The 144,179-nt window shown below is 32.8% G+C and overlaps 7 protein-coding genes and 1 long non-coding RNA gene across 10 annotated transcripts in view; 3 read left to right on the top strand and 5 right to left on the bottom strand.

Moving 5' to 3' along the window:
- Positions 1–13,285, top strand: part of LOC132730449 (CCAAT/enhancer-binding protein zeta-like) — a 31,261-nt gene extending 17,976 nt beyond the window's left edge. Inside the window, exons 18-31 of the mRNA XM_060716378.1 lie at positions 1,559–1,639; positions 1,920–1,967; positions 2,617–2,764; positions 3,513–3,655; positions 4,537–4,636; positions 5,113–5,245; positions 5,812–5,912; positions 6,173–6,227; positions 6,883–7,021; positions 8,007–8,256; positions 8,947–9,025; positions 11,286–11,331; positions 12,049–12,130; positions 13,000–13,285. Of these exons, the coding sequence (XP_060572361.1) occupies positions 1,559–1,639; positions 1,920–1,967; positions 2,617–2,764; positions 3,513–3,655; positions 4,537–4,636; positions 5,113–5,245; positions 5,812–5,912; positions 6,173–6,227; positions 6,883–7,021; positions 8,007–8,256; positions 8,947–9,025; positions 11,286–11,331; positions 12,049–12,130; positions 13,000–13,211 (1,617 nt within the window). The 3' untranslated portion in view covers positions 13,212–13,285. The remainder of the gene's footprint in view (positions 1–1,558; positions 1,640–1,919; positions 1,968–2,616; positions 2,765–3,512; positions 3,656–4,536; positions 4,637–5,112; positions 5,246–5,811; positions 5,913–6,172; positions 6,228–6,882; positions 7,022–8,006; positions 8,257–8,946; positions 9,026–11,285; positions 11,332–12,048; positions 12,131–12,999) is intronic.
- Positions 13,286–13,382: 97 nt separating this feature from the next.
- LOC132730439 (accumulation-associated protein-like) lies at positions 13,383–14,010 on the top strand (the record flags this gene model as incomplete). The annotated part of the gene is made up of 1 exon (XM_060716367.1): positions 13,383–14,010. A coding segment is annotated over one exon (468 nt), but the record flags the coding sequence as incomplete, so codon positions are not given.
- A 675-nt stretch (positions 14,011–14,685) lies between these two features.
- LOC132730425 (MFS-type transporter SLC18B1-like) lies at positions 14,686–36,069 on the bottom strand. Of its 2 annotated transcripts, none has more exons than XM_060716354.1 (14): positions 35,803–36,069; positions 27,385–27,720; positions 26,080–26,175; positions 24,407–24,480; positions 23,071–23,227; positions 22,356–22,424; positions 21,994–22,087; positions 21,238–21,389; positions 20,371–20,469; positions 19,493–19,593; positions 16,422–16,517; positions 15,996–16,070; positions 15,767–15,860; positions 14,686–15,534 (listed from the first exon to the last, which is right to left on the bottom strand). In XM_060716354.1, exons 2-14 carry the CDS (start codon positions 27,712–27,714, stop codon positions 15,394–15,396), a joined length of 1,578 nt encoding a protein of 525 aa, XP_060572337.1. In that variant the 5' UTR covers positions 27,715–27,720; positions 35,803–36,069; the 3' UTR covers positions 14,686–15,393. The 2 variants fall into 2 exon arrangements, with proteins under 2 accessions (XP_060572337.1, XP_060572329.1); XM_060716346.1 differs by having other exon boundaries at positions 27,385–27,728; positions 35,803–36,068.
- Positions 36,070–38,499: 2,430 nt separating this feature from the next.
- On the bottom strand, positions 38,500–40,670 carry LOC132730419 (uncharacterized). The gene is made up of 3 exons (XR_009625758.1): positions 40,360–40,670; positions 39,788–39,864; positions 38,500–39,571 (listed from the first exon to the last, which is right to left on the bottom strand). It is a non-coding gene; the product is annotated as an uncharacterized LOC132730419 (long non-coding RNA).
- Positions 40,671–43,184: 2,514 nt separating this feature from the next.
- Positions 43,185–52,803, bottom strand: LOC132730384 (NAD-dependent protein deacetylase sirtuin-2-like). The gene is made up of 14 exons (XM_060716298.1): positions 52,694–52,803; positions 52,299–52,514; positions 51,584–51,745; positions 51,146–51,255; positions 50,838–50,894; positions 48,786–48,854; positions 48,148–48,271; positions 47,543–47,614; positions 47,222–47,274; positions 46,573–46,649; positions 45,827–45,878; positions 45,058–45,125; positions 44,282–44,348; positions 43,185–43,958 (listed from the first exon to the last, which is right to left on the bottom strand). Exons 2-14 carry the CDS (start codon positions 52,465–52,467, stop codon positions 43,602–43,604), a joined length of 1,437 nt encoding a protein of 478 aa, XP_060572281.1. The 5' UTR covers positions 52,468–52,514; positions 52,694–52,803; the 3' UTR covers positions 43,185–43,601.
- Positions 52,804–69,755: 16,952 nt separating this feature from the next.
- On the bottom strand, positions 69,756–143,574 carry LOC132730394 (NAD-dependent protein deacetylase sirtuin-2-like). Of its 2 annotated transcripts, XM_060716317.1 has the most exons (15): positions 143,440–143,574; positions 142,717–142,848; positions 86,466–86,597; positions 85,060–85,221; positions 84,367–84,473; positions 83,126–83,182; positions 82,899–82,967; positions 81,874–81,997; positions 81,030–81,107; positions 77,993–78,045; positions 74,699–74,775; positions 73,845–73,899; positions 71,679–71,749; positions 70,545–70,611; positions 69,757–69,986 (listed from the first exon to the last, which is right to left on the bottom strand). In XM_060716317.1, the coding sequence occupies exons 4-15, from the start codon at positions 85,199–85,201 to the stop codon at positions 69,816–69,818; spliced, it is 1,071 nt and encodes a 356-aa protein (XP_060572300.1). In that variant the 5' UTR covers positions 85,202–85,221; positions 86,466–86,597; positions 142,717–142,848; positions 143,440–143,574; the 3' UTR covers positions 69,757–69,815. The 2 variants fall into 2 exon arrangements, with proteins under 2 accessions (XP_060572292.1, XP_060572300.1); XM_060716309.1 differs by lacking the exons at positions 142,717–142,848; positions 143,440–143,574 and adding an exon at positions 99,416–99,471 and having other exon boundaries at positions 69,756–69,986.
- On the top strand, positions 108,240–119,777 carry LOC132730376 (N-acetylated-alpha-linked acidic dipeptidase 2-like). Its single transcript, XM_060716288.1, has 18 exons — positions 108,240–108,711; positions 109,424–109,689; positions 110,103–110,391; positions 111,111–111,236; positions 111,585–111,768; positions 111,928–112,021; positions 112,516–112,605; positions 112,943–113,028; positions 113,448–113,567; positions 114,024–114,109; positions 114,392–114,455; positions 114,938–115,103; positions 115,482–115,569; positions 116,033–116,122; positions 117,158–117,323; positions 117,857–117,938; positions 118,294–118,386; positions 118,721–119,777. Exons 2-18 carry the CDS (start codon positions 109,430–109,432, stop codon positions 118,926–118,928), a joined length of 2,292 nt encoding a protein of 763 aa, XP_060572271.1. The 5' UTR covers positions 108,240–108,711; positions 109,424–109,429; the 3' UTR covers positions 118,929–119,777.
- Positions 120,142–141,635, bottom strand: LOC132730407 (NAD-dependent protein deacetylase sirtuin-2-like; the record flags this gene model as incomplete). The annotated part of the gene is given in 12 exon segments (XM_060716330.1): positions 120,142–123,766; positions 124,713–124,779; positions 126,294–126,364; positions 127,050–127,104; positions 127,649–127,725; positions 128,666–128,718; positions 131,017–131,091; positions 131,800–131,923; positions 138,920–138,988; positions 139,357–139,413; positions 140,819–140,931; positions 141,488–141,635. Coding segments are annotated over 12 exon segments (1,056 nt in total), but the record flags the coding sequence as incomplete, so codon positions are not given.
- Positions 143,575–144,179: the final 605 nt, after the last annotated feature.

Below are 144,179 nucleotides of genomic sequence, written 5' to 3'. Positions count from 1 at the left end.
TTAGCAAATGAGCTAGGTAAAGTAGACACTGTGCAAAAACAATACTAAACATATATTGAATCAGTTCCCCTTTCTATATATTTCTTGTCAGATTTGCATGCTAATGTTATATTTGTTGGCGATTTATACGTCAGGTTTCTGTTGTGAAAGTTAAAGGGAGACACAGGCAAAATTTTCATTTCTTAGTTTTGAGTTTTTCAGTCATTAAATTGTAAATGCCCTAAAAATGAATATACTAGACAGTCAAAGGAAAAAAACTTTTCTCCATATAAAGAGTAAAATGGTGGTTTCCTAACTTGACCCGCGTGGGTCAGGTTAGAGCGCTAGGATTTCACAATAGTTGTCAAAGTGAACTCTGGAAACGTTAAAGAACATGTATGACTTAGACTTGTTTCAATCATACAATATCCATAATATCTGTTATTGTAACTTCAATGGTTTGTTCAAGTCATGTGACTTGTTTTAAAACTATTTGGTGATTCTACTCGGGTCTAAATTTTGTTCAACATATATAGATATATTTACGCTTCAAACCCAAAATATTTAGAATTTAAACAGAAATTCATGCTAAAACTTCAAGAAATGTCATTTTAGCATGATTTGAATACATAAGATCATTTTAATATTTTTGTCATTATTTTGTCTGAATATCCCTTTAAAACCTACGAAAAGTTTTAACGCACGAACATCGCACCCGAAATAAGAAGGGTAACATATTTTTGTATCCCATCGGACCTGGTTGATTTAATTATTTTTAAATAGACGTGATACATACTAATGGACAGTATTCAGACAACTACAGAATTATGTTAATTAAACATTAGCGAAGAACCATTTTTTCAGTCTTCTAGCTAGTGTTCCCGTTCCCTTACGACGCGTTGCGGTATTCAACATACGCGCTTGATTGAAAAGCTATCTAATCAAATCACTTCATAATATTGCTCTTTTTCTCTTAAAAAGAATATAAAATATGGTAATTATATAATTATATAAATCTTTGTGTGTTATAATTTATAAAGCGGTTACTGATATTTCACTTCAAATGATTTTAAATTGATTATTTTAAATAATGGTTTGCTAGTAAAATTGCCTTTTCGACACCAACTTTGTTCTCATTTTTCTTTTTAATGATAACATTTAGCTATTGATCAGAAAGTGCATAAGACTAATCAATTTTTTACAATTACCGAGTACATTTCGACGAACTCTAAATGACGTATGTATGGGCGCCGCCATTTTGGAATGAACGTAACGTAAGTCAACGGGAAAAATATAATTTAAACATTTTGACCATATTACTGACTTTATGAAAAAAATAAAAACATGCCTAGAGATATTGATGTCAGGATTAACATGACATTTATTTAAATGATTTCACTATTATATTTAATAAAAAATGGAATATTCAAATTTGGTGGGACAGACTATAGTATTCCGTACATCCTACATTATCTAGTATGTACAGAAAATATATGGCGGGTAACTGACAATATTTGTATCTTGAATGAATCTGTTCATATTTGTATATTTATGATTTTAATACCTTGATATTTTTCAGGCATTTATCAAACGTTTACTGCAAGTGTGCTCACACCAACAACCAGCATTTACATGTGGAGCTCTTGTTTTACTGTCTAAGGTAAGATCCAATCAGCTTACTAGAAATGTATATAGTAACTTTACTAAAATACTGAAATTCTATTTTCATGAAATATCCAACAAACATGTTGAGGGTCATTTTGTGCGAGTACTCTCCTGATTAAATGTGCACTGGGAATGAACCACAATAACGTTTTCTTTATCTTCATATAATTTTTTAAAGGTTCATAAGTAGTTATATAAACATTTTCAACACAATTTTGACAATAATAAAACCTACGTCTATATGCATATTATAAGCTGTTTTGATTGTTATGCAGGTATTGAGAGAGAAGCCTGGTTTACTGACTTTATTACATAATGAAGAGGTATGTAGAAATTTTCTGACACATTCATAAGTTGTTTTGTTATTCTAGAAGGTTTTTATCTGTTTGTAATTGATAATATTTAAGTCAGCATGTTCAAGAACATAAGCTTATTTTTAGCTTGACTTTAGAGGAATAGAAGGAGCTACTGTACTCCTCCAGATGTTGGTGTCATATTATGTTTTTGTGTGCAAGTTGATATCTCTAAAACTACTGAAGGGAATGGGGCAAAACTTCACACACTTACTTGAGAGCATGATAGAAGCTCTTTAAGGCCCATATCTCTAACATGGATTTGACAGAATAGCACCGAGAATAGTGGAGCTCATTGCCCTACCAACAGCTCTTATTGTACATACAATGTTAATGCAAATATAAGTTTTTCAATTTTTATTGCTGTATAAATCAGTTCTCACTAAAAATAAACAGCCATATATATTAAAACATTATAATATTGCTAATTTGTGATGTCAGATTTTATTTGACAGTCATAACATTTATTCTCTGCAGATACATTTTTGTGAAAATTTTTTTTTTTTTTTCTTTAATGACAACCTTAGTTCAGTGTTACCACAAATAACCTGGAAAAAGGCATATATATCTAATAATGTAAGTACACTCAAACTGATGTTGCAAGTTTTCTGTATTGTAGGAATCTGATGATGAGGAACATTTCGTTGATCAACTAGATGAAGATGACACGGAAACAAGGCCTGGTACCTCTGGTGATGCTACATCAGGCAGGGAACCAGTCAAAAAGTCAAAGAAAGCTTCCTGGGTCCACAGAGCTAATCTTAATCGTAAGGCATTGAGAAAAATAGTTTAGAATTAGCTTGGATAAGTGGCATTTTGTTCTTACTAACCTTTAAGTTATAAAGAAGAAATTGAAAGAAACATCAAGCATCAGTCCTTGTTTTTGTCGGTGTGCTGGAAGCATTTTAATTAGAATGAATACTTTGAACATTACTGGTACTATTCCATGTCAGTGTTTCTTTTCAAATTTGCAGGTATAAAATGCATAGTTAGGCATATATCCATGAGTGTTTTATGGATCTTGTAAAGACAAATGTTTTGGTTGACCATATTGGTAATCTGATACTGCCAAAAAAGGGACTTGAACTGGAGCACACATACACAAATTAATTTTAATGAATTTTTTGTTTTTTAATGTCAATACTCAATCTAATTTGTATTTGTTTCCTTACAGTTGGTTTATACAGAATTTCTTTTAGTTTGATTGAATAGGAAGCTTATGGACACACAAATCCGTTTCTGGGACCAACCAGTACTGAGCAATGAGTGTAAAGTTTCTTGCAAACAACGGTTTGATTCAAACCCCTGGGATAGCTATCCTTAGATAGCTAGTCTGACGCATTAACCACTTGGCCATGCTGCCACTTACTTACAGTTAAGGTGCTGTTTTTGAAGAAAACAATGTTTATCTTCATAACAATGAACAATGCTTTCTTAACTTGATAAGTTTCTTGTTAAGCATTAAATCGTGAGAATGATGCTGAATAAAGGATTGTTTTATGTTTGGTATTATAGATAAAACAGAGAAAGCAGATTATGACCCATACCACAGAAACCCCCAGTACTGTCATGCTGAGAATGAATGCATCTGGGAACTGGAAAATTTTACAGTCCACTTTCATCCCACTGTGGCATTGTTTGCTAAACAGATTCTTAAGGTACAGTTTCGTCTACATAAGCATTATGTAGCATGTTCGTAACATCAATTACTTTGGGGCGTCCGTGGCCGAGTGGTTAAGGTCGTTAACTTCAAACCACTTGCCCCTCACCACTGTGGGTTCGAATCCCGACAGGGACTTTGGATTCTTTCATGTGAGGAAGCTATCCAGCTAGCTTACGGTACGTCAGTGGTTCTACTTAGGTGCCCGTTTGTGCCTGAAATAATGCATGGAAGGGCACCTGATGTCTTCCTTCACCAGTAAAGCTGGAGTATGGCCAAATGACCTATACTGTGTCGGTGTGACGTAATACCCAATAAAAAAACAAAAAAACAAAACAAAAACATCAATTCCTTTGAATTTGAAATAAATATTCTCTCTAAAGAAACACTAAAGGCTTGTGTTAAAACATACAGAATTTTATATCAGGCAGTATTATCTTAAAAAAGGCGGTATTATCTTTAAAAAAAACTTAATAAATTGTAATATAAGACACATCATTGGTAGCATTTTGTTACGTATAAATTTACCACTACTTCATGATATATTTTTATTTCATTTACATGGTGTAATTTTTGCCAGTTTCTAGGAGACATTTGACAACAAGAAATTGTGTTTATTGAAATATATGAAAATATTTCTTTTCTGCTGCTATAAGTTGTGCTTCCCTATGTGAAAGGTTACAGATTTCAAACATTTTGTCCTATAGTCATTTATTTTTAATCTTATCTACAAAAGTTTGTTAGATCTGTCAAGGTGCTGAAATATGATACATTGAAGAACAACTCTAAGTTCCATCTGCAATATTGCAGAATGGTTTTAAATCTGACACAGTTGACAGTTTAGAAAAAGCTGCTTTGACAGTATGATTAATATTTCAGGGAGAGATGATAAAATATACCAGTGATCCTCTACAGGATTTTACTCTGATTCGATTTCTTGACAGATTTGTCTACAAAAATCCCAAGAAAAAAGAACAAAGTAAGTGCAAGTCCAAAATATGAAAACTAAAAGTTTCAACTGATATTCATTGCAGTGTCTTTGCAGAGCTTAATATATTTAATGATGTAAAATTACTAGTAAAACATGTCTACCCTTGGGGGGGGGGCAAGCCATAACAATATTTTCTATGAAAGTTTAAAAAAAATTACATAAGTCTGTATGGTCTCCATTACTGTTGAGGACATGTCAGCTTCGTACAAAGAAGATATTTGTGTATGTCAGAGTTGAGGTGTTTAAGTTATAATCATTGTTGTTAAGACTTTGACATGACTTATATATTCAGCAAATCAATGATTCAGACTTGGGGAGGGGGTGGGTGTGGGTGGATGGCATTAAAGGTGTACTACTTTCCCTAAGATCAACCCTATGATTTTCAACTCTTTGTTTTTACTGCTGTTTGAAGATCTGCCCATTTACAGATTTCTTATAAATCTTTTAAATAAATATCATTTTAGTTGAAGAGAAAACAATGAGTTTGTCTAGGAAACAAGCTGTGCCAACAGGAATCAAGGGAATGCTGGTTACCAGTGACCAGTTCCTGCAGTTAAATGAAAGCAAGGTACCAGCTGATGATATTTTCTTACACAGGTCAGTATAACAATATCATTTTCAAGTAAATGGTAAAAATATGTGATACTTAAGTAGATAACTGAAAGGCCAATTAAGGAAAATATTTGCCTTTATGATGTATTGAAACACTGTTAGAGAAAGGAATAATATCAAACAAAATGAACTGTTAGTCATGAATTAGTTTCTTTGTTTTTCCCCATTTGACATCCTGTTATTGTTTTATTTGTTTATTTCTCCAGTTTTCAGACATACATGTGACTATGTTATTGTTATTATTGTGATTTATAATAAGTAAAATAATGTTGTGAAAGTGCTAGCGATGACTCACATTTTTCACAAGTAAACAGTCAGGACAACTTGATAGGTCTTGACAGGTTTCAATATCAAATTTGTAAACAGTATAGTGCTTAACTGTCGAGATGAGGCACTTTGTTGTTTAGCAATTTGATATCATAACATCATTACTATGTACATTTAATATTCGCAAAGCAAGACAAGGCCAGTATATATATTTAATTTGGTAAAGGTTAATTTGTAGCTGTCTAACATAAATTTATATGATCATTTGTTGCATAATAATTCAGGTACTTCCAACAGAAGGCATTAAAAGATGAAAAGAAAGTTAAGGATGAAGATGATAGTGATGTTGAAAGTGTTACAGATGCTGAATTTGACAACTTCTTAGGTATATACAAAAATGTTATTTAATTGTGTTACAACTATTATGTTCTTTATTGGTTGTATACATAGAAAGTGGCTAAGTTAGACATTTTCAGTTATATTACTGGAGGTCTTTTTGGTTATGATCACTGACTTTCAATCACTTGACTCTTACTGTTAAATACATCAGATAAGTGTAGTTGTTAAGTTGTTTAATTACCAATATTGCTATCCTGATATAAACATTCACATTATTTAAAATAACTTGTATCCTTTGTATTGTAGACAAATATGAGGGGCAGCTTGATGGTCATGATTTCACGGATATTGACTTTTCCAGGTAACACAATTGTTTTACCTTATTTTTTGTTAGTGATGAATTTCATATCACTCTTTTTTTTGTTAGCAGTAAATTTCAAATGAGGTTTATCTCATTAACTTTCAAATGAGGTTTTAGGTTATGCGAATTTGTTTTGCATCGATTGTGTAAGAAGATACAAGCTTTTTGAAACACAAGCAAATCCTCTCCTGGAACCAACCAGTACAAAGCAATGAGTGTGAACTTTCTTGCTCATGGAAACAATTGTTTGCCCCTGATGGGGTTGAACCCACAAGGCCAGCAATCCTTAGAATCCTAGTCTGATGCATTAACCAAGCCACCACTCTAAATGAGATTTTTTCACATTGACTTTCAAATGAAGTTTATCATCTCATTAACATAATATAAAATAATTATAAAAATGTTTTACTGAACCTGATAATTTTTTGTGTGTCTGTAGATAAAATTATATCTCAGACTGAGTTTAAGTAAGCTGCTTAAAGGAGTTTATAATAATTGTCAAAAAACATCTTTCGTAGTAGAGCCTGAAGGTTGTAGCAATATTTCTGAAATTTTGAATACAGTTTCTGTACTTAACACAATATTTGTAAGTTACATGAATGTTAGATAATTTATGGTAAAATCATTTAGCATGTATTTTTCCTCTCACTTTCAGTGAGTTTGGCAAGAAGAAATCTAAAAAGGGTGATGATAATGATGATGATTCTGATGATGACTTAGATGATGATCTCTCTGATGAAGAAATTGACTTTGAAGATGATGAATTAGGCAAAAGTATAGTTTACAGAGTGCTTGTAAATTGTCTATCCTATTGGGGTAGCATCTATCTAGTATATTTCTAAGGGGCACAAAGCATATAAATTAATGACGCTATGACAATTTGACAAATAATAGGTAATAGTAATGGCAAACAAGAGGTTCTTTTGATATTATATTCTCTATATATATCCAGATTAACAATTGACATTTATGGCCGATATAATACTCTATTTATGTCTAAATTTAATATTTCTTTGAGTATAGCTCACATAATTAATTATGTAATGCTCATATGTGTGTCAATGCTTATATTAGTAAGTCTCGAGTGAGTATGCACACTGCTTGTATGTTACTGAAGTGTATATGATTAAGAGTAACACAACAATTTTGTCTTTTCATAGTAACTTACACTAATAGATGCATTTCTTGCCTATTGATATGCAATATCAACAACTCGCCCATAGTGTATTGATTAGGCATACTTCAACAGCCAAGAAAAAATATATAGAAGAATAAACAATTTTTGTTTCTATTTGAATTGTTATTTAAAAAGTCTCACTCCATGAACAAATTATATATTAGTATTTATGTGAAATTACCAAATATAATATAGCTTATAGTGATCATAAAACCAAGACATAAAATATGAAAATTGCCTAAAGGTTAATAACTTTAACTTGAATTGATGGTGGGTGGTGGTTGATGATGATGTGTGATGATGTTGATGATGGATGGGATTGATTGGGGGTAAATGATGTATGTCGATGATAATTAATTATGATAATGATGATGATTGTGGTGATGATGATAATAATGATGGTGGTGATGATGATGGTAGTGGTAATGAAGATGATAATGATTTTGATAATGGTGATGATGATAATGATGATGATGATAATGATGATGATAATGATGATGATTGTGGTGATGATGATAATAATGATGATGGTGATGATTATGGTGACATGTAATGATAATCACTATGAAAATGGTTGTAAGATTGTTTTAATTATATTTAAGAATATTTATGATACTAATTCTGGTAATAAAGAATACTTACATTGTGATGGTATGGTTTTAGATGAGATGGAGGGCGGTGATAGTGATGATGATTTTGGTGATGGAGACAGTAATGATGATGATGATGACGATGATGAACCAGGGGACTTTGCTGATGCTGATGATTATGCTGATGATTTTGGTAGTGATGAAGATCAGAAGCTGGAGGGAGGTTTTAATGAAGAGGACATAGAATTTTCTGATGATAATGGTAATAATATATATATTTGTTATATGTCTATTGTAAACTCGTGCAATAACAACATATTTTTAATTATCCAAGATAACATGTTGTTAAAAATCAGGATGATATATATGTATATTTTATCAGTGATTAAAAATGGATTAGTGGTGTGGATGAGAAATTTAATTATTTTTTGTATGCCCACTTATGAAGATAGGCAAATAATTTATACTTCTCTCAATATATCTGAAAGAAACATAAACTTGTTTAAGAAAAGTTTTTGAAAAAGTTGCTTAAATTTGTTACAGTGAAATGAGAGCAATTAAACATAAAGTTAACTTTTTAGAGTTTTCTTAATGTTTTAATCTCCTCAGTGAAATTTTATTTCCACTTAACCTGCTTGAACCAAAGGTGATTAGCCTTTACCACCATTATAGAGCCCCTGACAGTCTGACCAGGCTCTACTGTTGGTAGCTACATTTTATACTTTGATATTGAAAAACTTTGAATTACAAAAGGACAAAATTTAATTAATGTTGAAATATTTTCTAGTTGTAACTGATATAATGCAACCGTATTATAAAATAATGGGCCTTCATCTTCATAAAAGAAATTTTAAAATTAAGTTAACATAATCTGTATGATATTGATCATAAGGTTTATGTAACTTTTATACCAGAATCATTTTGGATTTTGTTTGTAAATTTGTATTTTCAGATGATTTTGCAGATTTCATGCCGAAAGGTAAAAAGAGGAAGGCTACAGGGGAACCCAAAATGGCTGCCAAGAAAGGAAAGTACGTAAATTGTTGAATATTAATAATATTACATTAAGGTATTAGCACCCTAATGCATTACCTCCGCTTTGAAGAGTATTCAAATAGGCTAGAACTACTGTTAACTACATTTAAAATGAGGGCCATGGGTTCAATCCCCAGAAGGGTCAACTTTTTATGCCCCCACAATGTGGGTGCATATAGCGTTGCACTTGTCCGTCCGTCCGTCCGTCAGTCCGTCCGTCCATACGTCCCGAAATCTTGTGAACGCAACTCCTCTTAAACCGGATGGCAGATTTTGCTTAAACTTACAGGGATGAACAACCTTAATATGTAGATGGTAGTAAAGGAAGGAATTTTTGCTGTGACCAAAATTTAAGATTAATTATGGCCCTTTGTTGATTTTTACTAGATACTATATAGAAATTTTGTGAACGCAACTCCTCTTAAACCGGATGACAGATTTTGCTTAAACTTACAGGGATGAACAACCTTAATGTGTAGATGGCAGTTAAAGGAAGGAATTTTTGCTGCGACCAAATTTTAACAGAATTATGGCCCTTTGTTGATTTTTTCACTATATACTATGTAGAAATTTTGTGACCGCAACTCCTCTTAAACCGGATGGCAGATTTTGCTTACACTTACAGGGATGAACAACCTTAAGGTGTAGATGGTAGTAAAGGAAGGAACTTTTTGATGCGACCAAATTTTACAGAATTATGGCCCTTTGTTGATTTTTTTCACTATATACTATGTAGAAATTTTGTGAATGCAACTCCTCTTAAACCGGGTGGCAGATTTTGCTTAAACTTACAGGGATGAACAATCTTAAGGTGTAGATGGTAGTAAAGGAAGGAATTTTTCGCTGCGACCAAATTTTACAGAATTATGGCCCTTTGTTGATTTTTTCACTATATACTATGTAGAAATTTTTGTGAATGCAACTCCTCTTAAACCAAATGGCAGATTTTGCTTAAATTTCCAGGGATGAACAACCTTAATGTGTAGATGGTTTTAAAGTAAGGAATTTTTGCTACGACCAAATTTTACAGAATTATGGCCCTTTCTTGATTTTTAGTATTCAACTTGTGGCACATGTAGTCCAAAAAATATTTGACCTAGAGTCATAAGATTGACAGAACAGTGGCGTGTGGGGGCATCCGTGTCCTATGGACACATTTCTAGTTTTTCTTTCTTTTTTTCTTTTAACATTATTTATGTATCTCTCATGTCCCATTTGGAAAGAAAAAATTGTTTAATTTAGATTTTTTAATTTATATAGGTATTTATTGGCTAAATTATGCTTAATCTAGTAATAAATATGGTACCTGATATTTTCAAAGTGTAATATAATCAAAACTAGACGGTAAAAGTGTTTCATATTTTACAAGATCAACCAATATACCTTTTTAAAAATTTAGGGAAACTTTGGAATCAGGCACTCATTTGGGTAAATTTTAAGATTTTTTTAAATTAGGCTCCCTAAGTAGAAAAATGGTCAGACACGTGGTAAAAATGGGTGGGGTAGGGTAACATTTTTATACAGATTTCATAAATTTCAAGTAGAAACCATAATTTTGCTTGTGTGGATTGTTAGCTGAATGGTACTATTTGTTTCTTACCAAAAATTGATGGGAAAACATTTTTCATTAGAATGTTATTACAGATTATTTAAAGGTTCCGCATTTCTAAAAAAGAGCCCTCATAACATCCCAGCTTGAGTTCAGAAAAGTGGCCATAACTTGATTTCCGTACGGTAAACTTTGTTTAAATTTTACATACAGGTGTACTTTAAGGTATACATCTGACCTATGATGTCAATTTTTTAGTTTCTGATAGTGCCCATTAGGGTCCTAATACCTTAAGTAATAGTATATTCTTAAGAATACATTATTAACGTTTTAGGCCATCTTAGAAAGAAGTTATAAGCTCTTAAAGTTTAATCTTATGGACAAAATAACATAGGAGTACATGGTATTCAAAATATTTCAGACTAATTTGTTGATTGCAACAATCTGTCATTTATACTTTTATTAGAAGAAAAGTCTTAAAAGAAATAAAATTTTCAAATTCATTCAGAAACATAAAACACTTGTGAATTATCATATTGTTCATATTTTATACTTAACATTTTTACATCACACACAAATTTTATTCTATAATGGAATTACTTAAACGTTATTCTTTGATTACATTCATACAAAATGTGTACTTAAATTACATAACATCAGTATTATTCTCCCACATGTAATCACTATTATTAATGTATATTATTCAGGAAAGCCAAGCACGATAAGGGTGACTTATATGCTGCAGCTGAACAGGTTTGAAATGTTTTTTTTCTTTAACCTTTAACTGCTAAATTTTTGTAATGGATTTTGCCCTACTTTGAATATGAAAGGTTAAGGAATTTTAATATTAAGTTTAAACAATTAAGCTACGAACAGTATAGAGCCTGGTTGGACTGTATAGATATGCAGGCTGGCCTTGCTCTATGCTGGTGGCTAAGGCAGATCACTTGCGGTTCCAGCAGATTATGGGTTAAAGCTTTTCCTTTCATCAGTTGCTTGTATAGATAAGACTGATCTTTTCATGTGATGTATTGAATTAGTAAATATTTATTTTGAAAGTCACAAGTTGACTTGATCTTTTTGTGCTATGTAAATTACATTCTTGTTTATTTCATTATGAAGAAATAGGTAAAATATGTTGAATTATTTTGAATTTATAATAAACAGATTACTAACATAAGTAGGTTTTTTTTGGTGACTTAATAAACTTAGCTATCTTTCAAACATTTGTGTTTTTTGTCATGTACGGAGACCCCAACTTTGTTTTTGGTGTGGAGAATAGACAAATATTTCTTATTCAATTTACAGAACCAGTTTAAGTCTGGAACTATAATGTTGATTAGAAAATATTCAGAATAAATTACATACTTAAACATTACAAATATGATATTTCTGAAGATGTTTTTATAAATTTTTGTCACAAGTGACATCATACATCTTCTGTATGTTATATTGTTTTATATATATCAGTTTTCAAGCATGATGGATGATACTGCAGGCTCTAAGATGAACATGATTAGTTCTGATGCTCTCTCTAACACAGACAAAGCAGGTAAATATGTGCAGAAAATATATAATATAAACCGGGAATATATCAGTTTCTCTACTTGTTATAGAGTTTGTAAGCGAACAGCATGGTGCGGATGCGCAGGCTGGTCTGGATCTATGCTGGTCGCAAACCCATTATGTTGGTTTTGTCATGGCGCGGCTCATATATATTTATTGGTGCTTGAAAACAGCTCGCTTCCAGTCATATTAATTTCTTTGACAATTTTGAAAGTGTTAAAAATAGCCAAAATATTGCCAAGTGAACTAAATAAATACGTAAAGTAGTTTAGTCTAACAAAAGGCACTTGAAATAAAAATAAATTATATAATTTATGTCAAATTTGGAAAAGGCAATCTTTATTGCATTAGTAAAAGTGCAAGGAATAACGTAGTGAATATGGTGATTAAAATAAAAAATTCAGTCATATTTAGAAGGTAGGTGGTTCAACTCGGGTTCCCTTTTTTGCCCGAAATACTAGAATTGCATTGAAGGTCTTCCTCCTGAAAAAACCTGGAATGTCACCCTAGGACTATAACAGCACAGTTGGAAGTATTTATTCGTTGAAGGCTCTTGACTGTTGCTGGCTGATTATTTGTCCTTTTTATTGAAATCATTTGAATTTCAAATGGAGATGCGTAAAATTCAAAGGTTAATAAATCTGTTAGAAAAATTTTGCAGGTTAAGGGGTAATTTGAAATTCCCCTATTAAAATACAGAAATTTGACAACTGACAGTTCTTAGTCAGGTCAGACACCATGGACAATCACATTGCAAGCTTGCATGAGTATACTGATGACATATTTCTGTAAAGATTTGTGTAAGCATTAAAAGGGTCAAGATAAAGTAAGAGTGAGTAATTCTTGATTTTTCAGATGTGAAGCAATTAAAATGGGAAGTTGATAGAGACAGATGGCTGAAAGGAGGTAACAAAAAACATTTTAAGAAAGGTGGAGGAAAGTTTGCAAAGAAAGGAGGTCATAGACCTGGAGGAAAACCATGGAATAAATCTGGTAAACCTAAAGCTGGTGGCCCACATGGTAGATCAGGAAAACAACAAAATAAATCAAGGAAAGGCAAACGATAAATTGGACATTTGATTGAAAATGATGGGAAAAAAATCTAGAAAATAATGATACATAAATAAACAAATGAAATGTATCTTGTTGTTTATTTTTCTTTGTATAACTAGTTTAGAATATTTTATAATATCTGGTAAATTATTGGCATGTGTAACTGAATACCTGAGGGTTAATTATTGAATAATGAGAATTTTCCACTACATGCACCATCTGAACCAATCACACCATCTGACCCAATTGCATCATCTGAACCAATCACACCATCTGAACCATTCACACCATCTGACCCAATTGCATCATCTGACCCAATCACATCATCTGACCCAATCACACCATCTGAACCATTCACACCACCTGAACCAATCACACCATCTGACCCAATTACACCATCTGACCCAATTGCACCATCTGACCCAATTGCACCATCTGAACCATTCACACCATCTGACCCAATTACACCATCTGACCCAATTGCATCATCTGAACCAATTACACCATCTGACCCAATTACACCATCTGACCCAATTGCACCATCTGAACCAATCACACCATCTGAACCTATCTCACCATCTGAACCATTCACACTATCTGACCCAATTACACCATCTGAACCATTCACACTATCTGAACCAATTGCTATTTGAGCATCATTGAGGTTTTATATGTGACTTTTCATTTAACACTTCTAAACTTGCACCATCTGAACCAATCACACCATCTGACCCACTTACACCATCTGACCCAATCGCATCATCTGACCCAATTACACCATCTGACCCAATCACACTATCCGACCCAATTACACCACCTGACCCAATTGCACCATCTGAACCATTCACACCATCTGACCCAATTACACCATCTGAACCAATCACACCATCTGACCCAATTGCATCATCTGAACCAATTACACCATCTGAACCAATTACACCATCTGACCCAATTGCACCATCTGAACCAATCACACCATCTGAACCTATCTCACCATCTGAACCATTCACACTAGCTGAACCAATTGCTATTTGAGCATCATTGAGGTTTTATATGTGACTTTTCATTTAACACTTCTAAACTTGCATCTTACTATTGTGGATTTAAATCCCGAGGAGTTCTTTGGATTTTGTTTCATATGAGAAAGTCTGCAAGCAAGTTTATAGAAGAGTGGTGGTTCTGATAATGTGTCCGCTTATACCTGAATCAATGCATGAATGACATTTTGCAGTCTCCCTCAACCAGTAAAACTTGAAAGTCGCAATATGACCTTCACAATTTTGATGAGACCTAAACAATCATCAAAAAAGGCAGGTCTTTATAGCATAGAGAACATAAAATCACTGGTATATCTGAAGAATAAATCATTGTGTATTATATTTTAGATGCGGGTGTTACTATTTTGTTGAGATGTGGTGTTTTTTTTTTATATTTGAAAAGTAATTTGATGATTGCACGAAGAGACAGATTAAAAACAAAGACTAAAGATTAAAAAAATATTTTTATTGCACTTATCTTGTAACCCAAGGTGATCCATATTGCTTGGGAAGGGCTCATCACAAACCAAGATATAGATCTTGATAAATACTTGGAATATTAATAAAATAATTTTGTCATGGAAGACTGTCAAATCTTTAGCTACTTAAGTCATGGACAAGTCCATATATCACAATTTACTTTCATGGTAAGAACCAAGACATACTCTTCAATTTCATGAGGGAATGTAGTTCTTGTTTGTAATCTTTACACTGGTAAATCTTCATACAATTTCCATGCACCTCATACACTGAAAGTGTACACCATTTATCCAAAATCACAACCCCGTACTTCTGCCTTATCACTGGATCAGTTGCGGCTTTTGAAGTGGAAATGTTATCTCTTCTATCAAACATTGTTATCAATGTCTGGTTGAGTATGTCCGCATCACAGTTACTGGCTTAATGCATCAATGGATGACGTTATTCAACCAATGATGACGTTATTCGACCATTGATGACGATATTCGACCATTGATGACGTTATTTAACCATTGATATCGTTATTCGACTATTGATGACGTTATTCAACCATTGATATCGTTATTCAAAGATTGATGACGATCTTCAACTATTGATGGCGTTATCTCTACCCTTGGTGACGTTATTCAACCATTGATGACATTCGACCATTGATGACGATTTTCAACCACTGATGACGTTATTCGACCATTGATGACGTATAGCAGTCGTTTGAGGTAAAGGTATCGTATGCTTGATATACCTTGACATCTGTAGGCTTCTGTCGACATTTCTTTATAGCTTTTAGATCACATAGCCAGCTTAATACCAACAAACAAGCCTGAAATAAAAGAATGTGCACTGTGTAACGTGAATGATTCATAAAAACTTGATGCGTTTGACAAATAAACTGGTCGCAACTGTACTGTAGATAAAAGATACATAACAAAAAAAGAACACATTAATGTTGGCTTGCATTACTTTTTCATTTGTTTTCCCGCTTTTTTACGGAGTCAAGAGATATTCAAAACACACTGATGAACATTGATTTGTAATGCTAAGTTTAAACTCACCATAAATAAACATAAACCAGCTGAATAAGTAGTCATCAAATTAAAACCCACATAGTCCAACAAAAATCCACCTGCAGACGGACCAAGGAAATCACTGAAATAAAATAATGTAATCTTAAAATAAGCGTAACATATATTGATGTATTATCAAACAAAGTATTCATTGAAAAAAGTACAAAATTTATTATGTAATAAAATTTAGATTCTAATGTTTAAAAGTAAATCTTACCCAAGCGAGTACATTGACATCCAGAAAGCCGACACCATACAGTAAGTTGCTGTGCCGTTCTCACACCCGGCGTTCCTATAAATTACCAACAAGATAATTCATTTCAATATGACACAAATGTTCATTAAATACATAAGGCCTACTCTGTAAATATTTATTTGGAGATAATTAATTTATGTTATTAATGTATGTAATATTAACAATTTAAACTCCGAAGAAAATCCTAATTAAAAATCTTCTTTATAAAACTGGGAAAAATTATAGAAGGAATAGATCCACTCCTATTAATCATCTCGCCTGTTTTACAGATATTAAATGGCTTCCTTACGCAAGTTCCAGACAACTATTAATTTACACTGCCCTCAAATCAATAAAAAAATAATTATAATTTGAGCATGGTTACGAAAAACGGTCACAATGACTTACTCTGCTAGCATAAAGAACATATCGAATGTAGGAACAGACGACAAACTTGCAGACGCGCCAAGAACCACCAGAGCAAGCACCACCAACCATAACTGACTACAAAACAATCACAACACATTAATGTCTAATAAATGGGATTTCTGATGCATACTTGAAAGCAGCACACCATCTTATGTATAAAAAACATAAAACGATGCCACTTTAACGTATAAATATTCAAAATACAGGTCATATTATAACACCATTTACTATTTCATCACCAAAATTCTACCTTGTAACTAATGGTGTAAGAGAAATTTTAGCATATTTTGAAATGTTACAAATATGTAATTTCAGACAGTAAGTATACCTTAGGCTTCAAAAAGGAAAAAAAGTTTATAATAAATGGAACATTAACGTTTTTTTTCGATTTTTCATGCCGAGGTATGAAATAATCATATTTCACTCGTGGCTACCGTAACTCGTGAAATATTTATTTTCATACCCCTCGATGGAATTAAATCCCGTATATATAACAAGAGCTGTCGGTAGGACAGCACGCTCGACTATTCTAAGTGCTTGATAGTAAAAGAGCCTTGATAACGTAAAATTTAGAGCTTTGATAATGTTAAATTTTCTAAGTTCACAAAAGGGCTAATTTTTTTTTTATAAATTCATGTTATAGGCCTTAGAGAGAGTCTAATTATACAGTATTGGCTTGACTATTCGGAAGGTAATGTCACAAGGGTGTTTTATTGAGTATAATAATACTAATTACCTATGAATACATAAAATTGACAGAAAAGGTACAAAGGCTTGTTATTAAGATGTTTTATCAAGTAAATCACTGCTTTATTATTATGAATGCATATAATTGTCCCAAAAAAGGCACAAACCCTTCAGTAATTATAGAGATAACAGCTTACAAGCAAAACTTTACCATGAATTTCTAAGTTGAAAAAGGGGAGAAAAATCAGCCTAAATGCAAGATAGAATTATGGATCTTTGTCAGTGACCTACAATTATGACCCTAAATGCATATGTGAAGTTTTAAATAAATATCTTTAATACGAGGGCTGTCCGGAAAGTTCGTAGACAAGGCTATAAAATTATTATAAGCAGTCATATTAATATGATGATTAAATATTTTGCTTAAGTATTCATTCTTATACAAATTTCTAAATTAAAAAACATAATAAAAGTTGTATTCGCAAATCGCCAATCACCATGGCAACATGATCAACGAATCACGGAGCACTTTGATTTCATGACAATATCTACTCGAATAAAAGGTTGCTAAAAGTTGTAATTTTAACGCAAACTCTTGTTTTAATGTTGTGACATCAAAGGGTACTACTGCTTGATATTTAGTGAAAATTACGACGTCATACGCAAAGAAACAACTTGTTAACGACGATTATGGGCAATAAAGTTGCGTTAGTTTTGTGTCGCAAAAAATGACGTCAAATTAATGGACGGAGCAACGTAATGTTATTTTACTTCAAAGCAACGCTTATAATGATTATAATCTTTACTTGAAAAACAAAATCAACCATAAATTGTTAAGGACAACTTGTGTTTAATTGTCAAACACGATTAAGAAGCGGTGATGACAGTATTTTGTATAAGAACCGTATCAGATTACCAAAAGTCGTAGATAAGTCAAATGTCGTAGATAATGATTGCGTTACAACAATCCTTGAAAAAGACAGACATATCACACACTGTATGGGAACCAGTGACACCTTTGACGTTGTTGTTTTTTTTAATGTAGTATATGAAATTAATAAAGTAATAGCAAGGGAACATAACATGTATAAAGTATACGCCAGACAGGTTCCATGGCTGTTTAAATCGGAAGAAATTGAATAGTGGATAAACATGACATTAAATTGACGCCGTTGACGTTGTCAAAGTGCTCCATGACGATGTATATATGTTGTATGTAAATGCTGTAAAAATACAAACGTAAGTCACAATTCAGTAATTTTTGATAAATGTGTTCGCTAGATATGTATATTTTTGCTGACAAAATTTGTACAACGTATGTATTGTTATACAATAAAAAATGAAGAAGTATATGAACTTTCCGGACATCCCTTAATAGTTATTGAGATATGTAAAACTTGCATGTAAACATTAACCAAGAGACTAAGTAGAAAAGGGGATATGAATCAGCCTTAATGCAGGATAGAGTTATGGAACTTGGTCAGTGACATACAATTATTACTCTCAAATTATGACCCTAAGTACATGTGTAAAGTTTCAAGTAAATATCTTTGAAGACCTTTAACCAAAATTTTCTAAGTTTCAAATTTAAGGGGCAAATAGTTCTGCAAATATTGCAGGCAGAGTTATGCAATTTTGCAAACTGATGTACATTGTTACTATAAAAAAGTATTTTAAATTTCAATTGAATATCTCAAGCAATAATTGAGATATTTGACTTTACATAAAAACTTTAACCAAAATTTCTAAGTTAAAAAGGGGCATAATTCTGTCAATATTGTAGGCAGAGTTATCCAACTTGTCAATCTGATGTACCTTGTTACTATAAATAAGTATTGTAAGTTTCAATTGAATATCTCAAGAAATAATTGAGATATTTGACTTTACAAAAAACTTTAACCAAAATTTCTAAGTTAAAAAGGGGCATAATTCTGTCAATATTGTAGGCAGAGTTATCCAACTTGTCAATCTGATGTACCTTGTTACTATAAATAAGTATTGTAAGTTTCAATTGAATATCTCAAGCAATAATTGAGATATTTGACTTTACAAAAAACTTTAACCAACGCAGACGCGGACGCTGACGCCGACGCCGGGGCGACTACAATAGCTCTCATATTCTTTGAAAAGTCGAGCTAAAAAACTAGAATATCGTTTATATCAATAACATATTATTCATATCGGAAAAAAATCTTTTATCAACAAGAAACAAAAGATGTGTATGGCTTCATGACAACTGGAATCGAGCTTTTATTACATTTTTTCCCTAACACTTCGCTCATGAAAAATAAAAGTAGTGTTTTGAAGGACTTCATAACAACGGCATATTAATTGTTAAGTTATAAATAGATCTATTGACTTACTAATAATCTTCATCAAGCCCAATAAGTGGAGAAGGACCTATTAATAAAGAACCGAGACAGGCAAATAAAAATCCCACCATCAGTAATAGTCTCTGATCGTCCTAAAATGATAAATAAATCAACATATGAAAACTATTTACACAAATCTGGTAATATATAAACAAATCATCTTGATTTTACCTTTAGGACCAAAATTTCAATATAAATGGAAATGTGCAACAGTATATTGATTTTCACACAAGCACAAGGTTCTGGCATTCCAAGGGGGGTCTAAAATTAATTAGTTTGTATCGTCCAAGGGGGCGTCTAAAATTAATTAGTTTGTATCGGAGTTCGGTTTCTCATGACCACATAAGATAAATTATTGATACGCCACCCAGTTATGTTTTTGTGAAAACGTTTTTTAGTTGCTATATATTTTATGGCATTTAATAAATGCCCTATTTTCATTCAAATACTAGAGTTGTGTTTTCACTTCATCCATACAAGTGTGACCTTTTGTGACTTTCTCTAAATGGACAAAACATAAAAATACGGGTAAGACAGGTCAATGAATTGTTTAATAAAGAACTGTTAAGTTTTAACAAATTTTATTCCTTTTTTTACAAGATTTGCGATGCAAATATATGGGACACATATAAAAATACATTTTTGAAAGAAAAAGGGTTGGACCACAAGTTCATATAACATTAGTTATTCGGTCCGTTTTTGATATAGAACTGTTGAATACATTTTAGATTTTAAGAATGAAAATGTCTATGTGGTGCACGTAATAGTGCTGGTTTAAAAGGAAAAGAAAAATTCTTTTTGAAAATCTGATTTGAAAAGTATCACGGAATGCAGAAAATAAATGAACTAAAATGATATAAATGGCGTACCAATTTATCGGAAATCCAACCCCATAGAGGGGCTGTCACGGCGTAAGCTGCTGCCATTACAAGAAATATAACGCCGACTAGCTCTGGTCTAAGATTAAACTGGAATGAAGAAAAATAAATAATGTCATGTTTTTTTTACAGAAAATAAGACTTCATAAATATTTTGTTTTTAAAGAAAATAAGACTATGTAGCAATCCCCCGAATAATGGTCTACACCTTCATAGATAGAGAGACCAGGCAGGATGACCAAGTTATACGCTATATACTGTCGGCTGGTCAAGTTACGTATTTTGATTTTGTAATCCCTTCTGAAAATATACACTTCTACAATTAACAGGATGTACAATCAAAGGAGAGCGGAATAGAAGATATAAAATACTGTTTCTGTGTCAACTGTACCTCTTTAATTGCAAACACTGTATAACATTTTTTTATTAGATCTACTGTCTATACAATGTATATTGTTTTATCCGGTTTTACCGGCAGTTTAACAAGTATACCAGTTATTCACCAATGCACAAACATTCAATGCATTTCGCAAATAATAGGACTGGAACTAAAAAATCTTAATAATAATAATACATCGATTAATATTAAAGAAATAAACTGATAATCATAATGGTATGTACATGGTTATGTAAATAATGTTTTATTGCATATTTAGATATACATCAATTCATTTACATCAACAAAATTACACAATATACAAAAGGGTTGGGCCAAAAGTTTTTACAACATTATCGGGGTTATGTAAAGGGAATTTAGATAAGACCGCCTCGACTTTGAACTTTGGATACTACTAGAATCACGTGTGAAGACTTAAGCAGTCATATGAATGATACATGACAAAAAATAGGAACGCCTACCTTCCTTAAATGAGGTTCAAGTGTAGGGTCAAGTATAGACCACATGAAAGTGCTGGCGACGATTGTGAAAACAGTAAGTATTCCGTTTGGAGAGCAGAATATTTTAGTGAATGGCACCTTTTCATTATCCGTCTCAGAATCGCTTGCTGGTGCTGAAATATGTAAATTAATTTTATAGTTAAAACGTGAAAATTGTAACCTGATGTAAAAATTGAAAGAGCACAGTTTAATCCTTACCCCGCTAAATAGCTTAAATGGACTTGTCCATCTTTCAATCTGGACAAAACCATTCAACAGTTATAGGGAAATTTTCAAAATATGTACAAGCCTGACTGAATAACAGTGCAGACCATGATCTTGATCTGCACTGGTCGTATGGGTAGAAACAGTATATACGTATAGCAGGCTTAGTGTTGACAAGATGATAATTGATAAAATCAAGTGCTAATAAGATGCGAAGATTTTCTAAGCAACTACTAGTATTGCAGTCTAACATACAAATATATACTAAGTTTCCCCGCTAAATTAAAGATACCACCCATACAATCGGCATCTAATTCAAACAAATTCAGGTGTAGGTTATAAATTTAAGGTGACTTATGAGTTTTAAATGAGAAAAATACGACGTTACTGCTGGAAACTTTTACTAAATGCCAATTACACCGATTCTGACCTGACCATTAATTACAACGACAACAACAACAATAAACATCCGGTAGTGACGGATAAAAAAATTTAAATTCTGACAAAACTTACCTTGATCATCTGAAGGAATAAATGCGATCATAAAAGGTACACAAAGCATTGCTAATACACCTATAGATACAAATGGAAGGTAAAAACCATCAACCTGAAAATAAAATACAACATTCTTTAATCAATTAATTACCAAGATGATAAAGTTGGTAATGCTTATATTCTTACACTCTGTTTTAAAAGAAATAAAAGTTGACTGATTTGCTTATTTTTTAAGTAAAATACCAGTCAATGTAAACCGAAATGAACTTCCGGTAAATAGTGGTGAGTCGGTGACTTCGATTTTTGAATTTTCAGTCGGCGGCAATTAAAGGCACATTTGCCGCGCTAAATTTTATATCATTTTAAATTTATAAACTTACCCCATACAGTAAACCTCCGACTGCAGGCCCAGCTACTAACCCTAAACCAACAAAAATCTCGCCAAAACCCTGAAGAAGAAAAACGTGGGGCCAGTGTGAGACCATGCATCTTTGCCGACACAACAGATAGTACTTACTACAATAATACAATATTATTTCTATACACTTTATGTTTGAGAAAATAACTTCAGACAATAACAAGCTTCTGAGTTAATTCACGTAACATACATGTAATTTATTAACGTTCTAGTGCGGCTTGACACTGACCAGAGGGCATTTCAGTTAGGTGATATTTCTTCAAAGTAAATGTCAATGAGAGAACACGACAACTGGATGGTTGGACAGACGGACAGACACATAAACCTCCAGCGACGACTATAGAAATACATAGAAAAGCAATCTTGTGCGATCGGTGGCCAAATTTAAAATGTTCAGTAGAAATGTTATATAATGACCTAATTTCATTGGCTTATATGTTTCTCATTTCTTAAATTTAGTCAAACCCCTGCTGGGAACCTAGACTTTGATACAGAGATGACTTTTATTGTGTTGTAGTGTACATGATGTCAAACAAAACCAGCGTCTGACAATTACCATCATAATGTAAGCTAGCTACTGGCCAATAGCAAGTTCTGTTCTGTTTTGTTCCGGGCAGTTTAAAGGACCAACATTAGAGAGTAGAAAGGGACGGATGAAAATATCAAAGAATACTCACGAATACTGATGAAATATTATCTGGAAAGTGTTGTACACAGAGAACAAACGACCCAGTACTGGCACTAGTGATACCAATAGACCGTACAACTTGTAACGTGAAGGAGAGAGCTATAAATACACCGTTACCATTGTCAGACGGTACATAAGCTAATAAACTGGAAATATAAATATGGCGGTATAAATAAAAGTATAGAGGAATGAAGTAAATTAAAATTTATAACAGTAATGGAGTAAGAACACAAGAGCGGACAAAGTTCCTTTCTCTCTAGCAACATAACATTTCACGTGATATTATAAAATTTAAAGGTTGATATATCAAACGGTACAACGGAGTTACATAATAAGGGCAGCGTGATATTCAGTTTAAAAAGTGGGCTCATAATAAGAACAAAATGAAATTCAAGTTAAAAAGTGTGCTATCTTCTCAAATACCAAATGACCTTTTACTTCTTAGGTGCGGGTTGAGAACTTTTATAGATTTGTTTACTTTAATAAACAAAGTTTGACAGCCTGATAAATCATTTTATAATCAATTTATACATGAATATACATGTATGTAAGTTCAATCATTGATCAACCTGACATTCAAAATTCAATTATACTTAGACATCGAACTTTGAAATAAGGCAGGTCTAAGGTATATGAATAGAAAAAGGAAATTGGCAAAAGATTAAAACCTCTCTTTATAAAAAGCGGGAAAATATGAAAAAAATAAAAATAAATAAAAACCAGCCCTAATTTGAACGGTGTTGTTGTGCATGATTATGATTTTACAACACATATTTCAACATGTTTCGATAAATTACACCTCATCACCGATTTAATTTATATATAAGCAGACGACTAGTTTATACTAACGGAGAGAATAGTTTAGAAACTATGCAATATACACGAAATAATCTGGTCAAACATATAACCTAATACATTAGTTTATAATATAACATATAATATTATCATTATGTAAATCTCCTTACCATGTGTTTGCAAATATTATTTACAAAAACATGGTACGGAGATTTACATAATGATAATATTCATGAATTCACGCTACAACTTTAATACTATCCTCAATGTACAATATTATATTTATACTGCATATGAGGTGATAAAATGAAAGCTAATTTTACCCATTTATCTACTGAACTTGCATTTGCCTTGCATTTATTATGAAACAGTCAATTATATTATAAGGAATTTCAAAATACAAAAAGAGAGAAAAGATTAAACTGCAGCCCGTTTTGGCGCTTAAACTACTGACAAAAGCTATTTCCGGTTTCTGTGAGCGTTCGTACTATGATAAACTAATGATCTATCAAATCATTATTGAATTATACCCAAATAATATGGTACATCCACTGAATATGAACATCCCTGCTATAGACATAAACTTTACACCAGCGTGGGGCATCTGAAATTTATATAAAATACATTAGTTTTTTTGGATACCGAAACTTTTATTTCGAAACATTTGAATAGAAACAAGAGCCATGTCAACATGGCCATCCCCCGCCGAATGTGTTTGCTCATTGGAAGAATGTATATGTAGTAGAGCTGAATAATTTAATTTTAAGAGGTCTTTTGGTAATGAAAACTGATGGCTGAAGAGATTACAGATTTGAAACCTATATAAATATTGATGGTTGAAAATAACAAAGGACAATAACTGAAAAAATAATGCAGGATAGGTTATCATTCTTGTGTGCTGCACCCCTCCTCAGTAAAATCTATCCACCTATGAAGTTTCAAGTTGATACCTCAAATACTTTTTGAGATATGCTCTAAAAATAGTATGAAAAATAACTAAGGGCAATAACTCAAAAATTATATAGCGAAGAGTTACCATTCTTGCGCACAGCATTCCTCCTCAATAAGATCTATCCACCTATGACATTTCATGTTGATATGTCAAACACTTTTTGAGTTATGCTCCACTCAGGTGAAAAATTAAGTATGAAAAATAGGGCAATAATTCAAAAAATATGAAAGGTAGAGTTATCATTGTTGTGCACTGCACACCTCCTGAGTGAGATCTATGCACCTATGAAGTTTCATGTTGATATCTCAAAGGCTTTTTGAGTTATGCTCTGGACAAAAATTAATTTTGAAAATAACAAAGGGCAATAACTCAAAAATTATGCAGGGTAGAGTTATCATTCTTGCGCACTGCACTCCTCCTCAATGAGGTCTATCCACCTATGAAGTTTCAAGTTGATACCTCAAATACTTTTTGAGATATGCTCCGGACAAAAATGTCGGACGGAAGGACGGACGGACGGAAGGACAGACGGATGGAGACTATTTCTATAAAAGAAATGAATAAAGAAAACAATCTTACTTAACGAACATTGATTTTGCCTAATCAGTTGCCTTTCAACATATGTCTTTTCAAATAATAATTGACAAAATATCATAACAAAAAGCCTGGCATGTTTTACATTAAAGTTTCATAACCAATAAAGAAAGAAAGAAAAGTTTGAATTTCTTGATTTATAATCGATATCTAACAGTCCGACATATTGCAGTAAAATTATTCAATTATGTAGTAAAATTACCTAATTAAAGGCAACAACAATGAAGAATTACAAGAAAAGGTATTTAAACTCAATATCTAAAACTAAATGAGACACTGACCTAAAATAAGATATACAGGGTGTAACGACCTCAGGTAGAATTTTCTTTTAAACATTTACTTCGGTAAACACATAAACAAACATATATGAGCCGCGCCATCACAAAACCAACATAATGGGTTTGCGACCAGCATGGATCCAGACCAGCCTGCGCATCCGCGCAGTCTGATCATGATCCATGCTGTTCGCTATCAGTTCTCTACTTGTAATAGAGTTGGTAAGCGAACAGCATGGATCCTGATCAGACTACGCGGATGCGCAGCCTGGTCTGGATCCATGCTGGACGCAAACCCATTTGGTTGAATTTGTCGTGACGCGGCTCATATTGAATCTGAAGTATTCTTATTATGATGAAAAAAAATGTATTAACAACTTACCAACTTGCCTATAAAAGGAGATGCAAGGAACTGAACAAATGGTGATGTTCCAAATATCCACCCGGATAATGTATCACTCACATCTTTCTTTAAAGCCTGCAAAAATATCATTGAGCTCATGAAATAATTAAAAATTCCATCTTGATTCAATTCTTGGAATTATACATGTAAATCCTTTAGTCAGATTCGACCCGACATGAGGCGCCTGTATTTCTTGACTATATTAAATACTATATTACAGTTTGCAAAGAACGCAAGAGAAAGAAAATAAATCATGAAACTACCAAAAAAAAGGACATGCTTACAATATTCTTACAAAATATATGCGCAAGAAATGTACATATTTTTCTTGCTATATAATTATATTGTTTTTCCTCGTAATGTATTTGAATTTTAATAGCACCCACGGCACCTCTGACACAAGAACATTGGGCTCATTTATCTGGTAAGTTATGATACAATTATCTTGAAACAATCCTTTTACTAATAAAATATAACCTATAGGGCTATACTAGTGTGTCGGTTATATAACCTACGTCGAATATGTACATGTATATGATATCTGTATACAATAATTCACGATCCAAGAATCATTGTTTACAAGGTAAATGAGATAAATGCCTGTGCTGTTTTTATTCTTCTAAATTTTACAACAATTTTAACACATTCTTTGGTTAAACCTCAGCGAACGGTCCACGTAACCGGCTTATCAGTAATTACCAATTTCTGTGCCAGTGACCGACTACTAGCAATAATCATCGGTGACGAATATGGTGGCTGATTTGGAACACTTTTGTGCGTCGTGTTCTTGATAGCGACAGCACGACAAAACGCAAAACGGCGCCTTGTCGGACTTTTGTCGTTCTTTCGATAACGATCTACGCCAAACGGCTCGTTGTCGTGCGGCGTGTTGTCGCGATGTCACATTGTCGAAAGATTGGCTATTTGTATATATGTAAGCCAAGCGACTGGGCGACATCGCGCCGCACGACAACGCGCCGTTTGGCACGCTTCGCTAGCGACAGGACGACAAGACAATAGTGCGACAATTCGACGTTTGGCGCCAAGACGAAAAGGTGATAACGATATGGTTGTGTTGTCGCTATTGACCACGCAACGCGCAGAGTGTACCAAATCAGCCACCATAGACAAATGATTATTTCCAAGCTCAATTATCACGAAATAACAACGCCTCACCCCGAGGATCAAACCAGCCACCATTTATTCACTAATCCGATTCTCTCCCTATTGAGCTAAGTAGCGGAACTATGCACTGATGCTATTGAATACAGAACACACAAATACCTCTTCCGGGAAAAATGGAGCCATTATAGACATGCTGAGGAAAGAAAGCAAGTCCACGATGGATGTTGTTGCTAAGACAATCTTCTGTGTTCGAGTCAACGTCCATATTGATAAGGTAGAACTCTCTGAATCAATCCGAGATGACGAAATCGATAATGACCTTGACCTATAAATGGATGGCGTTCGTGTCGTCTGCCGACCCCGCTCTAGTAATGAACTTCTTTCACTGAACACGTCATGCTCGTCATGCTCGGTATTCAGTGATGTATCTTGACTCGGAATATCATAGAAACGTTCTTTATCACTGTCCTCCTGGCTAGTCACTGTCATTACTAACTGTAAACCTGAAAATCGGAAAAACAATCAATCAATCAATCAATCAATCAACTTATATTATAATCCAAAATAGGAAAAAACTTCTTTTATCAGCTCAGTTAAAGGTTAAAATGCATATTTCACACCGCCACCAGTTCGATTTAAGAAATATTTTGAGTTTACTCGAATAATATTATAATTTTTAAAGCGACACATAATCTCAATATGTCGACTGCAAGACCGACCGATTTTACAAACTGATATTAAATAGATGCATGTCTTTAAGCCCGTCGTCTATAAAACACAATGTTTTGGGCTAAACGACACAAGGTTATTTGTGTGTGTTTGTGTAAACAATAAGAAGTATTTCAGAATTCTGAAAGAAAAAAACTCGCCTGTTTTCTTATATTGAACATGCGTCACATTTGCATTCAAGATACAACATTTCAATGAAAAATAAACAAGATTTATGCATGAAGACAGTTGGTTCAATACATACAAAGTAACATATGTTTCTTAAATCCAATTGTTCAAAAGATTACAAACTCAGATTAGTGAGTGATTCAACTCGTAGAATATAAATACATGTATAAAGAGGGTATTCAAGTTTCTTCTATTAAATACAAGATTTATTTTCATCGGGTGGTATGAAAATAAATATCACACGAGTGACGGTAGCATATTTTCCTACCACAATATGAAAATAAATCTTGTATTTATAGAAAAAAAAGACTTGAATTTTCTGATTAATGAATACATTTTACTCTTTTCTTACATTACAATTTGAAAGATTTCCCCTAAAATGTTGTGTATTGGTTGAATTTAGATCTAAGGAATCCATTGAAAATACGGAAAATGAAAATGCGCATTTGATTCCATCAATATTTTTCAATATTTCATTTATAGGTATGTAATAAATACTGTTTATTAAACAGTTGGGGTGCTACATTTCAACATATGACAGCTGTTTACACTGTGCTTGACAAATGCTCAGACACTACGTTATTGCCTATTGGCATTTGTTTCAGCTTTTTGCTAAATTACATCAATTTTCCTATCATTAGCAAGGGACAGTTCCAAATTCAAAGCATCATATAAACGGACAATGGTGAAAGTCCATCTACATGTACTTAAAATTGGTCTGCAATGGTCACATCTTCCAAATATTGATGAAAACAATAGAAATATATCATTTGGATATTCTTATAAAATATTTCTGGAAAACAATGTAGTTTTTTTTTGTGTATGAACATAATATGTAATTATGTCATTCCAGAACACTTTATTATCGGCCATTTATTCATATATCATATCGAATCATTTATCTAGCATCTATACTAACAACATTCAAATATGATTCTTTCGCAGTTTGTTTTCAAGAAGAAGAAGAAGAAGAATCTTTATTTTGCAAATTAACTCTCAAAAGAGTCATGTACAAGCATTCATAATATATACAATAACATGTATGCATAAGTAAATAACTAATTACATAGCAAGATGACGTGACTGCAAGTATTTCTTTTCTTTCATTATTATAATGGTTACCATTGATTATATATTTAATTTACAAGTTATTTACTTTTTGAGAGATTCTACATTCAAATATATAATAATAAGAAATACTTCGTGTATGTATTAGGCTTGCAATCACGGGAGAGACATTGTCAGCATCTATTACATAGTATACTTTTAATTCTCTTCTATACACTGGTCTTTGTATTACATTTACTAATCTAAGCTATATGGTTTGATTTATTGCAATAGTAATATGGCACAAAATATTGAAATTATACAAACAAAACAAAACAAATGTTACTTCTAAACTATACTTTTGAACACATATAATGCTTCAAACTTGATACAAGTAAGACCAGTGTATGATTTGAAACTTACAAATTTATAGCCCTATAATCATCGTGTTACTTAACCTATTATACATATAATACACAAAGAATTGCAATGTATCAATAATACATCTATATACAATTACATGACAGCTAATATTCGTACGTTACACACATAAAAGTACAATACAGTGTGTCAATTAACTTCTATGTACGTTTGCATGGGACTAGATATTCGGTTCGCAAAAAACATATATATAGAACTTTAAATTAAACATTTTTGTACCTTTACACGAGAATTGTTTGTAACTGTTGTCTAATATGGAAGGCATAGTATATAAACATAGCTAAATTTCTAATATCATGTACATTATCGCTTGTAACCAACTGAACAAATTTAAACATGCTAGGAAACCTCCAGTAATATTTCTTTAAAAATCTTGTTCGGAGTTCCTGATAAATAGGACATATAATGACAAAATGGAACTCGTCCTCTAATTGGTTACATGCTACACAGACTCTATCATTTAAAGGTACACTGTGGGGTTTTCTCCATCTACCCACCTCTATTTCTAGACGATGAGAAGACATTCTTAAACGTGACATAGCTATTCTATACTTTTTAATATCAACAATATCTAAATATCTACTAAAACTGAAATCATTAAAAGTATGGTAAAATAGTGCTCTGGAAGAATTACTGATTCGAGCATTTAAATCCTGTTTCCATGTGTCTCTAACTCTCTGGTTAAATACATTAAGAAAAATTTTAACATGCGGAACTCCTTGGTTTTGCCATACATTGTTAAAACCCAATCTAGACAATAATGATCTTACGTTCGAAACCCAATTTATTTTCCTACTATTATTTTCACAATCTGCTTTTTATAGTAAATATGCATGTTTAGTATACTTGTTGTCTTCTGACATACACAATTTCAACCAATATCTGATTATTGACCATAATCTGTAAACTTCTAGATTAAATCTGCCCAGTTCACTATATACAAAATCATTTTGAGTAGGTATCTTAACACCAATTAACGTTTTACAGAAATGCAAAAATGTTCGTTCTACCTGTATACCTTTGTAAAAGCCCCAGACTTCTGAGGAATAACACAAAATTGGTAAAATCAACTTATCAAAAAGTTCTAAATGGTGTTTTACAGAAAGATCTGTAAATTTATATACATATTTATTCATTTTGTATATTGCTTTTAAAGCTTGTCCTGATAACATTACATCGTGTTCTCTAAATGAACCACCTGTGCTAAACAATGTTCCTAAGTATTTAAATTTTGAAACAATTTCGATAAGACTGTCTTTGTACAAAAATTCTAAATTTCGAGGCAACAATCCACTTTTTCTAAATACCATTACTTTTGTCTTATCAACATTTACTGTAAGCTTCCATCTATCACAATATTCAGATAAGATGTTCAAGGCATGTTGTAAACCTTCAGCCGTTTTAGAGAAAATAGTTATATCGTCCGCATACAGTAATAAACATATCTTAAAAATACCAGTATCTATACCCTCGACTCCTTTAGCTAAAAACACATCTTCAAGATCATTCAAATACATGCTAAATAAAAATGGGGACAGGCTCTCACCTTGTCTAACTCCTAAATTACAAGTAAAAGCTTCACTAATATTATCAAAATGTTTAACTCTTGAGGAAATGCCTTCATACATGCTCTGTATAACTTTGAGAATATTACCAGTCACTCCGTATTTTATTAATTTGTACCACAGTACATCTCTAACTACGAAATCAAAAGCTTTTTTAAAATCAACAAAAGCTACATATAGCTTTTCATTTTTGTTCAAACAATGTGAAATAAGAGCATTTAAAATAAAAACATTATCAACAGTACCCATATTTTTTCGAAAACCTGCCTGGGCCTCTACATAAACACCATAGGATTCAGCCCAGTTATCTAATCTAGTATTCAATATTCTAGTAAATAATTTTCCGAGAGAACTTAACAAAGTAACACCTCTATAGTTCGATGGTTGATCAACACCACCCCCTTTATGTATTGGTACTATATAACCTTCACTCCATACATTCGGAAAATGTCCTAATTTCAAACAAGCATTGAACAATTTATGCAAATATGGTAACAGATCATCAACTCCATGAATAAATAATTCGTTCACATACAAATCAGGTCCAGCCGCTTTATTGCCCTTCAATTGTTTAATAGCTCTATATATTTCATCAACAGTTATATCTATGTTCAATTCATCAAAAATATCTTGTATATTATCATTCAAGAAATTCTCATTGAAACGTAAAACATCTTCATCAGCTTGGTAAAAAACATCTTCAGGATTATTTATAGCTTTAAAATAGTCAACAAAAGTATCTAATTTAGGTTGTTTAGGGTCATTGTTACAAACGGTATCTTTCAGCATTTGCCAATATAGCCTTGCATTTTTAACTCTTGCATTTAACAGTTTATCAGTGTTTTCTCTTCGAGATGAATATTTTTTGCTTCTAATAAGTTTTTTATATTTTTTGCCTAGCCTCACACAAATTTATTAAATTTTCATCAGATTCATTATATTTAAATCTGTTTTGACAGACATAAAAATCATTTTTTGCAGTTTTACATTCTACGTCATACCATGCATTTTTATTTGTCTGCTTTTTTCGTTTCAAAACGTTTCTGCCAAATAAAGGTGAACAAACAGTATGCATGACCTGAGAGAAAGAGTTAAGACTACTATCTATACAAGAAGAAGTATCATTATTTTCTAACTCCGTTACAAGCCTGTTAATAGATTCAACAAAAGTTTCAGACTGAAGACTTTCTTTATAAATATTTAACTTAGATTTATTCCATTTGTATTTAAATGACACTTTATCTGCATATGTGCTCTCCTCTGCACTCAAATTATTTACATTATTTATCCCTTCAAAAGAGAAATTTACAGTACAATGATCTGATAATATATTAGGTAATCCAACATAAAACTTACTGAAATGTTTCATAACAGATGTATTACAAATAACATAATCTAATAAACTCCTCGCTGATTGTCCGTTATATGTACACACGCCTTTTTCGCCACATATTCTACCGTTCATTATGCGCAGGCCACTAGCTTTACAAAAATCAATTAAAAGACGCCCATTTCTATTAACGCCGGTATCGGTTGTCAACCTATCCATATAAACATCAGTTATATAATCATCAGGCAATAATTCAGAAAAATACCGATCAACATCGTCATGTTCTACAAAATCTTTTAAAGACCCAACTCGACTGTTCATGTCTCCAAGCACGAGAAAATTGCAATTATCACCAAACTCATGTGACAGCTTTGACATTTCACTCATAATTCTATCAAAAACCGGGATTTCTATTAAATGTTCTCTACTACTTCCCTGAGGTAAAACATAGCATAAGCAAATAAACAAGTCATGATCAGATTCAAAAAGATTACGTGAAAATTTTAGCCATAAAATATCATCCCCGTCTGTTTTATGTAGTTCTACGTAATTAATATATTTCTGTTTAATATAGCAACATATACCACCAGAGTCTCTTTTTGCATTAATATTTCTTTCTTTTCTATGTACAGAAAATAGTTTAAACCCAGGTTTTTCCAAATTAATTAAACAATTTGCCCATGTCTCTACAATAAATATGAAATCATTTGAATTGAAAATGTCGACTAAATCTTGTTGTTCAAGTTTATTAACGTTTTTAGTCACTAATCCCTGAATATTTAGTAGCACAAAGTTCAATGACTCAACATGTCTCTCCCCGTGGTCCTAAGTTGAAGATCTTTCTTTAACACTGGTACGCGCTGCACTATTACTCTGTGATTCTTTCGAAAGTGGGGGAAAATCCCCATGAAATGACGAGCTTGAATGGTTACGGGACGCATGATTCGCTCTTGTAGGGGAACCCTTCACGGCGGCGGCATCGTTCTCAGGGGTTACAGGATCAACGGGAGTATCACTATAAACAAATTTTCCATAGTTAGCGTGAGGCCGTGGGTTAATTGTTGGTTCATAGTAAATTGGGGGTCCATTGTTAACCGAGTAATCATGTTTTTCTGGATGTTTATGGGATACGCCGATTTCATGCGGAGCGGTGGGTTCATGCGTGACGGATGTTGTACAATTAGGCGTGTCAGCCCTGTCGTCTATCACTGTAGATTGTAAGTAAATATCTTTCTTGGCAAACAAGTCATTTATAATGTCAATTCGGTTTCTGTTCAGTACCGCGTGCCAGTCAGGAAATTCATCACGCACTACTTTACCCTTGACAATCAACTTTGCCGGATACGCTATTTTACATTTCTCGGAGTGCTCATAGTTTGACTTCATGTATTTGTAAAGACGATTTCTGGCAATAGAAATCTCTTTAGGGTAGTCCCTATCGATCCCGTAACGGGATCCAGATAACCAATTGACTCTTTTCATTATCAATTCAGTGTCCGGATAATCCCGAAAACACGCAATAATCGGTCTACGCGTTACTCCATCTTGACCTCGCACTGTCCGACCCAATGACCCGAGACGGTGGACTCGTTGAATATACATTCTCTCGAGATCAATGTCAAGCCAGTCAGACAAAAACTCCGTTAACACTTCAAGGCAATTCTCATTTCGCATGTCCGCTAATCCGTAGAAAATTAAATTGTTCCTCCGGCTACGGGCATTATCGTCAATACTGTGATATAATTGTAGTTTTGTAAACTCTAAATGAAGGTTAAGCCGTCTTTCAACTTGATCAAGCTGAGATGTTGTATGATCCAACATTATTATTTATGGTATTTCAGACGTTCCATTATAAAGGCCAATTCGCTCTTAAAAGTAGGACTTTGTTCTATATTTGTTTTGATAAAATAACAGAAATGACCTGATAGAATATTTTATGTAAACAGATTTTTAAGCACATTTTTAAGAGCGACAATTTATCAAATCTTCCTAGAGATTATGATTATGATAATGCAGTTGTTCAGGTTTATACATATATGTATATATAAAAGGTTTATGGGAATACCGGGAAGGTTACCGATACGTGTATTGTATAGATCTATGTAATACATAATAAAGAGCTATTTTAATATGAATTCTTTAATGTTCATGTATAGCGAAATCACAAGACTTGGGTATCGAATATCAAATCGTGAGACGGTTGAAAATGACAAGGTTATTTTTAGACACGATATATATAGCTAAACATACAATATTTAGACTGGGAAGACATGTACTGTACACAGGTGAACGTCGCGTGGCCATGACTTACACTATACCCCTATAATTTTTAAGTCATATTTTTTTTTCATAAAATTTATTTTTGTCAATACCTATGATGTTTGGATGATGTTTAAGGCTTTTGGGTTGTAGAGGGGGAACGGGGTAAGTCATGGCCACGCGACGTTCACCTGTGGTACTATATGAGCCCCGTCATGACAAAACCAACATAATGGGTTTGCGACCAGCATGGATCCAGACCAGTATGCGCATCCGTACAGTCTGATCCGGATCCATGCTGTTCGCTTACCAACCATATAACAAGTAGAGAAACTGATAGCGAACAGCATGGATTCTGATCAGACTGCGCAGATGCGCAGGCTGGTCTGGATCCATGCTGGTCGCAAACGCACTATGTTGGTTTTGTCGTGACGCGGCTCATATGTCTTTTAAGATTACAAAATGAAGAAAAGTCAACAAGAATGTATATGTTTAATTACAGTTCCGTACGTCATTATCCAAGCCATTTCGGATAGTTCATGCATGTACGTGTAACGTTACAAACAAGTTATAAGAAATACAAACTATATGCCTTCCAAAACTTGGGTGTGGGCATAAAACTACGTTAATCTGTAAATTTAATTGTCTGTAAATTAAATTGATACTGTTAAAAACTCTTAAGGGGAGCGTATTTTATTTTCATTATTTTTTAAGAGATTTAAATGTCAGAAAAAGGAATACTATGAAAAATGAAGGGTATTAGATTATATTAAAAATCATAACAATGTCTCGAACAACCCTAAACTTGAGGGCTATCACAAGGGTGGACGCCTAATTAAGTACTAACTAATGGATTCGAACCACAATTTAGGTCACGGCCATGTTTTTAAATGACACTTAACTTTATTGCGATGTTGACTCGAATATGATTAATAAACGTGCGTCACATTTTAACTGAAACAGACCTATATTTAAAAAGCAACAAAAGAATGCATAGAATGAAGCAGTATACAGAATAATGTTAAACAAAATTCTCACCTTTCTCGTTATATAACCACTCTAAACTAAATACATATCTATAAATTAATATTGATTGATAATTCCATAGTATATGTCATCTTTGATTAGCAATTACACAATGAAAAAGCACGTGTTTACAACATCCGTAAATCAATAAACATGATAGAAAAATGATCGTCACGCAACTAGGGCATGTTTACGTTTGTACGTTATTTGTGCTACGGTATAGAACGCTAAACATACTTAACGAGTTTATAATGTAGTAGAATTTTAAGTACACGATGTAATAAGGTATGCCGTTAAACTTGTATGAACCAAGATATGTTGGTCATTGTATAACATAGAACAGAGCAACTGGTTTCATCTGGTTTGTGACACAGATTTTTTAAAGAAATGTATACAGATAGATAATTTATTGACGTATACATGTAGTATACATACAATTGTATAGCATATTCAATGTACATTACAAAAGTTGCCGTTTACAATTTTTTGTTGTTGGAGTATAAACGTTAACAGAATTTAGTACTAAAGAAAGCTTAACTATAATAAAATGTTTACATTCGTGTGGATTTTAAACGTGATAAGATTCCATAAGAACAGCTATTTTACAATGTTTCATAGTCGACACATAATGAATAAACAATAACAATTTTAAATATAACAAGATTGATTTAGCAATACATCGATGCTTTGTAGTATAATATAAATATTCACTCAGACTTTTTTTCAGTACTTAACAATTCAGTCAGTTTGAACATACTTAATTGGTCTTCTGTACTAGTATGGTTTTAATAATGTAAGATATCGTATATCAGAGTGACTATTACATATACAATGACATATAAAATGGAATTCATCTTCTTTCTCATTACTGGCACAATGCTGACATATGCGTTCCTCGCGGGGTATTCTACTAGCACCAAATCTACTTGTTTCAATCATTGACATGTGTATACACGTGTAAAGTTATAATAATAATAATAATAATAATGATAATAATAATAATAATTATAATAATAATAATAATAATAATAATTATAATAATAATAATAATAATAGTAATAATTATAATAATAATAATAATAATAATAAAAGTAATAATTATAATAATAATACATGTAATAATAATAATAATAATAGTAATAATTATAATAATAATAAGATAAAAATTATGACAATACTGATAGTAATAATATTAAGAGCATCGCAAAGACAAGGCAATATACGCTCGAATGAAAATTTGTTTGAGTAATAAAATAGGCAAAAGACCCATTCACGAAACTTCACCAAAACTGATTCTCTTAATTTAATGTCTTTTCTATTAAGGCATGTGACCCATAGGTCAGATTCATTTTTGACCTTAGGAGACTACAATTTGATACTGTTTGCCAGTGTCAAAGTTCTGGGCGTTTATAGTTTACAGTAAAAAAATCCATGATATGTTTAAAAATCTACATAAACTAAGGGACCCCCAGGTTGGGGCCATTTTTCATCCCATGGTCACAAGTTATGTTGCTTTTGTAATGGTCAGCTAAGCAATGCTACATGTAAGCTGTTGGCATTTTAGTTTCACACAATAAAACTTAAATTTATTTTCTATATAAGTCCATATTAACTAGGTGACCCTCGGGGCTGGACAAATATTGACCCAATGGTATCCGTTTTGTGCAGGTCAACTAGGCAATGCTACATGCCAAACATTTAGGGTCTGGACATTGTAGTTTTACAGAAAAAAACTTAAATGTCATTTTCCTTTATAAGTTTATATAAATCAGGTGACCCAACGGGCGAGGCAAATATTAACTCAAAGGGGCTTAATTAATATACGAGGCAAATATTAACTCAAAGGGGCTTAATTAATATAAGTTTTGTGGAGGTCCACAAGACATTGCTACATGTCAAATATCTTAGCTCTGGTCATTGTAGTTTCACAGCAAAGGACTAAAAGATTTTTCCTTTATAAATAAGTCTATGTAAATGAAGTGACCCCCCCCCCCCGGAATATAAGGCCAGTATTGGCACAAGGGGCATAATTAATAATAGTAGTATATAAGAGAGTAGTCCGGAAATATAAATCATTAACGGGCCATAACTCTGTTAAAATCATTAAACTGTAAAGTGACGAAGATATGCTTAACTAAACTTGCTACTTATCGTCCCTGTAAAGTTTGAATGAACTTGCACTAGTAGTTTTTAAGAAGTAGTCCCAACAGATGGACATACCTCAAAAAAGTGGTCCTTTCAGTAAGTTGTAGCTACTTTGTAGCATGTAGCAGCTTATATTTGAAGAGTAGTCCGGAGAAGTTTTGTGACGGACGGACAGACGACGGAGAAGTGATATCTAATGTCGCCGCAATTTAACTCTGTAGCAAGCGACACAAAAATTCAAATCATTCTTTTCTTTGCCTCCTATGACAGATTATTTTACAATTACCGTATTTTTAAGTTTTTGCCTCAGAAAATGTTAATTTGATACATTTTATGTAACTTGTAAAATATACATTTATATTAATTAACCTGCTGAATATAATATGATATATTATATTATGTACCGGTACAGTATATACATGCATATTACAAAATAATAAAATAAATACCAAAATTTTGCACTCTTTTCCAGTTCTGGATAATTCAATAGGTTTATCTGTCATGTAAATCCCATGAAAACTGTGTGCATTTTCATTTAACTTACGATGGTTTGATTACAGTAGCTACCCAGCAAACACAAGTCGTCATACTGACGTCAGATTTAAGTCAGGTTCTGACGTCGGATGACGGTCGGGAAAACGGTTGGATTTGAAAGTTTTTTTGACGTAATAATCTGACGTCAGGTACACGTCAGAATCTAACCATTATTTAACCTTTTTCTGACCAAAATCTGACCATTATCTAACCATTTTCCGACCTCAATCTGACCATTTTCCGACCTCAATCTGACCATTTTCCGACCTAAATCTAACCAGTTTCTAACCATTTTCCGACCTCAATCTGACCATTTTCCGACCTAAATATTAACCCTTTTCTGCCCTAAATATGATCATTTTCTGGCCTTCATCTTATCATTCCCCTAATCCTTTTTGTTTCACCACGTCATAAATATTTTCTGGCTAATCCTGATTTGATCTAATTTAATGTAACTCATTCTATTAAGAAACTTTCCCTCAAATGAAATGTATAACAGAAAACTAAAAGCAAAATATGTTTCGTGCTTTTTTAATTTAAGATAAAAGTTGCAATTTTAAGCTGATACATACAATTTTAGTAAATTCTGCAAGGTTAAATAATTTTCATAAATTAAACAAAATAAAACATAAAAAAAGTTAATTACAAAACAAAAAGTATTACAAAAACAATGACATAAATGAAACTAAGAAAACATGTACAAATATTAAAGAACAAAACAATGTATGCACATTTCTATCAAAGTTTGCCTTATCAAATAAAACAATGAAAATATTATAATTTTAATTAAAGTTAAAAGATTCTGATAATAATGTTTCAAGCAATTAATGACAGATTTTCAGTACTTTAACTATATTTCTACAGCATTTCTAAAACATTTAGTGCCATTTTGCATATTTTGACCTCCTTTGATAATTGTCAGTAATGTATAAATTGCTGCCTTTTAGTTACTTCACAAAGTTATACTTTTAGATATCCATGAGAATTAGCACGAATTTTGAGGTGTGATGCTTTAAGATATGACCTTCTTTCAGCACCCCTCATCTGTCCGGAGGATATGTAGCGTTTGTAGCGCCCAATAGCGTGTGTGACATCATTTTCACTAAAAAAAAAAAAAGAAATTTATGAAACATGTAAAAATAACAAGCAAAAATGTTTTCATGGTTATCTTAACTTAATGAACAATTTTGCCAACTTTTTATAAGAGAGCTTTAACAAAAATTAAAAGTAAACATAAATACTGAACATTTAAAAAGCCGCTTTTAAACTCCAGTTTAGTATGGATTAAAGTATGTAATAGAATTTACAAAAATCTTACTTTCATATGTTTCTTTTTACATATTCACGTGTTTCCGTCCCTCCGACCTTTGAGAGCATGTCCAACACTTTAACTACCTGAAAAGAAAATTATATTCTAACTTATGTATATATTCTACGTTTGAAATAGAACAGTTACGCAAGTCTAAAATATTTCATAGTTTTAAATTAAAGATTTAATGCCGAAATGTCTGGAACCAAAACGTCTTGCGTTATTTGGGACCGGAACGTTTTGGGTTATTTGGGACCAAAACGTCTTGGTCCGAAATGCTCGAAATCGTACAAATTCATTCTCAATTCTCAGATTTTAACTGACAAAAACATCACAGTTTAAGAAAAATATGAAAACTAAGCATTCTCTTTGGTAGTACTGAAAGGCATATTATAAACTCTTCACAAGCAGAGTTAAAACATGTCAATTTTAAAAAGATTTATTATTAGACATTATCGCGAATTTGTGTGACATTTTACTTCAGCTGTTCAAATAATGATAATTAAATTTAAGAGTGCTTGCAATCATGCAATTATTTATCAAATACAAAGTAGAAATCAATCTAAATAAATTGAACTGACCTTTTTGTTCAAGAAAACCTATAATATTCACTTATCAATGCATCCCGATTCCTGACCGACAGCCAAAACGTAACGCCTACGAATTTGAATTTCCATCCACGTGACTTTAGATTCGAATTAAAGGTTAATTATGTTTTCTTTCCCTTTTCTGTCACTATGATTAAATGTTAAAGCACTATTAAAAACTCGTCATTTTGATACATATAATATACCACAAATGATAATATTACAACGTTAAATGATTGGAACTTGTAAACAGATCTGTAGCTATAAATAGATTTTATAACAATAACACATGTAACTTGCGTATATACAGCGCCACCTTTATGTTTTATTAGGTTGCAGCGCCGCGATCTTGGTCTGTATTCATATAAGAACACTTCATTTGTAATCCAAATAACATTTGAAAAAAAGTTTAAATGATTACAACAGCGAATAAGGATTATTTTTTGTTATTTTTTTACCTACCGTCAGGACACCGACCATAACCTGACGTTAGTACGACGTCAAAAAGAAACGTCTATTAGACATCGGTATTTTAACGTCAGATTTACGTCGTATTTTGGTCGCCGACGTCGTGACCAAAATCTAACATTAATCCGACGTTATTTTAACGTCATGTGTTTGCTGGGTAAGAGCTTGGTATATTTGAGGGGTTTGCTGCTTTCTGTAATTAGAATAATAGACAGTTGCTTCAGTCGGAATATGTCTGCATATTATTTACAGACCTGGTGACCTTTTTAAAACCTTGTTCGCTACACTCTTTTGGCTTTCAAATCGTCACCAGGTCTGTAAATTCTATGCAGACCTATTCCTCGTACGGTATATATTAACTAAAATTTTTAATCTACCAATTGTCATAGGTGCGCAGTAGTTAATTTCAGCTAAATTTAAGGAAATGTTGGAACTACTGGAAGTTTAAGTGCAGTTTACAAGAAGCAGCACCGGTGGTAGGAAGAATATAATTCTAGACAACACTACCGATTATTAAAACATCAACATGGTCTGTGTATTATTTCAGATAGAACGGGCATATGTGTGTAACACCAACGTCGGTATTCCGGTAGGTAAACAAAAAAATGCGACTTTTGGGCATCTATCTTGTACGAGAGATTGTCAAGTGGTTCTGAGGTAAAGACATCTAATTACAAAACCTTAACAAGAAACATGGCAATGCCATGAAACCAGGTTTTCAATTATTACCATTGTAGATAAATATGTTGTATTTGAAATACAAATACGAGCAACAAACAATGTAACTATGTGCAATGTAAAACATGAATAATGTAGGAGGAATTGCCAAAGAAGAAGTGTTCACTATAAATTCTGTATAAGGAAAAAAAACAAAGGGCCATAATTAGGTAAAAAATTATCCAATCACAAAACCCCGACAATATGCACCAGGGCACTTGTGAAAGTTTGAACAAAATCCGTTGAGAAATGTAGGAGGAGTTCAGAACAGAAGAATTTGTTCACTATATATTGATAATTCTGTATAAGGAAAAAAACGAAGGGCCATAATTAGGTCAAATATTATCCAATCACAAAACCCTGACAATATGCGCCAGGGCACTTGATAACAAAGCTTCTGTTAAAGTTTGGTCAAAATCCGTTGAGAAATGTAGGAGAAGTTGCGCACGGTAGAAATTGTTCACTATATAATCTGTATAAGGAAAAAAACAAAGGGCCATAATTAGGTCAAATATTATCCAATCACAAAACCCTGACAACATGCGCCAGGGCACTTGATAACAAAGCTTCTGTTAAAGTTTGGTCAAAATCCGTTGAGAAATGTAGAAGTTGCGCACGGTAGAAATTGTTCACTATATAATCTGTATAAGGAAGAAAAACAAAGGGCCATAATTAGGTCAAATATTATCCAATCACAAAACACCGACACTATGTGCCAGGGCACTTGATGACAAAGCTTCTGTGAAAGTTTGGTCAAAATCCGTTGAGAAATGTAGGAGGAGTTCAGCACAGAAGAAATTGTTCACTATATATTCTATATAAGAAAAAAAAACAAAGGGCCATAATTAGGTCAAATATTATCAAATCGCAAAACCCTGACAATATGCCCCAGGGCACTTGATGACAAAGCTTCTGTGAAAGATTGGTCAAAATCCGTTGAGAATTGGAGGAGGAGTTGCGCACAGAAGAATATGTTCACTATATATTCTATATAAGGAAAAAAACAAAGGGCCATAATTAGGTCAAATATTATCCAATCGCAAAACCCAGACAATATGCGTCAGGGCACTTGATCACATAGCTTCTGTGAAAGTGTGGTCAAAATCCATTGAGAAATGTAGAAGGAGTTGCGCACAGAAGAAATTGTTTACACCCGCCCGCCCGTCCGCCCGCCCGCCGACATACCTCAATCTAATAACCAGTTTTTTCCTTCAGAAAACCTGGTTAATAAAAAATCTTGATAAAGTATGATCCTTCGGAAACATAAATCGCAACAAAATTTACATGAAAATTGCAACTCGATTTGATTGAGTCTGTACATGAGGGATAATAAATAATTGCAATATCCCTCACGCCCCCAGCACCGGCTTGAGCAGTACTCACTTTTCAACACTTAAAAAGTGCTGGAATCAATGATCCCGAAGGACCAGAAAAATATTAAAATGAAGACTTAATAAGTTATCTGACAATATAAACTATTTTCAACCAAAGTTATGAGTAATTATCGAAAAACAGGAGTGGATGCATAATACGTGCGTTTTTAATAATGGAACATATTAGAATGATTCGGGTTAATAAAATGTAAAAAAAAACATCATACCTTTCCTGGTTGTAGTATTACAATAACTAGTTTTACCGAACTAGTTATCTGAAAGCTAGGTTCATTTTGTAAACGTTTGCCAAAACTTGGTAAAGTCAAGTCATATTTAATATACAAGTTTAATAAATAGGTTAAATCAATCTCATAACAATTTATAACTTCCCAAAATGTACAGACAATAATTATAATATTGCACCATAGAGAAGATATACAAAAATACTTTTAACAAACATACACTGTAAATAGTAACAGAGTCAAACATCTACCAACAATAGAAAAGATAAAACATTGTTGTTTCCATGGTAGATAATATATTCAATGTACAAGAATTTTGTTGTTTGATTCACGTTAAAATACCTGATATATAATAATTCGTGTAAAATATAAGTTTCTATAAAACACGTATTGGCACCACGTGGCTTTTCAGTCCTTGAAAGAACTGGTATCTAGTTCACTTCTTGGAATTCCCCGTGTTACAAACACTTTTGTTGAGATTCAGTGCTGGTGTTGTAGAAGTCTTCCTTTGTGTTGTGCCACTGGGAACCCCCCGTTTGTCTTTTGTTACAGGTTTCATCGCCTGATCACTAGGTCCCTGTGATATTTTAGATGCTCGATTATGTACCGACTGTCTTTGTGGAGTTTGGACACGTTTCACGTCTTGTGTATTTGAACCTAATCGTGCAGGCTTCTTTGTAGATGTAGATCCAGTATTTTCAGTCGTCTTGTCTATTACGCCTGTTTCATCTGTTATTCCAAGTTCTTTGTTAATTACTGCATGCTCTTCTTTCACCAATTTTCTAAGTTCATCCTGAAATGTATATTGCAAATGATCAGTAAAACAATGGCTTTAAAGCATCTATGAAATGAAATGTTAACATATAGAAGAAATATGTTGAAATTACAAAAATACACACCCCCGCAAAAAAAGGAAGAAGAAAACAGAAAAAACACATGCACATAGCGTGCTGAACCTAATTTAACTACCATTTCTTAGATAAAGTGATTTTAGCAACGTTAAAGAGATAAAATGTGTGGGAGTAGAATCTGGGATGCTTATCAGTAATTCAGGTATATAGAATGTAAATCAAATTGTATATTCATGGACAATTAGAAAATATTTGAGTTACTTACTCCCCAACCCATAATATCTGCCAGGGCAAAGCAGCCTTCGTCACACTTTCCTTTCCAGAATACATCTCTGAAAGTCGTACAATTTCTAGTATAAGGTAAAATATCAAGACACGTGATATTGTTATGCTATAGGACGACGTCATGGAAGACCCACCAAGATTCCTTGTATTACCTGAATATCTTCTCAAAAACAGAACCAATGGCGTTAGATGAGAAATGATTATAAGTCAGCAATTTTATTACCAGTCGCCCACAAATACCAAAACAATGGAACATATCAAATAACTTGTCTCCCATTTGATTACAAAAGTTAACTGAACATTTTTTTTGAAACTTTAAATATTTCTTTTCTTTTTCTTTAAATTCAGTAGCTCTCGTATAACTATAGTTTATGCAAAGATGTACTCATTATTCATTCATTGATATGTGATTTATATTCGAATTTCAATTTTGACAATAAAAAAGATTGGAAATGCCTTTTATGAAAGCTCTTTTAACCAATTTGCTGTTTAGTTGTTTTTAGTCACTGTGGCGCTGTAAAGGTTATATGAGTTTTCAGTTGTGCTAGTGGAATACGGGGTGGAGGGGAAATATGTCACTTTTTTCTTACATAATTTTGGGTACGAGCAGGTACCTGAGTAGAACTACAGGCCTTCAGTAAGCTATCTCAATAGTTTCATCACATGAACTAATTAGAAGTCATTTGAGGGTTTCGATGAAGTGCGTATTATATACACAATTATGATAATATTTATTTGGAAATAAGAAAGGATCACCTTATGTTGTCCTCATTTTCAAAATCGAACCCTCCACCAAAAAATAACGCAGATATTGGATGCTTTGCCTGAAAATGTATAAGTTGATAAAACGTTAATTAGTTTTCATTAGCGCTTAACATGCTGAATATGTTTTGATTGATTTGTCCAGCTTTAATATTTGAACATTTCATTCAAAGTTAAAGTTATCTAATTTAAAAATAGCTACCAAGATAATAGTTTTAACAGACTACATGGAAGTGCAGGCTCACCTGGCTCTATACTGGTGGTAAAGGAAAATCACATTGATTCTAACAGGCTAAGGGTTGACAATAAGTATGAACCACAAATAAACTTTTTTCACACGGTTCTTGTTTATAATATTTAACTAAATTATAGCTGAAATAGTCGATAAAGGTATTGTATATCTTACACCCTTAAATATATTGCTAAATTTCAAGTACAACACTTTTAAAATATATTAGTGCAGAAAATAACCCCACTCAAACAAGAAAGAAAAAAGTTCAGTCAATGTTTGTAATAATTGTTATTTAACCACTTTGGACTTACAAACAACATTTCATATTCTCTGCCAAGAAAATTTCGCTTGTATTAATCAAAATTGCTTAAGAACATTAAAATATCTATTAAGCCTCCACCCCCAAGACTGATGGACAATAATACTGTTTTTGTGTATGTAGAAACATAAATTATAAAATAAATCCCGATGAAATAAAATTAAATTCACATTGCATTATTTCTGCTTTGACTAGACAACAAAAAGTCTTACCACTCGTATACTTTCAAGGTTGATAAAAAGTCTTGGCACATTATCTTTGGTTCTGAAAAAACACAGATAAAACATAATGCGTAATGCATAAAGATTGAAGATAATTTTGTTTTAGAAATACCTCTAGATAAACATAAATGAATAAACCTCATCAAATAATAAGCGCCATAAACATTTCCCATTGTCACATAAACTAAATGGTTCCTGGATACACATCCGGTTGGTCTAACTTTTAAAATTTTGTATCTTTACCACACTTAAATCTTAAATGGACGTGCCCGTTTTTTTAATTCGGACAAAACCATTCATTAAGCGACCAGTGCAGACTATGATCAAACCGCACAAATGTGCCTGCTGATATTGGTCTGCAATGGTCACATGCCGCTAGTAGACTATGGATTTTAAGTAACCATTACCAGCAAAAGACAGAGCACACTGATAGTTCCGGGTTAATATTCAAGTTGAGATATCACAATATTGAGAATCTTATAGTGGTGGTTGGAAAAATTTTCTATTAATTATACGAAGGAATTTGGAAGGCTGGTTAAAAACAATCCAGATCGGATATGCATGTACATTGTTTATGCAAATTCTGTCATTGATGCAATAATAATGTTAGTAATATAAAATTCTTATGTATTATAAGTCAAACAAATAGTCAACTTACAAAATATAGAGCAATATAATGATATGCTTTCTTTATTTCTTGTTAACTAACTGATAATGTGAGACAAGTGATTCTATACCTGATAGGTAGATTAGAAAACGGTCTAACAGCTAGAGATGTTCCCATGATCAACAACATATCACAGTCATCAATATCCTATAACAATAAAACTTAAATATTCATTTGTGTTTTTATTTAAAGCCAAATTCATAAAAGATACAGCTTTATAGCTTTCTGCCAAATCCTAAAATATATTTTGTAAATGTTGTTCACATGTTTAATGTTATGTTGAATAACTACATGTATGTTTAAACCAAAAGATCTAGTATGCAGATTGCCTAGCCTCACAAAATAAGGGAAATATAGATTCATAACGTAACAGGTTACTATTTCAATTACAGTTTGTAGTTGCAAATAAACATTTTGTTAATTTGGATGTTACTTATGCTCAAACAATAACTTGACAAAGTCTGAAATCATTTATTATTGCCGGTGCAATCAGTACAGCTACATATCAGACAAAATAATACAGACCGAATTCTCCAAACCGGAGAAAAAACAATAACAATTTGTTCATGTTTTAAATAAAGCACACATTTGGTTAATTTGAAAGTTATCACTTGAAAATGTATGGTATGAAATGTTGATTTACAGAGATACATTACATTCTTGGTACATACATGTATAATATTTCGTATATTATGAGTCAAAAGATAAAAAAAACTTACAGATAAATGCTCTGCAAATCGTTCTGGCAAATTCTCTCCAAACATAACAATTTCTGGTAGAAGAAATAAAAGTTTATTTATGTTGGTTTATAATATAGGTAAAATACATGTACAAGTAAAACTGTTCATGATTCTGAAAACAATACTGAGCTAATGCGCAGGGCGATATTTTACGACCGCCACACAGCAGTTTAAGGAAATAAAATAACAAATCAGGTAGATGTAATTATATAAATGGGAAACAAAGGTCTGTTTCATTATAACCACTATATTTTACAGCGTTCCTACATAACATATTCTATAATAGTTTGATGTACTTACTCGGTCTAACAATTCCTCGACACGATTCGTTAGCACATCTTGGAACAGGGCCCTCTGGTCCATAGATTTTGTCTATCAAAAATAAAATTAGAACATTTCATCGAACTTCAATTAGATGTACATTGTATATCATATTTAAGCTGTTTTAAATTTCCTTTAAAGCATGAAAAATGTTGAAATTATACCATTCAAATGTTAAAATATAGGTTTGAAACTAGGTTAAATCAAGAAACTGAAAATACGAGTAAAGAGAATGTGGTAGCGATTTCTAAAAATATTACAGCAAAACTCAAAACTTTAGACAATGATATCAAAAACAGATGAGTTAAGATAAAAACACGTATAAAAGTAACCAAATATGCTTGCTATAACCTTTATTTATCAAAGTGTTAACGTATGCCAAAAGTATGAACTATTTAATATGCTGAAATAGTTTGATATTCATACGCCAGTAGTCCGACTAGAACGGTGGAAAAATGTCAAGTTTTGAAACGCATGAACGAAAAGCAGCTGCGCTCAGACTCAGCTGGTAAACTATGAGATGTTCATTACTATATACAATGTATATGTAAAGACAAGAATGACAAATACTTCATTAATCTGACCTCTAACCCATTTCTGTGTGTATGTTTGTCCGCAATCCATGCAGTAAGAGTGGTTAATTGTACCGTGCGCCTGAATAAGTTTGTCCTCACTTATACCTGCTAACATTTCCAAGCCATCGATGTTCTACAATAACAAGTGTGAGTCTGTCACAAAGTCTTTACCAACAAAAATTATGATTTGGTAAACTGAACGCGGAGTTTGTACGATCAAGGCGAGGAACATTTTTGTATACGAATGTTTCAATGGTTCAGTCATATGTCATGCAAATTAGCAGACAATATGTTTGTTTTATTGTGAAATGATTTTTGTAAAGAATTAAATGAAGTTGCGCCAACCTGATAATGCTTCCGGCAATGGCCATCATCAATATACAAAATGTATAATAATTTGAAGAATAGAATTAAAAATCCATAACAAACGAATAAAACAACCTAACCTAAAACAGGCCGAAATATGTTATTTATGGATGTAACAGAAACATGACAAACATAAACTGACAAAGAACATGCTTAAATCATACATAAAGAACAATTGTGTTTATTTCATAACTAGGAGTTTATGTTAAAATACAATGGTATTAAAATAACAATTCATTGCTGTTAAAGGAGTTGGTGTTTTCGTTTTCATTCTTTATTACCTGTGTGAAATGGCGGAGTAGTTTGTTTTTGTTCTCCAGCATTCGAATGAAGTAATGACAAGGTGTTGGCTGAAAAATAAAAGGATTAGAACATTGTTCTCCATGCTCTTATCCCAAATTAATAAAAAAAATGAAAGTATTCCCATTATAAACAACAACAACAGCAACAACAACAACAACTAACAAATAATACCAAGTAAAGATATGCACACATCTATATTATTTTGTAAATTGTCTACATGTTATTTAAGGCCCGGTCACACAGCCCTCCACGGGCGTATCGCGGCCGAATAACGGCCAAAAATTTCTGCCCGTGAAGCAGACGCTGTTGGACGCTTTGAGGTCGCGATAAAGACGCGATACAGCCGTACTTTACCCGTCGTTACACGCGGTAAGAAATTCACACGCGGTTGACCGCGCGAAAAAGTTTTGGGCTGCCCAAAAATTTAGACCACGGGTAATCGCGGGCGGTACACGTGGTACACACGCGGTAAAGACGAGGTACAGACGCGGAACGAACGTGCTAGGACGTGCTACGGCCGCGGTTAAGACGTGGTTACACGCGGTAGGACGCAAAATTTTAGCGGGTAATCGCGGGTGGAGCACGGTCATAGCACGTTTGTTCCGCGTCTGTACCGCGTTGTTATCACGTGCATTAGCGTGTGTACCGCGTGTAAGCACGGACAAACGCCTTTCTCCGCGTAAACAGCGCGCCCCAATACCGGCCTTATCATGTTCAATTGCGTCTTGTACACGTCCCAAATACGATTGTCCACGGCCTAATCGTGTCCGTACAACGTCTGATTTTAGGAATATAAAAAGCGCGATTTGCCAAGCATTCGTCAGTTGTGCTCCAGACGTCAAGGGGTGAACATGGATCCCCGTCACCGTAATGACCTCGTCTTGCTGCTCCAGCAGCATCAGAACCAAGTGGTACAGGTCCATCAGCTCCTCATTGGCAGAAGAAGACGAAGGAGGAGGGTGGCCCGGAACATCTGGGTGCGCGACTGGATTGGCAGGAGACCTGAGCTGGGGCTGTACGATCGTCTCATGGTGGAGCTCCGTAATGAAGATCCAAGGGGCTTCCAGAACTTCATGAGAATGCCACCTGCCATGTTCGAAGAAATTGTGCAGAAACTGACACCAGCCCTTACCAAGGAGACCACAAACTGGCGAGCACCCCTTGAACCAGGCCTGAAGGTTGCCCTCACCCTGAGGCACCTTGCTTCTGGTGCCAAGTACCGTGAGATGCAGTATGGCTGGAGGGTCCCTCACAACACCATCAGTCTGGTGTTGCGCGAAGTGTGTGCGGCCATCGACGAGGAGTTCCGTGATGAGCAGCTCGCGCCACCACAGACTGCTGCAGAGTGGCGTCAGATTAGTGACAATTGGATGAACAGTTTCCGCATGTCATTGGTGCAATAGACGGCAAGCACATTGCTTGTAAATCTCCTGCCAACACTTGGTCCGACTACTTCAACTACAAGGGTTTCTTCAGTGTCATCCTCCTGGCAGTCGTCGCATCTGACTACAAGTTCCTCTGGATAGACGTCAGCGGCAAGGGGTCTTCGTCTGATGCCCACATCTACAATGCAAGTGATCCAGAATAGCCCGGTTCGGCTGCTTTATTATACCCGTGGTAGGCCGCGGTACCGCCGCGCTTCACCCGCGATAAGGACGCGGAACAGTCGCCGGCGACTGTTCCGCGGGCATACCACGGGTAAACCGCGGGTAAGCCAATTTTGCACATTTTCCACCACGGGCAACCGCGGGCAAAAAGAAATCGCGAAATTTTACCCGCGATACAGACGCGAAAGGCTGTGTGACCGGGCCTTTACCAAGTTCTGCCTTTTAAAATTGTTTACCCCGAGCAACTCTTATACAATATATAAAACCTGAAAAGGATGTAAGACTAAATTCGATGAAATAAATTGTTAAAGAATACTAAAAAGGACTGTTTTTTATCTACAAATATGTAAAGTAATTCCAAACAGGTATTTTGCATCAAAATATCAGTTTATCTTTCCTTTAAAAGTCGAAGTACTAGAATACCTTGTAAGTTCCTTTCCATATGTCTTTTCTGTATTTATAATATGGCTCCGGATTGCCCTGTAAAAATGGAAGACCGTTGGAAGAAATCATTGGCAAAACCATATATAATTTATTTGTTATATACAAATATTTACATAATTACAACAAAACATTAAAAATGGCAAAGATGGCTTAAACATGCCATAAACTCACCACACAAACGCGCGAGTAAAAAGATATGTTTGACTTGTTTTTTTTAGTATATGGCGAACAAAAGTATATATTTTACATTTTTACTAAAACATATCATCAACAAATTATTTAAATACCTTGAAATATGAGTATTCAAACAGCTTTTGAGGATTTTCTATATTATATTCTTTCTTCAACTGTTCATAGCACCCTGTGTTCGGGGACCGGAAGTCCGGAATTCCTGCAGCTATAACAAATTAAAAAACTGTCTGTTATGTCTTAGATATAACATAACCATGTTTTTATAAAGCAACGTCTAAAGTAAGTACAATAATATTGTATTTTAAAAAAAAAACTCCACTAAAGTTACTTACTTCTTAAAGATGAATTTGTAATCTTCTAATAATATCTTACATAGTTCTGCAAATTCAATCAACCAAAAATTGACACACATGTATGTTTTTCTGAAGATAATATTAACATAAACGTAACCTTTTCTTTAAGGAGGCACTAAAAAATAAAACGTTATTATCCCCTATCCCACTCCACCACAAAAAAGAAAACTAATAACATACATGTAGATATTCCAGCACCAGTCATGACCACAATCTTGTTGCATTTGTCACTGGCAATGTATCTAGCTATTCCCTCAAAACTTACTTCGTCCAGTAAACACTCCGGGGGATCCTCGAACAATATACCCAATGACTTGGCAAAATACCGTCTCATCCATACCACTGCAAAACAATGTGCATGTACATCTTATTATGGGAGAATTAAGACCCTCATAACGATAAATAGATACATAAATGAGCCATTTAGTTAGTTTATAAACTATTATGTTTTAGTTTGATTGTGTTGGAAGCTATAAGCTTATTAAAACACTTTCTGGAACCAGCCAGTACTAAGCAATGAGTATTAAGTTTTGCTCACGTAAACAACGGTTTAATTGCCCCTAACGGAGTTTGAACCAACTTCCACTACAACAACAAGCTGCTGCTGCTACTTCTACTAAAATTAATATATTCACAGATCGATAAGCTTATACGCAATCGAACTAAAATAAATTACGATAAACCAATACTTCATAAAATCTTAAATATTTTCAAGGAATACGTAACTTTATTCATATTGAAAAATCGGTCGTTATTGTTAAAACATGTACGTTCAGAAATGTGAAAGTGAAACATTTTTCTGTTATTTAGACGTGTTCTGTCATCCCAGGTGTTTATTAATGCATGTTTGACTGTATTTATAAATTTTATTCTTAATTGCACAAAAGAAACTAACTCTGGGGGTCTTCGGTATCTACTGGAGTTTCTGTAGAAACGTTTGTCTTGTCTGTTAGATCAGCATTCTCATCTACACCATCAGAAAGTTTTTGTTCCGGGTCTTCAACAGATTGTGTCTTATCTTTTAAATCCTCCGTGTTTTCAGGGTCCGGTTTAGAGCTAGCCATGTTAATTTAAATGTTATTCTCTTTGGTAATTTTGTGATTACACTAATCTGGAAACAAAAATGAAAGAAAAATACTCCAACTGTATAAATCTGACCATATCTTTATTCGTTTATTGTTTAGTACACGGTTAGTGATAAAAATCGTAAAATATTTCAAACTGTACTTAAAAGTAATTACATTTATACATACATGTTTATAATGCAATAGTAACGCGTAAGAAACTAACCTTTTTCTAAATTGTTTTTACCACAACTGTTGATTAATCCGGTCCTGTTTTCAATTGTCTTACATGTGTGAACATACATAGTAGTTTTTAAACATATAAATCAAATAAATGATTACATTTCTAAATATAGAATTTTCAACACACCAAACGATTGTAAACAACTGTAAAATCCCCCACTGATCGATAATACAAATGATCGGGTATTTAAAGGGGGAAAACATTTTGTATCCTTATCCGATTAATATTGATTTAGTTTATCAATATTGATTTAGTTTATCCATATTGATTTATAATTTGGATGAGTCATAATATAAGAGCAATTGTATTGGTCAAGAACAGTACATAATGCAGGGAAAATGCAGTGGCTTAAAGGGAATATCAGAATAGTTTAATTTACCAACCAAATGACGGGTTTTGCCTTCTCAGCCTATTCTCTGATTAAATCAAATTAAATTAGCGTCTAAGTAAAGTTAAAGTGGAGTAATTTTCCAAACGTTATATAATGAGGCCCGTGACAACCGCCAATAATTAACAAGACTGATTTCTCGCTGGATTTTTCAGATAGAATTTTCCAGTCTCTAGTCTCAAGGAAAAAAAAACCCAACCAATTCTGGAGAATAACAGTTTAAGTTCACCGTTTTGGGTTGGCCTTAGTTTGCAACTTTGTAATTGTATTTGTACATGTTTAACGTAACAAAGACAACAACACTATTGCACGCATTTACAGTGTGAGTAGTTTATTTCATTTACAGATCCAAGCGATTATATCAAACAAGAAATTCGTTTAATTCATTTTTAACTCGCAGTGACGTGTTAACGACATATGCCGAATATCCAGCTTTACTGTCGGATTTCATCGTGCCCCAGTCACCCGTGCATTATTTCAAGCACAATGCGGCATCTGAGTAGAACCACCGGCGTCCATACGCTAGTTAGATAGTTTCCTCACGTGGAAGAATTAGTCCAAGAGATGGCGGGATTTTATTGTTATTTAACGTATCACCAAAAGAAACATTGCCATAATAAAGTATATTGTTTGTAGTTTCTAAAAACCCATTTCTTAAGTTACGCAGCCCGGGCAAAAATATGAAAATTCAAGATGGCCGCCAATATGGCCGCCATAAATTACAAAATACCATATAATTTTTGTTTCTTGATTTTTTACATACGTATTTTGTACAATGTAGTTTTAATTGCACAATATCAGGTAAAATATGCCTACTTTATGATTCAATCAAGCAGAAATGACAATTATATGGCAAACTTTAAAATTATCACTATCAATTTACCAAAAAAAGTGGTAAAAAATAGCATTTTTTGACAAAATGATGACTTTCGTTTTTCCGTATTTAAACAATATAAATGGAATTGCATTGAAATTGTGTGTACTTTATCAATTTAACATAGCTAGACAAGTTAAGCATAAAAAATCATATCATGAGTATTTATGAGTATATCTGAGTATTTATGATGTAAGAGTAGAGCTTCAAAAGTGGGTGGGGTAAAATTACCGAAAAAAATATTCAAAATTACAATGTTCCCAAAACATGCATTTACATTATAATTTCAGTTTAATGTATATGATATTGTGTTTAAATTAAATGTTATTTGTCATTTGAACATTTCTTGATAAGTTAAGCATAAAATTTCATTACCAGATCATTTATCACAGAGGAGTACAGCTTCAAAAGTGGGTGGGGTAAAATAACAGAGAAAGAAAGAGGAAAAAAAGAAGAAAAAAGTTCACAATTATTAAGCTTTTAAAACTTTTCTGTACTTTACAATTTTAGTGTTTTTATCATGTAATTGAATTTTGTGATAAGAAATATAAAGATTGTATTACATTAAAGAAGAAAGAAACATCATGACAAAGCAATTTAAAATTATTACAAAAAAATGGTACCGAAACACATTTTTGAGATTTTGTTGCCTTAAGATATATCGTAGAATGAAATAATGTCATAGGTGTCTGTCTTTTATCAGTTGATTATAGCTTGACAAGTCACCTCAACCATTTAATATAATAAACTTGCTTCTTTTGTTCTATAATATATGTCCAACAATTATGTGATGGCATTTTATATGTTTTGAAAACAAAAATATTGTATAGATATATACTTTTTTGAAAAGATTTGTTTATAATGTTCTTTCAGCAAAATTTGTAAAATTGATATTCAATCTCATTACATTTTAATATAAACTTTAGTTTTGGTTGACACGTCATCAGTATTATTTTAACTTTGACTACTTTATTATCTTAAACATGAAAGAAAAGAGAAATGGTTATTGTCATTGGTAAAATGAGCATTTATTAATGAATGTTGTGCAAATAGCATACTGAATAAAATCACAGTCATGGAAAATTGCAATAGTGGATAGCAAAAGGTATTTAAGCCTTAATGGACATATCTATTAAATTTAAAAGACAATTTCTGCACAAAAGAAAACAGTCAATTTCAATATTTAAACTAAAAGCAGCATTTTATGCCCCTCTCTTACAAAAAATTGAGAGGAATTATCATTTGTACAGTGCCATCCCTTCTTCCATATTCCTTACTTTGAGTGTGGTCCATACCTTTGCATATTTTGCATACATAAATAGTGCACTGATGGTCATGTCAAGTCAATAATTATGTCATTCCTGGATTGATTTTTGAAATAAATCAATAAAAATGTTTTTTGACATTATATTAATGTGTGACATTCAAAAATCAAGTCAAACTTGTACTTCCATATTCATAATATGATTAATAGATGGCGCTGTCTTTCCAACTACATTGTCATTCATGGATGATTTTTTTACAATTATGCATATTTTTTTTTACATTGATCTGGTGTGTATCACGCAAAAACAAGATGTGTTGCTCAAAGTCACCTCTTAATTTTTCATTTTATGCTTTGATAGTCTTGTCTGGTCAACAATTCTGGGTTACCCAGATGTGTTGCATTTTAAGGTCGAAAAGTAAATAATCAAGTCTCTGGCTCAAAGGTTAAGGTCATAATTGTCAATTGTCATAATTTGTACATAAATTTGTAAATCTTTGATAGATGGAAATATTATGCGTAAAAATGCTGCTTATTAAATGGATAATCGACCTCAAGATGTAAACTTTACTATAATTATGACAATGTTTCCAAATGTATACAATATAATCTGAGAGCTTAGGTTTCTTGCTATGCAGGTAATATGCAAGCATAGTTTTCATAGATAGATTTAGGGCATGATAACAACAACAAAAGAAGGTTAATAAATGCCATATAATTAAGTCAGTCGCTATGTCCATCTGTAGTATGCCTGCCTAGCTCAATGAGAGAGCAATAAGAAATAAAGGAGTCACTTGCTTGATCCTCCGACAAAGTAAATTTCTCTTTGAAAATAAATCTCTCATCGCTTATTCAAATATCATGTGAGGTAAACAGGGGTCACTTGCTCAGAAATTTGCTACTTAATTATCAAGGAAATCCGGTTAGGTGGATCGAAAGCCGAAATAAGACCAAAACATTTGTTATAGAACACCAAATTTATGTTTCGCCCATTGTTTTCTCATTAACACATCCTGATAATTATGGGACCATACGCCACTTTTAATGTACTGACTGAAAAAAGTCAATTTGAGCTTTCCATGATCACCTCCGTATTAACACATCTGCGAATGGTTCAAAATTCAAATTTTACTATTTCATGCTAAAGGTTGAATTATCCTTGTGAAGGTGCTTGGGGTTGTGGACGGTAGTTTGCACTATTAAGTACCATCCATGAACAGGCTCAATAAACCAAGTCTGCAATATTTTCAATTTTACTGTTTATTGGAAGTTCTTTAGGGATTGTATTTTTTCCCTATTCACACCTGTAACTTATGCCAGACTAGCATTGTTTAGAATAAATATGCTCAAAATCGTTCAAGCAAATAGAATGAAAAACGGAAAGCTTTAAGAATACACAATATGGCACACTTACGCTCGTTTCTTCTATGCCTATATTTTGGACAGCAGTGATATATGCAAGCTTCTAACAACGTCCTCCAAGCAAAATTCAGTATTTAAACAAAAATGTAGTGAAATTATAAAACTGAAACTTAAAATTTTCAACATCCGTAGACAAGTTCATAAGACGGTAATAAAGGGATCTTCAATGTAACAATTGCGCCACTCCATCAAAAACAGTATATGGACCCAAATAAAATATAATGCGTGTAGCCTAAATATGAAAATTATGTTGAACTAGATAATTGAATTTTTTAAAATAGGGTTATGAAGTCTTAATATCAGATAAAAGCCACCAAAGGAGAAATCTTAAGTGATGCAACACATCCTTAAGGGTGATATTCAGTATTCACGAAGGAATACTAGAACCACCCAACGGGGAAAAAGTCAAAAAGAAAAAAACTAAAAATATGCAACACAGCAATGTTATTGTGCTGAAAGATTTTCTAGGATCAAAATTATAACATCCTAGATTGATCAAACTGTCAGGAGCTGACGCATCATTTTTGCCATCGTCAGTGCTCAGTGTGATTTTGAAGCATTCATAATATACTGAAATTTGAAATCTTATTTCTGCTGAATAGTGAGACTACACATAACATAGCTAGTTGATCTGAAGGAAACAGCGACTATGTACTTATAAATGTAAATTACAAATAAATGCTGGTCGGTTGCTTTATGTGAAAATTGTTGCTTTTAAATCGACTTTTGTACAGAATGTATTAGTGCATAATTTCAAAATGTATGTATTTCTATGACAAGTATTGATAGCTTAAACATGTTTTAACTATTTGGATGTTTTATGTGCAGTAACATTCACAACTTTTGCTAAACTTATTCATAAATGATTGCTAATTTTATATATTCTTACCTTTGTCAAATTAAAAAATGATGATGTGTTTATATCATATTTCACAACTACACTCTCACAAAATGCATTTCACAGACATCATGTTCTTGATTAATATATAAGTGTGTCTTTTGATGTTCCACTTATTCGTTATCTCTCATGTATAGACTCAATCAAACCGAGTCTGCAATTCTTATGTTATTTTGTTGTGATTAATGCTTCCAAGGGATCACTTTGTTTCCAGAATTTTATACTTCACAACCACAGGTGTCAAGTGCCGTGTGGCAGCCGTAAAGAGTTGCCCCGTACTTCACTTAAGTGTTGTTGTATTTTCTGGTCCTTCAGGACCACTGATGCCAACACTATAAAGTGTTGAGAATTGAGTACCGCTCAAGCCGGTGCTAGGTGGCGTGAGGGATGTTGCACTTATCCATTATCCCTCATGTACAGACTCAATCAAACCGAGTCTGCAATTCTTATGTTAGTTTGTTGTGATTAATGCTTCCGAGGGATCACTTTGTTTCCAGAATTTTGATGTTTTTAATGCACTCTTTCTTAATTGTAATTATGATGCAAAATTTCTTACCTTTATCAAAGGCACATTATGCCTAAAAAAACAAATAAATTAAATAACGGTTTAAGAGAATGTTATATGCTTGTTACCTGAATAGAATAACAATAAATCTAAAATACTTTGTGGTAAATGTAGCAAAATGTAAGCAAAGTAGTACTTTAACTTGCTTTCATACAAACTACTTATTCACAAAAACTATACGTATTGCCAAAACGTAACAGATAAAATAGTTCAAATGATTGGCCAGTGAGTGAAGAAATGCCGATAACATAAAACTATACCAAAATTAAAAAAAAAAGCTTTAGAGAAAGGAAGCTTTTTTGAGGCATAGTGGGCCTTTAAGGAAAACATAATCAATTACAGGTGTTATAAATATGTATCAAAATTAATAAAATTATATTTTGTTTTTGTAGAAAGAACGTAATAAAAACTGTTTCTGTCCATAAGAGTATGTTGTAAAAGCATCGTGATGTCTTCAGGTCTAAGTTCAATTTTATCCCACACACTTTTTAGTGCTTCTTTTCTGAGACTCATGCCTCGCGATGATTTCAATTAAAACACAGTTACATCTATTTTATGTTACAAAGATGAAACAAAAGTTACCAAAATACTAGTATGTTGTTTTTATACATTTTTGTGTGAATTAATTATGATAAATAAAACATTTAAATGATGTTTTTTTCTTAATTGATTAAAAGAATTTATCTATTGGAATTTGAAAATAATTGTATTTGCTATACAGCCTCTTTTTACCATAAAAACATCTTTCTGAGTACACACATACAAGATTTGATAAGTTTTCACTCCATACACTATAGATAAACACAGTGTAAATACATAACGTCATTATAACTGGCGTTTTTTAGTAAGGACCATATTAACTTGACCAACAATAGGGAGTGCATCTTTCCAAACTTTTTTATTCAAAAATATTCATTAAGAATTTCGTAGATTTCACAAAAATATCTGCAATAAAAGTGTTTACCAAAATATTACTATGCTAGGAACACCGTTAACATAATTTATTGATATTAATTGTCAGAAAATGGCAAAACATGACTATTAAACATTAAAAAGTAAAAGCATATTCTGTGTGCTCTTTAATTTTTAAAGTGTTATGTCGGACCCATTTTTTTAAACTCTATCCCTCTGTGATACATTCTCTTGTAATGAGTTTCATGCCAAACTATTACAGCTATAATCAACTAAAACAACTGTAGCACAATTCTTCTACTTTGTGTCAAAAAGATATACTAAAAGGCAACAAAATGCAAAAACTGTGTTTTTGGTTAATTGTGATAATCTTAAAGGTTGCTATGACATGATGTTTCTTTTCTTCTTAAATGTAATCCATATTTATATATCTTACCACAAAATTCAATTAATATATGATTATTGCACTTAAATTGTAAAATAAGGGCAAGTTTTAGGAGCTTATTAATTTTTAACGCGCTTTATTGGGGGTTATTTTACCCCACCCACTTTTGAAGCTGTACTCTTCTGTTATAAATGCGTCAGGTAATGAATTTTTATGCTTAACTTATCAAAACATGTTCAAATGATGAAGAACATACAATTAAAACACAATTTCCTATACATCAAACAAAAATTATAAAGTAAAGTCAAGTTATGGGAACATTGTAATTTAAATTTCTTTTTCGGTAATATTACCCCACCCACTTTTAAAAAGGTACTCTTACGGTATAAATGCCCAGAAAATATTTTCTGCATGCTAAAAACTTGTCTATCTATGATAAATTTATAAAGTACACACATTTTAAATGCATTTTCGTTTATATTGCGTAAATACGGAAAAACGAAAGTCATCATATTGTCAAAAAATGCTATTTTTTACAACTTTTTTGGTAAATTGATAGTGATAATTTTAATGTTTGCCATATAATTGTTATTTTTACTTGATTGAATCACAAATCAGCCATATTGTATCTGATATTGTGCGATTGAAACTAATTTGTACAAAATCCGTATGTAAAAAATCAAAAAACAAACATTATATGGTATTTTGTAATTTATGGCGGCCATATTGGCGGCCATCTTGAATTTTTGTACTTTTGCCCGGGCTGCGTAACTTAAGAATTGAGTTTTTAGAGACTACAAACAACATGCTTTATAATGACAATGTTTCTTTTGGTGATACGGTAAATTGCAATAAAACCCCGCCATCTCTTGGACTAAATTCAAAGTCTCTGCAGCCAGCGGCGAGAGGTATTTTGAAATTGATCCAACTCTTAATAATGGGTATGTTTTTATTGTTTGACGATGTTGTCTTTTGTGTGTTTTTAAATTTTGTTTAAAAGGCCACATTTAAAATCATGATAATTATGTTATATGTTTTTATGTTGGAATATCTTCATATGTTACCTTCTTTAAATATATTTTTATTACACGAGTAACGGCACTAACCACTCGTCTACGACCGCCCCCTTTTCACTTAATTAATACGGCTATTGTGTAGTTATTTCTCAAATGGTCTCAAAAAGTTGGTTTTCTCTCATACATCCATTCAAGTTTCGTTAATAATGTTAATATTAAGCTCTATGAATGTTTCATTCAATAATGATGTTTCATTGAATATTCATTGAGCTTAATGTTGAAATTGTATACAAAACATGAAGGGTTGGAGAAGAAAGTTAACTTTTTAGGAACAAATTGAGAGGAATATCCACACCAGACACCAACTTCTCAATAATCAAATTTTAGGGGTAAAACATGTGAGCCACTTCACGACAAAACCAACATAATGTGTTTGCGACCAGCATGGATCCGGACCAGCCTGCGCATCCGCGCAGTCTGATCAGGACCCATGCTGTTCGTTTACCAACTCTATTACAATTAAAGAAACTGATAGCGAGCAGCATGGATCCTGATCAGACTGCGCGAATGCGCAGGCTGCTCTGGATCCATACTGGTCGCAAACCCACTATGCTGGTATTGTTGTGACGAGGCTCATGTATAAGTAGCATTCTGCATTTGTCATTTTTATCTGTCCATAATCTAAGACAAAGGTAAGGGTATAAATCTTCATCTAATGAAATATTTTTACAAAATATATAAACAGTAAAATTGTGTTGTTTCCATAATGGTTAATGTTGAAAAAAGTGTATTGAGATGAATGTTGGCATGGTAGAAAAAATATAAACTAGATCAAACATTATACAGTTGAAAAAATATACAACAGAAAAAAGAAATTGCGTTCATCATCATTTAATAATAATATTAATAATAATATCACATGTACTAATGTATGTAATATGACAAAACAAATCAGTTACAAAAATCATAACATTATCTACAAATTAGTAAAAATGTTAGTATAAAAGCTCTCTATATCTCTCACGTATATATATGTATGAACCATGTGCTTCCACCTATTTTCAATCAGGGTCTTTTTAATTTAAAAGACCCTGTTTCAAAATAAAAATTAGAAAAAAAAACCCCAACTTATTTAGATCTATAAGTTATTTTACTTTTTACTCATTATCTGCACAACATGGGAGTATTTCTTTAAATATCTCACAGCTGGAGCAACAAGGCTAGTCTAATTAAGAGTATAAGGACATTTCCCTCCCCCACCATTCTAAAATGAATCACCCCCCTCCCAAGAACATTTTCTAAATGTATATAAATTAACTCTTAAAAAATTAATACATAGATTTCAGTAAAAATGTAATTCTTGTTGCATATTTATTGAGACATAAGCTTAAGTCTTCATTTAACATACATTTAGTGAATTAACAAACAGGGGATGGGGCGAAATGTAGAATAATGCAGTATTAAGCTGGGGGGGAAAGTGTCATTGGAGCAAATGTCCAGGATTCATAAAAAAACATTTTTTTCTTACTTGGTAATTAATACAACTAATACTTTCTTCTGGTCAACTTTGGTTTAAACATTACATATTTCTTCTTCCATATTAATACAAAACTAGAACTGCCACTATCTTGGCGTGAATACCCCCGCATACCACTTTGTCAGAATCAACAGTGGCCATTTAGAGCTCAAGGACAACCTCCCTGCCAAATCTAAGGTTACTAAGCCAGTGCATTGCTAAGTTATGTATTCTACAAGCTTCAAATGTTAAAATGTCAAAATCAATACATTGCGGACAAGACATTCTTAGCAATTGAGAAGAAAAGCTTTTTTTTTTGACAAGGTCCCTGTGACCTTGACCTTTGACCCAGTGACCTCAAAGTCAATAGGGGTCACCTTATAGTCATGATCAACATCCATGCCAAATATGAAGACTGTGGGTCAAAGGAATCTTAAGTTAATGGGTGGACAAACTTTTTGAAGTCAAAGTCCCTATGACCTTGACCTTTGATCCAGTGACCTCAAAATCACAAGGGGTCATCTACTTATCATGATCAACATCCAAAGTTATCACTACTAAGTTAGCAATTGTGAAGAAAAGATTTTTTTTGTCAAGTTCCCTGTGACCTTGACCTTTGATCCAGTGATCTCAAAATCAATAAGGGTCACCTTATAGTTATGATCAACATCCATGCCAAATATGAAGACTGTGGGTCAAAGGAATCTTAAGTTATTTGATGGACAAGCTTTTTGAAGTGAAACCCCCTGTGACCTTGACCTTTGACCTGGTGACCTCAATGTCAATAGGGGTCATCTTCTAATCATGACTAACCTCAATGCCAAATATGAAGACTATGGGTCAAAGGAATCTAAAGTTATTGGGCAGAGAAGCTTTTTGAAGTCAAGGCCCCTGTGACCTTGACCTTTGACCTGACGACCTAAAAATCAAAAGGGTCATCTACTAATCATGACTAACCTCCATGCCAAATATGAAGACTATGGGTCAAAGGAATCTTAAGTTATTGGGCGGACAAGCTTTTTGAAGTCAAGGCCCCTGTGACCTTGACCTTTGACCTGATGACCTCAAAATCAATAGGGGTCATCTACTAATCATAACTAACCTCCATGCCAAATATGACGAATAGGTCAAAGGAATCTTAAGTTATTGGCCTGACAAGCTTTTTGAAGTCAAGGCCCCTGTGACCTTGACCTTTAACCTGGTGACCTCAATATCGATAGGGGTCATCTACTAATCATGACTAACCTCCATGCCAAATATGAAGACTGTAGGTCAAAGGAATCTTAAGTTATTGGGCAGACAAGCTTTTTGAAGTCAAGGCCCCTATGACCTTGGCTTTTGACCTAGTGACCTCAAAATCAATAGGTGTCATCTACTAATCATGGCTAACCTCCATGCCAAATATGACGACTGTAGGTCAAAGGAATCTTAAGTTATTGGGCGGACAAGCTTTTTGAAGTCAAGGCCTCTGTGACCTTGACCTTTAACCTGGTGACCTCAAAATCATGGGGGTCATCTACTAATCATGACTAACCTCCATACCAAATATGAAGACTGTAGGTCAAAGGAATCTTAAGTTATTGGGCGGACAAGCTTTTTGAAGTCAAGGCCCCTGTGACCTTGACCATTGACCTAGTGACCTCAAAATCAATAGGGGTCATCTATTAATCATGACGAACCTCCATGCCAAATATGAAGACTAAGGGTCAAAGGAATCTTAAGTTATTGGGTGGACAAGAAACAAGAGCTGTCACAGGAGACAGCGAAGCTCGACTAATGAAATACTGGACGCAGTAAGGAGGACAAAACTATGAAAGAAAGATCAATTATGTATAATTATGTATTAAGTTATAGTAAAAAAATAACATTTGTTAACATAAATTCCAAGATCAAGGGGAATAATTCTAGAAATAGTCATGCTAGAGTTATGGACCTTACCACACATTTGTGTAATGATAAGAAATATATATTTGAAGTTAAAAGTAGATAAAAATAAAGAAGTTATTATATTTCTTAAAGAAAACCTTAGTTCAAAGAGAGATAAATCTGTAAATATTGCTTCAAGAGTTATGAACATTGACACATAAAATGTAATTGATGATAAGGAATAAGTATTTGAAGTTTGAGGTAGATACCTTAAAAAATAAAAAAGTTAAAATAAAAAATAATATTTTTCTAGTAAATAAATCTAAGTTTATGGGGAGATAATTCTTGCAATATTGGTGCTAGAGTTATGAACCTTGTCAAATAAGATGTGGATTATGATAACGTAAATACATTTGAAGTATGAAGTTGATCCCTTTAGAAATAAATAAGTTACAGTCAAAAATAATATTTTTTATAGAAAATTCTAAGTTCAAAGGGAGATAAATCTGAAAATATTGGTGCTAGAGTTATGAACCTTGTCACATAAGATGGGGATGATGATAACGTAAATATATTTGCAATATGAGGTTGATCCCTTAAGAAATAAAGAAGAAACAGTAAGAAATAGTATTTTTTGAGGAAAATTCTAAGTTCAAGGGGAGATAAATCTGAAAATATTGGTGCTACTAGAGTTATGAACCTTGTCACATAAGATGGGGATGATGATAACGTAAATATATTTGAAGTATGAGGTTGATCCCTTAAGAAATAAAGAAGAAACAGTAAGAAATAGTATTTTTTGAGGAAAATTCTAAGTTCAAGGGGAGATAAATCTGAAAATATTGGTGCTACTAGAGTTATGAACCTTGTCACATAAGATGGGGATGATGATAACGTAAATATATTTGAAGTATGAGGTTGATCCCTTAAGAAATAAAGAAGAAACAGTAAGAAATAGTATTTTTTGAGGAAAATTCTAAGTTCAAGGGGAGATAAATCTGAAAATATTGGTGCTAGAGTTAAGAACCTAGTCACATAAGATGGGGATGATAATGTACATACATTTGTAGTATGAGGTTGATCCCTTAAGAAATAAAGAAGTATCAGTAAAAAATAGTATTTTTTAAAGAAAATTCTTAGTTCAAGGGGAGATAAATATGAAAATATTGGTGCTAGAGTTATGAACCTTGTCACATAAGATATGGTTGATGATAAGGAACATATATTTGAAGTTTGAAGCTGATACCTTAAGAAATGACAAAGTTATAGTGAAAAATATTTTACTGCACCAAAACTTTAATCTAAAATCTGGACGCGGGCGCGGACGCCGACGCCGGGGCGAGTAGGACAGCTCTCCATATACTTCGTATAGTCGAGCTAAAAACCGCCGGACGGCCGGACGGACAAGCTGATTCCAGTATACCCCCCTTACAACTTTGTTGTGCTGGGGTATAATTACAACACAAAAAATATATATAAATATGTATAATTAAAATCCGGATTGTCTAGATTGATTTCTGTAGCATCAGGGCTGAGAGACAAATGAACATCAATCTCAATGTCTGAGAGCAATTGATAACAGATAAATTTAGCCTCTGATTGAACCCAGCCAAACCAGTTGATCAGCCTATGCCACCAGCATATAGCTAGGCAAGCCTATACTTCAAAACATTCTAACAAGGCTTTATATTGTTGTTTACTTAATTCTTTGCAATTTAATATTGAAATGATGAAATATTCTGACTTTCTAATTGACTGCTCCAAATAATTCAATGTCATTCAACAACGATGAATTCATTAACATTATCAAGCCAGTTATTTTGATTTAATGATTATTTGAAATTTTTATCTGATATAAAAAGAGATGACAAACAGTAGTTTTACTTTAATGTAACAAAAATACAATCTATGATATGACAGTTACAATTATTGCACACATAAGAAAGTTTTATAATGAAAGGAATACATAACACACTAAATCACATTGGAAACAAAGAATTTTTATCTGACATCAACATAGGAATAAGAAATACCCCCACCCATCGTGCCATCAAAAGAAACAGCAACAATTCCGCCACCCCCATAAAAACTAAACAAAAATAAAACAAAAACATTTTTTAAAATTTTCTTTCTTTCTACTTTTAGCTCTTCAATGAACCGAAAAGATTTTTAATAATTTTGCAAAGGGTTAGTAAAAAATCATCTGTTGTACTGAAAACAGCAAACACACAAATCTAAATTCATTAAACAAAATCCATAACACAAAAACAGCATGCACTGAGTAAAACAATTTATTTTAAAACTAATCTTCTAAACTATAAACTTGTTGTAAGAATCACTCACGCATAAGATCAGGAACAACTACTGTAACTTAACTAAACACTGTAGCAATCATTCTATATCCTTGACAACAGATAAAAAACGCAACTTTTATTCAGTTATTTCCCCTTCATTCTGCAGCACTGATCAGGGGAAGCAACTGCCATGAAAAGTGGTGCATGAAAAAAAACACACAAATAAGTTTAATCATGACCTAAGTCTTACAATAAAAGACTGCAAAATAAAATGGCATAAGAAAGAAACTTAACATAAAAAGACTACATAAAAACATGTAATATGTTCTAATGTTCACATTTCAAACAGTTAAATACAGTCATTGTACAAGATATAAATGTATAGATGCAATCTTTCAGTCAAAAAAAGTAATCTGTCCATTCCAACATTGTAAATCAAATATATATTCAATATTAACAGTGAATATTTTTCCATAAAAATTAAAGAAAAATGTAAACAAGAACAAACTTTAGCAATGTATTGCTTTTTAAAGAAATAGTCAAAATCAATCATGGCAAGTAAATATAAAAAATATATAAATAGTCATATAACATAATAAATTACTTGTAAAATAACCAGAATAAATTTCTAGCAATTAAATATATTCTTTCTTAAACAAGAGGTCCAGGATGGCCCTGGATTGCTCACCTGAGATACATTGCCTAAGAAATACTACATGCTAAATATAGAAGCTCAGAGAATTGTATTTTCACACAAGAATAACATGCTTTACTATCGAAACTAAGTGATGATGAGTTAAAATTGTAACATGATACTCTAGGTGTGTACAGCCCAATTATAATAATATACTCTGCTATGTTAACAACTGTCTGATATATATTATAGTTAAGAATAATAAACGTAGTTAAAGCACATAATAGAACAACTAATCACAATGGTAAAAGACAAAACCACAGAGTATTATTTTTGGACAATAAAAGATGACATTAGAAAAGATCGAGTTATATTTGGAGTGACATCCATAAAATAGATAGAATGGCTGATAATATGATATTTAATGTTACATTAATTTTGTAAAAGATGGAAGATGTAGTATGATGAGCTAAACTGTAACATGATATACTAGGCGTGTACAGCCCCTTTATAATACATTCTTCCCTGGATGTTAATATACTACATGTACAATCAAGGACACTGCTATGTTAACAACTGTCATATACTGGTATACTTGTATATTTTAGTTTAGAATAATAAACATAGTTAGAGCACATAATTTATGACATTCCTAAACCCATGGCATAACACCCAAGACAGAGCCTTTAACACCCCAGTGGCATAATTAATGTCAGTTTTGTGAACCACAAAGCAAAGCTACATGCCAAAACTCTAAGCTCTTGGAGGAGAAAACTTAAGTGTACTTCCTATATCAGTCTATATAAATAAAGATACCCATGGTGCTGGACCATTTTTTGCCACTAGGGACATGATTTACATAATTTTTGTAGATGATGCAACATGCCAAATATCTAAGCTCTGCACATTGTAGTTTCCAAGAAAATGCTTTTCTTAAGACATTTTACTATCCAAGTGTATGTAAAGTAAGTGATGTGGTTAAGAACAACATGTTGTTGAGGTTAACAACAGACAAATATTGACGGAGGATGGCAAATGTGTTGTCACAAAAACTCACCTTTGAGCACTAAGTGCTCAGGTGAGCTAAAAATAAACAATAACAAGAGCCACCGCCGGTCAGGGGCAACGCTCGACTTTTTACTTTCTCTAAAAGCAAACAAAGAAATGTTTGAACAAAATATTAACGTTTCCTTTTTATAAAATTAATCATTCTGTCTTGTCACATTAGTTTTTTCTATATATTTTATATATATAAATTTACTAATTTATATATATATATATAATTAGAGACACGCATTTGGAAGTCACGCTGTGGTGTCATGTGGTGGAGTCACATGGTGGAGTCATGTGGTGGAGTAACCTGGTGGAGTCACGTGGTGGTGAAGTCATGTGGTGTAGTCACGTGGAGTAGTCATATGTTGGTGTCACGTGGTGTAGTCACGTTGTGGAGACACGTGGTGGAGTCAAGTGGTGGAGTCACGTGGTGGAGATACATGGTGGTGTCACATGGTGGAGTCACATGGTGGAGATACGTGGTGGAGTCACGTGGTGGAGTCACGTGGCACCAAGTCACGTGGCACCAAGTCATGTAGTGGAGTCACATGGTGAAGTCACAATAAACAACAATGTCTTGTCTTAAAGTATGTTCTGTTATAATATGAAGTTGATCCCTTCAATAATAGTAATAGCCAAAAACATGAAAATTTCAATAATTTGACCTTCAATGTCAAGGTCATTTATAAGTGAAGGTCAAGGTCTGTCAGATTATTTCTAAGGGTTATCCTTGAAGATTATTATGTTCAAGTTTGAAGACAATCCATTCAAAAATAACAAAGTTACAGCCAATAACAGCATGAACAAGCAAAATTTGGACTTTTAACCTTGAAGGTCAAGGTCATTTATGGATGAAGGTCAAGGTTAGTGTGGTGTACTGAAAGGTCTTGTCCCAAGGATTGTTGTGGCCAAGTATGAAGACAATACACCAAGAAATAAACAAGAGCGATCAGTAATCACATGTGTTGCCTCATGATGACCAATTTCATGTTGGGACAAATTTTGTGACAGACGGACAGACAGACGGACAGTGCACAACTAGACTAACCACTTTGTACTGATCATTCCTGTAAAATTTGGATAAAATTGCACCAGTAGTTTATGAGGAGTAGTCCGGACAAGCTTTTGCATATCTGGCAACACACAGAAAAAAACACCTTTTTATCAAAGGGCCATAACTAGGCCAAAAACCATTCAACCGGAAAACCCGTGCAATATGCGCAAGGACTTGAGCTACAGATCAATCCTGTAAAGTTTCATTGAAATTGCATAAGTGGTATAAGAGAAGTAGTCTGGACAAACTTTAAAAATAAAAATTATTAAAGGGCCATAACTCAAACAAAAATCATTGAACCGGAAAATGAAGACAATATGCACAACTAGACTTGGTACTGATCATTCATGTAAAGTTTGGATGAAATTGCACCAGTAGTTTATGAGGAGTAGTCCGGACAAGCTTTTGTGTATCTGGCAACACACAGAAAAAGAAACCTTTTTATCAAAGGACCATAACTCGGCCAAAAATCATTCAACCGGAAAAACCGTGCAATATGCGCAAGGACTTGAGCTACAGATCAATCCTGTAAAGTTTCATTGAAATTGCATTAGTGGTATAAGAGAAGTAGTCTGGACAAACTTTAAAATTAAAAATTATTAAAGGGCCATAACTCTGACAAAAATCATTGAACTGGAAAATCCTGACAAAATGCACAACTAGACTTGGTACTGATCATTCCTGTAAAGTTTGGATGAAATTGCACAAGTAGTTTATGAGGAGTAGTCCGGACAAGTTTTGTGACGGACGGATGGACAGACAGACAGACGGACAGAAAGACAGACGACGGAGAAGTGATCCCTATATGTGGCCACTACTCCGTAGAGGTGACACAAAAAGTTATGATCCAGGTACAAGTTTGCGGACGGCAACGCCAACGCCGCCTCGACTTTAACAATACCTCTACTTTTTTTTCAGCAAACATAAACTTAACATATTGATAAAAATATAAGTCATTATCAATCACATTTTTGGTGATTTATTTGCGTATTTATCAGGTGATTTATCAGGTGATTTATTTGACGATTTATCATTTTTATCTTGCCCAGATTTTGGAGTTTTCTTTTTGGATGAGGCTGATTTCTCTTTATCCAGTCTTTCATGTTCTTCTTTAACCATTTGTCTTAGCTCTTCCTGTTTATGAACCGAAAAAATAACTTTGTAATAAAATTATCATAATGAAATTACAACAAAAAACATTTGAACAGAAAATTTGTTGTTGAACATATTGAATTAAATGAACATGTAAAATAAGAACATGTTAAATAATAAGAAAACATGTAAAATGATATATAAATATTACAAATAATAAAACTGAGAACTTTTTTGTTTGTTTGGTTTTAAGGCGCACCAATGCAATTTAGGTCATATGGTGCCGAAACAGGAAACATGGCTAACCCCTTGGGTTTCAAACTTAAAGCAACACCAGGGTGTCAAAACCATGTTACTGCTGGAGCTAAGAGATGCATAGACTCCAGATATTCAAACCCTTTCAGTCCCCTCTTACAATCACGCCAGGACAAACGTTGTCTTCAATTCTGATGCCTCTACTCTTAAAGACAAGCCCTCAGTCACAAGGGGAAAATCAAAGAAATGAAATGCCTCTACCCTTAAAGACAACGCCTCAGTCACAAGAGGAAAATTTGAGAAATATAATGCTGGTAACTATATAAATAAAGCAGCATAACTTACACCCCATCCTAGTAGATCAGCTAAAGCGTAGCACCCATCATCACATGTACCTTGCCAGAACACATCCCTATAATGTAATAAACAAAAGTAAGCACCGGTATAATCATTTCTTGTATCACAGATTGGAGAAAATGTGTCAGAGTTAAATCATATACCCTTAAATGCACAGTGCATTAAATGAGGTGCAGGTGGTATAAGTGACCTGCAATCTATTTACAACACTGTCTCTCAGGGATAAACATAGAGAATGCTTGTTTGGCTATATTTTTTTCTGGGGTCAACTCATTATGACAACAGGGAAAAAGATAATGACATAATGGGGGGGGGGGCATCATACATATCAGATAGCTTCATGTTTCAATGCTCTTTCTATTACTTGTATGAGAAAATGATATTACCCTGTTTTTCACATAACATGTTCTACCAACCCTGGTTCTATATAAGAATGTAATCATTACTCTATTGGCAAATTGATTTGTATTTATAATTTGTTTTTATAAGATTAATTCTCTTTCAAAAAAAAAATAAAATAAAAAATATTTTTTGTAAAGGAGTTGAAATTGCAAATAATGGCATTTTTTTCATAATGCCCAATCTTGCCAATATTGTGCACATGTATTACACTGCCAGATCTTGATGTCTATGATCCTGAGTTTATTGGGTTCAATATATTTGTTCTCATTTGTTAAATTGAATTCAGTACCAAATAATTGAAAGTAAAAAAGCAAGCAGTATAGTGTACATGTAATGTACATACTGGTTTGACTTTATACTTTGTGCCCTGTGGCACATTAAATTTGTGATCAGATCTTTCCTAAACAGAAAGACCTCATATTTGGTTGATATCATATACATGCACTTTAAAGGTCATATGGCCGTACGCAGCATTTTTTCCAGTTTTAGTGAAGGAAGATCTCAGGTGCTTCTTTGTGCATTATACAGGCATGAGCAGTCACCTGAGTAGAACCACTGACCTGTAAGCAAGCTGGATAACCTTGTCACACCAAAGAATCTAAAGTTCCCAGTGGGATTCTTACCCACAGAGGTGAGAGGTAAGTGGTACAATGTCACCAACCTTAACCTGTTAGTTATGGCAGCCCCTGTGAACAAATTAATAAAAGATCACAAGATTACCTTATATTGTCCTCCTTGTCAAAATCAAAACCACCGCCTCCAAAAAACATCATTGACATCAAATCACTTGACTGCAAACAAAGAAAAAATTATAATAAAATACATAATTTTTCTATTTACTTCTTGCCTTTTAGTGTTTTTTCATTGATCTTTGCTGCGTATCGACATGACCTCATCAAATCACAACATCGTGTTCATGTTTAAAAAATAATTCTGTAAAAGTTCAAATTCTGTAACATTTTTTTTACATGATAAGTGCAGATCACATTCTACTCACAACGGAAGGTATTTCTGACAATATTTTCAATAAGATATTTCAGCCACTGTGAGTATAACATGTCTGACAGTTTGCTAGTCTCATTGGCTACAGCACTCTTGGTAATTGTAACAAGAGGGCCATGATGGCCCTAGATCGCTCACCTGACTTATCAAACTCATCCAAACAATTACCTAGACAAGCATTCTGACCAAGTCTCATGACAGGTGAGTCAAAAATGTGACCACTACAGTGTTAACAAGGATTATCCATATTTGAGCAGTGCGACCTAGTTTTTTACCCAGGTGACACATATTCAAACTTGACCTAGAAATCATAAAAACAAACTTTAAGACCAATTTCCAGGATACTTGGATCAAAACAGTAGCAACTAGAGTGTTAACAAGATTTTTCTATTTTTAGCTCCGGTGACCTAGTTCCACATGCGATTTCGAACTCATCCAAGCAATTACCTAGACAAGCATCCTGACAAAGTTTGATGAAAATTGAGTCGAAAATGTGACCACTAGAATGTTAACAAGGTTTTTCAATATTTGGGCGATGTGACCTAGTTTTTCATCCAAGATGACCCATGTTCGAACTTGACTTAGAAATCATCAAAACAAACTTTCAGACCAATTAACAGAATATTTGGATCACAACAGTAGCCACTAGAGTATTAACAAGATTTTTCTATTTTTAGCTCCGGTGACCTTCTTTTTCATCCGAGATGACCCATGTTCAATTTATTCCCAGCAATGACCTAGACAAGTTTCCTGACCAAGTTTGATGACAATTTAGTCAAAATTGTGACCACTAGAGTGTTGACAAGGTTTTTCTATTTTTAGCTCCTGTGACCTAGTTTTTCATCCGAGATGACCCATGTTCGAACTCATATGAGTTATCATCAAGACAAGCATCTTGATCAAGTGTGATGATGATTGATGCTAAAATGTGACCACTAGAGTGTTAACAAGGTTTTTCTATTTTTAACTCCGGTGACCTACTTTTTCATCTGAGATGACCCATGTTCGAACTCATCCGAGCTATCACCTAGACAAGCATCTTGATAAAAGTTTGATGATGATTGAGGCAAAATTGTGACCGCTAGAGTTTTAACATGGTTTTTCTATTTTTAGCTCCGGTGAACTACTTTTTCATCCGGGATGACCCATGTTCAAACTCATCCACGCTATCACCTAGACAAGCATCTTGACCAAGTTTGATGATGATTGATGCAAAAATGTGACCGCTAGAGTGTTAACAAGGTTTTTCTATTTTTAGCTCCAGTGACCTACTTTTTCATCCGAGATGACCCATGTTCAAATTCATCCCAGCTATCACCTAGACAAACATCCTGACCAAGTTTGATGATGATTGAGGCAAAAATGTGACCTCTAGAGTGTTAACAAGGTTTTTCTATTTTTAGCTCTTGTGACCTAGTTTCTTATCGGAGATGACCCATGTTCGAACTCCTCCGAGCTATCAACTAGATAAGCATCCTGACCAAGTGTGATGATGATTGAGGCAAAAATGCGACCGCTAGAGTGTTAACAACTAAATGTGAACGGACGACGGCCCACGGACAATCGTCGATCCTAAAAGCTCACCCTGAGCATGCTCAGATGAGCTAAAAAGTTGTATATGCAAGAACTCCCGACGGGTATGTGTTAATACAACTAATTATGCAATAACGTAAATCTAACCAAGACTAAATACATTTTTGGTTTTCTTATAAATAAGTCTATTAAAGATATAATGTCACTACAATACATAAGTCTTTATTGCATTGATACAACGTGCCAAATAATAAAAATCATTTTAGATGTATCCATTCCTTTAGTTGAAAACTTTTAATTCAAATATTAAATTGCCAAAACATACACATTAGTATTTATTGACATACTCACCCCTGCAGAGGTATTTTCAAGATTTATGTACAAACGTGGTGTTGTTTCTTTTGTTCTGAAAATATCATATATTTGTATTTCTTGATTAAACTGTCTCTTGTATGATATAAATACTTGATAGGAAACTTGTTAGTTTTTAAAGGTTCAAATCATCACCACAGTGCAATAATGGGTTTACTCCTATTAAATTAGATAAGGAGTTAACCATTTACTGCACTAAGGTTACAATATGTTAATTTTTTTATGTTTTTGTATTTTCTTTTGTTATTACCTTTAATTTTAAGATTTTGTTGCCTTTTTTTGCTTGGTTACTTTATTTTGACCTGGTTGGGAAATATTTAATTTGTGTTTGTTAACCATTTTACACAATGATTGCTGTAAAAATAAAATTAGCTAGCTTTCAGTCTGTTTGTCCTTTTGTTCCAATGCTTAATTAGACATTTCTATTTTGTATTTCATATATATGTGACTAAGCTCTGATTAAATCTTAAAGTGTCATTATGCTCATATTTTTGTTGTCTAGTTGACTGTTATAATTATGATTGACAAACAGTTGATATTGGAAAATGTTCAGGATAGAATTTTAATCTGCCTAAAATAACAGAAGACTGCCCTATTCTTTTTATAAATTGAACATAAGATGCAAATTTCGATGGATATTTACAGAATGTCCTTCATTCATAGAAAGTTAATTAAAAAATTGAAGGAAATTGTGGTAAATTGTAAAACTATTTTTAATTCACCCTTTGATGGACAAAATGCGACTTTAATATATTATTTTATTTTGTGTTTATCTCCGTATGAAAACAATGTACCATGTTTTAACAAACTTATAAAGAATACTGGTGTCCTACCTTGATGTAAGTGAGGCAAATGGTTGTACAACCAATGAAGTTCCCATAACTATCAGACAATCACAACTGCCTAAATCCTACAAATAATACATCTAAATAAGTGAAATTCAATAGTGAAAAAACAACAAATTCAAAACGTTCTCAAATTTTAGAATTTCGTTTTTTGTTGTTCGTTTTTTTTTTTACTTCTCAATGATGCTGTCTAAACTTAAATATAAAACCAGAAATTCTTGGCAATTTATCCGATTTTATTGCGATATCTCTGATGCTTGCCAATTATAAATATTTTGTTCAAAATTTGAAAAAGAGTAATTACAAAATCCTTATATAATGCTAAATGGCTTAATTTTTGCATATCAGACTGGTTTTTCCATTAGTTTTACCCAGGCCAGAAATGTCATCTGACAGTGCCAGATAGCCACATGCTATACAATGGTGTCATTTTTTATGCATTGTATTAATGAAGCACATTAAAAATGACGTCATTTTGGCATATTTAAAAATGAATCTGCTTGCTTTGAATAGCATCATTTCGCCATAATGAATGAAGTTGTGAAGTTGAATATTCATAAACTATTGTAAGAAAATAATTAATGAATGACATTAATTTCAATGGAAAATTGCTTCATAGAAATAAAGAATTTTTATTATGAGTAGGATATGCAACACAACAAGATGCATTTGTGAACAAGAGGGCCATGATGGCCCTGAGGTCGCTCACCTGTATATAGCCCCACCACACCCATAAGAAGATGTTTCATGCTAAACATCTAAGCTCTAGCTCATTGGGCTTTTTAAAAGAAGATTTTTTTTTAAAGTTTTTACTATACACATATAGTTAAAAACAATGACACCCCTGGGGCGGGGCCAGTTTTGACCCCAGGGCTTTTATTCGAACAAACTTTGTAGACACTTACTAGAAGATGTTTCATGCTTAATATCTAAACTCTAGCTATTTGGGTTTATTCAAAGAAGATTTTAAGTTTTTGCTATACACATATAAGGAAAATCAATGATCCCCGGGGCGGGGCCAATTTTGACCCCAGGTCTTTTATTTGAACAAACTTTGTAGACACTCACTAGAAGATGTTTCATGCTTAATATCTAAACTCTAGCTATTTGGGTTTTTTCAAAGAAGATTTTTTAAGTTTTTGCTATCCACATATAAGGAAAATCAATGACCCCCGGGGCGGGGCCAATTTTGACCCCAGGGCTTTTATTTGAACAAACTTGGTAGACACCTATTAGAACATGTTTCATGCTAAATATCTTAGCTCTAGCTCTTTGAGTTCTTTAAAAGAAGATTTTTTAAGTTTTTACTATATGCAAATTGGGAAAATCAAAGACCCCCTGGGGCGGGGCCAATTTTGACCCCAGGGCTTTTATTTGAACAAACTTGGTAGACACTCATTAGAACATGTTTCATGCTAAATATCTTAGCTCTAGCTCTTTGGGTTCTTTAAAAGAAGATTTTTTAAGTTTTTACTATATGCATATAGGGAAAATCAATGACCCCCTGGGGCGGGGCCAATTTTGACCCCAGGGCTTTTATTTGAACAAACTTGGTAGACACTCATTAGAACATGTTTCATGCTAAATATCTTAGCTCTAGCTCTTTGGGTTCTTTAAAAGAAGATTTTTTAAGTTTTTACTATATGCATATAGGGAAAATCAATGACCCCCTGGGGCGGGGCCAATTTTGACCCCAGGGCTTTTATTTTAACAAACTTGGTAGACACTCACTAGAAGATGTTTCATGCCAAATATCTAAGCTCTAGCTCTTAGGGTTTTTTTAAAAGAAGATATTTAAAGTTTTTTCTTTCGGTTGCCATGGCAACCAGAGTTCTGCATGGAATTAAATTCTTTGAACAAATTTTAAAGGTGACCACCAAAGGAACATTCCTGTGAAGTTTGGATGAAATTGGCCTAGTGGTTTATGAGGAGATGTCATTTAAAGTAAAAGTTTACGGACGCCGGACGGACGCCGGACGAAAAGCGATCACAAAAGCTCACCCTGTCACTTTGTGACAGGTGAGCTAAAAATGCTATGCCATCGCATTAATACAACACTAAATATATAGATTTTTTTGTTTCTATATAAGTGAAAATTGCCATAATGCATAGATCCCTGACCTTAGCCTTGTACCTTCATATGTACAGAGCAAAAATCAATGACCCCCGGGGCGGGGCAAATTTTGACACCAGGGCTATAATTTGAACAATCTTGGTAGAGGTTCACAACGCAAAAACTCAAGCCAAATATCAGTCTGACCTCTGGCCTTTGTCAATTTAGAGAAGATTTTTCATTTTTTACTATATACATAATTATAAGGAAAACTATCACCTCTTGGGCAGGGCAATTTTGACACTAGGGGCAAATTTGAATAACTTTGGTTGAGTACCTATTGATGATATCTTCTTACAAATATCAAAGCTCTAACCCTTGTGCATTCAGACAAGAATATTTTCTAACTTTTTACTATATGAATATAGTGAAAATAAATGACCCTGGGCGGGGCCAATTTTGGCCCAAGGGCTATAATTTGAACAATCTTGGTAGAGGTTCACTACACAATGTTTCATGCAAAATATCTTACCTCTAGCATTTGTCAATTTCGAGAAGATGCTTTTACAGTTTTTACTTTATACAAATAAGGAAAACCTATGACCCCCGGAGCAGGGCTAATTTTAACACCAGAGGCCCCTTCACTCATGAATTAATCCTGGCAAGTTTGGTTGAAATTGGACAAGTGGTTTTTCACGAAAAGATTTTTTCAGTTTTCAGTTTTTAAGCTATATAACACACAAACATACATACATACAAACACACACACAGGTAAATCACTATAGGCCACCCCATCACAGATGCTGCGGAGACATAAAAATTCTGACATATGTTTGTGGTTCAGACTCCTTGGGAAGCCTTGCTCCTGCCAAATGGATGGTTCCCCATGGGATGGATATTCTGATCCAAATCGCAACATATGACAGATATTATTGATTATACACAAAAATAGCAGCATATTTGTTCTAGAAAATTTTATTCTGTTTAAGTACAGTATTTGTTTGTGTTAAATAATGTTAAAACTCTTCCAATAATTGATAACAACATAATTTACTGTTTTTAGATTTTATCATTCACCCTCCCCTCTTCTTTTTTGCCTTTAAATCCCCAAAACTAGTTTTAACAGTAATTTGTTGATGAAAAACATTTTTTTTTCTCCAAAATTAAACTTCAAACTTAAGTTAAAAGGCTTTGGTAATTTCTAGATGTAAAACAAAAACAAAACTCACTGAAACATTTTGTGCAAACTTCTGTGGTAAACTCTCTCCAAAAAATACAATGTCTGAAAAATAATTTGTCTTCACATTTACTCTTTAAATGGTATTTGCCACCTGTATACATCCTAACCAGTCTGCATAAAAAGGACATTCACAAAAAGGACAATAATGTCACCAAGCTGCAGGCCAATATTATAAACCAAGGTCAAATAACACAGCCAATATGAAATCATTCATCAAAAAGACATTATGCATCGTTTTTTCATGGTCAAGTTTAACTGATTTGACTATTTCAAAAGATAGACTTTTGTAATGGTGATTGACTAACAGTTGATATTGGAAAATGTATAGGATAAAATATAAGTCGGTCTTAAATATAAACAGAAAGCCCCAAACTTTTTTTTATAAAAAGAACATTACAGGTAGATTATGATGGACATTTAAAGAAATTTCCTTGGGCCATGTGAGTTACTTTTCGTTCATGTGAAGCAAATATAAATATATAATTAAACTAGAAATGTGTCCATAGGACACGGATGCCCCCACACACCACTGTTCTGTCAATCTTATGACTCTAGGTCAAATATTTTTTGGACTACATGTGCCACAGGTTGAAAACTTAAAATCAACAAAGGGCCATAATTCTATTAAATTTTGTCACAGCAAAAATTCCTTCCTTTACTGCAATCTACACATTAAGGTTGTTCATCTCTGGAAGTTTAAGAAAAATCTGCCATCTGGTTGAAGAGGTCACAGTTGCGTTCACAAAATTTCTACATAGTATATAGTGAAAAAATCAACAAAGGGCCATAATTCTATTAAATTTGGTCGCAGCAAAAATTCCTTCCTTTACTACCATCTACACATTAAGGTTGTTCTTCCCTATAAGTTTAAGCAAAATCTGCCATCCGGTTTTAGAGAAGTTGCGTTCACAATATTTCTACATAGTATATAGTGAAAAAAATCAACAAAGGGCCATAATTCTGTTAAATTTGGTCGCAGCAAAAATTCCTTCCTTTACTACCATCTACACATTAAGGTTGTTCATCCCTGTAAGTTTAAGTAAAATCTGCCATCCGGTTTAAGAGGAGTTGCGTTCACAAGATTTCGGGACGTACGGACTGACAGATGGACACTCGGACTGACGGACGGACAGACGGACGGACAAGTGCAACGCTATAAGCTCCCACTTTTGTTTATGCATTTTCAAACTAAATCTCTTTAGTTTTATATGTGATAAGATGGTTTAAGCACTTTTTTGTGTGCATTAACATCAGCAGAAGCATGAGAACTTATTATGTTTAAGGCCCAAGCCCTCAGGGCAAAGAATTTATTATGTCTGAGGATTTCTGCAGATGTTAAAGCTACTTTCCCACACAAAACAGGTCTAAAACATCAGCATATTTTTACAGTTTTACAATTTCCACAAGGTAACTGTGACCTAACGGTTGTTATGTTTCACTTGACAAAGATATAAACATCCCTATTATCACTCCTATTAACATGTAGCGAGTAGGACAGCTTGACACAATTAGAACCGGATTACCAAGATGTGTCCTTCCTTTTTGTCAATTTTTATTGAAATATTTTTTTATGATATATTGTGCAGCAGTCGATTGCAGGATGAAAGAAAGTTAATATTTGCAAAATAAAACATTGCAAAAGTTTAAAATTACAGCATGATAAACTTTGCAATCTTTACTCAAATGTATTAATTATCTAGTTCCATATAAATGTACGCGCTTGTGGTGAAATTTTATCTTTTGATGACATTTTGTTTCAAAAACGCCAAATGTACAATGTGTGGGATAGTACCTTTAACGCACGAATAAAGGTGCATTAGCCCTATTCTTGGACAAGATTTCATCTTATTCAAAAATAACACTTAAATGTTTTACATGTATATTTCTGCCAAAGGCTGTGATGCTTTGACTTGCCTTTTAAAAATTATTACCATTTTTGTGTCGCCTCTACGGAGTAGTGGCGACATATAGGGATCACTTCTCCCTCGTCTGTCCGTCTGTCTGTCCGTCCGTCCGTCACAAAACTTGTCCGGACTACCCCTCATAAACTACTGGTGCAATTTCATCCAAACTTTACAGGAATGATCAGTATCAAGTCTAGTTGTGCATATTGTCAGCATTTTCCGGTTCAATCATTTTTGTCAGAGTTATGGCCCTTTAATAATTTTTAATTTTAAAGTTTGTCCGGACTACTTCTCTTATACCACTAATGCAATTTCAATGAAACTTTACAGGATTGATCTGTAGCTCAAGTCCTTGTGCATATTGCAAGGGTTTTCCGGTTGAATGATTTTTGGCAGAGTTATGGCCCTTTGATTAAAAGGTGTTTTTTTCTGTGTGTTGCCAGATACACAATAGTTTGTCCGGACTACTCCCATAAACTACTGGTGCAATTTCATCCAAACTTTACAGGAATGATCAGTACCAAGTCTAGTTGTGCATATTGTCAGCATTTTCCGGTTCAATGATTTTTGTCAGAGTTATGGCCCTTTAATAATTTTTATTTTTAAAGTTTGTCCAGACTAGTGCTCTTATACCACTTATGCAATTTCAATGAAACTTTACAGGATTGATCTGTAGCTCAACTCCTTGCGCATATTGCACGGGTTTTCCGGTTGAATGATTTTTGGCTGAGTTATGGCCCTTTGATAAAAAGGTGTTTTTTTCTGTGTGTTGCCAGATACGCAAAAGCTTGTCCGGACTACTCCTCATAAGCTACTGGTGCAATTTTATCCAAACTTTACATGATTGATCAGTACCAAGTCTAGTTGTGCGCTGTCCGTCTGTCAGTCCGTCTGTCACAAAATTTGTCCCAACATGAAATTGGCCATTATGAGGCGACACATGTGATTACTGATCGCTCTTGTTTATGAAATTACAATGAAAAATGAAAGAAGAGATATCCAATATGGAAACATCTGTTGTTATAAGAGTCAGATAAATAAAATAGGTTAAAAAGTACATAAAAGTAAAACTGAAAATAATACAAGTGGGAACTATTTTTAAACAGAATACATATGCAATACCTGGTTTAACAACACCATCACAGTCCTCTTTTATACACTTTGGCACAACTGTCTCTGTCGATTTACTAAATATCTGTTCTGAAAATGATACTTCTACCATACAATAATACATATTTAAAGAATATTAGGTCACAAATCAACATTTATTATTCACCATGGAATTTATATTAATATTTACATCAATGGTTAACATAAAATTCTTGTCCATACAATTTACCTGCAATACAGAATCTAAATCTTGTTTGAAAATATATATATTTTTTTGGATTGGGTTTTACGTCATAATGACACATAATATGTCATAAAGCAACGTTCAAGCTTTGCTGGAATAGGAAGACCTCAGGTGCCCATCTGTGCATCATTTCAGGCATGAGCGGGCACCAGAGTATAACCACATACATTTCGTAAGATAGCTGGATAGCCTCTTCACATGAAAGAGTGCAGAGTCCTTGTCCGGATTTGGACCCACTGCGGTGAGGGGCAAGTGGTTTGAATCAGCAACATTAAACCACTGGGTCACAGATGCCCAATGGTGTACTTGAACAAGACATATTTTGTTTAACAAGAACATAAAAGAACTGGCTCTCTACAGTAGAAGTATCCAAAATGTATTTCAAGATGCTATATAAACAAAAATGAACTTAAAGAATCTGTAAAGACGGAGAGATAAAGATGTGCAAGAAAGCCTTAACCTGAAAAAGGACCAACAATTTGAAAACAATATGACATTACAATCAATTTATGCTTTATTTACCAACAAATTTATATATTATAGAATGGATCTTTTTTTTCAGAAGAAAACTCTCAAGGAGTACTGGTCAAGAGGTTTAAGTTTCTGATATACCTTTCATCCATTCTAATGAATATTCATCGCCACACTCGAGACAATGTCCGGTGTTAAAGGAACCATGTGCCTCTACATTCTTATCATTACTTAGTCCAGCTACTCGCTCTAGTGTATCAATATTCTGAATTATATAAAGTTCTACCTTTAATTTACCTGCGTTAATATTTTTTAAAGGGGAAATCTGTCAAAAGCAATCAAAGCAAACTCAAAGGGTATAAATCTATATCTTAAGAATATCCTTAAAATTTATCAACAGTAAAATTACATTGGTTCCATTAGTATATGGTTCCTGAAAATGTTGTAACATAGAATGTCTCTGTTATTTAAAACACATGAATAATGTACGTAAACAGAATTAAAACGTTCCAGAAAAAACTATTTTTTTGGTATTTTAAGTAGGATTTGATCCGTTCAGCAATGACTTTGTGTATGAGCCACTCGCTATAAGGCAATTTATTGCCTTTTTTATTTCATACAAACATTTTGTAAGTATTCTTTTTTAAAATCCAAACAATAATTTTTGCATTAGATATAAAGCTCTTGACACTTTAATACATGTACATTAAAAAAACACCAATTCAGAAGTTAATCAGTTTGTTTAAAGTACAATGTAGATTATGGAAAATGCAGTATCTCTTAGGTTTCCCAGCAGGGGTTAAGCATTATTCTATCCTTAAAATTATAAGATATGCAATTCTATCAATAATATTCAAAATATTGGAATTCCACCTTCAACATTATTTTTATTGGAATTCTATCTTATAATTATATCAAGAAAATGCAAAGTATGATCTGATAAGAGATGACACAAAGTGGGACAAAGACATGATTCAGACACTTTTGTCATTATTAGCTTTTATCTTTAATGTAACATGAAAAAAGGTTAAGCTAAGTTTATTATTGGATATATGAAAAATATATTGGATACTTCAGTGTCCAATATAGGAATATTTTGGATAGTCGTACCATACATTTAAATGTAAATAGTTCTTAAAGAATAAAGAAACATGATGCAAATCTACCTGTGTAAAATGTCTCATTAGCTTTTTCTTCTTCTCTAGAAGCTTGATAAAGTAATGACAAGGTGTTGGCTGAAATTAAAATAATATTGTTTCATACATTTGCAGATAAATATTAACAAGAGAACAAAATTATACATAATACAGGTCTTTAAGATGTTTATAAGGTAATTAAAATTATTAAATAAGTTATGACTTATAAGCAAACATATATAATTATGCAGGTTTACCTTGTATGATTCTGGAAACAGGTCCTTGCACAATGTAAAAAATGGTTCTGGATTTTCCTGCAATAAAAGTGTTATTTCAAGTGTTATTTTCATGGTTTTTAAATGGAATTACCATGATTTGTCTTCTCTTATTAATTTAAACAATTTGATTTTAGCTTTTTACTAACATATTTATAATGAAACTGAAATATGCAAATGCACCAAAAACCCTGCCGTGGCTGGGATTTGAAGTTATGACCACCTGCTTATAAAGCAAAGAAACAAGGCTCTTACTGAGGGAAAGAATTGATTCCCTGACACAGTTGTCAGAGGTTAAACCTATAGTTATGAAGGTAGGTAAACACTCAACCGTAACAAGCTTGAATTTTACTAATATTTAGAAGTTATTTGAACCATTTTCCAGTCCACTGCCTGGTTTAACCAGTACTAGTGACACATGAGGTAAAATGATTGTGACCCCCAGCAGAGCTCGATCCTGCAATACCTTAATTGACAGGTGGTCACTTTAACCATCAGGCCACCACACCTAAATATTATTCATGTGTAAAGAAAATCAAGTACTTTTAACCATACTTGCTTAAAATTATCAAAAGAGAAAACAAAATAAGAACTACTTTTTACATAGACTTTGTACCTAAAACATAATTGAAATACATACACTATACAAGAAGTTTATATCAATCTGTTAAAACAAATCATATATCAATCTATTTGAAAAATAAACATCGCAATCATTCATAACGGGAAAATATGGATAATAATAGTTCCTCTCTATTTTTTTTACTTTGGACCCCAAAGTTGAATTTATTTATTTTTCAAAAATATGGATCATAATTTATAGATTAATCAAAATGTTCTTACCAAAATTTTCATTCACCTTGAAAGTTAGGATTCAAATAACTAAATTTAAAATATAATTTCTTGCATCTGTCATATGAAAATCTATTGTATTTTTAACCTTTTTGAATTATAATTATGTTAAATATCGCAATGTCATAGACGAACTAAGTTTAACCTTTTTAGAACTTACATGGAATACACCATTTATCAAACACAGACCAAGATAAATCTTTGAAAACTGACATGGGAAACACATTTTATCAAACACAGACCATGTTAAATCTTTGAAAACTTACATGGAAAACACCTTTTATTTACACAGACCAAGTTTAACCTTAAATAACTTACATGGGAAACACAATATATCAAACACAGACCAAGTTTAATGTTGTAGAACTTACATGGAAAAAACCTATATCAAAGATGGCCTGAGGATGTGGTAGATTATATTTCTGCAGGTTGTTATACAATCCACTACCTGGTGATCTAAAGTCAGGAATTCCAGCAGCTGTAAGAAAAATGTAGAATAGTATTTACATCTACTTGCCTACAAGATAGATTTCATATTAAAGAGTATGTTAATTTTTCAATTGAAACAATAAAATTCTTACATCAATCCTTTGCTTAAAAAAAACAAACTCCCAAAACATTTATACCTCATTTCATATGATATAACTTTCTTCTGAACATCATTTTGCTATTATCAAATTAAATATAAACAAGAGAGTCATGATGGCCCTAAATGGCAAATTGCCGAGTATAACTGGAAACTATTTTATATGGAACTGAAACAATATGAATTTTTTTCTTACAGTTTCACAAAAAGATATTTCTTGTCAAGTTTCATATCTGCTAATTTGTTAACAGAAAGATGTCAATTAAGAATTTACTGATACACAAAAATCACTTTGATGTTTTAAGAACCAACTGTGTTATGGCAATATTTTGTGACATAAACAAAAACTGTTTCCAATCAAGGTCAAATTAGAATATAGAACACCTTATGTTACAAAAAAAACTTTGATCCTGACTGAACTAACATGAGTAAGTTAAAGCTAAAACAATTTTTAAAGGTGAATACTGGACTGACATACATGTTGATATTCCTGCACCAGCCATGGTAACAATATTTTTGCACTTGTCACTTTTAATATATCTAGCAATGCCTTCAAAACTGACTTCATCTAGGACACTCTCTGGCTTCGGTTCATCACTGATGTTCATAGATTTCTTCATACATTCTGTCAGCCATTCAGCTTTTAAATAAAAGTGCATGTTTAATTATCTATTAGTACACTCCAAACATTTCAAAGAAGCCTTAGCGAACATTTCAATCAAGTGAAAATCGAAAATTTCAAAGAATCCAGTGAAAATTGAAAGTATCTAGTGAAAACTAAAAATTTCAGAATGTCAAGTAAATATTAAAAATTTCACTGAATCCAGAGCAAACTGAAAATTTCAAAGTATCCAGAGATAAAGTTTAGAGTATCCTGTAAGAAGTTCAGAGTATATAGTGAAAATTTAATGTTCAAAATTTTCAAGTTAAAATTTCAGAGTAGTCATCAGTAAAGCACTTACACTAAAGCATTTTTATCTATTATGATTTGGCAAAAGTAGTCATCAGTAAATTCTGCAGCAGCTTACAATTTCACCAACTACTGGACTAATCTACATGCACATACATGTTTATTAATTTCAAAAATTAAAGTATAAAATGTCTTAGATGTACAATTTTCCGTTATCTATACATCTGCCCAATCCATTTTTACTTTAAACATGTGATCATATATATATGGTAACAGTCATTATTAAAATATTTATTCTCAGCATATTAATCTGCCTCAAAGAATCACATATTATTAAAATCACCAATTCTTCAAACCCAGAGTAAATAGCAAACTGAGCATGTTTTTTCTGATGTTTTGTTTTCTGTTGTTGTCGTCTTTTTCTGGATACTACCAACATTATATATTTGATTGGACAAGGAAAATGTCATACACACTAAATTGTCCAATGTAGGATTGATTGGATACTACAGTGTCCAATACAGGAAATATATTGGACTGTCACCAAACATATTTCAAAAGATATCATAATAAGTAAATACTTGTTTGAATAATTCATGTAAATGAATAAAAGAGTCTGATCAATTGTAATATACACATTAGTGCCATATTACCTCACCTATCTGACCATTAGTAATATCAATTCACTTCAAATGTATTTATACCATACATTCTTCAATAAATGCCCCTTACTATTTTTTTTACTTACAAAGATGATAGTCAGGTTTATTATATATTCACGGCAATAAGTACAAAATTTACCACTGCTGGTGCTTTATATATATGATCCAGCCAGAAACTAATACAAAACAGTAAACATAAATTTTTTTCAATTTGATGATATTACAACTTTTACAAATGCTAAACTTTTGCCCCCGAGGGAGCTTTTAGAGAAAATACTGTCCATATGAAATAAATCAGTATGTATATATTACCTGTGGATTGGTATGATGTTGTCTGTTCCAGAAGACTTGGCTTTTTTTCACTTTTGTCTTCTGCAGCTCCAGTCCCAGATGCTGCATCTGCTCCAACTTCATCCTTGCCCTTGACACCATCTTTATCACTGGCTGTAAAATATATAAATAATATGCTCTTGTTTATTTTGATGTGAAGGAACTATCCAGCTAGCTTACAAAATAAATATTCTACCTATGTGGTTGTTAATACATGTACTTGAACCTCTAAACTATTCGACTAGCTTGCAAATACCTACCTGGATGGCTTTTAAAAGCTACTATCCCACATTTTATAGTTAGGGCATTTTTGAAATAAAATTTCATCATTGGCACGTAGGACTGTCATTGACTATGGGAACATTGATATATTATCAATATTTGTCATCCGATACAATATCGATACACACTTTCAAATATTGATACAAGCTAAAATTAATTTATTTCTGTTGGTGAATATACCTCTCTATTCTGCCTAATAAGAGAAGTCACTTTTTCCAGTTTTCTTGGCTAACTTGAACTTTAAACTCTGTTTTCAAATGTCAGTGACAAAATAACAGAAAAAAAAACAACTTTGTTGTACAGTGTAATGTCTAATAGAACATGCATAACACCATGATCCCAATTTATAACACATATTTAATTGTTTTTCATTGTATCTACTGTCAAAGTCGATATATAGATATATCATCGATATTTGTTTCTCGATATATCAATACAAAATTTTCCATCAATGACAGCCCTATTGGCTCATGCATTTATATGGAACTAGAAGTGATTAATAGTCATGTTTTGTCTATATTAAGTACAAACATAAAAGTAAAGTTTTTGCTATGTTAATGATGCTGTATTATTTAAATTGTTGCAATGTTTTATTTTGTAAATATTGACTGAAATTATACACACACTGGTTACAAGTAGTATCCATTGGTTGCAGGTAGAACAGATGTGTACTTGGTAAGTATTTTATTCTGCAATCGATTGCTGCACAACATTTCATAGAAAATTATGTCTATAAAAAGAGACAACAGAAGAAAAACATATATCGGTAATCTAGTTTACCTACCGGCTCCTTTGTTAAAAGCGGTCTTGTAAATCACTTACCGACCGGTTAACAGGTCTGCAAATAGATACCGACCGGTTATTGTTCTATTGTTCTCTATACAATAGAAAATATGTGAAGTCGAGAAACTCGTGCATTACAGTACACAATATTCACCGTAAAATAACGCTGAATTGTGTGTGTGTGTGTGGGGGGGGGGGGATAATGACCACTTTGAATAGGAACAAGAGCCACCACCGGGCGGAGGCAACGCTCGACTTTTTACTTTTTCTAAACGCAAACATAGAAAGGTTTGAACATATATTGATGTTTCCTTTTTATAAATTTAGTTGGTCTGTCTTGTCACATTAGTTTTGTTTATATATTTTGTATATATATGAATAGAAACATTAAGCATATTTCTAAAAATAGCAACAGTACGCAATTTCTAAAAATAGCAACAATGACACAATTTCTAAAAATAGCAACAATGACGCAATTTCTAAAAATAGAAAAAATGACGCAATTTCTAAAAATAGAAAAAAATGACGCAATTTCTAAAAATAGAAACAATGACGCAATTTCTAAAAATAGAAAAAAAAAATGACGCAATTTCTAAAAATAGAAACAATGACGCAATTTCTAAAAATAGAAAAAAATGACGCAATTACTAAAAATAGCAACAATGACGCAATTTCTAAAAATAGAAAAAAATGACGCAATTTCTAAAAATAGAAAAAAATGACGCATTTACTAAAAATAGCAACAATGACGCAATTTCTAAAAATAGAAAAAATGACGCAATTTCTAAAAATAGAACAAAAATGACGCAATTTCTAAAAATAGCAACAATGACACAATTTCTAAAAATAGAAAAAATGACGCAATTTCTAAAAATAGGAAAAAATGACGCAATTTCTAAAAATAGCAACAATGACACAATTTCTAAAAATAGAAAAAATGACGCAATTTCTAAAAATAGGAAAAAATGACGCAAATTCTAAAAATAGCAACAATGACGCAATTTCTAAAAATAGAAAAACATGACGCAATTTCTAAAAATAGAAAAAATGACGCAAATTCTAAAAATAGCAACAATGACGCAATTTCTAAAAATAGAAAAACATGACGCAATTTCTAAAAATAGAAAAAAAATGAAGCAATTTCTAAAAATAGAAAAAAATGACGCAATTTCTAAAAATAGAAACAATGACGCAATTTCTAAAAATAGAAACAATGACGCAATTTCTAAAAATAGAACAAAAATGACGAAATTTCTAAAAATAGAAAAAAATGACGCAATTTCTAAAAATAGCAACAATGACGCAATTTCTAAAAATAGAAAAAAAATGACGCAAATTCTAAAAAAAGCAACAATGACGCAATTTCTAAAAATAGAAAAAATGACGCAATTTCTAAAAATAGAAAAACATGACGCAATTATATACATGTATATATATATGTATATATATATATATATATCGTCACCTTAGTGCAAAAACTCAATAACTGCATATAGATAAAGAAGCAGATATTGAGTTCTTGCACTAAGGTGACGATATATATATATATATTTGATATATATATATATATATATTTGATATATATATATATATATCTATATATATATATATATATATATATATATATATATATACATGCATATATATATATATACATGCATATATATATATATATATACCTGCATATATGTATATATATACACACACACATTTATATATATATTTATATATAATACATATACTATACATACACACACACCGATAAATGCACAATCTGAGAAAATTCAGTAATATAACCTTCAAGGTCAAGGTCATTAAAGAGCCCAAGCGAATTTGGGTTTGATAAACAACAAGGTCTGGTCCTTAAGAATGTTCTGTTATAATATGAAGTTTATCCCTTCAAAAATAGCAAAGTTACAGTCAGTTACTGCCAAAACAATGAAAATTTCAATAATTTGACCTTCAAAGGCAATGTCATTAATGAGTGAAGGTCAAGGTCTTTCGGTATATTTTTAACAGTTATCTTTGAAGATTATTATGTTCAAGTTTGAAGACAATCCATTCAAAAATAACAAAGTTACAGCCAATAATAGCCAAAAAAATGAAAATTTCAATAATTTGACCTTCAAAGTCAAGGTCATTGATGAGTGAATGTCAAGGTCTGACTGGTTATTTTTAAGGGATATCCTTGAAGATTATTATGTTCAAGTTTGAAGACAATCCATTCAAAAATAACAAAGTAACAGCCAATAACAGCATGAACAAGCAAAAATTGGACTTTTAACCTTGAAGGTCAAGGTCATTTATGGATGAAGGTCAAGGTTAGTGTGGTCTACTGAAAGGTCTTGTCCCAAGGGTTGTTGTGGCCAAGTATGAAGACAATACACCAAGAAATAAAAAAGTTATGATCCAGGTACAAGTTTTCGGACGGCAACGGCAACGGCAACGGAGACGGCAACGGCAACGGCAACGGCAACGCCGACCTGACTATAACAATACCTCTACTTTTTTTTTCAAAAAAAAAAAAGTCGAGCTAAAAAGGGTCAATATATATTTTAAAGATTAATCGAAATAAATTAGCGCATACAGCTGTAAGTACCCTCATAACTTATATTCCAGATTATTTGTGAGAAAAAAACGAACTGGCTACTGTTCTGGCGTTGAAGTTTTGTGTTTCGCCGATATTAATGAGTATAACAATGCACATTAAGCATTTCTTTAAAGTTTAAATTGCTTTTCGGTATACCTAACACATTTGCCGAACTATATAGCTTCATAAGATACTAGTTTTCGGTATTTATTTCCACAACTATGTCTGAATTTGCACAATCCTGCATTATTTTAACAATTCTGCATTATAGGATAAATACGACGATTATATTATTGGTGCATATCGAATCAAAGTCAACTTCTGCATCTTTCTTTCCCAAAATATTACTTTTAGTGAGAGTAGATAGTTCATCTTAAGTATAAGACCGTTTTTCTCATTTTTCCCCAGTTATTTTTAAATTACAATTTGGATTTTGTATACCAGTACCAAGAATACGACTTGCGCTTCCATTCTAGACTGCGTGCTTACATGCGGTCTTATAACGGATAATGCTAATTAAGAATACACGGAAAGAAAATTCTTCCAAACATGCATGGATGAAATTCTAAGAACATTTAAAATCAGCCATCATAAAAAACAACAACAACAAAACCCAACTTACATAACGGTGTAACTACATGTATTACTAATATTTATTCATGGAACCCCGTCTTTTACTTTCCTTTGAAAAAGTCGTATATTTTAATTATATAAGAAATAGCCTGATCATCTATTTACCATGAAATTTATTATAATTATATAAAGATAAAGTGTTCTGTTTTTGTTTTTATGATTAGAAAATATTTTTATCTTCCTCAGTATTTGTTTATATTATTAATATGTTATGTATTCATGTATCAAAATCATGATCTTACCTTTCCCTACTCGACAAGTTCTGTTTTCATTTTCTGTGACTCAACTCAACAAGTACATTACCTAATGAAACCCCACGAAAAACACGAGAATATTCAAGTACACCTGATTTGTGAATGAATGAATTACAAGAGCGTAGCGGATGGTACCTTTGCTTGGCTTTGGAATGTTTTCTTAAACATGATAAAGTACATAAGTAATATGTTTCTTGTGAGTAATATTAATAAATACTGAGCTAAAAACTGATGTATGGATAGAAAAACAAAAGAGCATGTAGGTAAGATAGTTACCGCACTCGGAATAGGTCTGCATAGTATTTACAGACCCGGTGGCCTTTTAAAAACCTCGATCGCTACGCTCTCTCGGTCTTCAAATCGCCACCCGGGTCTGTAAATACTATGCAGACCTATTCCTCGTACGGTAACTATTACTTAAAACCATAAGCTCTACCTGCCTGAAGCAATCTACTCTTAACTTGTTTAAGGGTGTGCTTTAAGTAATAGAAAGAGCACCGAAACACAAGGCTATCTGATTTGTACGAGGGGGCGTAGCCCCCGAGTATAAATCAGATTGCCGAGTGTTTTGGTGATCTTTCTCTTTTGTATCATAGTCAAACATAAAAGCACGTTCCCTGTTTCACAATATGAAACCCCGGCAAAAATGAACCAATGAACGAACATCTGGATATGACATTTCTGTCGCTTTCCCTTTCTCTGCCGTCACAATATGTAAACCCCAGCAAAAATGAGCCAATCAATGGGCATGCCCTAGAGTGCGGGTAACTAATACCCGCACTCCAGTTAACGCACTGTGCATGTATATGTATACGATTTAACCCTGACACATTTTCAACAGAAAGGTCTCCAAACTATGATACAAGAGTTGTTTATATCTGTGTCAAGTGAAACATAACAACCGTTAGGTAACAGATATCTCAAGTGAACTGCTAATTTTACTTCTATGCATACAATGTATTTAATAACTGTAAACAAATATGTTGATGTTTTTAGACCCGTTTTCTGTGAGAGAGTAGCTTTAAAACTTGAACCCCTGACCTACCACAGCATAAAATGATAACTTTTAGCTTAACATTACACTGTTATATTTTATACCAGGCTTCAAGTATTTGTAAACATTTATTACTTGTTTATTACATTGTAGTGAAACAAGGAAGAAATGTATTATGTATCTACTTCAGGAAGCTTAAATGCTGTTATTTGTAAAAGGAAATTATAAACAAGAGGGCCATGATGGCCCTGAAGTCGCTCACCTGTATATAAGCCTCCCCCCACCCCCTTGCAGGGCCAATTTTAACCCAAGGGCTTTTATTTGAACAAACTTGGTAGACACCCATAAGAAGATGTTTCTTGCTAAACATCTAAGCTCTAGCTTATTGGGTTTTTTCAAAGAAGTTATTTTAAGTTTTTACTATACACATATAGTTGAAAACCATGACACCCCTGGGGCGGGGCCAGTTTTGACCCCAGGGCTTTTATTTGAACAAACTTTGTAGACACTTACTAGAAGATGTTTCATGCTTAATATCCAAATTCTAGCTATTTGGGTTTTTTCACAGAAGAGTTTTAAGTTTTTGCTATACACATATAAGGAAAATCATAACCCCCGGGGCAGGGCCAATTTTGACCCCAGGGCTTTTATTTTAACAAACTTTGTAGACACTCACTAGAAGATGTTTCATGCTTAATATCTAAACTCTAGATATTTGGTTTTTTTCAAAGAAGATTTTTTAAGTTTTTGCTATACACATATTAGGAAAGTCAATGACCCCCGGGGCGGGGCCAATTTTGACCACAGGGCTATTATTTGAACAAACTTGGTAGGCACCCATTATAACATGTTTCATGCTAAATATCTTAGCTCTAGCTCTTTGGGTTCTTTAAAAGAAGATTTTTTAAGTTTTTACTATATGCATATAGGGAAAATCAATGACCCCCTGGGGCGGGGCCAATTTTGACCCCAGGGCTTTTATTTGAACAAACTTGGTAGACACTCACTAGAAGATGTTTCATGCCAAATATCTAAGCTCTAGCTTTTTGGGTTTTTTAAAAGAAGATATTTAAAGTTTTTTCTTTCGGTTGCCATGGCAACCAGAGTTCTGCATGGAATTAAATTCTTTGAACAATTTTTAAAGGTGACCACCAAAGGAACATTCCTGTGAAGTTTGAATGAAATTGGCTTAGTGGTTTATGAGGAGATGTCATTTAAAGTTAAAGTTTACGGACGGCCGGACGCCGGACGAAAAGCGATCACAAAAGCTCACCCTGTCACTTTGTGACAGGTGAGCTAAAAAAACAAAGGAAGATGTTCAACACCTGGTCTCAAATTATTTTATTAACTATCAAGAATTTTGTCAATTTGGGAGTGTACCTGTATCAACCTTCCATAATTCGGAAAAATTCTTAAATTTGAAAATTCTTAGCGGAAAATCAGTCAGTCTCACAAATCAGTTTTATACACTCCATTACATAATTTTTTCATTAAGAAAATAAGAATATAAGGTTATTTAATAGAATGACTTCAGAATGTTTTCTTTGTTTTCATCATTTTCTAGCTTTTTAAGAACAATATTCCTGATAATTTTCAACCTACATATTAATAAGAACCGGTAAAAATGGCTACTATTTTTGATTGAATGAAAATTGGGGAATTTAAGCCTTCATTACAAGTGAACAAGAGGGCCATGATGGCCCTGGATTGCTCACCTGAGATACATGTTCAATCCTAGGAAAGGTTACAACTTTTCAATTCAGAAAACAGAAATTATGTCACATTGGGTTTGTCATTTTGGAGCTAAGCTGCAAATCTTATGTATTGATTTATACCACAGTTGGCCACACTCGCAGTTTTTTCTTATAAAATAGTAATTGTATTTGCCATAACAATTTGTTTATGCAGTTATATTTATGATTGAATAATATTATATAGTTTAAGTTATAAGTTACATTGTTGTATTTCATGCTCCTGATTTGTTGTTAAAATTATTTGTATGAAAGATGAATAAATAAATCACATTTGTTATTTGCTAGTTTCAGAAATATTAAAGTACATGTTAAAATTTAAGAACATTTTCTAAGAAAATTTTTTACCTTCAAGTGTGACCTTGACCTTTAGCCGGCACAAAAGTTACATGAATTCTGCACATAACCTTGTTGAGTTGAACATTTGAGTATAGTTTGAAGAAAACTCTTCCATTAGTATAGGATTTATAGAGCGGACACGACATATTGTCTTATATTTGATTGTATGTAAATTTGAAGGCTTAAAAAGGGGCATAACTTTGTTAAAATGCAATTCAGAGTAATGAAACTTGACCAGCATATCTTAATTGCGCCACTTCATATATATTTTAAGTTTCAAGAAAATACCTTCTCTAGTTTCAGAAATATTCAAATACATGTTAAAATTTAAGAATATCTTCTAAGTCAATTTTTGACCTTCAAGTGTGACCTTGACCTTAAGCAGACAAAAGGGTGACATGAGTTCTGCCCATTACCTTCTTGAGGTGAACATTTGAGACAAGTTTGAAGAAAATCTTTCAATTAGTGTAGGACTTACAGAGCAGACACGACATACTGTCTAATATTTGTTTGTTTGATATTTGCCCTTCAATTGTGACCTTGACCTTAAGCTGACACATGGACAACATGGGTTCTGCACATCCCCTTGTTAAGGTGAACATTTGAGCCAAGTTTGAAGAAAATCTTTCAATTACTGTAGGACGTAAAGAGCCGACACGACATACTGTCTAATATTTGATTGTTTGATATTTGACCTTCAATTGTGACCTTGACCTTGAGCTGACACATAGGTAACATGGGTTCTGCACATCCCCTTGTTGAAGTGAACATTCGAGCCAGGTTTGAAGTAAATCCTTCAATCGGTATAGGATTTATAGAGCGGACACAAAAATGGAGACGAACTGACCGACGAGGCGACAAAGCGAATCCATTATAGCCCCCCCCCCCCACATTTTGTGGTGGGGGTATAATTTGTCCAAATTAAAGCCTATGCAGGGGACTGACAATAGAATTTTAGAATGCATTTCACAGAACATGGCAATCTTTACTTAATGATAAACAAACTTCTATGTATATGTTAGTTTTCATCCGTGTTGTTCTACACTGAGAAAATAGAAACTTCAACGGGAGCCATAGCGACTGGAGGATGTTTCTAATTTCTGTAGAACAGCTTCGGATGAACACTAACATATTTAGTGTCAAACTTTATTTCAGAAAACAAAAGTGAATAGACCCACTGACTTTCCTCTTAGTTACGAATTACAAATTAATTAAGCCCTTTTTCTACATTCATAATTTTGTATTTACACATGCAGTATCTTTTTCGACAAAACGTCGATTTAAATCTGAACAATGAATGCCAAATCAATGTAGGTTGACCTTTTGACGTCATTTTTACTTAATTAATATTCAAAAGCGGCCCACAAAAGCGCATGTGCAAATTTATGCAAATGACTATTTTAACAAACGCGATTCTATGAAGCACTATGAAAAATAGAAGGTGACTATGAACAGAATTTGATATAGTATCGACTTTTGTTCTTCTATGAAAATTAACACTCATTATTTTGAAGAAATACAGCGTTTTCATTGGATGACAAATAAAGTTGGACACTACTGTCAATAATTGACACAATTATCAGAGCCAAACAGCAATTATTTTCTGTGCCTTTTTTGTCATTTTTAAAGGTGTTGAAAATCATTGAAACAAAAAAAGAATAATTATAATTATTATGTAATACGGGCCCGTACGGCTAGCCAAAAGTTCTAGCCGTACGCGAGTCACATTATACTAGCAAGGACACACTGTATTGGCTAGCCGTACAGCACTTTTCAAAATTATATGGAAGTCGAAAATGCATATGTTATTTTATGACTTTTAAGCGAGGATTTTAACCAAGAAATAGCATTAATTGTCTTCGGATGTTAACTTTTTAGAGATTAATCGCCTTGATGGCTATATATATATATCGATCTTTGTCATCGCAAGATGACGAGAAAAAATAGCCTTTGGTTGCATTTACACCACATGAAATAGTTTACAAAATTTTGATAATAATCCTTTTTTGTTTCATTAAGTTTAATTTTCGACACCTTTAATATGAAAAAAAAATCAACAAACACTGAAAATGATTGTTGTTAGGCTCTTGATAATTGCGACAATTACCGACGGTATAGAAGTTTGTCCATCAGTAAGGAAAGTTTGCATGTTCCGTGACAGGCATTCTAAAATGCTATTGTCAGTCCCTGGATAGGTTTTAATTAAGGCTAATTAATTGATTGACAGTGCTTTTATGTTCAATATTTATCTACTGTTTTGAAAATTATATAATTATTTTTGCATTTCACCGTTCTTTTTATTTATTTATTTATTCCACTCTGATCATTATTTATTCGATCCATGTGCTTAATTAACAAAAATGATTTAATAATTCATCTTTCATACAAATAAAACAACAAATGATAAGCATGAAAATCAACGACTTTATAACTTTCGATTTCAATATAATTTTGAAAAGTGCCTTACGGTTTGACAATACAGTGCGTCCTGGCTAGTTGTACGTGACTCCTAACGGCTAGAACTTTTGGCTAGCCGTACGGGCCCGTACGGCTAGCCACTTCCATATTTGTTATAATTTGTCAGTGTAACTGTTTGATGTATTACTGATTTTCTTTAAATATTAGACAGACTTCTACATTTATTGAAATTTCATATCAATTTATGGTTGGCATGTGTAAATTAATCTTATTCTAAAATCTAAATTATATTAAACAAGAGGGCCATGATGGCCCTGAGGTTGCTCACCTGTATATAGGCCCCCCAACCCCCACTCCCCCAACGTTGCAGAGCCAATTTAACCCAAGGGCTTTTATTTGCACAAACTTGGTAGACACCCATAAAAAGATGTTTCATGCTAAACATTTAAGTTCTAGCTCATTGGGCTTTTTAAAAGAAGAATTTTTTTTAGTTTTTACTATACACATATAGTTAAAAACAATGACACCCCTGGGGCCGGGCCAGTTTTGACCCCAGGGCTTTTATTTGAACAAACTTTGTAGACACTTACTAGAAGATGTTTCATGCTCAATATCTAAACTCTAGCTATTTGTGTTTTTTCAAAGAAGATTTAAAGTTTTTGCTAAACACATATAAAGAAAATCAATGACCCCCGGGGCGGGGCCAATTTTCACCCCTGGGCTTGTATTTGAACAAACTTGGTAGACACCTATTAGAACATGTTTGATGCTCAATATCTTAGCCATAGCTCTTTGAGTTCTTTAAAAGAAGATTTTTTAAGTTTTTACTATATGCATATAGGGAAAATCAATGACCCCCTGGGGCGGGGCCAATTTTTACCCCAGGGCTTTTATTTGAACAAACTTGGTAGACACCCATTAGAAGATGTTTCATGCTAAATATCTTAGCTCTAGCTCTTTGGGTTCTTTAAAAGAAGATTTTTCAAGTTTTTACTATATGCATATATAAGGAAAATCAATGACCCCCCGGGGCGGGGCCAATTTTGACCCCAGGGCTTTTATTTGAACAAACTTGGTATATACACACTAGAAGATGTTTCATGCCAAATATCTAAGCTTTAGCTGTTTGAGTCCTTTAAAAGAAGATTTTTAAGTTTTTACTATATGCATATAGGGAAAATCAATGACCCCCGGGGCGGGGCCAATTTTCACCCGTAGGCTTTTATTTGAACAAACTTGGTAGACACCCATTAGAACATGTTTCATGCTTAATATCTTAGCTCTAGCTCTTTGGGTTCTTTAAAAGAAGATTTTTTAAGTTTTACTATATGCATATAGGGAAAATCAATGACCCCCGGGGCGGGGCCAATTTTGACCAAAGGGCTTTTATTTGAACAAACTTGGTAGACACTCACTAAAAGATGTTTCATGCCAAATATCTAAGCTCTAGCTCTTTGAGTTCTTTAAAAGAAGGTTTTTTAAGTTTTTACTACATGCATATAGGGAAAATCAATGACCCCCGGGGCGGGGCCAATTTTGACCCCAGGGCTTTTATTTGAACAAACTTGGTAGACACCAATTAGAACATGTTTCATGCTAAATATCTTAGCTCTAGCTCTTTGGGTTCTTTAAAAGAAGATTTTTTAAGTTTTTACTATATGCATATAGGGAAAATCAATGACCCCCCGGGGCGGGGCCAATTTTGACCCCAGGGCTTTTATTTGAACAAACTTGGTAGACACTCACTAGATGATGTTTCATGCCAAATATCTAAGCTCTAGCTCTTATGGTTTTTTAAAAGAAGATATTTAAATTTTTATCTTTCGGTTGCCATGGCAACCAGAGTTTTGCATGGAATTAAATTCTTTGAACAATTTTTAAAGGTGACCACCAAAGGAACATTCCTGTGAAGTTTGGATGAAATTGGCTTAGTGGTTTATGAGGAGATGTCATTTAAAGTAAAAGTTTACGGACGGACGACGGACGGACGGACGCCGGACGAAAAGCGATCACAAAAGCTCACCCTGTCACTTTGTGACAGGTGAGCTAAAAATAGGACACTTGATTTATGGCCATTAATTATGTCCCGGGCATAGGTGTTCGGCGCGTTGATTGGTCACTACCCCCGAACCCCCCCTCATCCCCACTCTACAGCCCTCCTACCTCTCTAAACCATGTAAAATACAGTATTTTTCATTTGAAACATGTTTTAATATTTGGTTTATGCTTTTAATTCAATAACCTTCATTTCCTACAAAAAATAAAAAATTGATACATATATAGATCTATCTAAATATATATGTATCATTTTTTATTTTTTGTAGGAAATGAAGGTTATTGAATTAAAAGCATAAACCAAATATTAAAACATGTTTCAAATGAAAAATACTGTATTTTACATGGTTTAGAAGGGTAGGAGGGCTATAGAGTGGGTGTGGGGGTGAGGGGGGGGGGGTGCGGGGTAGTGACCAATCAACGCGCCGAACACCTATGGTCCCGGGACGAAATGATGACTTGAAATCCATATAGACGATGGCGCTAACGGAAAACAGATCATTTTCCCAATATGTTGCATTGTTAGAGAATATTAGAATATATGCTAGAGGTGTACTGGTAAGAAATCCAGGTAATCCTCGCATGTATCAGTGCTATACACTGGGCATGTAAAAGAACCAAGGGGTCTATTCAATAAGAGCTAGGGACTGGTTCCCGGATTCCCTTGTATCTTAAAGCTGTTTCTTAAATGTATACAATGTGACAATGTATACCTGCTTAGAGTGATCGAAAACGATTTTAAAGCAGTATGATGTAGAAAAAAAAATATTCACATTTATTCTAGTCTGTTGAACTGTCAATGTATAATATTAGTAAAACGAAACAAGACGTACCGATTTCTTTTTCCGATGACATTTTTCTTTCAATGTTTACATTAACCGTAATCTCCCAGACGCTTGCAAAGTATGAACACCACTAAATATTTTCCCTCTTTTTTCAGTAAAACTCGAATAAATCATGATAAAACGAACAAAATGAAGATTATCATTTATCAAAGTTATTTTTCCTTATTTTCGCAATAAAATTTGCAGATTTATAGCGTTTTAAATCAAACAGTCGGTATGCTACAGTATACTGTACTGTACCATGCCCACTGTTTGATTTTTAAAAAAAGAAAATGTCATCAGAAAAAGAAATCGGTACGCCTTGTTTCGTTTTACTTATATTATAATTTATAAACACTAGGATTTACAGTAAAGAATCTTGAAATGTACATACTTCTAAAATTGCTATAAATTAATATATTAAATATTAATATAAAATGAAATTCATCCTCTATATCCCCGGACGTACATAATGTGCATTTTCTCTGACTTCTTTCAATACCCCTGTGTATTCCAGATTCATTATGTAGTTTATAGGAATTTAATCTATTTTTTGCAAAAATTTATCTGTGTTTTGCATTTTCTAATAAATTAAGATACAGAGACCTTTCATATTTAACTTTAACATTGGAAGGAAAACAATTGCAAGGAAGAGCATAACGCCATGCCTGCTCGCCATTGGGTTATATATATATGTTCCTGAGACGTGATCTGAATACTGGTATAAACATTTTAATATTAACCGATTCTGGAAATAACCAAACTTTGGCAAATCCAGCGTTTTAATTTGTAACATGTCTCGAACTTTTGATGACTAATTGACAACATTTGAGTTATTTGATAGATCATATCTTTGAGAATTTAGAATAGTTGATAAAATACAGTTTCGACTCTTATCGCCGTGTAACTTTACAGTAACCAATATTTTGCTATCCTAAAATATCTTTTAATATACAGAGGAAATCTACCTAGTTCAAAATACAATGATAGAGTATTTGTTGACATTTTGACATTTAATAACGATTTACAAAATTTTCTTTGCACACGTTCAATATTTTCAGCTTTATTAAAGCCCCATACTTCACGGTTATAATTCAAAATAGATAAAACATAAGCATCAAACAAATTGAACATTATTTATATAGATATATCTAACTCTTTTGTAATGTAAAGTAAAGAGTTCATTGCCTTTAAGCCTTTTCCACTAAGGGTATTCGTTGCTTGTACTAACGAACTAGAAAATACAATTCCTAAATAATTGAAGTTTTGAACAATTTCTATACCAATTCCATCATATAACCATTTGTACTCTCTAAGAGAAGAATGTTCAAGTTGTAACTTAATACGTACATGTATAAGGAAAACGTCATCTTTTATATCTTCATCAAATCCCTCCCAAGGTGTACACGTCGCGGGGAAAACAGTCATGGCAGGTCAAGATTACTTCATCCCAAGTACCAGGGATAACTGGTTACCTGACGTGACTAACTCAGCAGGGTGACGCTAATTAACAAGGGCCGTTTTAATGTCATTTGAGTGAATTGTGTACGACGGACGGACGACCTGCGTGTCAGTTGAGCTAAATGCATGTATTATACCCTCTTCAGTACGGTTTTCACGAACGATAAAATAGAAAAAAACGGACAGTTAGGTCCCCCAGAACGGCAAAATTGAAAATGACAATGTTTCAGGTGATATATTTTAGATCTAAAATAACTAATTATTTCGAGTGAACCGTGACTTTGGTGAACTGTTTTCTGATTGGTCGTTTCTTTTTAGATTATTGTCGCGCCAAATTTGTACTTCTAGTCATTCGAGCCTTTGTTGTCTAGCTGACAAGTTTAAGAAAGAAATCTACGAATTCAAGTAGAATCCTTTCTTTTGTTTTGTCTCTACTTTAGTTTGCGGTATTTACCTGCTTCTACAAAGACATTGCAATTATATACTCTATTTTTGGGAAGGAGTTTCAGTAGAATAAATTAGTGGTGTTAAAACCTTTCATTCAATTTTAGGTTATGGTACAGATCATATTAACAATTTTTTAATAAATTTATCTTTAAAAGGTTTGGCTAAAGAAAAATTGCATCTTGTTTAAAAGGCTGAACCTATTACCCCTTGTTTGTTGTTAAAAATTTTTGATGTGTTTGATTTGTCTAATTGTAAGGATGTGGTTTTTTGGTGTTTGTTTTTGTTTGCCCTTTTTTCTTCTGGCTAGGAAGTCAAATTTAGTGCCCACAATTCAAAAAGATATGGTTAATCCAAAATTTTTACTATCAAAAGATGTTTCATTGACAGATTTTGGTTTGTTGGTTAAATTCAAGTGTTCTAAAACAATTCAATATGGTGAAAGAGTTTTATTGATTCCATTAGTGAAGGTAGAAAAGTCTGTGTTGTGTGCAGTGAAAGCTTATATATGTTGCGTCTTATTCTTAGAGATACAGACTCACCCCTTTTTCTGTTCAAATCCGGAAAACTAGTTTTTTATTCTAATTTTCAAACTGTTATAAAAAAGAAAATTTCTCATATAGGTTTAAATCCAGATAATTATTCAACTCATTCCTTTAGAAGAGGTATGACTACCTTTGCTTTTAGGTCAGGTCTTTCTTCAGATCTTATACAGCTCATGGGGGATTGGCGTTCAGATGCATATAAAAAATATTTATAATATTCCTTTGAAGATAAAAGTATCAAAATTAATTTCTAAGAATTTAGAAAAGGAATAGATTAGGTAAGTATTTAGTTTTTCTGTTGGTTAACTTCTATCCTTCGCCTTACATGGGAAGGAGTTTTACTTTCAGTGGGATGGTTAGACTCACTGGGTAAGATATGGTTTTCAATGTCCTGTGAAGTTACCAATAGAAATTCTTGTACTGTATGATCTTTAATTAAGTGATTATTACATTCTTCTTAAACAAGGGTGTTAAATCATTAATTGTTATATAGTTGTGTTTGTCATCAGTTACACAGATGATAATTCTGTAAATAGTAGTATAAAAAGGATTTCATGTTACTTTTATATTGGTATATATGTTTCATACCTTTGTACATGTATATTTAATTTTATTATATGTATTTTCAGAAATTCGCTGTGGTATAATTGTAGGAGATTCATGCCATTGATAGAGGGAGTGCAGGTGAGTGCCTTCCCAGGGACTACAATTACAATGTTACAACATCAATTGTCTATAATTAATTTATCTGCATTCAGTTTTATAATAGTACATGTTGGTACTAATAATGTTGCTAAAGGTCACAGTGTTGCCTTTATGTGTAGCGCATTTGCAGATCTTGTCAATTATTTGTTATCGTGCCCCTGGGATTCGTATTATTATTTCATCTGTACTTCCTCGTCCAGTGGATGATGATTCTCCTAGGTCCATTATTTACGAATTAAGTGCTTATTTGGAGAAAAAACATGGCCAAGGATTTAAATTTTCATTTTCTTAAATCATAGAGGCCTTTTTGTTTAAAAGGTCAGATAAAACGACATTTATTTGCTTGTTTGGATGGAGGTTTACATCTAAACTCTGAAGGTTACGCTCGTTTGCAAAATTTTTTTCCACGGGTTATTTCTAATCTTTAATGGTCATGTTTTTATTTGAAATAAGTTGATTGCAATATTTGATGTACAGTTACATTGTACTTCTTATTGACATTAGGACTAAAATGAATTGAATATCATATGTTGTTGATAATGTACTAGATTTATACTATTTCAATATATTAGGTACTCATTTTATTTAATTATTTTTTTTAATATGGACTTAAATAAAAAAAAATGTATAATTACATGTATATTACATAATTTTCAATGTTAACTTCTTAAATTATTAGGTGTCTGATTGTTGATCAAAGATACTTGTGGCACTTCTTAGTACACTTATTACAGGTAAACTTTTTCTATATGTATGTCATATTTGTTTTTTGTTTAGCCTTTTGTTTTGCTTTATTTTGGCCTTGAGTTGGCGGGTTTTCTCTATAATTACATACATTAACATTAAACATTTATTTGATTATTTAAAAACAAAATTTTTTATAAAATTTGGGGTCAGTGACATATTTTTAAAACTAAAAAAAGTTTTGGTGTTTTTATTTCTTGTTTTTAAAATTTATTGCCCTTTTCATAAAAAACAAAATATTTATTTAATTAATATTCAAGTCGTTTGTGGTTTAAGTCATGTAGTCTTTTAATTTTTAAAAATTTTATAAATAAATAAAAATTTTTTGAAAATGATGATTCAATTCCAAATTAAAGGTCCACTTTCAAAAGGCCAAACTGTATTTACAAAAAAATTATTTTTTTAAATATTGTTTGCCTTTGTTCATTTTAAATACTAACTTTGTTTTTGATTTAATTTTTTTTTGGGCTTCCCACGTTAAAAGTGTTTAATCCGTAAAAATAAGGAGCAAGTATAAATATTAATTTTAAATAAATATAAAAATTAATTAATTAAACTTTTTTAATTTTAAATATTTTAAATTATTTTTTTTCACATTGTCGTATCATCTTTTTCTAACTACAGTCATTTATTTTTTAAAACTGTTATTACCCTTTAATACAATTGTTTTTTTCAGATGCTTAAAAGTCCAAACCCCGAACGTTGGGGGACTGAAAATTTTTACCTTCGAAATAAAATTCTTTGGTTCGAAAAATTTCGAAAAAATAGGGGTGATAACAAAAATACGTTTTGGTAATTATATAAAAAAACAACCCCACACTTTTTTCGGGGAATTTCGAAAAAAAATTTCCCGAAAAGGGTTTACTCCTTTTTTTATTTATTGAAAGCCTAAATATTTTTTTTCTTTTCTAAATTTATGTTTTTTAAAATTTTATTTCCGTGTGGTTACTTTTGGGGTATTTAAAGTAAAACCTGGTTATGGTTAAGTTATGGCTAATGTTTACAAAAAATGAAAAAAAAACCAAAAAAAAAAGTTTTTGGATGTTTTGACAAATGACAATGAAAAATTCAGAAAAATGTGTTCAAATTTTAATCATAAAAACGACAACCATTTTTTTTTAAAATTTTAAAATTTTGCTTTTCCCGGGGTTGTTTAAAATAAGAATAGCTTTGGAAATTTTTAAAAATCAACTTAGGGATATTGCAAAATTTGTCTGGTTTTTCAATTTAATGGTGGGATTTTTTTTTTAATGTTAATCGGGAAACCAAAATTTTTTCAAAAATTTTAGGAGGTATTCGGAAATGCATTTTAAAATAATAGTTTGTTTAAAATTTATTTAAATGAGATAAAAACGGGACCCCAACTAAACGGAAAACGGTATTCGAAAAAAAGGGTTTAAAACCCGGGATGGGAACCCCTTTTTACCACTTTTGAAATTTCTTCAACCTCAAAAAACAAAATTTCAGCAAAGCGCAAAAATTTTAATTTTTAAAAAATGTTTTTTTTTCAAACCCGGGTTATAAAAATTTTTTAAAAATGTTTATCCTTTTTTGGGGCGGGAAATACTTATTGTAATTTTCTTTAAAGTAAACCGGGGACTTAAAAAAAGTTTCGTATTTTTTAAACCCTAAAAATTGACAGGCTTTTCTAACCGGGCCCCAAAAACAATGGTCCCCACCAAAATAAAATTGGTAAACTCATTTAAAAACTGGAGACAGAACTTAATCTACAGCCTTTCTTTAGACAAAAAATTTTAAAATGATCATAACTTGTATTTTGAAGGGTTAGTTGTCGAACACTTAGATACAGATGTTTTGGCAGGTATTCCATTCATGGAGGTAATTGACGTTGCAACACGACCAGCTCGTCGTGAGGTGTCTATCGGAAATGACCACATATACTACTACGGCTCGCCAAGCACTTCAGCCCCAAATCACGCTATTCGTCGTGCTCACGTCGCACGTGTACCTTCAACCTCAATTACGCTCTGGCCCGGAGACTTTATTGATGTTATTTTACCGACTGACATGAGCTCTACAGACAACATCTTTTCGGTTAAGCCTCATACCAGGGACTCGGACAACAACTCTTGACCGCAGCCATTTTTGTTTTAAGCGTTGGTGGAAATTTGCGAATACCGAATTTATCAAACGAACCAATGCTTCTTAAAAGAAATGAACATTTTTGTCACGTACGTGCTACCTACTGTCCTGTGGAGAATGAATCTGAATCAAAAGCTCTACCTAACTCAACAAATGCAAACATGAAAAAGTCAACACATTCTGATCATGTCCGTGTCGACCTAGATGACTTATTGTCAACAGGTATGAGAGATCAGTTTAAATCGCTACTTATAAAGTATGATGACGTCTTCAATCCAAACTTTAAAGGTTACAATGGTGCATTGGGTCCATTGGAAGCGAAGGTGAATATGGGTCTCGTGCAGCCGACTCATCGAAAAGGACGATTACCACAATATGCAAAATCTCAGTTATCTAGTCTCCAGGACAAATTTGACGAACTGGAACGTATCGGTGTTTTTAAACGCCCCGAGGAGTTGGGAATCATAGTCGAGTATTTGAATCCGTCCTTTCTTGTAAAGAAACCGAATGGTACTTTTCCGACTAGTCACAGCCTTGGCCAGATGTTGGTAGATATAGCAAACCTCAACCGTCATTGATGGCCTGATGTCGATTCAACTCTCAGGCAAATTGCGCATTGGAAGTTTATAATTATTTACTGACTTGACTAAATCCTTTTACCAAATCCCACTGTCAAAAGACTCCACGAAGTACTGTGGTGTATCAACTCCGTTCCGTGTTAGTAAGAGTTTATGTACGTTCAGCAATGGGAATGCCTGGTTCTGAGAAAAACAGAAGACACTGAAGACCTCAAGAGGGTTACGTGTTTAGAGTGTTTTTACAAATAGGAACATTTCCTAGTTGAAAAAAAAAGATCAAGATGGGATTCAAGCCCCAAACCCCCAATGCCCGCAACAAAACTGGCAAGGGCCCGGGGGCCCCAAACCAAAAACAGGCCGGGCAAAAACAAAAAAAACAGGTTAAAACTAAATGATAAAAATTTGTTTAAATGGTTAGGAATCAAACAAAAAATAAAAGTTAATAAAACCCCGTCAAAGGGGAAGGGGGGGGAAGGGGAAAGGGGTCGGGGGTTAATCAAAGAAATAAAAAAGGGGTTGGGGAAGAAATCCGTAGACAGAAACAAAAGGGAAACCCAACGTGCCAAAAACATTGAAAACAAAAGACTTTCATCTAAACCCCCAAAAAAGGGGGGGCCCCTTGGGCGGTCAGCAGAAAAGTGCTGGGGAGTTTAAACCGGTTAATGGTGCACCAAACCTCGTTAGTCGCTTTCAGGTTTCAATTCGCCATGTTTCTGGAGCAGCAATCTTACCATCGGATTTCGCTAGCCGAAACGCACCCGAATGTTCGAATCAAAACTGTCAAATTTGTTTGTTTATAAGTCAGCAGGAAGAATCTGTAGTGCGTCATATTACTACTGAGAATGTTCTTAATGGAACCGTAAAATGTCCGTTTACAAGTAAATCGGCTTGATTATCCATTCAATCAGAGTGTGCTGATCTCCCTCGTACTGTTGCGCATCTTCGCCAAGGCACAAGACCTTCAAAGAAGCTTACAAATGTAAAAGATATAAAGCGATACTTAAACATAGCCTCACTCTCTCGAGATGGACTCATTATTGTTAAAAGGAGCCTGCCGTTTATGCCAAGTCAGGAATGTATTGTGATTCCTCGACAAGTTCTCGATGGACTTTTGACCTCTATACATATAAAGTTGGGACACCCTTCCGTCAGCCAAATAAATCCGTCGTACAGAGGTACTTTTATGCTTTGGATATGGACAAATCATTAGACATGGTCACTAAAGGTTGCCATCAGTGTACATCCCTGGCAAAGGCACCGAAAATGCGGGATGAGCAAAGCTCCGAAGATCCACCGGAAACTGTTGGATTAGCTTTTGAAGCCGATGTAATGAAGCGGGAATGTCAATTTAATTTAGTAGTTCGAGAATGTGTTACCTCGTTTTTGCATTCACAAAGTTGCTAGAAAGTGAGCGTCATCATGACTTACGGGATGCTATCATACAATTATTGGCAGATGTTCACCCGCTTGATTGTCCGTACGCTGTGATTAGAACCGATCCAGCTCCAGGTTTCAAAGCATTGGTAGATGACCAGTTGTTAGCATGACACCATATATCAATAGAGTTAGGACGTGCCAAAAATCTCAACAAAAACCCGGTCGCTGAAAAGGCTATACAGGAATTGGAGGGTGAAATTCTTAGAGCAAACTCACCATGAATCTCGCGATAGTAACCGCCTGTCTTAACACGCGCATTCGCAAACGAGGCTTATCTTCTAGAGAAATGTGGATGCAAAGAGATCAGTTCTCAATTACACAAATTAGACGATCAGAAATTAATATCATCTCAACAAATGCAAAGGTCGACAAATCATGTACAAAGTGAAAAAGCAAAATGCCCTTCAAATCAAACTCCGGTTAATCCTGAATTAAAAGTAGGCGATATTGTTTATCTTCGAAAAGACGTCAACAAAACAAATGCTCGAGAAAGATACATTGTAGTGCCCTTGGAGTTTCCATGGTGTAATATTCGTAAATTTATAGGTAACCAAAAAACAATTCCAATCGTGTTAAGTGTTCCGATTGCTTCAAAGTAACGACACATTTCAAAGCTTCTACGAAAGAACACCCGATTGAGTTCGACTCTGACGAAGAGCGCGAAAGGTATAAGCAAGAGATGCTTCACGTTCCGCCCGTCACACCAGATATCCCGTTGGAAATATCGATTCCACCTCCGAAACCTATTATCAGTTCAAATGACTATGATCCAGAATTGGTTACTTATGATTCTCAGGAGGGTAATACTGACAATGGCTCTGATTCGAAAACTAATACTGATGTTCCATATTTTGCGGAGTCCAATGTATCTAGTCGCCCGGCTCGTAAGCGGTGCCTATCTAAGAAGTTAAATGACTATGTTCTGTACTAGAGTGATTTGCGCATTTTGGGGCATAATAATCCCCAAAAATCCCTGTGACTGTTGTAGTATTATTCAGACCTAGATTCACTTAAGTGCAGGGGCATAATAATCCCCTTAAAACCGGAGGGCAGTGTACCCTATGATGGTTTTACATTTTGGAGGAAAAGGAAAGTGGTAGCGCCAGACTGTGTTGTATTTACATACATTCGGAACTTTGCCTGTTTCGGACTTAATGATGTATTTCTCTCCCCTTATCTGTACTATGCCATTTGTTCATATTAAATCACGTGTTTGATTATACACTTGTGTGTCGATCTACATTCATTTTACTGGCGCAGCAACTCTCTGATCTACCAGGCAGTTAAGGTCTGTTTTTTTTTCTTTATTAAGATTAGTAGTCACATAATGAAACATGGCACAACAATTTCTTCATAGCATATTGTTCTGATCGTAAATAAAGAGTGTATGTACTGGGTCATATAAATAACTGATAAAGATATAAATATATGCCAGGACACGAGCATGCCAATGTAACTTAATAGCTTTATCTAACGTGTTTTTGTAAACTTGAATTGGATTACTTTGTATATTCCAACGAATTTTAACTATCATATAATATATACACGTATGTCTTGCTTTCTACATGGTAACACAGGATATAATAAAGAATTAAGGTAAATATAACTACATACTGTACTTCTGTTTGTCTATACATGTATTTGTCTTTTGATGTCAGTTTAATTTCACCAAGAAGAGAATTCGGACAAGTTGTTTAGAACGAGTGAAACAATTTCTCGTAAATTGCAAATTATACAGCCAGTATAGTAGAAATATAGAGAGAAGTGGTCTGCTGATTTAAAATATTTGCCTCTCAACCTATAGGTTTATTTAGTTTGAGCCTTACATTGTTCATGGCAACGCTTGAGAGTACAAGGTAAACTAAATACATTGTTTGCTTAAACTAGACATATCTGGAAGAAAATGTTAGGCTAGTCCAGTTAATCATACGATTTAAATTGAAACATATAAAGAACATGTATAATAATAATAGAAATAAAATTATATCATTTTTTGGTAGAAAACAATGTACTCCACTGAAAGTTTGGTACACAGGAAAAAGCAATCACGATGTCTATTGATCAGTGCAGCGATTGGCTGCGTTGTGACATTTGTTATTGGTATTTTGATTGGTCGGTTTGCCACTTGCCCTGATGAGTCAGTAGAAGAAAAACCCGGATTGTATTTACCAGGAGTGTCAGAAGCGCTGGTCAGTGATGGCGATCCAACAATTGCACAGGAACTCATGAACAGCATCAGCAACGACAGGATTCGAAAAAATTTAAGGTATACATTTTATATGTCGATAAATTATTGTTTGATTATCTGAAATATTGAGTACTATGATAGTATCATAGCATGATAAGTAGTTTTAAGGCAGTGTCCTTTCTTACATTATTTGAAAGAGGCCTAATATGTTGATTTTTTGAAATATTATCGTTAAAACTGCTAATTTGGGAAGTAAAAAAGAACATTTTTGCGAAGAAGCCTTTTATAAGCCTCCGATATATTAGGTGAAAAACACTGTAAGGAAATACTATATCTTTCATGAAAGTTTGAAAATTGTTTTTATCAATGAAAAAAACAAACAAATAGTGTTTTGTATCAAACAGCTAACATTGACATACACGTACATATCGAATATCGGCCGTAAAAAAATTATATTATAATTAATTTTCCCCTCTTGTTTCTTCTTATAGAATGTTAACAGAGCACCCGCATTTGGCAGGAACTGAGGAAAACTTAAATTTGGCAATGGAACTAAAAAAACATTGGGAAGATGTCGGCGTAGACCATGTGACACTGACCCCCTACCGAGTTTTATTATCATACCCTAATATGTCTGATTTAAACTATGTAGAACTGCTAAATGAAAACAATGTGACAAAGTATAAATCCAATTTAACAGAACCTGTTCTGACACCTGAAGAAAATAAACCGGGCGTTGTTCCTCCATTCAACGCATACTCGGCACCTGGAGATATATATGTGAGTTGTTAACGCGCGCGTGCAAAAAAAACCCAAAAACAAAGGAATTAGTTATTGCTCACTAAATTCAAGTATGTGTTGACACAAGCTTTTAAAAAAAATATGATTCAAGAAAAATAAGTACGCATTGCATACAAGGTTTGATTTAGTTATTTGAGGTACAAACAACGACGATAAAAACGCCTTATTTAAAGCATTGCTTCTTCGGACTCGAATTGCTTATTTTATCTTTATTTTGTTCTTCATGTTTAAAACGGTACCATATGCATGTTGTTTCTAGCTAGTGTTTGAGCTATTGCTCATTGTGTCAAGCAATTCACAAAGTTATGTGCATCACCTTTCATTGTAAGTGGTTTTGTTTCTTGTCCCATTTTGATTATCTTTATCAGTATAGGGACAAACAGAAAAAAACATATTGTAGGTATTTCACGTCGCATTATTTATCATCAAAGTCAACATGCGTGAACATGCCTAATTTTGATACGTGCCTCTTTCGGATTAAAGAGGTGGAAAAAGATAACAACTTAAGACCCATTTTTGTTGCCCATTGATTCACAATTGTATGACATTAGACGGAAATGTAGCAAACCACAAAACTTTTCTAGTAGTCCATTTGCAGCTGTCAGTTTTACTGGTCGACCTCTTAATTATTTTTGCATTTGTGTGTTGATATTAAGTTTTAATTGTAAAGCAATTGATCAAGTATCATTTCGTTTTAGGGTGAAGTTGTATATGTTAATTACGGACGTGTCGAAGACTACATTTACCTTGAGCAAAACAAGAGCATCAACATCACTGGTAAAATTGTGCTTGCAAGATACGGGAAAATATTCAGAGGTGACAAAGTAAGAATTTAAAGTTTGTCATATGCAGCCGAAATATTCTTTGCTTTAGTTAATGCTTATTACCGTAGCGTTGATTTTGCATGATAAAGGTGACGAATAATTATAATTAAGCACTTTAATGTTGCTGAAGGCCGTTTTCTTCATTATATATTATTGTTCTACCCCCCCCCACCCCCTCAAAAAAACAACAAAACCAAAAAAACATTCAAAACGACACATATGGCTTCATCACAATAATTGAAGAATTTGACGTTGTCCCACGCTTAGACAGTACATATGGAGGCCATAATGGTCGCTCACGTCAAGACACAACAGTACTCAACAAACATTTAATTGTATTTAATACAGGTTCATTTGGCAGAACTGAGAGGAGCTACAGCTGTCATATTATTTTCTGATCCGGAAGATGTGACAGATGGAGATGTAAATCAAGTGTATCCCAAAGATTGGTGGCTTCCACCCTCTGGTACACAGCGTGGTACAGTCTACATAGGTGACGGAGATCCGTTGTCACCTGGCTATCCGGCCATTGGTTTGTATGAAATATTATATTTCTGACATTCCCAATATAGTAAGATATTCATATATTTCCTCATTTATAACATCAATGTTTTTAAATCGTCTTTAAAACACACAATCATATAGTAATAAATACTTAATCAATTAATCATATATTCTTATATCTGTGTAGAAACTGCGTACAGGAAAAAACTATCGCCCGATTGGTACCTGCCGGCGATCCCTTGTCACCCAATCGGGTATGGCATAGCTATAAATCTGATGAGGTATGTAATTTCTTTCTGGTTTATCGCTTTTGAACTTTCTATAACGTGTTGTCACTTATTAATCACATCTTCAAATCATCTTTGAAATTTTCAAATCATCTTTGAAATCTTGAAATCATCTTTGAAATAGAATAAACTTTAATAAAAACTTACTGAAACTCAAGCATATCTCAAGGAATGGCGTACTGTCTGTATTTTATTTTTCTTGATAATCCTTACATCTTTAAGCAATTCGTCACCATCTTCATCATAAGAGCATCAGTTCAACCACCACCACCAACACCACCACTACCACCACCACCATCGTCATCATCATCATCGTCCTCGTCATCGTCCTCATTATCATATCACCGGTTTAATTATCATCATCAACATTATGATGATCATCATTATCATCATCATATCATCGTCTTAACCATCATGATCATCTTTATCATCATCATCATCATCATCATAATCAATTTTTATTTACATGTTTTTGTTTTATATCATAGAAATCTTGGAGGTGATGTTGTTCCACGAGCCTGGCAAGGAGGGATGAATGTTACATACAAATTTGGAGATGGTTTTCAGACTCCGGGATGGTATTGTTCAATCAGTAGCATTCTTTATTTGTTATGATTTGAAAAGCCAATATTTCAGTTGTAAATATTCAAACTGTACATTAATAGATATTTGTCAAAAGGAGTCAGCTTATTGTTTAGTCTTCATTATGCCAATAAAAAGGTAACATACTGAATAATTGAAAATAATTTTCAAAGAAAATAATATTGAGTTTGGATTAAACAAAATGTCAATAACATTATCAAATTGGCTTTTATTCATTAAATCAAAACAAACTTGTTACCTATGATGATCCTTTTTATCTTATGATGACTGTAGATAGATTTAAATGTTTCATTTTTCTTGTTGACTGGTAAGGCGAGCACATGTTAAAGTATCTACAAGCAACAGAAATGTGACAATATACAACGCTATTGGAATCATCAGAGGATCAGTAGAACCGGGTAAATGTTATCAGAAAAATAGACAAAAGCATAATATATCATGTTAAGTTCTATAATTAAAATAATAGAAGGAACATGTTTGTAAAATCATTTTTTGTTCATTAAAGGATGATTACAGGTTTAAAACAATTACACTTATTTAATATTTCATATACATGTACCTGTAAAATAAATCAAACTTTACATATAATATGCGTTTATAATTGTAAGCTGAAATTAGGGCTCCTTTAACAATGGTTTCATCCATATTGAAAAAGGCAACTTAATTGCATTGAGACATCATTATTAGAAGGTTTTATTTTCCAACCCATTTAAAGGACAATAATGTTTTAGAAGCCATTCATACTTATCCTGGCTTTTGTTCAAAGCTATTGTATATACAATTTTGTTAAATTTCTGTTTTTTTTTCCTTTTGTTAGATCGATACATTTTGATTGGAAACCACAGGGATGCATGGGTTTTTGGTGCACTAGATCCTTCCAGCGGCACCGCTATTATGATGGAAATTTCAAGGGCCATGGGTCAGCTTGTCAAATCAGGTTGGTTGGTTCTCAACAATGTATATGATTAAAATTTTGTAACATTTTATGATTAAGAAGTTAATGTGGAAGGCAAATTTATTCTTCAATAGTGTCTTTTATATCCTTTGTGTAAACACACAAGAACTTTGTGTGAAACTATAATAATTTAATTTTCAACTTTGGCGGAATCCGGCTATGATAATAAGGTAAAGTATGTTTCATGGACATTGTTCGTTGTAACATATCGCATATGGATAAAGCAGTGTTATGGCACGTAAATCCGCACGACAGTTTAAAGATATCCTGAAAAGATGATTGATTATTGAGAACTTCATTACATACACATGTACATAAATAAAGTCCAGCTAGATCTTTCACTCTAATCATTTAGTGCAACAATGCAATCTACTCATACTATAGCGACACACAATGTGAATCATTGCAAATTCAAATTTTACAATAATTTTGTTGTAGGGAGGTGGCGTCCGAGGCGATCTATCATATTTTGTAGTTGGGGAGCGGAGGAGTATGGACTTGTAGGGTCTACAGAATGGGTCGAGGTAAATGTTTGTACCTTAGAGCAGTGATGACGGAGCGTTAATTATAAAACTAATACATATTTTGTTTTGAGTAACCGGAAATTTGCTGTCAATGATCTTACCATGCAGAGAACCATTATCCAACGACTTTGTAAAAGTTGTATCATGCATGATGCAAAATACTCGTATGAAAGACTTTAAATAAGATGTTTGATAAAGTCTCGTATTTCGATTATGTTGTTAAAGAATGTTTTACTAGTATATCATATCATTCATGATAAAACATGCTGATTTTATTTACAGCATTACACTAAAAGTCTTGGTGCTCGAGCAATTGCTTACTTGAATGTAGATATTGCTGTTCAAGGTATGTAAGTCGCACATCATTTTTACTACCATGCTATAGCTTATATTAATAGAGCTATTTATTTATAGAAACTTTAAGTACATCTTAAAAGTACTTGTAAAAATGATTTCATTTACTAAGTACCAAACATTTTAAATTAATCGAAGAAGTATAAAATGCATATAAACAATTGAATAATATGTATACAAATATAATTAATATGGTCATTCTTTTGAATTGCGTTATGGAAAACGAAATTGAATGCAGGCCCTTGGGAAGCATTTTCGAATTTGGGGGACGGGGCCATCTTTTGAATAAGGTCTCCTAAATAAATTTACATAGTAAATATACATGTAGATAGTGATTTCTGGTGCATTTTAGGTGCGAATGTAAGACTTCTATCTATGAAAGTCTGTTAGATATTTTTCTATTCTTAGAATTTTCAGAATTTCAAGAATTCATTTCAATAATAATAATAATAATAATGCAAACTAATATTAAAGGTAACTTTACATTTCGTGCTCTGGGCACACCAATGATCTTCAAATCTTTGTATGACGCCACGAAGAAAGTACCAAATCCTAATGCTACGGAAGTGTCTGAAGGCCGTACCAGCGTCTATGACACTTGGAAAATGACTACACCATCTGCAGAATTTGATAGACCACGGTTGGTTCCTATGATTATTGTCAATTACTTAATGTTTAATAATAACCGAAACGAATTTCAATATATCGGAACGATTTTTATAAACATAACGTACGCCTTACATTTACCTGATTTTCTCACATCAATTTGTAGGCCTATCTCATTTGGCTCTCTTGTTATGGTCTTGTCTGACTGAGTTTCAAGCATATGTATTTAAATTAGATATTGTCTTACGCTTCATTTATTTGGTTATGAAAAGTGTCAGTTTCTTGTAATGTTTTGATCAAAATGAAAACAATACAACCATACATTGTTACGTAAATGCATATAAACACAGTTTTGAGTTTTGTCTTAAATTATTACTCAATTGCAATATCTTATTATTGAGTCTGTTTTCAGTATAACTCTCCCAGGTTCAGGTAGTGACTATGCAACTTTCCGAGACAGATTAGGAGTTCCTATAGTAGACCTTCGTTACACGTGGGATGTAAGTTGATACTCCATGTCAGGTATTTTTGAAATAATTTCAGACAAATGTAGTACACAGAAGAGGCACATTAAGCCTCAGAAATGAAAATAAGAATTTGTTCTCTGAAGATAAGGCAAACATGTGTTAAGTTATAAAGCATGATTGAATGTGAAATTATTTGTCAGAAAAGTTGATGCATGTCAAAAAAGTAGTAGATCTATTAAGTCTTCTCTATAAAAATACTAAATCTCTATATATTTTGAATAATGGCCATGAAGCAAAAACTATATTGTCATTAAGTACTGTTACATAAACCATAATAGAACATCAAAACATGACACGGGTTTTTTGCAGTTTAGATCTACACATTCGAGACAGACCATCTACAACGCAGTTCAACAAAAATTATGAAAATGATATGAAATAACTTAAAAAATTAGACAAAACATAATTAATAATGTTTCAATTTCACGTTTTATAGCCTCGTTACAAGTTGTCAGCGTATCCTATGTATCATTCAGCCTATGAGACATTTTATCTCGTTGATGAGATCATGGACAGAGGTTTCCATGTAAGTATATATTTATTAAAGATCTAGCAAAGAGGGTTTAATGTAAATATATATTAAAGATCTAGGAAAGAGGTTTTAATGTAAATATATATAAGAGATCAAGGAAAGAGGTTTTACTGTAAATATATATTAAAGATCTAGGAAAGAGGTTTTACTGTAAATATACAATAGAGATCAAGGAAAGAAGTTTTAATGTAAATATATATTAAAGATCATGGAAAGAGGTTTTAATGTAAATATATATTAAAGATCTAGGAAAGAGGTTTTAATGTAAATATATATTAGAGATCAAGGAAAGAGGTTTTAATGAAAAATATATATATCAGGGATCATGGATAGAGCTTTTAATGAACGTAAAAATACACAAAGTCTTAAAAAAACCGAGTACACTGTTATTAATAGTTTATGTTTTTTATGGGAACAAAACCATTAGACATTTTAACAGATATTTACAATAAAACCGATCTGAATTGGTGCTATTTTTAGCATTTTCGGCTAACACTTTACCTAATAAGTTTCACCACCCTTAACTAAACGAATATTTTGGTCCTGTGGTCAAAATTCCAAAAAGAACAAACCATTTCGCTTCCTTGACAAAAATTCAAAGTAACCAGTACTTTCAAATTTAAACATAAAATCACTCACAAAATGCTAGAGACCCGTGCAAGTAAATAAGTTTTAAGAAAGCTTGTTCTTATAAATATTTTCTAGTTTTTGCTTAGTTTATAGAAGAATATAAGGTACTGTGGATAATGAAGAAAACCATTTGTAAAAATATAGACAATAACTTGAAAAAAAAACTTTATCTAATTATCATTTCATAAAAACAATGTGCATGTTTGTTAGTAGTCTTACTTTACGTTAGGAATAACTATGGCTTTGCTTTTGATAAACAGTTTTGGCTTAATATAACGACTACTTTTATATGTACAATCGAATCTCTTCATCTCGAATTCGTCAGGGTCATGGAAAAAATTCGGGATAATTATCGAGAAAAACATAATGTTTGTAATTTTCTGTTTTCTTTCATAACAGTATCATAGAGCAATCGGTCAGATTTGGACGGAAATGGCTAGAGACTTAGCAGATAGTCTGATTATTCCATTCAATGTATCCGACTACTCTACAGTTATAACTTCAATAGGTAAAACCTTCATGGACAGCTTCAGTAAAATAATGACTGATAATGGAATCGACATAGGTAGGCAATATATAAATATATATTAAAAGACAATTAGATTTATAAAATTATGAACTATGTTATCTTACAGATGTGATATAATAATGTGTATCATTTGAATATATAAATTCTTAAAAAGATTCTGATAGTGCAAAGATATTTGTAAATTATATCAGGTAGTCGCATTTATTATGTTTACTTTTTTACATATGTTTTCTTCATCTATACTTTACTTTTTAAATTATAAATATATTTATTTGTGAAATGAGGGTGTTATAAGTTTAATATTAAATGTTTTTGATAATAAAATCTGGTAAAGATTCCACAAGATCATGAAACAGCAATAAAAGGTGAAAATTTGTAGACTCCGTTTAATATCAGCACCGGTTTAAACTCCTTTTTGTACATTGATCTGTTGTCAATTTACTTTTTATGAAGTATATCTTATGCAAGCAAGCGCGATAAGATGTTTGTTAAAAGCAATCTAGTCAATAACCTTAAATCAAATTCCTTATAATAATTGGTCCATGTTAATTTGTGTCATTTAATTTCAGGTCTGTTAGAACAAGCAATATCCAATTTCACGTCATCTGTACGGGAATTCGAAAACCAAATACAGAAAGCAAACCTAAAGGAGTAAGGATTTTTATCGCTTTTCTTTAGTTGTTCGCTCTTTGTATCGTTATTTATGAGATGATAGCACTAACATCTACTAAGGATAATCGAAAGGGTGTTTTAGAAATAAACAAAAACACAGGCAAAAAGTTAAAAAGAACGCCATGTAATCAATAGAGAAAAGTATACATGTTTTTCTTTTTTCTTAAATTATGCACTTCCATTTATTTCCGTTTTGCTTTGACTTCATCGTATGTACCAATGATTAGAAAAATGTAAAAAGAAATTCGTCTTAATACATTGACAGATGATTTGCAGCCTTTAAATAGATTTCAAATTTTGTGCAAAAATGTAGAATTATTATTATATTTTACAGTCCGTTTGTCGTCCGGCGGATAAACGATCAATTGATGCAGTTAGACAGAGCATTTATTGATCCCGCTGGTCTTCCAGGTCGCAGTCTTAAAAGGTATAATGTACATATATCTGACATATTTTCTTTTTTAAATGATTAAATGTATAAAAAGATAGAATCTATATGGATTATACATTTTTCTAAAAATGAATGACTCCATAGCATTGGAAACAAACAAAGAGTTTAAAATTGAAAATACATTTTATATGTGTCTGTTACAAAGTGCAACATCTCTCACGCCTCAAGCATCAGCATATTATAATTAAGAGTATTCAAGGTTTTGAATCATTCATAAGCCCATAAGGATCAGAAAAAATACCCATACCAACACTAATGAATATCACAATGAATCGGACATTACATCAGCCTTTGAATATATTATTTGCAGGCATATATTATTCGCTGAGAGCACTGTAGACAACTATGCAGGTAGCAGATTTCCAGGCCTATCAGATGCAATTACGAAGATACAACTTAAGGAAGATGTTGATAACCAATGGGAAGTGGTCAGGAAACATTACTCAGTTATACTGTTTACGTTCCAATCAGCATCAGCAACGCTAAAAGACGTTTCCAACTTCATGTTCTCTTACTGATTTCACGTCATTACATTCAGTTATGAATAAACAGAGTCAATTATTTTGTTTAAACAATGAACATATTGAATGTGACTCACAGATGATTTGTCAACAACGAGTTAGCATCATGATTTTCAATCTATTTTTAAACCGTTCATTGCAACCGCCCGCATATTATTGTGATTCTTCATTTTCATGTTCTTTCATCGCGTAATAAAACGTTATCGCGAAGGTGACAATTTTTGGCTTCCATAGATTCAATATTTTACTCATTGAAAACATAATTATATAGTATAATACAGGATTTTACATACTTGATACTTGATTTATATATTTAATAGATTGACACAAAAAAATAAAATGACAAATCTTAAACTCTCCGAAAGTATACATGTCAAGTCAAGTCAAATAATTTATTGGCAAAAACATATACATGTTCATCGCCAATTAACTATGCGGCGGTACAATACAAAGTACTGAAAAGTAAGATACACACAGCATAAATTATACATACACATAATTTTTTTTCAGCGTACATTAATTCAAACAAATGTATTAAGTAGATTCAATTCTTAGTTGTATTGCTGAATTAACAAATTTTGCTAAGTAAACAATTACATTTTTGTTGGAACATTTCATTATTGATATGAATTTATTTAAATTAGGCCATGAGCAATAATATCTAGGTAAACATGTTTTCCTTAAGTCGTTATAATATGGACATACTAATAAGAAGTGATATTCAGTTTTAATTTTTTCATATTGCATTTTGTACAGAGGAGTTGGTTTCTTTCAATATTTCTATGTCTACCCTCTTCAATAGCTAATTTGTGCGAAGAGCACCTAAACCTTGATAGCATTTTACGATGTTTTAAATTATTAACCCAACTTAAATATTTCTCTTGGGTAAATTCAATTTTAAAACAAATTATAACTTTCTAACTTTGAGAAAGTATTAAGTTCAGCACACCATTGCTATAGCTGCTGATCATAAATTCTTTGTATCTTTGTATAATAGTATTAATATGCACAAGTAAAATATTATCGTTATTCCATAGATATATAAAACCTAAGTCTGACAACATCTGAATTTGACTCAATAAATATACTTAATGATTTTCTGTATATCTATATCTAATTTAACATCAGTTCTAATTACACTATTCACAATCATGTCAATGTTCGTAAGTTCATTCTCAATATTTTTTTTGTAATTATCTATCTTGTCTCAATATTTGTTATTTCATTTTAATACATTAATACTAACACTTTCATTATCAATGATTTTCGATATACATGCAAAACTCATATCAAGTTGAACAGGTTTATGATGTGAATAGGTAAACAAATCATGTATTTTAAATTCATGTACAAAGGGAAATAACTCGCATTGCATAAGCACATAATCAATTAGACTTTTACCTGTATTAGACATAAAGGTAAAATTGCCTATACCTGCATCATTCCCTAATCTCCCATTTACAATTTTAAGATCAGTACCCAAGTATAAATAAAGAAGTTTATTTCCCGAAGAATTGACATTGATTTTCTATCGGGTATAATAATATTACTGTTACTCATATCACAATTTTATAATCGAATAAATGTAACAATTAAAATGATCCATTTCTTCTATAATGCCTGACCTATTACCGCATCTTGCATTCAGGTCACCTAAAACCGCTATTTTACCGCATTGAGAATATTTTCGGACACCTATTTCAAGTGCTTCGAAAAAGCCAATATCGTGCATATTAAAATAATCAGAATTACTAGGTGGAATATACATAAAGCAGGGAAATACATCAAAATCATTTTGGAAAAGTCTCTAATTAATTTAACCCATATTATGCCATTACTGTCAGAAACGTCTTTTACGACTTAAGCTTTAACGTCTGCTTCAACAGAACTAATGGATGTATGATCACCAAACTTTGTCTGTAGCATTCTTGGGTAGTCTTTTATCAAGTTTGCTCATATTAATTTGATTGGCCCCTTTTTAGGGACCGCTAAAGCTCAATATTGAATAACCTTTAAACGTCTCCTTTTACAGAACTAATTCATAAATGATCATTAAATTTTGTCTGTAGCATTCTTAGGTACTCTTTATCAATTTTGCTCATATTAATTTGATTGGCCTCTTTTTGGTGCCACTTAAGCTAAAAATAGAAAAACCTTTGAACATCATTTCCTACTGAAAAATTGATAGCTTATCACCAAACTTTGTTTGTAGCATTCTTGGGTAGTCTTTTATCAAGTCTTCTCGTGTTAATTTGATTGGCCCCTTTTAGGGGCCGATAAAACTAAAAATGGAAATACATTAAAACATCTCCTTCTACAGAACTAATGAATGAATGATCACCAAATTTTGTTTCAAGCATTCTTTGGTAGTCTTTTATCAAGTTTGCTCGTATAAATTTGATTAGCCGCTTTTAGGGGCCGCTAAAGCTAAAACTAAAAATAGAAAAAACCTTTGAACATCGTCTCCTACTGAAATAATTGATTGATGATCACCAAACTTTGTCAAGGACAATATACAAGAAAAATATACAGTGCTGCAAAATTATCTAATGCAGATAGAAAAGAAACCAGAAAGATATTCCAAAAAGTTTGAGAACACATTGCTCCTGTTATAAACCCTGTTTTTGACTGCTACCAGTTCAATAACATATATAAGTGATAAAACAATGGAACAATTAATCAAAATTGTAAACAAGAGGGCCATGATGGCCCTGAGTCGCTCACCAGAAACAACCGCTTTTCAGTAAAATATAAAAGACTACCTAAGAATGCTACAGACAAAGTTTGATGATCATCCATCAATTAGTTCTGTAGAAGGAGACGTTTAAAGGTATTTCTATTTTTAGCTTAAGCGGCCACTAAAAGGGGCCAATCAAATTAATATGAGCAAACTCGATTAAAGACTACCTACGAATGCTACAGAGAAAGTATTGTGATCATCCATAAATTATTTCAGCAGGCGATGATGTTCAAAGGTTTTTCTATTTTTAGCTTTAGCGGCCCCTAAAAGAAACCAATCAAATTAATATGATCAAACTTGATAAAAGACTACCAACGAATGCTACAGACAAAGTTTGGTGATCATCAATCAATTATTTCAGTACGAGATGATGTTCAAAGTTTTTTTTCTATTTTTAGCTTGAACGGCCCCTAAAAGGGTCCAGTCAAATTAATACGAGCAAATTTGATAAAAAAACTACCAAAGAATGCTTCAAACAAAATTTGGTGATCATCCATCAATTAGTTCTGTAGAAGGAGACGTTTAAAGGTAGTTATAAATTTAGCTTTAGCGGTCCCTAAAATGGGGCCAATCAAATTAATATGATCAAACTTGATTAAAGACTACCCAAGAATGCTACAGACAAAGTTTGGCGATCATACATCCATTAGTTCTGTTGAAGCTGACGTTAAGGTTTTTCTATTTTTAGCTCTAGAGACCCCTAAAAGGGGCCAATCAAATTTATATATGCAAACTTGATAAAGAATACCTAAGAATGTTACAGACAAAGTTTGGTGAACATCCATCAATTAGTTCTATAGAAATTGACGTTTAAAGGTATTTCTATTATTAGCTTTAGCGGCTCCTAAAAGGGGCCAATCACAATAATATGAGCAAACTTGATAAAAAGACTACCAAAGAATGCTACAGACAAAGTTTGGTGATCGTCCATCAATTAGTTTTGTAGAAATAGACGTTTAAATGTATTTCTAAATCAAATTAATATGTGCAAACTTGAAAAAAGACTACCCAAGAATGCTACAGACAAAGTTTGGTGATCATCCGACAATTAGTTCTGTAGAAGAAGATGTCTAAAGGTTTTCCTATTTTTAGCTATAGACTCCCCCTAAAAGGGGCCAATCAAATTAATATAAGCAACATTGATAAAAAAATCCTAAGAATGTTACAGACAAAGTTTGGTGATGATCCGTCAATTAGTTCTGTAGAAATAGACGTTTAAAGGTATTTTCTATTTTTCGCTTTAGCGGCCCCCAAAAAGGGGCCAATCAAATAAATATGAGCAAACTTGATAAAAGACTACCCAAGAATGCTACAGGTAAAGTTTTGTGATCATCCATCAATTAGTTCTGTAGAAGCAGACGTTTAAAGGTATTTCTATTTTTAGCCCTAGAGACGCATAAAAGGGGCCAATCAAATAAATATGAGCAAACTTGATAAAACACTACCAAAGCATGCTACAGACAAAGTTTGGTGATCATCCATCAATTAGTTCTGTAGAAGGAGATGTCTAAATAGTTTTCGATTTTTAGGTCTAGAGACCCCTGAAATGGGGCCAATCAAATTAATATGAGCAAACTTGTTAAAAGACTACGAAAGGATGCTACAGACAAAGTTTGGTGATCATTCATCAATGAGTTCTGTTGTAGAAGATGTTTAAAGGTTTTTCTATTTTTAGCTCTGTTGACCCCTAAAAGGGCCAATAGAAATGACATGAGCAAATTTAAGTGTGAGTGTCAAAAGGATGCTACAGACCAAATTTGAAGAAAATCTGCCCAAATGGTTTCAGAGAAGAAGACGATTGTTGACGCATGACGACGGACGACAGACGCCGGAGCATCCCCTTTGATACTAATAGCTCACCCTGAACCTTCGGTTCCGGTGAGCTAACAATAAAAATCAGCAAAAAACAAAAACTTAACATATTGATAAAAATATAAGTCATCATCAATCACATTTTTGGTGATTTATTCGCAGATTTATTTAGTGATTTATCAATATGATCTTGACCAGATTTTGAAGTTTTCTTTTTGGATGAAGCTGATTTCTCTTTATCCAGTCTTTCATGTTCTTCTTTAACCATTTGTCTTAGCTCAACCTGTATATGAACCAAACAGAACAAACTTTGTAATAAAAAGAACATGTAAAATAATACATAAATGTTACAAATATATAAATCTGTAAACCTTTTTTATGCCCCCACAAAGTGGGAGCATATAGCGTTGCACTTGTCCGTCCGTCTGTCTGTCCGTCCGTACGTCCCGAAATCTTGTGAACGCAACTCCTCTTAAACCGGATGGCAGATTTTGCTTTAACTTACAGGGATGAACAACCTTAATGTGAAGATGGTAGTAAAGGAAGGAATTTTTGCTGCGACCAAATTTAACAGAATTATGGCCCTTTGTTGATTTTTTCACTATATACTATGTAGAAATTTTGTGAACGCAACTCCTCTTAAACCGGATGGCAGATTTTGCTTAAACTTCCAGGGATGAACAACCTTAATGTGTAAATTGTAGTTAAGGAAGAAATTTTCGCTGCGACCAAATTTAACAGAATTATGGCCCTTTGTTGATTTTAAGTTTACAACTTGTAGTCCAAAAAATATTTGACCTAGAGTCATAAGATTGACAGAACAGTGGCGTGTGGGGGCATCCGTGTTCTATGGACACATTTCTAGTTTTTTTTACAGCGCATCAACACAATTTAGGTCATATGGTGCCGAAACAGGAAAAATGATTTTGGCTAACCTCTTGGTTACCAAACTTAAAGCAACACCAGCGGTCAAAACCGCCTCAACTGCTTGAGCTAAGAGATGCATAGACTCAAGATATTCAAATCAATTCAGTCGCCACTTACAATCACGCTGGGACAAGCAGTGGCTTCAATTCTGATGCCTGTACTCTTAAAGACAACCTCTCAGTCACAAAGGAAAAATCAAAGAAATGTAATGCCTCTACCCTTAAAGACAACCCCTTAGTCACAAGAGGAAAATCTGAGAAATATAATGCTGGTAACTGTATAAATAAAGCAGCATAACTTACACCCCATCCTAATAGATCAGCTAAAGCGTAGCACCCATCATCACATGTACCTTGCCAGAACACATCTCTGTAATGTAATAAACAAAAGTCAGCATCGGTATAATCATTTCTTGTATCACAGATTGGAGACCTTTCTATTGAAAATGTGTCAGAGTTAAATCATATACCCTTAAATGCACAGTGCATTAAATGAGGTGCAGGTATAAGTTACCTGCAATCTATTTACAACACTGTCTATCAGGGATAAACATAAAACATGCTCGCTGATGTTGATTGGCTATATTTTTTCTGGAGTTTACTTATAATGACAACTGGGAAAGAGATAATGACATAAAAATCATTATTCACTTTGCAATCGGATTTATACTTGGGGCTATGCCATCTAATACAAATCAGTTAGCCTCATGTTTCGATGCTCTTTCTATTACTTGTTTAAGAAAAATGTATTTTTCACATAACACATACTACCAACCATGGTTCTTTACATAACACATACTACCAACCATGGTTCTTTACAAAACACATACTACCAACCATGGTTCTTTACAAAACACATACTACCAACCATGGTTCTTTACAAAACACATACTACCAACCATGGTTCTTTACATAACACATACTACGAAACATGGTTCTTTACATAACACATACTACCAACCATGGTTCTTTATTAGAAAGTAATCATTATTCTATTATCAAAATGACTAGTATTTATATTTAGTTTTTATTAGATTTATTCTCTTTCAAATACAGAGAAGTCAGCAAACATATTTGTTGTAAAGGTGTTGAAATTGCAAATAATGGCATTTTTTCACTTTGCCCAATCTTGCCAATATCGTGCACATGTATTACACTGCCAGATCTTGATGTTACTGTCTATGATCCTGAGTTCATTGGGTTCAATATATTTGTACTCATTTGTTAAATTGAATTCAGTACCAAATAACTGGAAGTAAGAAAGCAAACAGTATAGAGTGTACGTAATGTACATACTGGTTTGACTTTATACTTTGTGCCCTGTGGCACATTTTATTTGTGATCAGGTCTTTCCTAAACAGAAAGACCTCGTATTTGGTTGATATCATATACATAAAGGTCATGTGGATACCTTTTTCCAGCTTTAGTGAAGGAAGATCTCAGGTGCCCCTTTGTGCATTATACAGGCACGAGCAGTCACCTGAGTAGAACCACTGACCTTCTGTAAGCAAGCTGGATAACCTTGTCACACCAAAGAATCCAAAGTTCCCAGTAGGATTCTAACCCACAGAGGTGAGAGGTAAGTGGTACGATGTCACAAACATTAAACCTTTTACACCCATGTGAACTTTTTCAATGATCAAGTGGGAGTGTTTTCTTCAAAAATAGGGAGAATTTAGAATTTGCAATAAACAAAGAAGAAAGTTCTAACATCAAAAAGAGGGAGATTTCTTTAATTTGTGAAAATACCCCTTATTTAAAGAAAAATCTTTGAAAATATGGCTGCAGAAAATGGGAGTCTCCCACTACAAGTGGAAGAGTCACATGTATGATTTTAGTTATGGCAGCCCCTGTGAACAAATTTATCAAATACCACAAGATTACCTGATATTGTCCTCCTTGTCAAAATCAAAACCACTTCTTCCAGTAAACATCATTGACATAACATCACTTGACTGCAAACCAAAGAAAAATCATTAGAAAATGCATAAATTTTCTATTTATTTAATGCCTTTAAGTGTTTTTTTATTGATCTTTGCTGTGTAATGACATGCCCTCATCAAATCACGACATCATGTTCATGTTAAAAATATATTTGTGTAAATTTTCACAAATTCTGTTACATTTTTTAACATAAGTAGTGCAGATATTCATGTGCTTCTGATAATCAAACACATTTTACTCACGACGGAGAGTATTTCTGACAATATTTCCAATTATTTAACATAATCTGCTTTTCATCCACATTTAGATATATTTCAGCTACTGTGACAATTACATGTCTGACAGTGTGCTATTCTGATTGGTTGTTACACACTTGGTAATTGTGTAAGTTGTATATGCAAGATCCTGACGGGCAAACACAACTAATTATGCAATAAAGAAAATCTAATCAAAACTGAAAAAGTTTTTTCTAGTTCATAAAAATAGGTCTATTTATGATATAATGTTACTGCAATAAATAGTTATAAAGTCATTATTGCATTGATACAAAATGCTAAATGATAAAAATCATTTCAGAATAATTGTACTCATTTCTTTACTTGAAAACTAATAGGTATATCATAAAATTCATATTGTTGCTAAAATTCAAGTATTAAATTGCCAAAACATACACAGCTGTAATCATCAAATACTCACCCCTGCAGAGGTATTTTCAAGATTTATGTACAAACGTGGTGTTGTTTTTAGTGTTCTGAAAATATCATAAATTTGTATTTCTTAATCAAATTTGTGTAAACACCAGCAAGGCCAATGATATAATACCACTCTCTCATACAATACAAACAATTTGACAGGAAGCTTGTTAACATTTAAAGTACCATATTGTCACCTTCGTGCAGTTATAGGTTAACTTCTATTAAATTATATAAGGAGTTAACCCGTTACTGCACTAAGGTGACAATATGTTTTTGTTTTTTTATTAGCTTTCATACTAGTTTTGTTGCTTTTTTATTAGTTGCTTTATTTTGAACTGGGATAGGCATTTGTTAACCATTATACACATAGGTTCTTAAATTTGCTGCTGTTTAATTATGTCTTGTCTAGCTTTCAGGCTGTTTGGCTTTTTGTTTGTTCCAGTGCTTGTTTATACATTTCTGTTGTGTTTATTTGATATAAATATATCTGCATATGTCTCAGCTCTGATTAAATCTAAATATAATTTATTTTGTATTTATCTGCGTATTAAATAATGTACCATACTTTAACAAACTTATAAAGAATAATGAATCTCCTACCTTGATGTAAGTGAAGCAAATGGCCGTACAACCAATGATGTTCCCATAACTATCAGACAATCACACCTGCCTAAATCCTACAAATATTATATCTTTAAATGTGAAATATCGAAATTCAATAGTGAAAAATGACAAATTCAAACAGTTATCTAATTTCAGAACTTCAGTTTTTTTTTTTATACCTTTGAATGAGGCTGCCAAAATTTAAATCTAAAACCAGTAACTCTTGGTGATTTCGGTTTATAAAGCTATATTTTTGCTGCTTTCAAATTACAAATGTTTTGTTCAAAATTTGAAAAAGAATTATTACAAAATACGTATATAATGCTAAATGGTTTAATTCTTGCATATCAGACTGGTGTTTCTGTTAATTTTACCCATGCCAGAAATGTCATCTGGCATGGAGATGCCAGATAAGTCACACAATATACAATGGCGTCATTTTAGTGCATTGTATGAATGAACCGCATTAAAATAACGTCATTCCAGCGTATTTAAGAATGAAACTGGATGACTAGGATAGCGTCAATTCGCTGTGAATTTCAATTATGATAGAATACTGTAGAATATGCAAGATAAAATGTCTGACATATGTTTGCGGTTTGGATTAGAATATCAATCTCTCAGGGACCCGCCCATTGGCAGCAACTTTGCTAAATGGGCATGTCCCTACAAAAATGAACCGCAACACATGATAGATATCATTAATCATACACAAAATATCAGCATATCTGTTCTTGAACATTTTTTTCTGTTTAAGTAAAGTATTTGTTTGTGTTAAATAACAAACATATTCTATGTTACAACTCTTCCAATAATTGATAACAACATAATTTTACTGTTTAGATTTTGCCAATTACCTCTTCCCCCCTACTTTCATTTTTTTTAAATCCCCAAAAATAAGTTTAGCATTTTAACAGTAATTTGTTGATGAAAAACAATTTTTTCCCATCAAAAATAAACTTTCAACTTAAATTAAAAGGCTTTGGTAATTTCTAGATGAAAAACAAAACTCACTGAAACATTCTGTGCAAACTTCTTTGGTAAACTCTCTCCAAAAAATACAATATCTGAAAAATAATTTGTCTTCACATTATTTTTACTCTTTGGTATTTACCACCTGTATACAGCCTAGCCAGTAAAAAGGACATTCATAATGTCACAAGCTGCAGCTCAATATGATTATCCAAGACCAAATAACACAGCTAATACAGTAAACTTCGCTTATAACGAACTCACTGGGACATTCAAAACCTGTTCCTTATATCCGGAGTTCCTTGTAAGCATACAGCGAATTAGTTCCTTGTATCAGTAGTTTTAATAGCGAACAGATTTACATATAACGAACTGATTGTTTACCATTGTCCGCCATTTTGAAGAGAATTTGATTAAGTAATAGAAATATTAGTCATTTATTTATATTTTGGACACACTACCGAGAGCGTACTTTTTGGAATTCGAAAATCATTGCTATTTCAGTTTTAGTTTTACTCCTTATCTCAATTTCACATAAAATATAATATTTTGTTTCTAAACTATTTTCGTTTTCTTTCCATGATTGAGAATAAACAAGATTTTCAATTTTTCCTTCCATTTATATTGAATATCTTCTATTATAATTTAAGGGTGACTTTTACTTATGTAAGATATAGATTTCTTTTCATTTAAATCAAGCGTACTTTGCAGTTTGCAATGGATCATACTTGCAAGCATACATGATTATGTTGAAAACCGATTATAAATTATTATAATTATTTTACTCCAGCAAAACTGTTGAAGAAAATAAATAAATAACCGTTTTATCTTGGTGAAAATAGCTCATGCTAAAAATATCCAAAATAGAAAACTATACAAATTCATTTGAATAGCTGTATTGAGGTACATACAACGATAAACGGTACATTCGCCCGAGTTTTAATCCGTGCGTTGAAAATGCAAGATCTATTTACGGATAGTCAATATTTTGGAGTTCGTTATAAAAGTGTAATTTTCTGTACTATTAACTAAATTGGGACTAAAAAATGAGTTCCTTATAAGCGATAATTCCTTATAACCGTGTTCGCTATAACCATATATTTTTATATTAAATAAAGAAGGCCAAAATTCGGGCCAAAATAAATTGTTCCCTATAACCGGAAGTTCGCTATAACCGTGTTCGCTATAAGTGAAGTTTACTGTATCAAATAATTCATTAATGACAATTTTATCTATTAACATTGCTGTTTCAAACTAAATCTCTTTAGTTTAATATGTGATATGAGGGTTAATGTACTTTTTTTTCATGCATTAACATTAGCAGAAGCATGGGAACTTGTTTAATGCACAAGCCCACAGGGCGAAGGATTTAATAAGTCTGAGGGTTTCTGCAGATGTTAAAGCTACTCTCCCACACAAAATGGGTCTCAAAAATCAACAAATGTTTACAGTTATTAAATTTGCAAAGAAGTAAAATATGCAGTTTCCATGACATAACTGTGACCTAACAGTTGATATGTTTCACTTGACACAGATAGAAACATCCCTATCATCACATCCATTAACATGCAGCGAGTAGGACAGCTTGATACAGGTCGAATTAATTAAATAAATGTCAGTTTATTATCAAGATTGTTATTCCCTTTTGTCAACAAAATTTTCTATGATATATTGTGCAGTAGTCGATTGCAAGATGAAAAAGAATTACCAAACGCACAACTCTTCTACCCGCAACCAACGGATCGACTTGCAGCCAGTTCATGGGTGTGTTTATAATTTAAGTCTAGTTCAAATTTGCAAAATAAAACGTTGCAACGGTTTAAAAAAATACAGCATTATAAACTTTGCAAAAACTTTACTTCAATGTTTTTTTATCAGACAAGACATGTAATAATCATTTAGTTCCATATAAATGTACAAGCCTGTGGTGAAATTGTATCTGTTGATGACATTTTATTTCAAGAACGCCCAAACTACAATGTGTGGAATAGTAGCTTTAATGCACGAATAAAGGTGCATTGGCGCTATTCTTGGACAAGATTACGTCTTATTCAGAAAGAACCATTTTGTCATGCTTTCCATGATGTGCAAGTGTGATTTTATTTGACAGTTATGTTTTGATTCTGAAACTAAAGGGGTCCTTATTGCAGTAAGTTATTTTTACATAGTAAATAACACTTTAATGTTTTACATGTATTTTTCTGCCTGTGATGCTTTGATTTGAAAACAAGTCTTTAAAAGCTTTTACCATTTTGATAAAATTATAAAGCAAAATGAATGAAGAAATATCAAATATGAAAACATCTGTTTTTGTTGGAGCAACTATGTTTCAAATAAGAACATAAAAGTAGAATGTAAATAATACTAATAAAACTAGAATACATATGCAATACCTGGTTTTACAACACCATCACAGTCCTCTTTTATACACTTTGGCACAACTGTCTCTGATTTACTAAATATCTGTTCTGAAATTGACATTTCTACCATACAATAATACATATTTAAAGAATATTAGGTCACAAATCAACATTTTTTATTCAGCATGGAAGATATATTATTAAATATTTACATCAATGGTTAACATAAAATTCTTGTCTATGCAATTTACCTACAATCACATTTTCAAATTTGTACTTTTTTGCTTTGTTTGGTTTAATGTCACAACGACACCGTACAGGTCATAACGCGTTCCAGCTTTGCTGGTGGAGGAAGATCTCAGGTGTCCTTTCGTGCATTATTTCAGGCACGTTCCGTCAGCTAGCTCGATAGCTTCTTCACATGAAAGAATGCAAAGTCCCTGTCTGGATTTGAACCCACAGCGGTAAGGGGCAAGTGGTTTGAAGTCATCAACCTAAACCACTCAGCCACAGGCGCCCAACGTGTACTTGAACAAGACACATTTTGTTTTACAAAACATAAAACAACTGGCTCACTACAATTTTAAGATGCCACAAAAACAAAAATAAACTTGAAAAACTGTCAAGACAGAGAGATAAAGGTGTGCAAGAAAACATTTACTTGAAAAAGGACCAACAATTTGAAAACCATATGACATTACAATCAATTTATGCTTTAATTACCAACAAACTTTAACCAATCTATAGAATGGATCTTTATTTTCAGAAGAAAACTCTCAAGGAGTACTGGTCAAGAGGTTTAAATTTCTGATATACCTTTCATCCATTCTAGTGAATATTCATCGCCACACTCGAGACAATGTCCGGTGTTGAAGGAACCATGTGCCTCTACATTCTTATCATCACTTAGTCCAGCTACTCGCTCTAGTGTATCAATATTCTGAATTATATAAAATTCTACCTTTAATTTGCCTGTGTTAATATTATTTAACAAGAACTGTCGGGGGACAGTAAGGCTCGACTTTTCGAAAAAGTTGTCACAATGGTGTTTATTGAGTATAATAATGCTTACTTATGAATACATAAAATTGTCCGAAAAGGTACAAAGGCTTGTTATTAAGATGTTTTATCAAGTAAATTACTGCTTTATTATTATGAATGCATAAAATTGTCCCAAAAAGGCACAAACCCTTCAGTAGTTATGGAGATAACAGCTTACAAGCAAAAACTTTACCATGAATTTCTAAGTTGAAAAAAGGGAGAAAAATCAGCCAAAATACAAGAAAGAATTATGGATCTTGCTCAGTGACCTACAATTATGACACTAAATGCATATTTGAAGTTTTAAATAAATATCTTTGATAGTGAGATATGTAAAACTTGCATGTAAACATTAACCAAGAGACTAATTAGGAAAGGGGAGATAAATCAGCCTAAATGCAAGATACAGTTATCGAACTTGGTCAGTGACATACAAGTATGACCCTTCATGCATATGTGAAGTTTCAAATCAAAATCTTTGATAGTTATTGAGATATGTAACACTTACATGTAAACATTAACCAAGATACTAAGTGAAAAAGGGGGAAATAAATCAGCCTAAATACATGACACAGATATGAGTGCTGTTCAGTGATAATTTTTTATGACCACAAAGTTTCAAGTTTGTATCCTTAATGGTTTCAGAGATATGCAAAACTTACATGTAAAACTTAACCAAGAAAAGGAGATTTTTTTAGTACAAAAGGGAGCATAATTCAGTCAAAATACATTATAGTAATGGATCTTGAGATGTGACCTTCAATTATGACCCTAAGTACATGTGTAACGTTTCAAGTACATATCTTTGATAGTTCTTAAGACCTTTAGATAGATAGATATATTTATTTCGGCAAAAGTTAAACATGTTACATGATAAACACAATATAGATTAAAACAATTAAAAATAAATAAATAAAGGAATAAATACTATATTATGTAAACCATGAAATGTTCCTAAAACCAAGGATAACACAAAAAGAGCAAGTTCTTATTTCCATTGTAGTCCTTAGCATTTGGTGGCATGACAAAGAGAGGTATTTCATAAAAGAAAAAAAATATCACTTAAGAAAAATCACATTAATGAAGGATATCATTTAAAATGTTCACAATTTAAAATGTAATGTAATATAATTAATTTAAAATTCAGTATCACATTAAGAAATGATCACGTGCATATTAAGAAAAGATTACATTAAAATTATCACAGTTTAAAGGATTATTGCGATTTATTATCACAGGGACCATGGTGTATTAAGAGTAAATAAAATATGATCATACAGTTATGAGTATGTAAGGAAAGAACATGTCATAGATTACACTATTCAAAAAAGAGAAAGTTTTAAAGTCTTAATAAAAAACATTTAAACAAATTTAAAAAAATTAAACAGTAAACCTGAGTCGAAAAAAAATCAATAAAAAAATATAAACATATAAAATTTTCTTGCAAGAAATTTAAAGAAAAACATTTACATGCTACTTAAAATGTGACTTTTGATGGCTACCTTAAAACGATGACATTTGTTAATTTCAGTCATACAAGTCGGAAGACTGTTCCAGAGTTTAGCACCAATAAAACTAAAAAACTATCCAGAACCTTTAACCTTAGGAAGACAATACCCTCCTTTTTTGCTCAGTCTGGTGCAATAAGAATGCATAGATTCCTGAGAAACAAAACAATCACTTAAGTACTCTGGGGCCATTTGGTTTTTAACCTTAAAACCACGACATAACATATTTTGTTCAACTCTCTTACACACTGGTAACCAATAAAGGGATTTAAAATGGGAAGGGCCAGAATGAATTCTGGAATCAAGGTTTAGAACAAATCTCATCATTTTATTTTGTGATGTCTGTAATTTATTTTTCAAGACATGAGTTTAACCATTATACCAGCAGGCATAGTCAAAGTGACACTGAATTAAGGAATTGACAAGCAGTGTTTTGGTATGCTGTGTAAGGAAATCTTTCTTACGGTAAGGGAACTTTAACCTGGCGGTAGCCTTCTACATAACTGAGTCTGCCATGGAACCATAGGACAGGTACTGATCAATAGTTACTCAGAGGTACTAGTACTTGATAGATGTTGACGCTTCTATTGCAGTGCCGTTACAATTTATATTTAATTTGGAATGTAACCTGAGTTTTTGTTTAGACCCAAACACAATGGACTCAGTTTTACCTAAGTGCAACGATAACTTATTATCAATTTACCATTGATTTACTGAAGGCAAATCTTCAGATACAGAAATATCCACCTCAGATAAACTTTTTCCAGTAACAAGTATTCCAGAGTCATCAGCATATAACAACAGTCTATTTTTCACTACCACTGACATGTCATTGACGTAAATTAAAAAAAGGAGGGCCCAATGATTGAACCCTGGGGAACACCACATGTTATACTTGAAGTAGAAGAAAAACTACATGACACATTAACAAGCTGTTGTCCCTGAGAAAGATATGACCTAAACAACCTTATGATGTCATCACCAAGACCAGACGCCTGAAGCTTCATTAAGAGAATGGAATGGTCAACAGTGTCAAAGGCTTTCTGTAAGTCTAACAAAGCCATACCTACCACATTACCCTTATTAATTTCATGCCATATTGTCTGTCATGTAAATGAGACAAGTATCAGTGGAGAAACCATTTCTAAAACCAGACTGGAATTTATACAACAGCTTATTCTCTTTAAAATATGTTTCAACTTGGTCATAGACTACCATTTCAAGTATCTTGGAGACTACATTTGATATTGAAACAGGCCTGTAGTTACCAAAAGATAGTTTATCATTCTTTTTAAAAAGGGGGACAGGTCTAGCAGTCTTAAGATCATCAGGAACTACACCTTGGATACGAGACAAGTTGACAATGTGGGTAATTATAGGTGACTCATTCCTGACAAAATGGGAAGGTATACCATCTAAGCCAATAGCTTTGATAGCACTTAGTGAATTTAAGTATTTAAAATTTTTGCTTTCACACAAAAGAGTAAAAGAAAAACCATTAGGATAAACACCTCTTTCAGCATAAAATGAGTTTACAAAAACCTGACCAAATCTGTTTACACATTTAGGAAGTTTTTGAACAAGTTTACAAGCAACAGTTGTATAGAAATTGTTAAAAGTCTCAGCAATAAGTTTCTTGTCAAAACAAACCTTTTCATAATTTTTTTAAACAAATATTAGAACTAGATGAAGAAGATATTTCCTTAGATGGCAGCTCAAGATTTTTGAGAGATTTCCATAAAGATTTAGAATCATTTTTGTTCTCAAGTTTAGTAGTAAAATAACTTGATTTTGCAGAGTGAACTAAATACTGCACCTTCTTTCTGAGACCTTTAAACAAATTAAATTTTTCCAATCTTCTGTTACATTTAATAATTTTAAAACCTGAATCTCTATCACTGATAGCCTGAAGTATATCAGAGTCAATCCAAGGTTCTGTTCTTTGTTTCAACCTAATTTGTTTCACTGGAGCAATAGTGTTTATTACAGATAAGAAAATTTCTTTAAACCTGTCCCATGCTTCATTCACATTATCACTCAGTAATACCGGATTCCAATCAGTAGATAATAGACTAGCTTGAAAGTCTTCCTTATTATACTTCTTTAAAGATCTTAGAGTAACACTATTGTGAGAACCAATAAAAGAGAGTTTCCTTGTGCAGTAAATCATGTTATGATCTTTATAACACCCGATTGAGAAATTTTATCATGGTCAGATATTAAAATTAAATCAAGAGTTGTTACACTTGTAGAACAAATTCGTGTAGGTTCACTTATTAACTGATTAAAATGAAACATATGAATACATTATTTGAAACACTTGAAAAGAGGATAAGACTTGTCACTGGACACATCTGTATTAAAATCACCAAGTAATAATGTTTCATATTCTAAAAAGTCATTGTTAATAGAGCACACTGAGTCTAAAATAAAATAAAATGTTTTAATCTTTAACCAAAATTTCTAAGTTTCAAAGGGGCATAATTCTGCAAACATTGCAGGCAGAGTTATGCAACTTTGCAAACTGATGTACATTGTTACTATAGAAAAGTATTTTTAGTAAAGTAAATTTCAATTGAATATGTTAAGCAATAATTGAGATATTTGACTTTAGAAAAAATTTTAACAAAAAACTCTAAGTTAAAAAGGGGCATAATTCTGTAAATATTGTAGACAAAGTTATCCAAATTGTCAATCTGATGTACACTGTTACTATAAATAAGTATTGTAAGTTTCAATTGAATATCTCAAGCAATAATTGAGATATTTGACTTTACAAAAAACTTTAACCAACGCCGACGCCGACGCCAGGGCGACTGCAATAGCTCTCCATATTCTTCGAATAGTCCAGCTTATAAAAGGGGTAATCTGTCAAAAGTTATCAAAGTAAATACATGTAGATTTAAAATCTTAGGTAAAAGTATTGTTTAGTCAGTATAAAAGAGATTATGGGAAGTGTGACACCTCTAAGGTTCTCTAGCAGGGGTTTTAGCAGTATTCCACCCTCAACATGACAACATGATTAGTATTGAAATTAATGATCCAGAAGCTAACAACTTGAGATTCACTACAGAACAACCAATTTTCCAAATCAATCTGTTCTCATAATTTGTTTAAGCAAGTTCTGGTTAGAAATAGAGTTTATTCAAGTAAATAATATACATATTATTTTGTTCAATTAGACAGCAGAAATAAACATACATATGGTAGAAATCGTTTTGTATAAATAAATATAATTATATACTTATTGATTCATTTAACATTTAAATCAATACAGATAAATAGAGAATATCCTTATATGAAAAAAGGTCAAATTAATCTATTCTTCAAATTGTTTCAGGTTCTATATAAAATTTCCTTGTGTCACTTATCACTTATCTGAAATATCTCATTCAATTTTTTACAGTCTACATTGAACCTTACTCTTCCTGGTGTGTCACATGATTCTGAGTGAATCAATTACATTTGACATCAATACTTTTCTAATGATGTTGAACTTTATATGGGAATAAACTTGGACCGGTAAACTGCTGAAGAAAACATACTACACAAGCCGACCGACAAGTCTTATATAATTTCTTAATGCTATATATATATACCAATATTGTACAAGGTGATTCTTTATGTATATTTTAATTATTTTGAGAATACGCAAAGTACAAAATGTATGACTTAGAAAAATATACATCTTTTCTGAGTACATTGTTGTAGAATAATGCACGGTTTCAGCTTAATGCGTAGTAATATAATCACGAAGGCTGATCGGCATTAGTGATTATTTACAAAGCGTTTGAACCAAACGCATTTAACCCTTTCGCTGCCAGAGGGTTATTGTTTTATTGTTCACTTATTTGCCAGAGGATTTTCTAAGAAATTACTATATTAATAATTAATATAATTATTATTATTTGTTATTAGTATTATAATAATTATATATGTTTCCAAATCTGTTAGTATAATAATAATTATTGTTGATCGTATAATTTTCTTTATATTTGTTATCATTTTTTTATTATTATTATTAATTTATTGTTATTACTATCAATATTATAGAAACGGCTAAAGCCGTCCATATGGCAAATACGCCGAAAATAACAGGGACGGCTTAAGCCGTCCCTATGGCAGTGAAAGGGTTAAACAATAAACCATGCATTATTACTATAGTATACTATAATACAAGAAAAATTAATATCAAGATAATTGATAAAAATACAATGAACTACATCAAGCGTAGAAGTATTTTTTTCTGATGTGATTTGACTTACTGACTTCATATCTGATGTCATATGACTTGTAAGCATTCCTTCTTTGCAGTGCATATATATAATGCACTTGATTGCCCTACCTGTTTAAGGTATTTCCACCCTAATGGGCACTATAAGGAACTAAAAAATTGACATCATAGGTCAGATAAATACCTTAAAGTACACCTGTATGCAAAATTTAAACAAAGTTTACCAAACGGAAATCAAGTTATGGTTACTTTTCTGAACTCAAGCTAGCATGTTATGAGGGCCCTTTCTTTTTTAGAAATGAGGAACCTTTAAATAATCTGCAATAAAATTCTAATGAAAAATGTTTTCCCATTAATTTTTGGTAAGAAACAAATTCAGCTAACAATCCACATAAGCAAAATTATGGTTTCTACTTAAAATTTATTAAATCTGTATAAAAATGTTACCCTACCCACCCATTTTTACCACGTGTCTGACCATTTTCCTTTTTAGGGAGCCTGATTTAAAAAATCCTTAAAATTTACCCAAACGAGTGCCTGTTTTCAAAGTTTCCCTACATTTTAAAGAAGTATATGCTAAATCTAGTAATAAAAATGGTACCTGATATTTTCAAAGTTTAATAAAATCAGAACTAGACGGTAAAAGTAAAATGCCTATATAAATTAAAAAATCAAAATTAAACACTTTTTCTTTCCAAATGGGACATGAGAGATACATAAATAATGTTAAAAGAAAAAAAGAGAGAGAAAATAGTGACCCTTCTGGGGATTGAACCCACGTCCCTCATTTTTAATGTAGTTAACAGTAGTTTTAGCCTATTTGAATACTCTTCAAAGCGGAGGGAATGCATTAGGATGGTAATACCTTAATAGGGAATCAGTGTGAAGTGTGTTAGAATTAATAATATATTCTGATAAAAGATGACACATAGTGATGCTTAGACATCTTTCAGATTATTTTGTCATTATTGGCTTTACTGGTAATCTTTACATGGCAAAAGTCAGGCAAACTAAATTATCGAATAAAGGATAAATATACTAGATACTACAGTGTCCAAAATTAGAAAATATAGGACAGTCACATGGTTCATTCAAATGCAGAGATTGGATGTGTAGAGTAAGTATAGAATAGAGAAACATGATGATAAAATACCTGTGTAAAATGTCTCATCAGCTTGTTCTTCTTCTCTAGAAGCTTGATAAAGTAATGACAAGGTGTCGGCTGCAAATTAAAATAATAATTATTGTTCATACACTTGCAAATTACAAGTTGTGTGTCACATGACCTCCATTAATTTACATATAAGGATGTAACATACACTTAGTGATACAGTCGGTTTTTTCCGAGGATGACTATGCCAATAATTACATTCTGACCGTTTGGAATTGTTTTGTTATTCATTTAAAGACCATCTTTAACACATACAAAACTTTTTTCCCTCCTTTTAAACGTACATGAAATGTTACAGGATCTTTAAACAAAAGAACAAAACATGTCACAATACAGCCTTTTAAGATGTTAATTAAGTTATTGACATTATTAAATTAGTTATGACTTATAAGCAAATATATTTAATTATGCATTTTTACCCTGTACGTTTCTGGAAATAGGTCTTTGCACAACGTGAAAAATGGTTCTGGATTTTCCTGCAACACAAATACGATTTCAAGTGTTATTTTATGCTTACCATGGTTTGTCATCTCTAATTAATTAAAACATATTGAGTTTAGCTTTTTACTAACATATTTATAATGAAACTAAGAGATACAAATGCATCAAAGACCTTGTCGTGCCTGGGATTTGATGTAACAACCGCCGGCTTGCAAAGTAATGTATTCAGACTCTAGACTGCTGATAAAAAAAGAAATGATTCCTTGATAATGATGTCAGAGGTTGAACCTGTAGTTATGAAGGTAGGTGTGCACTCAACCGTAACAAGCTTGAATCTTGCTAATATTTAGAACTTATTTGAACCATTTTCGAGTCCACTTCCTGGTTCAACTAGAACCAGTGTCATATGAGGAAAAATGTACTTAAAACACAATTGAAATATAATTTTAGAATAATACATTCACTATACAGGAAGTTTATACCATTCTGTTAAAACAAATCATATATCAATATATTAAAAACAAATCACTGTTTGTCAAGTACTTATTGTTTAACCCTAGCAGCAGTTTTGGATTTCAGTGTCATGTAATGTTTTATTTATTTATTTTAAAATGTGTGTGATATTCGATCTGTCTGATTTTTGTATTTAGATTAATGAAAATTTTCTTATCAAAGTTTTCATTCCCCTTGAAAGTTATGATTTAAATAACTATATCTAAAATATATTTTCTTGCATCAGTCCTATGAAAGTCTATTGTATTTTTAACCTTTTTGAATTATAATTATGTCAAAAATCGCAATGTCAAAGACGGACTAAGTTTAACCTTTTGTGAACTTACATGGAAAATAACATTTATCAAACACAGACCAAGTTAAATCTATGAAAACTTACATGGGAAACACCATTTATCAAACACAGACTATTAAAGTTACATCTATCTTTGAAAATTGACATGTGAATACATCATTTATCAAACACAGACTAAGTTACATCTTTGAAAACTTGCATTGGAAATACCATTTATCAAACACAGACTAAGCTACATCTTTGAAAACTTACATGGAAAACACAATTTATCAAACACAGACCAAGTTAAAACTTTGAAAACTTACATGGGAAGCACAATTTATCAAACACAGGCCAAGTTTAACCTTAGAAAACTTACATGGAAAACACCATTTATCAAACACAGACTATTAAAGTTACATCTATCTTTGAAAATTGACATGTGAATACATCATTTATCAAACACAGACCAAGTTACATTTTTGAAAACTTACATGGGAAACACCATTTATCAATCACAGACTTAGTTACATCTTTGAAAACTTACATGGAAAACACCATTTATCAAACACAGATCAAGTTAAATCTTTGAAAACTTACATGGGAAGCACAATTTATCAAACACAGACCAAGTTTAACCTTAGAAAACTTACATGGAAAACCCCTATACTAAACATTGCCTTAGGATGTGGTAGATTATATTTCTGAAGGTTGTTATATAATCTACTTCCTGGTGATGGTGATCTAAAGTCAGGAATTCCAGCAGCTGTAAGAAAAATACAAAATAGTATTTACATGCACTTGCCTACAAAATGGATTTTATATTAAAGTATATTTGTTTTTCAATAGAAAAAATAAAATTCTTACATCAATCCCTTGTTTAATCCCCCCAACTTTAATACCTCATTTCATTTGATATTACTTTCTTCTGAACATCAATTTGCAAAGTATTATCAGATTAAATATAAACAAGAGGGTCATGATGGCCCTAAATTGCCAAGTTGCCCGAGTGTAAAAACGATTCGAGTTTTCTAACAGTTTCACCAAAGATAATTCTTGTCAAGTTTTATCAATATCTGCTAATTTGTTTACAGAAAGATGTCAATTAAGATCTTGCTTATACATAAATATCCCTTTGATGTTTTAAAAATCACATTGTGTTTAAGCCAGATTTTGTGACATAAACAAAAACTTTCAAATTAAGGTTAGAGTAGAATATATAGATCACCTTATGTTACAAAAAAAACTTTGTTCCTCACTGAACTAACATGAGTAAATTAAAGCTAAAGCCATTTTTAAAAGTGAATACTTCTCTGACATACATGTTGATATTCCTGCACCAGCCATGGTAACAATATTCTTGCACTTGTCACTTTTAATATATCTAGCAATGCCTTCAAAACTGACTTCATCTAGGACACTCTCTGGCTTCGGTTCATCACTGATGTTCATAGATTTCTTCATACATTCCATCAACAATTCAGCTTAAATAAAAGTTCAATTATTTATTAGTGCACTCTGTAAATTTTTAAAGTAGCTTGAGCAAATTTTTTTAGAGTATCCAGTGAAAGTTTTAGAGTGTCCTGTGAAAATTTCATAGTATCCATTGAAAATAGTCAGCAGAAAATGCATTTGAAGCATTTTTATTTATCATGGTTGGCCAAAGTAGTCAGCAGTAAATTTGCAATAGCAGGCAATTTAAAAAAAATACTGGTGTTAACAGGGAATACTGATCTACACGATATGACAATTTTTATATTCAAAATATAAAATGTCCTAGATGTAGAATTTTCCATTATCTAAATATCTGCCTATTTCATTTTTAAACAGAAATAAAGTTTAAAAAAGTTATAATTCATTCACAGCATATTAATCCATCAGACAAATCACAAATGGCAAACAAATAATTCATTTACTAAAATGTTCTTGGCTACAGACACTGTACCTATCTTCAAACCCCAGAATCAATAGCATAATGGAATACAATATTATGACCTCTCAAACTGAGCATTTTTTATGTTAACTTTTTTGTTGTTGTTGGTGTCTTTTTCTGGATACTACCACGATTTTATCTTTGGACAAGAAAAATGTCATACACTATAAACTGTCCAATGTAGGATTCATTGGATACTACAGTGTCCAATACAGGAAATATATTGGCCTGTCACCAAAGGTTACTCAAAAGATATCATAAGAAGTAAAAACTTGTTGTGTAAATAATTTATCCCACCATAAGTGATATCAATTCACTTCAAATGTATTTATACTATATGTTCTCCAATAAATGCCCCAAAGAAAAAAAAATGAGTTACTAAGATGATAGGGGTTTATTATATTTTCAAGGCAATTATCACAAAATTTACCACTGCTGGTGCTTTTAATATATGATCCAGTCAGAAACTAACACAAAAACAGTAAACATAATTTCTTTTCATTTTGACAATGTTACAACTTTTTTTTATACTTAATAATGCTAAACACATGCCCCAATGGAGTTTTTAGAGAAAATACGGTACACAAAATAATATGAAATAAAGTCAGTATACATTACTTGTGGATTGGTTTGATGTTGTCTGTTCCAGAAGTCTTAGCTTTTTTTCGCTTTTGTCTTCTGAAGCTCCGGCCCCCGATGCCGTATCTGCTCCAACTTCATCCTTGTACTTGACACCATCTTTATCACTGACTGTAAATTATAAATAATATGTTCTTGTTTATTTTCATGTCAACGAACAATCCGGCTAGCTTACAAAATAAATATTCTACCTAGGTGGTTGTTAATACTTGAACCTCTAAACTATTTGACTAGCTTGTAAATAAATATTCTACCTAGGTGGTTGTTGATACTCGAACCTTTGAACTATTTGACTAGCTTGTAAATAAATATTCTACCTAGATTGTAGTTAATACTTGAACCCCTGACCTTCCGCAGTCCAAATGATTACTCTTAAATCACACTGTTCGACAAGCTTGCACTGTTGGAAGCTACTTTCTTTTGTATTTTGATATTAAAATCCCTGAAATTTAATCAGACTTTTCAAATTTCAAACCTTGCATTAATTCATCAGGTTATATATTCAAGACAATTATCACAAAATTTACCAGAGCTGGTGCTTTTAATATATGATCCAGCCAGAAACTAACACAAAAACAGTAAACATAATTTCTTTTCATTTTGACAATGTAACAACTTTTTTATACTTAATAATGCTAAACACATGCCCCAAGAGAAAATACGGTACACAAAATAATATGAAATAAAGTCAGTATACATTACTTTTGGATTGGTTTGATGTTGTCTGTTTCAGAAGTCTTAGCTTTTTTTCGCTTTTGTCTTCTGCAGCTCCGGACCCCGATGCCGTATCTGCTTCAACTTCATCCTTGTACTTGACACCATCTTTATCACTGGCTGTAAATTATAAATAATATGTTCTTGTTTAATAATAGGAACTATCCGGCTAGCTTACAAAATAAATATTCTACCTAGGTGGTTGTTAATACTTGAACCTCTAAACTATTTGAGTACCTTGTAAATAAATATTCTACCTAGATTGTTGTTAATACTTGAACCCCTGACCTTACGCAGTCCAAATGATTACTCTTAAATCACACTGTGCGACAAGCTTGTACACAGGCTTTATACTGTTTAAAGCTATTTTTTGTATTTTGACATTAAAATCCCTGAAGTTTAATCAGACTTTTCAAATTTCAAACCTTGCATTAATTCATCAGGTAAAGGGTTTAATCTATAAAGAGACATCCGCATTAGTTCTCATTGACCGCCGTACAGTGACCTACTTTTGACTCAAAATTCATATCTTTGGCTTATTCTCCGTGGAAATTGCACAGAAGTAAATTACCACCACTTTGTGCTTCAAAATTAACTCTTTAAGGGTATGACTGGTGACATACCCAGGTCCCTACTCAACAAAAAGCTGCATTTTGTGCCTTAACAGGCGGATAGACACTCATTAAACATAGACTACATACAAGCATTCCCCAGTCAATAATAAAAGC

Source organism: Ruditapes philippinarum, unplaced genomic scaffold (assembly GCF_026571515.1).
Source record: "Ruditapes philippinarum isolate M1 unplaced genomic scaffold, ASM2657151v2 ctg7288_1_1_1_1, whole genome shotgun sequence".
NCBI lineage: Eukaryota > Metazoa > Mollusca > Bivalvia > Venerida > Veneridae > Ruditapes > Ruditapes philippinarum.
Note: the sequence above shows the minus strand (reverse complement) of the source record. Positions and strands in the feature narration are given on the sequence as shown.

Bases quoted from the DNA above. Each gene is read 5' to 3' on its own strand.
- LOC132730425 (XM_060716354.1), bottom strand. From the start codon at position 27,714: ATGACAGTGACTAGCCAGGAGGACAGTGATAAAGAACGTTTCTATGAT. The intron at 22,425-23,070 runs GTGAGTATTCTT...TTTCTTCTTCAG, and splicing joins ATAATATTTCATCAGTATTC to GGTTTTGGCGAGATTTTTGT. The intron at 21,390-21,993 runs GTAAGTTTTGTC...TACATATTTCAG, and splicing joins TATTCCTTCAGATGATCAAG to CACCAGCAAGCGATTCTGAG.
- LOC132730384 (XM_060716298.1), bottom strand. From the start codon at position 52,467: ATGGCTAGCTCTAAACCGGACCCTGAAAACACGGAGGATTTAAAAGAT. The intron at 51,256-51,583 runs GTATGTTATTAG...AATTTGTTATAG, and splicing joins TGGTGCTGGAATATCTACAT to CTGCAGGAATTCCGGACTTC. The intron at 50,895-51,145 runs GTATTTAAATAA...CCATTTTTACAG, and splicing joins TTGAATACTCATATTTCAAG to GGCAATCCGGAGCCATATTA.
- LOC132730394 (XM_060716309.1), bottom strand. From the start codon at position 99,437: ATGTCATCGGAAAAAGAAATCG. The intron at 82,968-83,125 runs GTAAACCTGCAT...TTTTAATTTCAG, and splicing joins TGTTTCCAGAATCATACAAG to CCAACACCTTGTCATTACTT. The intron at 81,108-81,873 runs GTATATCAGAAA...TATCATTTTCAG, and splicing joins TTCATTAGAATGGATGAAAG to AACAGATATTTAGTAAATCG.
- LOC132730376 (XM_060716288.1), top strand. From the start codon at position 109,430: ATGTACTCCACTGAAAGTTTGGTACACAGGAAAAAGCAATCACGATGT. The intron at 111,769-111,927 runs GTTTGTATGAAA...ATATCTGTGTAG, and splicing joins ACCTGGCTATCCGGCCATTG to AAACTGCGTACAGGAAAAAA. The intron at 117,939-118,293 runs GTAAGGATTTTT...TATATTTTACAG, and splicing joins CAGAAAGCAAACCTAAAGGA to TCCGTTTGTCGTCCGGCGGA.